General features: G+C 47.7%; 1 long non-coding RNA gene across 2 annotated transcripts; it reads right to left on the reverse strand.

The window, feature by feature from the left end:
• Nucleotides 1-66,163: 66,163 nt before the first annotated feature.
• On the reverse strand, nucleotides 66,164-107,462 carry LOC122177932. 2 transcript variants are annotated; one of them, XR_006178203.1, is made up of 5 exons: nucleotides 107,275-107,462; nucleotides 76,005-76,238; nucleotides 74,203-74,434; nucleotides 71,786-71,920; nucleotides 66,164-66,988 (listed from the first exon to the last, which is right to left on the reverse strand). It is a non-coding gene; the product is annotated as an uncharacterized LOC122177932 (long non-coding RNA). The 2 variants fall into 2 exon arrangements; XR_006178201.1 differs by lacking the exon at nucleotides 66,164-66,988 and having other exon boundaries at nucleotides 70,914-71,920.
• Nucleotides 107,463-144,179: the final 36,717 nt, after the last annotated feature.

The raw sequence follows: 144,179 nt of genomic DNA on the forward strand, positions 1-144,179 counted from the left end.
GATGTAATACTTATAATTTAGTCTCACATTAAATCTTGTTCCCTGTTTTTTTTTCCATCTCCATGTTCTTATTTCCAGCCACCACATGTGCAGGTGTCAGCTTGCAGCAATCATGCCCCCTGCCCCTCACTGGCCATGCTCACAGCTGTCCATCACAGGGGCCCAGTCTGACAGCACCATGCCCCTAACCCTGACCCACACCCTAACCCTAACCCACAGCCTAGCCCTGCAGGCCGTGCTGATGAGAAGGCTGAAGGCAGTGCCTGGGTACTCTGCACAGGGATACACACACATTCACATGGAGATATTATTTCTAAGCCCATCTTTCTTGGTTTTGCCAACATATTCTCACTAGTAATGTCAATCAATTTTTAAGTACGTTTGGTGTGGAAAACTGCTTGTAAATGTGCTTTGAGTGTCTGCAGAAAAAAACAAGCAGCATTTTTTGGCTCTGCTTTAGGACACCGCGGTTTTTAATTGATGGCTTTTCTGGCAGTGCAGAGAGCAAGGCACTTGGCAGGGCTGGGGAAAGGTCAGTCCTTGGCTGAGCTTAGTCCCCTTGCTGCAGCCACATCTTGCAGACAGCACACTCTCATTCCTCCCTGTCCTTACTGTGGCTTTCAGGCCTGGCTGTTGAGCTTGTGCAGTCCTGCTGTTGCACAGGAGGTGCTCCTCTGAGCACCTGCCCCTTCCCATCGGCATGTCCATACTGCAGCATGGTCTGTGAGGCTGTTAGCACCTGTCTGTCATGGGATCATTAAGGTTGACAGAGACCACTAACATCACCTAGTCCAACCCTTAACAAAGGATTGGGGAAGCTCTCTCTGGTGCAGAGCTGCTGAGGCACAGATGCGGTGGTCTGCACTGCGCAGTGCGGTTCTGAAAGAGAGAGGAGCTGAAGGGTGGGATCAGGGATTTACATCAAATGCATTTTCATTTACAGGGCAGCCAGACCCAGCCTACAGCTGGCCCTACTTTAGCTGTATTTGTTTCTTTTCAAACAGAAGCACATTTATCTGGAACAGTAACATATCTGAGATGGCTGCTCTGTTAAGTTTCAGCCAAGTTAAGCCGCTGGAATCGTGATCGATTCATTATGTAGAGTGATTTTGAATTTTTTGCATCTTCTGAATTCAGATGTTTCTGTCGGGAGTTTGTAGGAGGAAAACGACTCAGAAAGCCAGCAGAGCTGCAGGGGACAGAGCTCGGATCCCAGGAGATATTTCAGTGACCTACGCACAGAGCCAGAAGTGAAGGCGGTCCCTAAGAGAACACACTTGTGAACCTGCTTGGGAATTCCTGTCTGACAGAAAACTCATTAGAAAGCTGAGCTGTCACCTGTGTGTCCTTTTCCAGAAGTGCTACACTTCCTGCAATGATACTGCAGCTCGATAGCTCACATACAAGCAACCAAGGAGTAACCGGGCCAGAGCTTCACAGCTACTTTATAATGTGTACCTCCGTTTTTCCACAGATTAAGACAGCAGACTATTTCTAAAGATGAAGAATACATAGGGTGCAAAACAAAAAGAAATGGCAATGTGCTGCCTTACTGCTGCCAAACATCCCCTAAGGCTATTTCTGGCTTCTGTGCCCAGAATAAAAATGAAGGTAACAGAAAAGGGTTGGCAGCAGGTTGCCCCAGAGCCAGGCCTGCCATGTGAGCCTCCGTACGTGGCATCCACTATGTTGGATATCAGTCACGTGCATTTAAAACACAAAAACCTGAACAGCCTGGAGACTCACTGAGGTTTATATTTGAAGGTAAAGAGCCTGTACATGTGTCCAGGAGAAGGACATTTGGGTGCACAACACCCTGCTTTGCTGCAGAGTTGCCCTGGAGATACAGCATAAGCAGCAGCCTCCATCATGGCCAGAAGACAATCCGTGTGGGTATTTGCATTACAATCGATCCTCTTAGATGCAGACTTCAAAGAGAACTTGAGAATCTCTTCACACAGTCATACCAGCCATGCTGTTCTCCAGATTTCTGAGCACCACAACCAGCTCTGTCCTTGAGCTCCCTGCAGCTCTGCCATGTCCTCGTGTTCCCCACGGCTGTGGGACATGAGCTTTTTATGTGGGACAGGAAACCAGGGCTTCCATGAAGAGCTTTTCACTGTGCCAGGTCCCTGCAGCTCCTGGCTCATGCATTGGCAGGGATACAGCCTCTGGGAGCTCCTCACCTGTCCTCACAGACACTTTCAGTCAGTCTTTGGTTTTCCGTGGTTGCTCATAATGCCGACGTGACAAGAAAAAACCCTTTTTGTTCAGCTTCTCAGCGCTCCTCATAGTGATGGACTGGTGCTGCTTGGCATTCTGAGAAAGGTGTCAGTGTCATTGGCTGATGTCCCTTCCCTGCCAGTGCCAGGGCATTCCATGGGCACCTGGTGCCAAGTGTCCAAGCTGGGGCCACTTCCCTCTTCCCCTGCCCCTCTGTGATGGGAGCATTGCAGGCACAGGGCACCTCCTGGTTTCCTGCAAACAGTGGGACAAACACATTGTTCACCTCCAAACAGCCCACAACTGAAACAAGACATCGAACAAATCAGGAAGTGATGACTGCAGGCAGCTGCCAGCCCCCTGAGAGGAACCGAGTATAGTCTCTAAGTAAAGGGCAGCGAGAAATCAGGTGTGCTCTGCTTTCTCGTGCAGTTACAGAGAAAAGGAAAATGAGCTCAGCTGCAGCTTTTAAAATGCTGTGGTCAAAACAGGTGGTTTGTTCCTGAAGTGTTCTCTTTGCCTTTGGCTGAGGGAATGTAGCATGTCTTCATATGCTGCTACGAGAGCTTAGGCAAGGCACCACAGGAGCACCTGCTCAGGAATAACTGCCTGAAGATGAAGGTATGTTACCAATGGTTCCTTTCCTCCCAGGGCTGTAGAGGGAAAAATCCCTTCTGTTGTGAAGATTTTATCTTCAGCAAAATTGCAGCCAGAAAAAGGAGCATTTTCTTTAAATAGTTCCCGGTATTTTTCTTCTCCATCACATATTGCTGGCCCTGCTTTTAGACCTGAAAGGAGGCAGCCTAATTGGTCATTCATCCCTTTAGTTTTTTATTTCCTTCCTGAGAAGGTAATGTAAACTGTTTGCTGCCCTATGAGCATCGCTGCAGGCTGCAGGAAATCCCGGGGAGCTGCAGGAGGTTCCTGGGGTACACAGAGGGTAACTTCCCAGTCCTGGTGCTAGGCAAACCCAGCAGAGGAGAAGCATCACTGGCCCTGGTGCTTGGCTTCTGGTGAGCTGGTTAAAGAGCCTAAGAGTGGAGGTGGATTGGCTGTGGTGGCTGTGCCCTGTTTGAGTTCGTGGTCTTGAGGAATACGGGCCTGGCAAAGAGTGAAGTCAGGACTCGGAATCAGAGAACGAACTTCAGCTGTTTACAGACCATCCACACCTCGCCTTGCTGTGTGTGTATGACGACTTTCCCTGAGCTTTCTGCAGCTCATACCATTCCTTTGTTTGTGGAAGTACTTCTGATGCAATTTGCATCTTAAAATGTTTATTGCTGAAATTAATGGGTATTTTATACTGACTGTTACTTTTGTTACTTTTGTTGCTGCCAAACTCTCAAGGAAGTTACGGTGTATCATTTATCCAGGAACGTAATTTTGTATCCTTTTACCTGGAATTAATATAGCAGGAGTCACATTGAGATGAAAATAAATACGGAAGAGTCCTTTTTCGTTTTCCTTCTCCACGTCAAACTCGATGCTGTGCAAATTTACACCGTATTTCCCCCCCGAACACATACTTGAGGATGCGAGAAGACGAAGCAGCGCTATGAGCACAGCAGCGCAGGAGAGCTGCCTTCCCAGTTCCCCAGGCTCAGAGCAGGACCTGCTGCAGTTCGTGTGCTCAGGGCCACCAGCAGCTCCCCAGCACCCCCTGGCCGTGCTGCTGTGGGCTGGGGCGCATTCTCATGTTGTCCTGACTGACACAATCCTGAGGTTTTGCCTCTCTGCTTTACAAATAGTGCTTGCAGAGCAACTGTTGAAGAGACTCACAAAAACCTGCGCTGTCCTTCAGTGCTGGGGCTGAGCATTTCAGGGTGCCCCTAAGCTGATCAGAACCCTGCGGAGAGGTGTGCTAAAGTCAGGCAGGCAGCAGTGCTGGGGTGACCAGTCCTACTTAGCTCCCAATTTTCCCTTCGATTCTATAAAAACTCACTTGTTCAGATAGGATTTTCCTTGCCAAAGCAGTCATACAGGTGGTCAAGAAAAGGCTCCTGTGGTAGGATTGGGTTTGGACCTTTGTTCTGCTCCTCTGGACAAGAAACAAAGCAGCTCGTGCCATTGCTCCAACTCGATTTGTTTCTCTGCACTTCCCCACATCCTGTTGTAACTCCGCAGCATTGCAGCCTCAGAGCTGTCTGTTCCTAACTTCCCAAGAGGAGAAGATCTATTTGTCTTCCTAATAACTACAGATATATTTTGTTACCGCAGCATTCTTCTTCATAACACAGCTGATGCTTTAGCTGGAGGACAAGGTCACTTTTTGATAGAAACCAAGACGATCATTAATATAGAAAAGCAAAAATAAAATAAGAAAACAACCTGTAGGCTTATTCCCTGCAGATAAACTAACATAAATGCACTGGGAGTGGTACAAAGAAACTTAAATGTTACTCAAAGATAATTAATATACATAATGGTATTTACTGCATTCTGGTAATCCTTTTGGGAATTTATTTCCTTAGTTCAGAGCAGAAGAATCGTGACATAACCCATCATTCCAAAAAGTCCTACATCTTCATGTAGACAAGATGAAGAATTTAAAAACAAAACTAAACACACAACTGTAACATTTTTCTACTTCAGGTGTTTTGTTTTTCATAAGAACTTCAGTTCTGATTCAGAAAAAAAAGTGGTTGCAAGCCGTATTTTGGTCTAAAACAGCAGGACTTGTTTTCTTTGTGAATTTTGGTAAGTTCTCCATCTTTGCAGGGCCTCCGATGTGGCACAGAAGCAGGCGCAGAGCTGGGGCTGGGCAGGGAGCTGCGTGGCAGCAGTTCTGCAAAGGCTCAACAGGCATCGTCTGCGTGTGGCTGATGAGTAATGAAATAATTTCATGCTGTAGCTCTGACTGCGACTGTATCCTGCTGTTAATCACTGTGTTACTCTGCCACCGATTGTTCATCACATTGTCATACAATGGCTGGTAATAGAAAAAGGTCAGGAAACTGTGTGTGTTCGGGGAAACCTCTATAGAGAATCTCTTTAGAGAGACCTTTATTAGTATTGATTGCACACGTCAGCTCTCTGTGGAGCTGGGTAAGGAAAGAATCAGGACGGAAACCACTCATCAGAATCAGGGGCAGCTGGAAAGCAGCTTCCTGCAGGATGGGCACTCAGTGCACAGACTCATGCCATTGCCTGAAGATTCTGTGGGATGAACGTGGTCTCTGCAGAAGGTGGGTGTCCTCATCCTAACATTTTTTTTTTCCCATTGTTTTCCATGAAAACGTGCAACACAGAATCAGAACATGAAGGCTGATATGATTTCAATTACTGAGGGCTCTGTGCATCCTCCCCGCAGCGGCTTTAATGCATCTTTGCATTTAACTGAACCTCAGAATCAGGATCTCATAGGTGCATTTCTTATTAACGATGAGGCAGCCCCCAGACATGGACAGTCCATGACCTCCTGACTACCAATATCTCACCTGGAGACAACAAATATCTGCACTGACTGTCAGCCACGTGCTGAACGCAGCAACTTGCATCTCTCCAGCAGCCACTGGAAGAGGTAGCAGTGCTGACTCGCTGGCACCTGCTAGAAACGTTGTTCCTCCCTCTGGCTTTATGACTTGCATAAACAGCATCTGAACAGCCAGTTAATACCTGCAGGTATGAAGTCATAATGCTCCTCATTTTCCAGTTGACAGCGACCTGCTCGTGTGAATCTCTGCCTGAGTATCTGAGGCGTTTTCCTTTACATTTCCCCCTGTTGGTTTGAAGGATGGTCTCCTGTTCGTGTCCTATTAATGTGTCAATAGAATGGAAAATACTGTTAAAATCTCCTTCCTTCTGCTTGCACGCCAAATAAATGTCTGATAAATATTTACAGTGGGTTTTTGCTGCATTAGCTTTTTTAACTAAAGGAGATAGATAAGGTCACATTTCCAGGGGCAACAGCATTATTTGGTCTGATTGAAGCCCCAGAAAGATAAATACTCAGCATTAGTGGAGGGAAATAAAACTGAAGACCATGAATATGGATTAATGAGAAGAGTAATGAATGATAAAAGTTTTGTTGGGCAGAAATATCAGTGACTGCAACTCCCATTATTTGCAGCGTTTAATTTTGCATTTCAGTAAATAGAACGTTAGTTGTCAGTGCTGGGCAGCTTTGGAAAAGTGAATAATTGCAATACCATTACATTCTGTAACTGCTGGATATTATTTTATAACTGAAAATTAACTATCTCCAACACTGCTTTTCTGCTTGATGAAAATATTTGCCATCCACAAACACAGTGGTCCATTAAAATGTACATATGAAAAATACTAATTTTTCCTTTTATCTTTCACATTTTCATAGCAGACCTATTATGTTCTAGTCAGATAAAAATCATTTGCATATGTTTTTGTTCTTTCACTTTTAATCAGATTTATTTTTAACATTCTTCTGAATATTTTATTCTCAGGGGTAAGTAGGAGGAAGTTTTTCAGCCAGAGGGTGGTGAGGCACTGGCACAGGTTGCCCAAGGAGGCTGTGGATGCCCCATCCCTGCAGGCATTCAAGGCCAGGCTGGATGTGGCTCTGGGCAGCCTGGGCTGCTGGTTGGTGACCTGCACACAGCAGGGGCTTGGAGCTGGATGAGCACTGTGCTCCTGTGCAACCCAGGCCATGCTGTGATTCTGTGATTCTATGATACAGCATCCAGTGCCAAAGCAGGACACGCTTGTTCACTTTGCTCTTATGGCTCCTCAGCACCACTCACGGCTGCGCAGCTCAGCTCAGCAGTTTGGTGTGTGCTGCCTGATCTCTCAGCCTTGCTTAATGGAAGAAGGTTTTGGTTTCTACAGGAAGTTTGTTTTCATGAGTTGGTTTGATTCTGATATCCCCAGCTGTTTGATCATCCCGATTGGGAAAGTTGGTGCAGAGAAATGCACTAAATCCAAAAGAGAGATGCTGTCCCATCAGAAGGGAAATCTCATTCAGAAAAAAAAACAACCCACTAAGAAAAGTGTCATTTCTTTTCAAAGAGCAGCTCCTGCTCATCTGGGAACAAAAACTGTGCAGAATTCTAGCAACAGAGACATGGAGGTCATCCACTTCAGCTCATTCAGCGAATAAAGCAGTAATAGAATCATAGAATCACAGAATCATTCCAGTTGGGAAAGATCTCCCCAGGCCCAACCCCAGCCCACCCCACTGTGCCCACTGACTGTGTCTCTCAGTGCCTCATCCCACAGCATTGCTGGCAGCAGCCCACAAACAGCTTTCACTCAGGGCTCAGAGTGCAGGGAGCTCTGTCCCATGCAGGCATGAGAAAGGCAGTGCTGAGCGGGACAAACAGCGCGGTCAATCAGCGAGGGCAATCAGCTGTCCTCATCCCAGGGCAGGTTTCTGCAGGTGGCAATGGGGCATTTCTCCAGAGAGCTGCGGTGAGAAAGGGAAAATGTACTGCTGAAATATCAAGGAGAATTCTGTGGGAAATCAGAGTCCTCGTGAAGCAGGTTGAATTTCCAGCAGTGTTTGCATCCCAAATCCTCTGGTGCACCTTCAGTGGTATCCCACCTCTGGCAGAAGTTGAGTTTCTTTCCACGCAGATGTCTGTGAAACGGAAATGGTTGGTTTGTTTGCAGCCTTCCACTTCAGAGCCTTCTGCAAGGAGCTGTCATTTCAATTAGAAACAACAAATGCTCTGCTTCCACTCAGCAGTGCCTTTGTAGTGACCGAAATGCACAGAAGTCACATCACATTTCCTCAGAGCCCCCCCGGCTCCCAGGCTGCATGCGTGAGCTGTCCCACACCAGCAGGAGCCCTCCCTGCAGCTCATGCACATCCATGCTCCCCAGCACTGCATGCAGCACAGTGGGTATCATGGCAGCAGCGTGCAGAGCCATGGCTGGGGACGGGAGCTCTCAAAAAGAAGCTGCAGAGGACTGTGAGCTCTGTAGGTGCACCACAAAGCACTGCCGCTTCTGAGCTGCCGACCCTTGGATGCTTAGCATTTGTTTGTTCAAATACCACCATTAGTAATTTGAAATGCATTATTTCTGTTAGATTTCCCACTGAAAGCTCGTCTCCTAAAATGTACACGGAAATGAGACCCGAGAACTATACACAGAGACATAGAAAAGCGCTATTTAAACTTCTAAACTATTACCCAAGGAAACTGTTCACAGAGCTCTGCCCCCAGCGCTGCAGCAAAGTGTCTCAAATTCAGCACCTGTAAGGCGCATGCAAAATAAATGCCGGAAAAGAAAAAAGAAGAAAGAGCCCAGAAATCTGCCTTCCAAAGGGGGAAAAGCCATCGCAAAGTTCTTCCCGGGCCACGTGGAAATATTGCACATCACTACTCTGCCTCATCAGAAACACCAGCAGAGAGTTTCCAATAGAACCTGATTTAACCTTACAGAAAATGCTATTTCATCAAAAAAGTGTCAGCTGGGATATTGCAACAAAGGCAAAGCAGCTCAGGTAACCGTACGTGAGGCAGTAGTGCTATGAGAAAGGAATGACACAACATCTAATTTCTTAACAGAGATAAACTGTGCAGAATCACAGCGACTACAGTCTAAAATATCAAAAATAGATTTTATCAGTACGGTTCCTTTGATAAGTTATCTCAGTTTGCTGTATGCATGTATACACACATTCGTGGATACACAAACGTAATAGAATTTTTCAATATGCGTGTTTTTGTTCTCATCCAGAAAGAGACATTTTGTCACACCCTTAATGCTGGGACTTGGTGCAGAACGACCATTGAGCTGCTGCTGCTGCTGCAGGTTTCACTGAAGGGCAGATGGACGTGCCTGTGATCAGCAGGTGACAGCCCTGCTCCACACAGACAGCAGTGCTGCGGCACCAGGGCTGGCAGGGCAGGCAGCGATGCCTGCAGGATGATGTGTGCATCCTTTGGGCTGCTCATAAACGATATGTTAACAATAAACTTGCCAAGTTTGAAAGTTCACAGCAAAAATGAGAGCGGGGTTTTGAATTTCTCTTGGTGACTTTAAAACTTTGGGACATGAAGGAACGAGAGTGGGACTGGAGGATATGCTCTTGACATTTGTTTGACATAGCCGTGCAGGCACAGCTGAAGTTCCTAAAAGCTCCTTCATAAGTCACACATTTCCACTGAACCCAACGTCAGAATCACAGAATGGCCCAGGTTGGAAGGGACCTCAAGGATCATCAAATTCCAACCCCCTGTGCCATGCAGGGCCACCAACCTCCACATTTCACAGCAGCCCAGGCTGCCCAGGGCCCCATCCAACCTGGCCTTCAACACCTCCAGGGATGGATGGGGCATCACAGCCTCTCTGGGCAGCTGTTCCAGCACCTCACTGCTCTCACAGCACAGAACTTCCCCCTGACATCCAACCTCAATCTGCCCTCCCTCAACTTCAAACCATCTCCCCTTGTCCTGCTGTTATCAACCCTTTCCAAGAGTTGATTCCCCTCCCGTTTGTAGGCTCCCTTTAGGTACTGCAGGCTGCAGTAAGGTCACCCTGCAGCCTTCTCTTCTCCAGACTGAACAAGCCCAGCTCCCTCAGCCTGTCTTTGTAGGGGTGGTGCTGCAGCCCTCGGATAATTTCGTGGCTCTCCTCTGGACCCTCTCCAACAACTCTCTATCTTTCTTGTACTGGGGGCCCCAGACCTGGACACAGTACTGCAGATGGGGCCTCAGGAGGGCAGCGCAGAGAGGAGCAATCCCTTCCCTGTACCTGCTGGCCACCCCTCTTATGATGGAGCACCTGCAACCCAAGTAGCAAGCACTCCACATTTGCTGGCTCTCTCAAAGCGAATGTCCCATCACTCAGGCTGGATTCTGGCAGCTGATGCCACATCACCTTCCAGAGCTTGGGGACCCTGGGCAGCAGCAGCACAGGATTCATATTTGCCATAATGTGGACACCAAGAATTTGGCACGAGCTTTCCTTGAAGTAGATTAGATGAAGCACGAGAAAGGGTTCGGCAACATCTGTGTGAGAGAGAAAATAACCAAAGAAATATAGGCAATTCATAGCTGAAAAGCGGTGTGACATGGGTCGGCGGTTTCACAAGAGCCTCTCGATTTACTGACATCCTTTCATCTTTCTTCGAAGTGGCTTCCCTGCACAGCTAACATCAAAGACACAGATCTCCTTTTCCTTTATTTCTTAAGGGGTCGCAGGAGTGGATGACTAACAGTCGTCAATAGCACCGATTTATCCCCCAAATGCCCCGTGACATCAAAGGGGGAAGCTGTGGCTTCAGCACAGCTCAGAGCACATTGGCTGTCCTGGGGTGCAGCCCACAGCACCACGCAGTGCACAGAACCTAACTGTATGGCAGCCTTCCAACAAGCCTGAAATGAAGGAAATACACAGCTTTCTGTTACGTTTTGTTTTTCCCTTGTCTGAGGTTTTTGCATCCGGCACAAGCGTTGATTCGCCCATGGGTGCACAGGGAGCAAAGCAGCCGTGTGCATGCAGTGCCAGGCAGAGGGGCTGCCCTGTGTTGTGCTGCTCTGTGCTGCAGTGCTGTGAGACATGCTGGCGCCAGCTGTGCACCCAGCAGCCAACAGCTGAGCTCACAAAGCAGCTGTGGGATCCCATACTTAGGGCCACACTTGCTGGAGGCATTGCCCCATAGATGCCTACCAGGTGCAGAGATTTTTATTTGCAAGTGGTACAAGGATGTCAGAGTAGAAGCTATTGAGTGCTGGGCATGTTTGGAATTTCACTGTTTCTTTAGGTCAGAAGAGAAAATATAAATATATATATAAAGAACAGAAAATTCAGGGAAGTACAGACCTGTGCAAAGGCACCAAGTCTGTGGTACTCTTTCAAAAACCCTGCGTGTGTTGGCCAGATCCACAGAGGGAGCCCTGCTGGTCAGGCAGTGATACAGCTGCCAGGGGGGCTGGGGTCACCATCCCTGGAGGTGCTCCAGAGCCGTGGAGATGTGGCATTGGGGGATGTGGGCAGTGGGCATGGTGGGGTGGGCTGGGGTTGGACGTGGGGATCTCGGAGGTCTTTTCCAACCTGAGTGATTCTGTGATCCTGCGATTCTATGAACCAAACTGTGAGTGAGCAGGAAGCTGTTGTCCCAGGTGCTACTCCTCCCTTGTGCTCAGCAGAAGGCAGACACTTTGCTTACTCTTCTCAGTCCCCATTTCCTATAGACAATTTCCTGTTCTTCCATGGCTTTAATCTGTTCTTCTGAAGTTTAACTTGAATTCTATACAATGTGGCTCATTTATATCACCTTATGTTAACAAACAGATATCCATTTAGTGCACAGGAAATTGTATTTCAAGCACAGGCAGTAATGGTGTTTGCTCCTCTGATCAGTACCATAATGGATTCAGTGTTTAAGGTGCTACTACAGAGTGGCGTGTGTGAGGAATTTAGACAGCATGAAGGTATAGCAATATACTTCTTACATGCAACCCTCCTTGTAAAAGCCATGGTGCTCCTTGCATAAGCCTCCACTGGAGTTATGGATCACTGGATGGCACAGCTCATGCAGTAGCTTTACTGAGGCACATCAGAAGCAGCATAGCATAGATAGCTCTGTACGTTTTGAGCAGTTAAGCTTTAAGATCACAGAATCACAAAGAATCACAGAATCACGGAATGGCGAAGGTCAGAAGGGATCTCAAGGATCATGAATCTCCAAGCCCCCTGCCACATGCAGGGCCACCAATTATAGCAAGATTTTTTCCATCCCATTTCTTGGACTTCGTTCTTTTTCCAGCTGCCCCAGGAGTGAGCAGGGTGCTGAAAGCAGAGCTCATGTGCCATTCAAGCCTTGCAGATGAAGTGTTCCAGCAACCCTCTGGCCATCAGCGTGTCGTGTAACTGAAATGTGCAGGAGGAGGAGGCACTTGGGAGCTCAGGTCTGTGAGCACGACTTGGGCACTTCCAGCTATAGGTGATCGTGCCCCTTTGCCTGTTGACTTTCAAGGGCAGAGGCCAGGCACAAGCCCAGCCCTGCTGTGGGTGCCCCAACCCCAGAGTTGCCCGAGGCCATGGATGGGCCCTGGGCAGCCTGAGCTGGGTTGGGGGCAGCCAACCCATGACGGGAGTGGGGATGGGAGGGCCAGACCCAACCATGCTGTGGTTCTGCAAGTCTGTGAGTCTCTGGCTGCTGTTCCTGCCTGCCACTACCACAGCTAATGCACACTCTATGGCACAGTAACTCTATGGGCACAGTAGAAAACCTGCCAGCATAGAAAATCAATGGAAAAAAATGCAAAATATTTCTTATCACAGGTGGCTGCTTTAGATTATTTATCACAACAAGATTTCGGAGGGTCTCCTGGGAACCCACCATCCTCAGACACTCACAAACCAGTATTAATTCCAAACATTATTAAGACACATTTAAAGCCCTTATTAAATGCAATCAAGTCTGATTTAGAAAGACTGGGAAGGTAAACATAATTAAAATTAACACACTGCCTGGAATATAAATTCTTTTTCATACAACATTTGAGAGTCATATTGTGAGGAAATTAATAACCTTAAGCGGTGATTTTTTGTGGCCCGCTGAGAAAAGGAAAGGTTTGGTTCTCCTCGTTAAAAACTTTACAGGCTCTTTGGAAGAGGGATACTGAATCCTAAGCTGATGGCAATAACACGATGCTTCCTCTCACGGATGGCAGAGAACTCAGAGCACTTCCACAGAAAGTTTCAGCATTAGTTTGAGTAACAGGCAGCATGGGAGGAGCACAAAGGAGAGATGGGAAGAGCTGAACTTCTCACACTGCATTTCCACACTCAGCTCACACCTCAGTGCTGGGCAAGCAGCCGAGCACATGTGTGCTGGGGTGCAACGTCCACAAGGGCTTCCAGATGGAGAGAGGCGGGCGCGCGGTGCGGGCACTGCAGGCTGCAGCACAGCTGTGGCCCTGAGCTCCCACTGATAAATGCTGCCCCAGGGCCGCCCAGTGAGGGCTTCAGATAATTCTGAAGGAGGTGAGGGACAGAGACAGGATGGCTGGCAGAGAGCAGACACTGGGTTGCCAGCATCACTGGAGCGAGCTTCACCAGAGGCTTCTGCTGACTTTGAGTTCTGAACTACTCTTGTTTTAGTTTTCCTGTTTATGAAATAGGCAGGAGTTGGCAGATGGCAGTGAAGGCAAACAAATTTACTTCCACTGGAAAACAAGTTAATTTCTTAGCTTTTTTATTTTTTGTGAGGTTATTTTCTTGAGAGCTGTTAGATACAAAGCCATAATCCCTCCTTAATCCATCATAATGCCATTTGTTGAAAGTCCTGTTTTCACTGCTAATTGGGTTGCAGGAGCTAAACCTTGACACTTTCCATCAGGTTGACTTCAAGGGAGCACAACAAGCTCAGGGTTAATCTGCACAAGCGGATTGAACATCCCCTGGGGGCACCAAGCACCGGGCAGCACCGGAATCGGTGAGCACCAGGCACTGCGTGAGCGTCAGATGGGCACCAGGAACTGAGCAGGCACTGGGTGGCACCAGGTCCTTCTGGGGCAGCTCCACATCCTCAGGCAACTGCCCCCAGCACCCACTGCCTGCAGCCACATGGGGGTGGAAGCAAACAGCTCGTGTGGGGGCTGTGTTTACACAGATAAAATGCCTTCGAGCTTCCATGTTTACTGTATTGAGTGCAGAGTTATCCAGTGATGTGATTAATTCTACAAGAAAACAAAAAAAAGTCAGCAGTTGTGATGTCTGTGGGAAGGAAAGGGAAGGGAAAGTTCTTTACTTAAGTTCTTTACAGAGAGAGCAGTGAGGTGCTGGAACAGCTGCCCAGAGAGGCTGTGATGCCCCGTCCATCCCTGGAGGTGTTCAAGGCCAGGTTGGATGGGGCCCTGGGCAGCCTGGGCTGCTGTGAAATGGGGAGGTTGGTGGCCCTGCATGGCACAGGGGGGTTGGAGCTTCGTGATCCTTGAGGTCCCTTCCAACCCAAGCATTCTGTGGTTCTGTGAAGGGAAGGGAAGGGAAGGGAAGGGAAGGGAAGGGAATTATGCACGTTTGAAGGAATGGATTTGATTGCTGGCAAAATTGTCTCGGTCTGAGAACTTGGTCATATTTATGAAGACTCAGAAAAGAGATAAGATAAATCAGTATTTTCATAATAGAAGATCAAACCCGTTTCTCATTCTGAACAAAAATATCGTTTTAAGACTTTCAGTGTTAGAGTAATGCTACTGGACAGCCACAGTATGTGCCAGTCCCAAAATGAGAGGCAGCTAGTTCAATATCTGTGTCGGCTGAGGCACAATCTGCAGTCTGTGTGCTTTTTGGTAATTTAAAGGAAAATGACTGGGAGCAAGAGGAGTTTATCACATGGCATTTGCAGGTGCTACTGGCTTGATGCATTATTCACCAGGGTGGCAATGCTGCTCCAGGTAGGTATCAGAGGACTCTGCAGCATGCTTTATCTCAGGCACAAAATCACACCACGGCCTTTATTCAAATTCCAGCTGAGGATGCTCATCTGTGAACACTTCAATAAAGGGTGATGATGCCTGCACCAACCTGCACCTGCTTGCATGCATTCAGCACAGGGCTTTGAACCACTTTGAGCAGTCGTGTTACTGTGGTTTCATTACAAATTGTTCCTCAGTGATCTACATCTGCATCAATATTGTTTGAAGTTACACTGATGTATTTCCTGTGGGAAAAAAAATGAATGCTGAATGGAGTGTGCAGAGGATGTGAGTGAAGGTGCCCTCCCTGGAAGAAATGCCAGCCTGTCACATTGACCAGCAGTGCAGTTTGCAGTGAGGAGCCCTGGTGCCAACCCAGCCCAAAGAAAGGCACTGACCCACCTGTGCTGCAGGCAGTGGCACGGCTGGGGCTGCTCTTTCATCTTTTACACGTGGTTTGCTGACTGCCAGCTGGCTGAGTAAGATATTATGTCCCAGATTGGTCAGGTCTTGCATCAACAGCATTTCACTGTCTCTTGAAGCTGGTTTTTATATGATGCCATCTCAGCATCACGTGTCAGTGTTAATTTGCTGTAAGCATGTCGAACTAAGAATATTGACAGAGGTCTAAACACAGGTAATGCCTTTTGGGGAAAACTAGTGTTGTTTTGGAAATCGGGCAAGTTTTCTGGAAATGGTCTTGCATGCCTGGATGTAGCTGTTGAAAGCAGAACAATGTTTGCTAATGGCCTTGGCAGGTTTCTCAGCAGAGGAGCAGACAAAACTCTGATTGCAGTGACGGCTGTGGAGTGGGGGTCTGGCCCTGCAGGGCACCTCCCATCGCTGCTGAAGAACCAGGGCATGGGAACAGGTGAGAAATAAACTCATCTAAAGAGACTGATCAGCGTCTGTCCTGTGGGATCTCTGTCCAAGGATAAAGACTTGCAAGAAGGGCGTTTGGGATGTGATTGCAGCTCTTACTGCTGTTAAAAAAAGCCTTTTGTCAGCATCAAATTTATGTACTTATAAAATAAAATTCTGTAATACTAAGGATATGATAAATTGTGTAACCTTATTTTTGTTCAAACACTGTGCCAAAGGCCGTCAGTTCACTCCTGTTGCTCTCTGTTCTACGGAAGCAGTGCTATGCACCAGAGATCAGCTTAAACTGACTTTGCCGTGGTTCTTACACTGTGATCTCTTCTCTCGCTTCTCTCTTGGCATAAATCAGAAGTGTCAGACATGTTAGAGTGCCGCTCAGAATTGATTTTCCTTTGTGACAACGACAATCAGTCACTTTCCCATTTCTGTGTACATCAGGGCCCTGCAGAGCCGCGCCGGCCGGAGGAGCGAGGTGCAAGGAGGGCCGGCTTGCTGGGAGCTGGCAGGTTTGCACTGGAGATTCATGACGTGGATCCTGGAGACTCAGCGTAGCCTGAAGGTGACGACGAAAAAGGCTGAAGTCATATTTTCGTGCTGTGAAAGAGGCTGGGAGCAAAGCAGAGTCAAGCACACAGGGCAGGAGGGAGGCACTTCAGAGCTGGTAGGCGTGCGTTACATGCATGGCAAGCCAAGGGTTTGTACGAGGGGTGCTTCGAGCTCAGTGTGTGCTCAGCATGCTGCCACAGTCATAGCAGCAGAGCAGCCGCAGTGGTGGCAGCACCCCCTCACCACGGTGAGCAACAAGGCTGGGAGCTGCACTGTTTTCTGCTATGTATTTTTCTCTGTAAGGCCGCTTTAAAAAGATACCACGCGAACTTTATCAGGATTGAAAGACTTTACTATATTTCCCCCTCTGCAAGTGCAAAAGCTACTGCTTTAACTACAGGAAAACTCAAGCTGTGCAGAAATAGCAAAGGAGCTCTACATTCAGAAAGTTCTCCAATTCAGTCAGTGCAAACGCCTTCATTTTCTTTAGCTTCATACTAATTTATACTGCATGATTATAGTATGAAGGCTCTGTGGTGTATTTCATTATCTTCTCAGTGATGCCACACTTGCTTGCTTTTATATGTAGAAGAAAATGACTCTCAAAAAAAGCACAAGAAGCAAGCAGGAAAAACTGAAACTGTTGCAATGTTTACAAGGGTGTTTGTGAGGGTGGATGGTGATGGGACAAGGGGAATGGTTTTAAAGTGAGACAGGGGAGGTTTGGGTTGGATATGAGGAGGAAGTTTTTCAGCCAGAGGGTGGTGAGGCACTGGCACAGGTTGCCCAAGGAGGCTGTGGATGCCCCATCCCTGCAGGCATTCAAGGCCAGGCTGGATGTGGCTGTGGGCAGCCTGGGCTGCTGGTTGGTGACCTGCACACAGCAGGGGGTTGGAGCTGGATGAGCACTGTGCTCCTTTGCAACCCAGGGCATTCTAGGATTCTGTGATTCAATGTTTGCAATATTTTCTGCTTTTGCACAACATGCCTTCTTGTTATCTAACTACAGCTGTCAAACTGTAGGAAATCTCATTTCCTTTTTTACATATGCATGCAGAATGCAGGGCCAGGAGCAGCACCTCATACATCTCCCAGGGACTGCTGTTGGTGGCATTCCTGCACTGCCTTTGTTTCTGCAGACAGTCTGTAACAACAGGAGAAGAAAGTCACAACTGAGGCAGTCTGTGGCTTTGCTGTGCCTCAGAATTTAAGATGCAGCACTGGAGAACTGAAGCCAAAGCTTAACTTTTGTTGTGGAAACAATCCCCAGTGACCAAATGTTCTGTTTAGAGAGAGAATAAGAACTTTTCTTACAGCAAAAAAGTCACCTCTCCTGCTTCTGCTGGACAAAGTAAGACAACTTTTTTTCCTGCCATTCCTGCCAGCACCACATGCATCCTTTGAAAAATGAGGCAGCAATAAAATGAAATGGAGTCTCAGCGCCTCAGTGTCCATTGCAGCAGAGTTGTGTTTCTTAACAACAGAAGCATGATGACAAGCACTGCTTGGAGGCTGCTGAGGCCTTCTGGGATTTCAGTAAGAGCTGCAGTCTTCTTGTTTTCAAATGATTTTCTTGTTTCTTTTTAAACATACTTTGGGGCAAGAAGACATTTTAATGACAAACCACGTATTTCTGGTATTTCTCCAAAGTCAATTCTCTGGGTTTTCGTCCCAGATGGAATGAAGGTGAACTGGACACGTGTGGAAGAGCTGGGTGTCAGAGCTCTCCTGTGCTGGTATTTCCAACAGTCCCAATAGCTCCTCAGAGCCATAGCCTTCACTGTGCTTGTTTGTTCTACCAATTTAAACCCTTCCTTTTTATTGTTCAATTGAACCAATACATATTTGCTACAGAAATAACATGAAATTGAAGTTTTCTTGTCCAAAGAAGAAAAATCTCTCTCTTTCTGCTGATATAAGGGAGAAAAAATCCCTTTTCTCACAATACATGTGAAGAAAATGTGACCATTTCTTCCAATTCTGCACACCCATCTGTAAGTGGAGGTGACTGCAGTTCGTTATTGCTTCTTTTATTTCAGGAGCTCTGTCCGCAGACCAGCTCCTGTGTTCTTTTACACCCACTGATTTTCAATTATTTGCCTTGAACTATTTCTTGTTATCTGAAGTCAGCAGTGAGTTTTGCTTAAAAATTTATCACTGCGTAGGTTTTGTTTCTTTCTGTTTTACGTCCAGTTCCATCTGCATCCAAGGCGTTCCTTGATGCTTGCTCTTTTTCCCTACTTCTCTATAACTGTTCTGTCTTCCTTACTCCCCTCATCTTTCTGTCTCTCCTGAATCCTTTTTTCTCTCTTTTATTTCCTCCCATTTCCCTCCCAGCCCTCCTCCCTCCCCCAGCCATTGAGGTGAGGACCTGCCCTTGCCCCCTCCATCACCCACCTCACAAAGCCAGCAGAACGCTCTGCATTTCTTTCATTTTAACTAAGGCTGCATTTGTTTCTGCTTCTTTTTGTATCTATTTCATGCATTTAAGCTTGGAAAGCTTAATAGCATGTATGAATCACCTTGTTTTCATCAGGTCCCAGAATAGCATTTTTAGCAATTAAACTTGGATTGAACCTGACTCCTTTCTTTTGCCTATGGCAAGCTAAACCACGGATGCCAAACAAATTTGCATTAATGAGTTATTTCCTTGTGAGGAAGAAGATATAACCTCTTTTGGCTGTTGCTATGCACATGTATGTTTCGAGGAAGGAACAGCTTCCGTCGTCTGATGATGCCAAAATAATGCAGCAAGGAGAGGCACACGCCAGCTAATGGCAGCAAACTCCAGCTCAGCAGCAGGGCTGGACATCCAATGGGCTCAGTGCTGGGTGCCATGCCCAGCCCGACGCCCAGGGGGCTCAGCTTCCTCTGGGCACGAATCGTGCATTGGTAGGTGCTCACAGAGTGCAGCATATTGTGGAGCTGATTCCAAACTCATAGAGCCCATTAGGTAATGAGCTGCTGTGTACAATGCACAAGAAAGGAAAAAAACCTCTTACAGTCACAGTCACTGGATTTCAGATTGAAAAGGCATTTTTGAAATATGATTATGCTTTAATGAGCTAAGAATACAAACACATAAAGTGAAAATTCCCAAGGGAGAGGGTTTTGCTTGTTCTTGCAAAGGACAGCAGCTTGCACAACACACCTGAGTGCTGCAAATAAGAGCTCCTCGGTGATTCCCATTGCTGCTGCCATAATGCTGCAGGTGTAATTAAATGTAAGCAAATAGCCACAGCTGAGAGCAATGAAAAACTTCCAGTGTGCCTTAAGATAAGCCTGCACGTCCTCCACATTCCTTTTTGCAGTTTCTTCCCAACCACCCAGTTCTTGTTGCTGCTCCCCATCACAAGCCCTTTGCCTTATGAGGATATTGATGCCCTGCCTCTGGTTCTTATCAGGTCTTTTCCTGTAAGTATCAAGCCTGTTTAGGGCTGGGTGCTTTTACAAATGAAAGTGATGATTTATTGTTGTTGTCATTTCTGTGTTTGGAAAAAAAAAAAAATAGAAGAAACTCTTTAGATCTGTCACTGCAGGATAGTTCATCAGCTGGGGTTTTTCTGGTTATTTGTTATCCTCTTGCTAGATTTTGAGCTGCCTTCTAAACCAGGCGCAGGCACAACCTCGCTCCCTCACTGATCTCCTCATGAATACACAGTGACACAGTTGCCCTTTCCATGTCAGTGTTTCCCAGCTGTGGTGCTGCTGTGCTCAGGACCCAAACTTCCTTTCTGCATGCAGTTTGCGTTCCCCTGACCCTGTGAGTTTCTATGCAGCTGTACTGGAATTAAACAAGGTGAAAGAAAGTCCTAAAACAAAGGATGTATTTTCCGAATCTGCATCCAAGCATATAATCCATAATCAGGTTATAAGTGATTTTAGAGTATCCACAGATTTCTGACGAGCGGTGAATCTTCACCTGTCATAACGATGCCTACCATGTAGGGTCTTTCACGTGAGACTGGTAAGCACTGACTTTGTCTCTTGGTTCTCCTAATTAGCAGTTGGACTGAAAACAGTGAAGGCATCTTTAATATAAAGTACCGTTCTCTCCTCCCTCTTCTGTCCATGTTATCCTCTTTGATTCCTATTCACACAGTTCACAGCTAGAGGGTTTTATATTCTACAGCGTGCCTCATACATCAAGATTGTAGTGAAGGCAGTTTCCAAATGGCTCTTCAGCAGAAGTTTCCAATCTTGCTTCCTACCTAGACATCTGGCTCAACACTTCGGTAGCCAAAGCAGTACAAAGCCTCACTTTTATGCTCCACTTCTTTCCCTTTTTCAGCAAACCACAGGTGAATGCGTAACAGCTCTGTGCTTTGGACAGCTAATCATCTTTATTCATTGCTAATGACTTTCTGACTTGTCCTGCTTGCACGCAGATGGCCATCCCAATCTATGAGGTCTTCTGTGGATACCTGTGAAATTCAGCCTCTCTCTAGAATGTGATCTGATGGCCCATGAGCTCAGCTTTCAGGTGAACGGTATCTTGTCAGACATGCACCTTGTATCCTGTTTTGCAAAGACCCCTTGGAGCTCGGTCCACTGATGGAACCTGCATAGCTGATGGAGGTTTGAGAGCAGGATCTTCCACCACACAGCAGGTCAGCGTTGAGTTCTGCCTCTGGTTGTATTTAGGGCACAGGGAGCATGAGGCATGGAGGCAAGTGTAAGGGCTGCCAGTAACGTGTCTGTGGAAGGGCCTGGAATAGTGATGTCTTGTGGGACATGGAAAGTCAACATCATCAGCATGTCATTCCACAAGGCCCTTTCGACTCACTTGGCAAATATGGCTGTTTAATTCCAAAACCATAAGGCTGGGTTTTAATCTATAAAAAAAGTAATTCTGTAAATATAATGCTTACACTTGAGACAGCATTTTTTACCCAACCTACAGATTTTTATTATTTGTTAGTGATGTATGGAGCTGGCTTTGGAAAAATAAATGAATACAATGGCAGGATATTTTTCTTTCTTTCTTTTTTTTTTTTTTTTTTTTTTTTTAGACCTTTTAATTTATTATCTTGAAGTCTGCAGAAGATGGCAGAAATCCAGCATGAGGAGTTCTGCCATGCAGAGGTGGGGCTGCTGGTGTGAACAGAGTATTATTTTTCTTTCTTTTTGGCCAGAGGTACGCAGTCCAGTTTTAATCTTTCCTGATCTCTGGTGTCCCACCTTCTGCTCGTTAGATGGGAGAGAAGCTGCAGGTTCTGAGATATAGTCCTGCACAACCATATACTTTGTCTATTTTTGCTTATTGCTTTGAAACAAAATGAAGATGGCGATGCTAGAATAATACAAATGGGCAGAGCTGAAGAGCTACCAATTCTTAGCTCACATATATTTTTACACATTTTTTTTCTTCCTTTCTTTTGCTGTGCTAAGTGACTCAGAGCCACGGCCAGGAAGGAGGAGGCCCATGACAGCAGCTGTTTTGGCAAAGCACAGATCACTCAGCACAGCTGTGGTTGACTCTGTGCCCCACTCTCTGCACTTACACCCCACAGCCTTCTGTCTCATTAGCTTTGCTCAGCCTGCCGACTGCAGCACATTGTAAATGGTGCATGAGATTAAATACTGCTACCCACCTGGTGGATGCTGCCATTTGTGCTCTTAGTTAGGATGCTGAATTCGGGACAGAGAGGCCAAAAAGAACCTCTGTTGAAGAATGCAGAGAGGAAGATTGCTCTGCAGTTGTTTCTATTGGAAGGGCATGACAGTATTCTTTCTGAGGTCTTGTACAACTCTTCTGAACAATGGGAGTACCTCACCTAGCATCCTAAGAGATGGCTTTCTCTAGGCTTTAAATAGCAAAGAAATGTAACTATAAACACTGCAATCTATATTTCTATCTATCCTGTTACCTGCATTGAGCTATGAGTGCCTTTGTATGTTTTCTTGTGTTGTCAGTTTTTCCAGCTTCAGCTTGGTTGAAATTGCAAAGACTTTGATAATAAAACCCTGCACCTCACCTATGAGTGGTGTGATCTGACAAACAAACAGACCTGAAATTACTGCTAGGCTCTCTTTTTGGTTACTTCAGGGAACAGTGATTTAGAACTTCAAAGAAAAAGAGAGAAAATGTGTGATTTTTATGAATGAATAAAACGAGCAGGATGGTGTATCTTTGTGGACACAATTGGAACCAATTCTAAAGAAAAATCAAGAGTAGATTTGTAGTTGAGCAGGAAGCTGAAGCATGAAACAGCCCTCAGTCTTCCTTACTTCCTTCCTTACATATCGAGCTGTGTGTTTTTACCTGGGCTGTCTAAGGTCAAGAATCATCACTTCAGAAGCAGTGACATATCTAGCCGCTTGAGCCTGCTTACTGCTGAAGTAGACTTCAAGTGTAAATGAGAACACCTTGGCACTGTGACTCTGAGCAAAGGGGAGGCCATGACCGAGCCTGAGGCTGCCAGTGTCTGGGGAAGAGGAAGGTCACCAGAGGGTTGGCTGGACCTGAAATTTGAACGCAGTCTATGTGTGGATTCAACAGAGAAAAGCTCAAGAAAACCATGTTCCAGTGAGGGCTTGAGCACAGAGCCCAGCAACGTCCAGGCCAGAGCAAGATGACAACTCCATGACGCAGTGCAGACCTGGGACCTGCTCTTAGCATGCTGTATCTTTCAGGTAGGAGGAGACTTACGATGACATTAGGCAGCACTAATCATTTTGCTCATTCTGAGATACTGTACTACATCAGATGCTGGGCGGGCTCTTTTGAGAGCAATCTAAGTTCTTAAAAACCATTCTGTTCCAGTAAGTGGGGGAAACAGAGCTTTGGCCCAAGTGATTCAAATGCCATAGGTGTGTTGGCAACAGCTAATGAGGTAGGATCAGCTAAAACAAAGGTTGCTGTGTGTTTGGTCACAGTTACTCGAGTCTGAAGAGAAAAATCAATGCTGGGCTGAAATATCGGCTGTCAGGCTCTATACATACAGAGGCTGCAGAGAGTTGGGCAGAGGAGAGATGGATGGGAGTTGTCAGCTTCTAGCTCCTCCAGAACCTCCCACATCAGAGGCAGTGTGCTGCACAGAGTAGAAAAATGAGGAAATCCATCAATTATTTTCTTCCGACACAGTGCAGGAGTACAGCTGCAACATTCATCAAATATTTTCTCATCGGATGAATTAATGGAAGTCTCCAGACTGTTCCTCTTCAGCATGTCAAGTGTTTTGAAGCCCCCTAAATACAAATAGAAGGAAACCTTTGTTTAGTGTAAAACTGAACGTGTTTACTGTGACATAACATCAGAAAAATAAAACAATAAAGGGAGAACAAGCATTATTACTAGGCTCACCTCTGTGGAGGTGAGAGGGCAGAAGTCTCCCATGTCTCACAGTTACCCCCATTGCCATAATTTTTCCCTCTAAAGTCTCCATTTTGGTGACCTGAGACACCTTTCCCTTCTGCCCAATGCACTGTGCAGATGCAGCCCGAAATTGCCATGCCATGTCTGTGCCATTGGCTTGTGTACAGCCTCTTGCCATTGGCAAGAATTAAATGTTGCAAATATGTGCCTGACCCACCACACCCACAGTTTTATGAAACTCTTGGGACATCAAGAACTACTGGGAAAAATGAGTTGCCTGGAGCTTCATCGCAGCTGCAGAGCAACCAGAGTGAGACGAACGAGACACTGAGATCCCAACATTTTCCCTTCCTCCTGTAGCTCTTCCACGTGCTTCACTGCCTATGTGGCAGATGTGGAAACTGTACTGAGAAGAGCTTATGAACAGAAAAGGGGATGTGTGCTCATAGGTGAAGTAAAGCAGGAAAAAATGAGAAGAAGAGCAGCTCCAGAATGCAAGTTTGCTGGTAAAGTCAGCTGTGGTCTTCTCACATTACTGTTGGTTTCATTCGGGATAATTTTTGCTAGAGGGTGTCTTAATTCCTGGTAGGTGAGAATGACGTTTTTTGTAAATCTCTGTGAGAAACTATAGAAGCTCTGGTTTGCCCTAATATCACGTTGGTTTCTTGGTTTGCATAACTTTGCATAGCAGCAATGTCCCACAGCGAGCTGCAGGTTGTACAAGATGTGATTTGAATTTCATGGACGTTGTTTTGTTCTCTATTTTGATCAGTTTCTGCCATCTCCTTCTTTGTCTTCTTTTTGAAAACCATATGGCTTCTCAGTCTCTTCTCATAGGAGAAGTGTCTTGCTATTGCCTTTTGTTTTCCTTTTTCCTACTGTTTTTGGGACATACCTCATAGCCCTGAGTCATCTCTGGGCTCTGCCAAGTTCTCACACATCCTTCAGGACCCACGTTTGTCAAACGCAGAAACAGTCGTGAGCAGCACACAGGGCTCACATTTACATTTAGCTGGAAGTGGGATGGAAGGCGTGTTTTGCCTGGAAGGAGAAAAGGCCAGACAAGTCATCGGGCTGGGGGAGGCACTGGTGAGTTGTCAAGAACATCCTGGGAAAGGAAGGAGGATTTTGAGGAAAGAAGAAAATTGGTATTTTATGTTTTTCAGCATTGAAAGTACTCTCTCTGTATGTGCTTTCTGAACAGGAAGAGAAGACAGCATAATCAGCTTCAGTAAATGGGAATCACATGGGCAGATCACTGCCCCTCCAAGGATTCCCTTTCTTGGCTCTGTTAATGCACAGAACAGGAGCACTTTGACCACCTTGCACTGTCAGTAAACAGCACAGTGAACCATCCACCTCAAATCACATCTGAAGCATAGGCTTAAAGTGAGTGACGTTATGCAAATTCCTGACAGGTCTCCATTAATTCCCCCGTGAAGCCTCCGTTTTAATTAAATTTGTAAGCCACGTTAGTCTTACAGTCACTGGGTTCAAACAGTAATCACTGACTTTGCTATTTATTATGCAGTAAAGGCTATACTGAGGGGGAAATAAATTGCATGGGCCCTTTGAGTTACAAATAAAGAGAAGCTGCTGAAGACACTGGTAGGCACACACAAACACAGAGCGTGGAGCAGAGCAGGACAGGAGCCCAGCTCTATTGCTCATCCTGTGACCTCCCGGCCACAGTTACTCAAGTTCTTACTTCTTGGTATGTTTTACTGAGGCCCACGGACTTTTGCTTAGAAAATTAATAAAATGAGTTGTTCCATCAAATCAATCTATTAGATTGCACTGACGAGGGCTGTATTTTGTTCCAGCCATCCTGGTTTTTTAATCTGTACTTCAAATATATTTTGTTGGCTAGTAGACTATTGTAAATAGATTAATGGAGCGGCGGTTGTATACTTTTTCCTGGTGACAGTGTAAGAGCTGTATATTTGCCTAATCACTGTTGTTTCTGGGCCAAACCCAAGGAACCTGCCTTGGGGCAGGGAGGCTGCAGGATGACACACAGCCCCATGAGCAGCTTAAATTGCTGTCTGTGAGGCCCCTGCAGAACCTCCTTCATCCACCCCCACTTACCTCAGGGCTGAGCAACTCCAGACCCACACCGCTGGGCTCAGGCTGCCCCTACCTGTGCTGTACTACCCATGTTCCCTTTCCAGTTCTCCTGCAGCTCTGTCAGCAGGACTGATGCTTCTGGTGGTGGCAAAGGCAGACCCAGATCCGAGAACTTTCCAGTGTCACACAGGGCTCTGTACCCCTGAGGGTCAAGGAGCCATGGTCACCCTGGTGGGGCAGCACCTGGAGGTGGCTGTGGGGCAGGCACTGGAATGGGGTCTCCAAGGACATCCAGGGACATAGCACCCTGCAGCTGGGGCCAGCCAAGGGGCAGCAGGGACTCTGAGGATCATATGTGCTGCACCCCATTGACATCTCCATCACCTGGCTCCTTCCCTTCACAGCAGCCATCCGCTAGATCCTGCTGGGAAAGGAGAATTAAAGATGCTGCTGAAGGGAAAAATGCTCTTATTTTACCTGCTTTCACAAGTCCTTTGTTATTCTGCCTCAAAAAAAAAGTGCTATATGAGAACGCTCGCTTTGCCAGGCAGGTCATGCTGGCAGGCAGTCATCAGCACCCAGAGCCCCCTGTTGAAATCAGCACTGAGGCACTCTGAGCTGTGCATGGTGGGCTGGAGGTGTTCCCAGCACGGCTGTGAGCAGCTCTGCATGATGCAGTGGTGCATGGCTGTTCAGGCCAGGGCTTGGCTTGGGAAGGGTGCAGGAGCCGGCCCGCTCTGTGCTGTACCGCGTGGTAATTTCCCCCACTCCCACCTGTATTTCACTTTCACTAAAAAATGTCATTACAAAAAATTTCCATCAGCTGGAAAAAAAAAAGGCCCAATGGCTGGCACACAGCCTGGGCTCAGCAGTGATAAGTCTGCAATTACAAGACCAAAACCAAAACACAACAAAAACAAGCCCCCAAAAGTCCCCAAACACCAGGAATTGAGCAAAAACAAAACTGTCATTCCTATTGCTCTGACATTCTTCCTCGCAGATATTTTTCTCACATGGATAAGCAATACAACAAAGCAAAGAGACCTCAGAATACAGAGCAATAAAGTATAAAAGTAAAAATAGAACAACCCAGGAGTATATTTTGCCCGCCAGGATCTCTGCATCTCCAACACAACAGCAGAGAGGCAGCAGTGCCTGTGGCACAGCAGGGTGGAAGTTGCTCTGATGCCCGTCCTGAGCCCATATGAGCAAGGCAGAGAGGGGTCACAGCACCTCCAGCCCCAGCATAGGGCTGCCTGCCCAGCACACACCTGCTGACAGCACAGGTTCTCCATGGAGGTGTGTGTGTCACTGCTCCCACTGCTGTCTGCCCTGTCTGCACCTCTGGGATTTGTGGATGGCAATGCCAATCCCCATGGGTAGGCAGCATGCCGCCTGTTCTGCTCGCTATTGCCACTGAGCAATAATCGCTCTCCCTAGACCAGCCATGGGCTAATCCTGCAGCAGGAGAGCTGAGGAGATGTGCTTTCATCAGATATAAATGCCTAAGTAGAAAACAGGCCACGGTTTTTGCGTGACTCAGGGTGATAAAAGCGTAGGAGGGACCTTGAACATAACCTTGCCTGTGTCCTGATTCCGGGGCACGATCAGCTGTACCCATGTGCAAGTATTGCCATGTAATTGCTGCTGCTGCCACAAGACACTCCTTAACAAAAGCCATGCGTTCAGACACAGGGCCTGTCAAATCTGCCCAAGGAGGCTGTGGATGCCCCATCCCTGCAGGCATTCAAGGCCAGGCTGGATGTGGCTCTGGGCAGCCTGGGCTGCTGGTTGGCGACCTGCACACAGCAGGGGGTTGGAGCTGGATGAGCACTGTGCTCCTGTGCAACCCAGGCCGTTCTGTGGTTCTGTGATATAAATCCCATGGAGTGTTAACATGTGTGGGAGGCAGGAGAGACCAAGAGCAGAGTCAGACCCTTCCTTCGGGGGGCTGAAGCGGGGCTGTGCTCTGGGGAGCACTTCTTAAATTCCTTTAGATGCAGAACATTCAAGTCTGAAAGAAAAGAAAGAAAAGAAAGAAAAGAAAAGAAAAGAAAAGAAAAGAAAAGAAAAGAAAAAAAAGAAAAAGAGAGAAAGAGAGAAAGAGAGGGGAAGTGAAATAGAAACAAGTGGTTTCCTAGCTGGCTACAATGTTCCACTGCAGCAGCTCCTCACAAACACACTGATCCTGGCTGAAGGACCCGGGACTCAGCTATTGCTGCTGCTGGGCTTCCTTGTGCTTCTGCACAAAGCTACCTTAGCACCACCATCATAACTGGTATTTTAGTCCTGTTATTAATTATAAGTACTAGCCTGAATCATACTCATTAGCTGAATGAGCAATAATGCACGTTAAGACTCTATCTGTTGATAATATTCTCCAATGGATTGAGTATGTGTCATTTGACACTGATAAACTAGGCAATATTATGAGCTGAATGTCTTCAATGCTACACAGATGGGGAATATATTAATTTAAGAAAATGTTATTAAGTGTTTAAGGAGTGTAATTATGAGCAGTCTTCTCATTTGACACCTGTGTGCAGTCTTTACTTGTGAGATAAAGACAGAGAAATGAGAACTGGAAACCAGCCCTCAAACCTCTTCATTCCATTCTCTTTTTAACTTCCTGCCAACTTAATTATTTTTGAGACACAAACATTATTACAAATAGTATTTTTTTTTTCTGAAAACAATACCGGTGTGCAGCCTGGAGAAATCTTCCTTCCACACAGCACCTCTCAGGCAGTGCAGCTCAATGCATGGCACAGAGCAGCAGGATGGCCGCAACAGTTCTGCTTGGCGCTGCCTCACCAAACTCCCAGGAACTCTGGGGGGATGTGGAGAATGAGAAAAATTAATTATATTTCATTTCAGAATTAACTGTCCAGCTCTGAATTACTCACCTGAAATCACAGTGTACCCCATGGGGTGAGGCGGGCAGTCCTGCAGGGTCATATCAGAATGGAAACCAAGTGTGGAAGGCAGCTCTGATGAATCTGTCTTGGTGGCAGATGGGATGTGAGTGTTGGAGACCCAGGGATGGGCTCTGCCATGTCTGGTGGGACAGAGCTGCAGCCCTGCCTTGCCGCCCCACACATCCTTGTGTTGCATCCCCAGAGCTCACCACCCACTCTGTGGGACGCCCAATAAACCAAATGGAGCCCCTGGCAGCATTGAGCCCCAGCTCAGTCTTCAGAATCTTAGAACCACAGCATGTTCACAGAATCACAGAATCATGGAACCATAGAATCATAGAGCCGTAGAATGGCCTGGGTTGCACAGGAGCACAGTGCTCATCCAGCTCCAACCCCCTGCTGTGTGCAGGTCGCCAACCAGCAGCCCAGGCTGCCCAGAGCCACATCCAGCCTGGCCTTGAATGCCTGCAGGGATGGGGCATCCACAGCCTCCTTGGGCAACCTGTGCCAGTGCCTCACCACCCTCTGGCTGAAAAACTTCCTCCTCATATCCAACCCAAACCTCCCCTGTCTCACTTTAAAACCATTCCCCTTGTCCTATTGATGCTGAGTTGGAAGGAACCCTAAGCCCTGCCCTGGGCTGGGTGCCCCCCAGCTCAGGCTTCCCAGGGCCCATCCACAGCCTTGAGCACCTCCAGCAATGGGGCACCCACAGCTCCAGGCAGTGCCATGGCCTCACTGCCCTTTTTAGGCACTCTCACACATGTTGCTGCTCCAGGTGGGACAAGTGTTGGACCTCCACTCAGCAGTGACTGCAGCCGAGCTCTGACCTGCAGCACACCTTTCACAGAGCGCTGCTTCTGCAGATGTGCTGGGCTTATGCTGTATTTCAAAATCCAATGATTTGAAATGTATTTGTATCAACTGCTGCTCACCAGGTAGCCCTGCAGGGTTCCTAACTAGCATGAGAAAAGATGAATGCTAACAGGGAAATGTTCTGTAAAGAGAGAGTGTGTTCTGGGAAGCTGTGACGGGCAGCCCCCACCTATTCCATTATAATTCCACTGCACAAATCTCCGGAGAAAACTCTACTGGAATAATGTATAAAGCTGTGCAGGGAAAGCATCACATAGAACTGATGTCAAGCAGGACAAGGAGAGCGGGCAGGGCATTCCACCAGGGGCAACAAGAAGTTTCTGACTTATTGAGTGTGGCATAAACACCAACTCAATGGTTGAGTAAGGATATGACTGACATCCGCAAACACCCCAGGAATAAACATGAGGAGAAGAACAAAGCTGTTGAAGGGAAAAGGACAACTAGGAGGGAAGAAAACCACAGACAACAGAGATGTAGGCAGAGGTTAATACTGTAATTCCCCAGAAACTTTTGTAATCATCAAGCCCTGAGCTCTGCAGTCAGTAACAGGAGCAGGCATCCTGGCAGGGCTCGCTTCACAGCTTTGTCTGCTTGCAGCCCACATGGGCTCAGTCCTTGCAGAAGGAGAACAGCCAAAACGTGAAGTCCATGAGGCAAAGGATGAGTGCCAGTACTGGGCACAGCAGGGCACTGCGCAGGGCAGAGCTGCAGTGGTCAGGTGAATGTGGGTGATTCTATACCAGGACAATCCCTGCGTCTGCACAAACACCAAACCCGGGATCTCCTCCAGCCTTCAGCTTTACTCACAGTGCACCCAAAAAAGTCGCTTACCTGTTGTCCTTTTCTCCCCCTCAGTAAATACCGATGGACAGACACATTAGCCACTGCTATTCAGAAGCAAAGTTGAGTTCATTTTTTTCACCACTTGTGCTTCACAATCATCCCCTGCAATATAAACCACAGAAGTTGAGGTTTCTCACTGCTCCTCTCCTAGCTGCTGGCACCTGGGACGTGCATTTCAATTGGACATAGTTGCATTTCTTTATCAAGATGAATTATGTCATGAAAACAAATACTTGCATAGAGAAGTTCCAATATTTCAACACTGGCTTCATTTTGCAACTTTTATAAAAGCAAATCTGAAGGAATTTCCATCAGGAAACTTTGTTGGGATGATATTAGAAGAATAAAGAATGTATACATGCTAGAAAAAATGTATAGAAAAGGTTGCAGCATTTTGAGAAAACCATAAACGTTCTTCAGTTCCTTTGAAACTTTCTCTGAAAAAGACCTGGAGCAAAAGCATTCTCAGAATTCTGCTTCCCAAACCTAAGTGGGCATGGCAGCCCTTTCCCTACCAGCTCATCCTTCACCAACAGTGACGCCAGATCAGGATCCCAGCGGTCTCATCCTCAGTTGCTCTTCAGTGGTGATCCTCAGAAATTAGTGCAGTGCCATTAACATTAGATGAGAACAAAGTAGCCGTAAACCAGACTCTGAGCTAGCAGCTGCAAGGACCCCCAGGGCTTTTCAGCAGCTCTTCTGCTAACATTGCTGCGCTCTGTCTCTGCAGAGTAATTCTTTATAAAGACAGTTCTGAGGATGAACCGGCCAGTGTTAGTCTGGATCGATTTATATTTCCTCCCAAGGAACTAGTAGCTGTAATATAAATTCCAGCTGAATAAAACATGAAAAAATAATCTTTAAAAACTGGGCCACTGAAGCGTAGAAGCCTCTTTTCTTTCTGAATTATGCTGACAAAGGAATCGAGAACCCTGTGCTGGCTGCCTGCATGCCCACACGTGGTCTTGCTGTGTGACAAAGTCTGCGTGCCCCTTCAGGGCTGTATGCATTCCCTGCCTGGCTCCATGATGCCCAAGGCTCAGCTTTGCAGTGCTCATCATTCACCTCCACAGTGCCATGGCACAGCTCCACAGTGCCCAGAGCCCAGCCCTGCGGTACCCATCACCTCTGCAGCACCCATTGCCCACCTCTGCAGCACCCATTGCTGCCTGAGCAGAGCACTGTAGGGGATGTAGCCAGGGATTTTCTGATCACTTGGACCCATTGGCAGATCCCCTTTGCAGATGATGCACCATCATTCCTGACACGCAGTAGATGAGGAAGGGCTCCAAAGGATCTCCTGCTGACGGTGCCACCAACAGCATTGGCAGATGTTAATATGTGCAAGTATCCCATGTGCAGTCTGACAACATTATTTCATCTTCATGCAGAGTTCACAAACACAGAAAATGACATGGATTGATACTGGCAAGAGCACTGCACATCTGGTATTTCTCATCTAGTTCTGTATGGAGCTGCAACAGAAGAACATTAATGCAGGAGTCTCCATGACCAACCACTGGAATGTGCATCCATTAGAAACAAATCCAAACGGAAAATAGAAAAAAACAACAAGAATGGCAGTGCCCTGGGATTCTGGTGCAGGCTGCAGTAATTTGGGGGTTGGACACGATGATCCCTGGAGGTCCCTTCCAACCCCTACAATTCTGTGATTCTGTGTGATTCTGTGTAATTTAGGGCCCTTCCAGAGAGAGGTCTCCCTGTCTCAGAGGTTATTAAATCGACGCCCTGCTGCTGAGTCATATAGGAAATGCCCCAAGCAGAACTAAGTCTCAGACTGAAAAACAAGCAAAGAGAGTCAAAGGAATGATTTAAGCCCAGTTTAGCTCAGGAATCTATGTATCCTGTAATGACTACCAGCAGACACTCAAAGAATTAGACTGGCAGGTGCAGCCCTTGGAGGTCAGCGTGGGTCTGGTGAGGAAGGGAAGAGCAGTCCTTGTCCTGTGCCCCAGCTGTGCCAAGAGCTGCTGCTCCGCGAGGCCAAGCCAGGTGTACGCAGGGCCCGGGCAGCCAGCTGCTCTGCAGACCCCTCTGAACACCACCACTGGGACACACAGCGCACAGCAATCCCAAATCTGCCAAGGGAGCATATTGCTCAGTAAAACCTGAAGGCAGGCACCACGCAGTGTACACAAGGATGCTGAAGCAAAGGCAACAGCACTGAAATAAATGGCAGTCTCAATTGCTCTACTTTATTAGTTGCTGACAAGTGAACATAAATCCTTATCTGCAAAAATCGGTTATGTGCATTTGGACAACTGAATAAGGAGGACTGAAATATTGTTCTATTTACTTTCAAGGCACAGAACCAAGACACTCTTTGTTACCTCATAAAATGCAGCATAGTGAAGTTAATACCTTTTTGCCAGCAGCTTTTTGCTCTCTCTTGCCAGAGACAGCCTCCGATTTTGAGACTGCATCATCAATCCAGAAGCTGTAAGGGCCTAAGTTTTTATGTATGCACTTCCTCGATCCAAGGCTGAAATAAATGCATATTATCTATTACATGTTCTGGGCTGCCTGGCAGCTGGGGCTCCTACCAGCATGGTGAGGTGCAGAGGTCACTCTGAGCCACCCAACTTGATAGAACCACAGAACGGCCCAGGTTGGAAGGGACCTCAAGGATCACGAAGCTCCAACCCCCCACTGCATGCAGGGCCACCAACCTCCACATTTCATAGCAGCCCAGGCTGCCCAGGGCCCCATCCAACCTGGCCTTCAACACCTCCAGGGATGGAGCATCAGGAACAGGGACTTTGTCTGCCTCTCCTTTAGCTCCCAATGATCCCAGTGCAGGGCTGGCAGCTGGAGGATGCTCACAGCACCCAGGGGCTCCTGGGGCACTGAGGTGGAGAAGGCTCCATCCCTGGGGTGCGTATGGGATGAGCCCCAGACACACAGCGCTGTCACAGCAGCCCTGGCACTCCCAGGCCAGCAGCAGTGAGTGGCACATGTCACAGTGCCGTGTGCTGTGCACTGGGCCGCTGCCTACCTTCATTTTCCCACCCAGTAACTTGTTTCTGGGAAGCCGTGAGGCTGGATCCAGACTGCAAATTGAGCAGTCAGATCACATAAAATTGTCCTTTTCTCCTCACCAGGGAGCCAATAATGAGGAGCACTCTTGTAACCCATAATCAATGATTTATTCAGCTTAAGTGATTTATTTTATTTGATTCTTTAATAGCCATAAGCAAAACTTTTTGTCTTCAGAGGTATTCAGCTCAACGTGGCTGTTTTTTCACATAAGTAATCCAGGAGTGTTCCTTGCTCACAGCAGACAGAGCAAGTCAGGTCACACCGGCTTCGTTCCACAGCGGGGCAAGCAATCACAGATGCCAAAGTCTGTTTGGAGAGCAATTCATGCAAGGTGATATTCACACAAATCTTCTTGGAATGCAAACATGAAACAGTGGGAACTCGATAATTTAAAGTATTTATGAAGTTCCAACTCAGAAATGAAAATGGCTACATGTTTTTGCATTAGGGCAAGCAGGGAAGCTGTGTCTCTTTGCCTTTGCACTCAAAGCACATTCATCCTCCCCTTCTTCAGGGAAGTTAGGATTGTGTACTGAATTTTCTTCTACTATACTCCCAGTTTTCTGTTTCTATTTTGCTCCCACCAATCACCATTTGTCACTCTCTCTCAGTACTGCACACATCAACTCGTGTAATTACAAAAGCAGGGGTTTCACCGAGAGGTCATTTAAAATGGCTCTTTTTTCAGTTTGGCAGAGACACTGTGCACACATTTCACAGTTTTAAGCCTTAAGAAGAATGGAGGCTCTGCTGCAAGACCCAGCCATCTCATCTAGGCACAGCAGTTTCCATAATTCTTACTCTGATACCTTGTAAAACTTCACTCATTGGTTTCCATTGATTCTTGTAGGCATGAGCACAGCCAGTACTTCCCAGACCTCCAAATTGCTATCTCATTAGCAGCTCAGCATGCCATATCTTGTGCATAATAAATGAAGCAGTGTGTCTGTGTGTCATGCTTCCCTTCCATAGGCACTTTAAAAGCACAGTTATTTTTCTGATTTCTTTTCTCCATTATTGTCTTTTCCCTCTTGCCACAGTTGCCAAGTGATTAAAGGATGCTCACATATTCCATGTTTCCCCGTTCCAACACTTCCAGCAGTGTCAGATCTTCAAGCACACCTGACACAAAATGAGAGACCACGGAAAGTGGCAAACACAGCCTAAAAGAAAAAGAAATAAAGAATTTCCTTCATTAAAATAATCCTCTTGAGATGAAATCCAGGACCACCGGAGTAATTTGTTGGTTTTCAAACCCCTCGAGGCAGTTACATGGTGATACCATAGGCAGTGACCCACACAGCCCCCTCCCAGCTGCCTGCAGTGCCCCATGCCCATAGGGGAGGACAACTCTTTGGAAGAGAGAATGAGCAGGGGAGTTAACTCTTGGAAAGGGTGGAGAACAGCAGGACAAGGGGAAATGGTTTGAAGTTGAGGCAGGGGAGATTGAGGTTGGATGTCAGGGGGAAGTTCTGTGCTGTGAGAGCGGTGAGGTGCTGGAACAGCTGCCAGAGAGGCTGTGATGCCCCGTCCATCCCTGGAGGTGTTGAAGGCCAGGTTGGATGGGGCCCTGGGCAGCCTGGGCTGCTATGAAATGTGGAGGTTGGTGGCCCTGCATGGCACAGGGGGGTTGGAGCTTCGTGATCCTTGAGGTCCCTTCCAACCCAGGCTGTTCTGTGATTCTGTGGTTCACAAGGAAGGGGCCCAGGATTTCCCCCCTGCTGCCACAAGTTGCCCCCGCTGCTGGCCGCCCCTCAGCAGGAACTTCGGTTTTTTTTCTTCATCAGTCATTCTGGTTTAGCCCTGACCTTTCCTAAACAACCCTACAAAGCTGGGCTTAACTCTGCTACCAGAAACTGTGTGTGTGTGGAGGGGGGGATTATTGGAGAGGTGGCTCCGGTAGAGCTGAGTAACGTGCACAGGGTGGACTCAGTTCTGGCCTCCATGGGCTGTGCCTGCCTGACCTTGTGCTGCGTTTTTTGTAGCTCATTTTAGTTTATGCTGCACAGGATACAAGGTGACCACAGAACAGATTAGATAAAAAAAGATTATTTTGGTGTTTCATAATCCATTACTCATTCGTACTTTCTTGTAGCTTAATTTTTTTCAGCAAGTAAGAGTGTCAGGAAGGATATTAAGAGAAAGAGTAATGTATCTCAGCATCAGGTTCTGTAGGCACTGCACCAGGGGAGCAGGAAGCTGGAGACCCATGTGAGATGCTTGTCCTGTATGAATGGGCTCAGTGGGCAGCTACAGCCTTACTGCACACAGGGGACGAAGCCATCAGTGTCAAAGCATAAGACAACAAAATCCTGGATGAGGTGGATAGATGAGAAAAGCTAGTGGCTAAATTCAGCTGCCTGACTGTAAGGCATTCAGTCCTGTTCAGGATGCCCTACAAAACATCCCATCTCCCTGCTGTAGCTTCAGAGCTCAGATGGATGTTCTACAGGACGTGCCAGCCCCAGGAGAGCCTTATTCCACACTTAGCATGTGTGGACACCTAATTTTAGCAAGTGAGATGAAGACCCAGAGAGTTCAGGGGGGAGAGAAAAACGAGGGACCAGCAGTTCTTCTGGAGGAGGGAAGGCCGTTGCCCTGCAGGCATTGAGTCATGGCAGCAAACCATGCTACAGCTCCCACATTCCTCCCCTGGTACCTCAGGAAAACACAAAACTCTTTATTAAATTTGAAAAATCACAGGTGCTACTGGGAAAGAACATTTAATACATTAATATCCAGCTAATCGGATGGAACACACTGCAAATGGGAGCAACAGCACACTGCAGAGTCCCTGGATCACACCTCTGCATATCCATCACTGCAGCCAGGGTGCAATCTCACAAACTCTGGCACCAAAACCTCACTGTGAAAGTGTGGGAAAAATCCTAAATATGTGGAAAACAGAAAGGTTACATCCTCAGCAGAATATGAACTGAGCCTCGGTAATGGATTGGCTCCTAGCTCCCAAGCTCTAATGGAAAGCTGATTTTCTTTATGTAATTAGAAGTGTCATATTCAATAACACTTTCTGATCCTTTCTAAAAAAGAGAATCAACAATAATTTGTTGTAATATAGTCCCATTGATTCTTATTTGGAACTATAGATCAGGTAATTAGACTTAATAAAAAGCAGAGAAGAGAGAAGGATGTAAAATTCCTAAACCTATAGAGAGGTCATCATCTGTTGCAATGCATGTATTGATTCGCATTATTGCCTGAAACATCGAGTTCTTAAGAGTAACAGTGACAGTGCTCTGTGCTCTCAGCTCTGGGTGGAAGAGGTCACACAGGGCAGGTCATGGCGAGCCATCAACAAAGGTGAGCAGATACCCAAGGGAAGGCAGCTGGGGGGATGTCAGACCTTCCAGATGTGCTCTGCTGAGGGGAGGAAGGCAGCAGCCTGTGGGCCCTTGGGAGAGGGGAGGAGAGAGGAGGAGAGGGGAGGAGAGGAGAGGAGAGGAGAGGAGAGGAGAGGAGAGGAGAGGAGAGGAGAGGAGAGGAGAGGAGAGGAGAGGAGAGGAGAGGAGAGGCAGCCTCTGTCTCTTCTGCAGCACTCCCCTCCTGCAATGGAAAGCAGCACCCAGACACTGCCCAGGGCCTCCCCTGAGCACTCCATGGGGTGGCAGAGGGGTTCCAGGTTCCCCTGGGACAACCTTCAGGTCTCCCCTCTGCCTATCCCAGGGTAGCAGCTGGCACTGCAGGGCACCCCTCTGCTGCCACTCATCAAGCATTCCTAGGGGCACAGTAATGGGGGAAATTTCTCCTTGCACCTCAGAGGATATCAAGGGGACACAGCAGGGTCAGACTCTGAATCCACCGCTGGAGCCTCTGCCCCAGTGATAGAAACACGAGAGATCAGGGAAAGCAGCAAGCAGGGAACATGCCCAAACAGCATCTCAGAGCTGGTGAGCACTGCTGAGACCCAACTGCCTGTGCACGGGCTCCTGCTGCCCTGCAGGGGTGTGCACACACAAAGGGGAAAGTGTTTCTCAAAGCAAGGCACTTTCTAGAGGGCTCTTAGCAAAGCTGCCAGTGTTGCATAAAAGCAGAGCATTACAAAGGGGTAGATCCCACCACACAAACTTAGATTAAGGAATGAGTTGTGTTAGACCACGCTTTCCTTCACAATTTTTTTTCTCTGAGAAATACACAGGGTTCTCTGCACAAATCCTATTATTTGTTCACAGGATTTTGAATGTAGCATGCATATGCTGCTTTAAAATTTGTCACGTTTCTCTGATACATGCGTTGCAGAGCCTGTAGCTCCTTACTCCCACTTCTTCATTTTATAACTTATTTCTTCCAAGTGACCTGTAAAGAAAAAGGCTTTAATTCAAGAGTTTTTCATATCCTGGCTCTTATGCTCAAGTACCAAACAACCTCACTCCAATTGGCTGATCTGCCGCCGTGCTCTGATGGAACAGAAATGATTGAGTCAAAGAAGAGTACACATCTCCTCTGCTGAGATTGCTTTCAAGAGGAAAACAGGGTGTGGGAGTGGGGAGGTGGGCTGATGTGGTGGCACATGCAGGAGCCAGGCATGTCCTGCTAAGGTGGGGTTCCCTGAGAACCACGAGCTGCTGCTCTGGGTGCTTGTGCTTGGGAGCTTAAGTGTACAAAATCTTGCCTCAGGGAAATATTCTCCTAACGCTTCTGGCAGGGGAGTATTTTAAGCCCCGGAGCACTACAGGCATCTTCGTCTGCTTCATGCGCCCAGTGCAACGGTACAGAAAATATTTGGAGCAGATGTCTCCCTGTAGAAGCCACCTGGCTATTCCTAAACAGCCTTCACACATGCGATTAGGCTACAGTGGAACTTCTTTCCCAGTAAGAATCTAACTACCCTTTAGCCCACACTTAACAGCTCAGGAACACGGCCCCTCAAAGCCAGCCCTATGTAGGAGCTGTAGACTGGTAGGGCACTGCAGCCATGAACCAGGCTGTCACCATGCACCATATCTGCAATCATGAACCACACCTGTCACCGTGCACTGTGACGGTCACCCTGCACCACGGCAGGGATGGTGGGCCGTGCCTGTCACCATGCCCCATGCCTGTCACCATACCCCATGTCTGTCACCATACTCCATGTCTGTCACCATACCCCATGTCTGTCACCATGCCCCATGCCTGTCACCATACCCCATGTCTGTCACCATGCCCCATGTCTGTCACCATGCCCCATGTCTGTCACTATACCCCATGTCTGTCACCATGCCCCATGCCTGTCACCATACTCCATGTCTGTCACCATGCCCCATGTCTGTCACCATACCCCATGTCTGTCACTATACCCCATGTCTGTCACCATGCCCCATGCCTGTCACCATACTCCATGTCTGTCACCATGCCCCATGCCTGTCACCATACCCCATGCCTGTCACCATACCCCATGTCTGTCACCATACCCCATGTCTGTCACCATGCCCCATGTCTGTCACTATACCCCATGTCTGTCACCACACCACACCCCATGTGTGTCACCATACCCCATGTCTGTCACCATGCCCCATGTCTGTCACCACACCACACCCCATGTCTGTCACCATGCCCCATGTCTGTCACCATGCCCCATGTCTGTCACCATACTCCATGTCTGTCACCATGCCCCATGTCTGTCACTATACCCCATGTGTGTCACCATACCCCATGTCTGTCACCATACCCCATGTCTGTCACCATACCCTATGTCTGTCACCATACTCCATGTCTGTCACCATGCCCCATGTCTGTCACCATGCCCCATGTCTGTCACCATACCCTATGTCTGTCACCATGCCCCATGTGTGTCACCATACCCCATGCCTGTCACCATGCCCCATGTCTGTCACCATGCCCCAAGTCTGTCACCATACCCCATGTCTGTCACCATGCCCCATGTGTGTCACCATACCCCATGTCTGTCACCATGCCCCATGTCTATCACCATACCCTATGTCTGTCACCATACCCCATGTCTGTCACCATGCCCCATGTCTGTCACCATACTCCATGTCTGTCACCATGCCCCATGTCTGTCACCATACCCTATGTCTGTCACCATACTCCATGTCTGTCACCATACCCCATGTGTGTCACCATACCCCATGTCTGTCACCATACCCCATGTGCGTCACCATACCCCATGTGTGTCACCATACCCCATGTCTGTCACCATACCCCATGTCTGTCACCATACCTTATGTCTGTCACCATGCCCCATGCCTGTCACCGTGCACTAGGCCTGTCACCACATGCAATGTCTGTGACCACACGTGGGCCAGCTCTGCCCATCTGCACTGCTCAGCCCTTGGAGCAGAGCTCAGAGAGCTCCTGTATGGCTCAGCTTCCCAATGCCCTGCTGGAGCCAGCAGCCTGGGACAGAGGAGAATAGGCTGCATCTCTGATATGGGCATGGGGCTTGGCTTTGGCAGTGGCCGCTCACGTGTGACATTCCACATGCGCTTGGAAACAGAAAGGACAAGAAAGCCAGAAGTGAACAGAAAGGTACATCCATACGTGTGATTTCCTCACATAAGCTCACAGGGGATTCCTCTCGAAACGTTCCCTCTTCTTTGCATGCAAACTTAGTCTGTGTTCATTGAGCACAAAACATCATGAAATCTTTTAAGCAGTTTAAACAGTCAGTGCTAGACGTCACATTGGGAACCCAGGATATGTGAAACTGGCTTGAAATTGGACAGAAAAAATTAATCCACAAAAATAAAAAAAACAGTTTCTATTCCCCTGGGGTCTGCCATCATGTTTTCAGAGCCTGGAACTTTTATGCATTTATAATGTAGAGTGTTATAAATATTCATACAGAGACTCATAGGCTAAAATTAAATGAGCTCATCGCAGTTATTTTTAGTGTAATGGATGTAGGCAATAAGAATATCCCAGGAAAATGAATAGATGCAATTGGGGTAATAGCAGTACCTATTTTCCCATTTTGAGGACTGGTGTGAAACAGAGGTGAAAAATACTCACGTAGATAAACACCAAACAGGGAGGCAGCAGCAGCCGGGGGTCACAGCCCCATATGGAGCCAATTCAGGGCTGGACGTGGCACATCCCCAGGGGTGGGAGCATTCTGCAGGGACATGGATGGGGCCGGGAGTGCTGGGAAGAAAGAAGTTCCAACTGATGAAACCAGCTGGTGTGCATTGGCACAGGAGAGAAGGAAATCCTCATAAATGCCTGCAAACTCCTTGTTGGAGCTGGGAAAGGTTTGAGCTGTTCCTGGTGGAGGGCTCAGCAGCCACCTCTGTTTTTTTCTTTGTAAAGCTGGAGCACAGCTCACAGCAGGCTGCTGCCTTCCACGGGTGGCTGAGGACACATCTCCTGGCCTGAAGAGCTTGTAGAGAGCTCTAGCTACAAGGAAATGATTTTCATAGGTCCAGAGCATACAAAAAGCCTCTCGGAGAATCCCAGAGCCACAGGAGTTGTGAGGGACCTCTGGAGCTCCCCCAGCCCAATCCCCTGCAGCAGAGCAGGGTGCACAGGAAAGCACCCAGAGTGGCTGCGTATCTCCAGAAGAGACCCCACCTCTCCGGGCAGCCATTCCAGAAGGTAAGCATCCTCCTTTGAGTTATTTTGAAGTACATCTTTATGAACAGCCTGGGGAGTTATCAGTGTTTACCTCTAACTTGGCCTTCTTGGGGGTGTTGGTGAGTGGGCACACGGGGCAGCAGGGCAGGCACAGCGTGTTCCTCTGCTCCCCATGGCAAGGGCCTTCCACAGGCTGAATCTGGGCAACACAGCAGCACAGAGGCATGGGGATGCCGAGTGGCTGCTAGGGCACAGGGACACCGGGTGGCACCCGCAGCTGGTGGCACAGAGGCAGAGCCATCCCTCTGTACCCAATTATTTCTGAACGGCTGACTTGTGAGCGCTTCCTTCCCGCGGCGAAAACGCAGAAGTGACTTTGCCTTTTAGTTTATGATTCAGATCTCTTTTTTTGACATAATGTGACATAATACAATGTACTAGACGAAATTATGCACCGCCTGATTGTGTGCTGAATTGTCACTTAGGGCAATTATTTCTTTTTAATAGTAGTAATTGTTACTCTGAGTTGCCAAGGATAACCGAATCCCTGCAGTAAGCGGAGCCATTTGTCATTCATGTAGTCTTGATAAATATTAATTGAATTAGCTGGCTGTATTGACAAATAGAAAGACGTCTGATCTGAAGGAAAAGTTCAAAATAAAAAAAGGCAGTGCTGCTGGGGAATGCAGTTTATCCATAAATACACCGTGCTTTTGTAAATCAATCTTTTTACTTCTGGGGAGTATTTGTTTCTACCCAAAAAGCAATGACTTCGGATGACAAGTTCATCAGAGCTTTAGCTTTTAACACTCTATGTTTATTTACAAATATATGCTCTGATTATTGTAAATCATAAAAAAGCCATTAAAGAAAAAAAAAAAAAAAAAAAAAAAAAAGAAAAATAGAGACAGAAAAAGCACCGATCTTTTGGTAAAAATAGGAAGAATGATACAATTATTTTTGTAAAACCAGGCTTTCAGCTGCTGTCTGCAGATCCAGCTGGGCCTGCTGCTGTCATCCCGCCCATGTGATGGAGCTGTGCTTCCCAGCACAAAGTGCTTCGTGCCCTACAGGCAGAGCTGAGGACCATGAGGGCGGTGGGCACACAGTGGGGGCTGCAAAGGGCGGCCCTCAGTGCTCCTTATGGAGGGCCAGGGCTGCAGCTTCCCACCACGAATGCAGCCAGAATGGACCTCTGCCATCAGACAGAAGGTAGGACAGCCTGCTGCACCTCTGGGAATGGAGGCTGTTGAAGAGTAGTTTGGGAAGAAGGGAGTTAAGAGGGAAGAGCAGAGATCCTGCGGGTCTTGGAGGAGCCGGGTTTGGAGGAAAGCCATGACAGGGCTCAGAGCAGGCAGGGTCTTCAGATATAAAGGAAAAAGCCCAGTATTCACCCAGGTGGAGGTATCTAATTTTTACACCACAAGGAAAATGCGGTAGCTGAATAGAATACAAATGTTGAAGTAAGTTAATACACATTTTAAACAATCCATCCTAGGTCTGAGTCAATCCCCTCTGCTGACTGGTGAAGCACCCCAACTCAGGAACCACCACAGCCGCCTGGTGGTTGCAGTCAGCTTCACTACACGTTGCAAGGAGTTAAATCATTAGACCAAGTGAAAAGTGAAGGTGGTATTTAGGAAAAGCCTCCACGCTCAAATGCAAACGCAGTTTTGGACTGGCTTGAGAATGCTCCTGCTTCAATGAATGCCAATGGACACCCAGATCTCCCACCCTCAGAATGTCATGAAAACTAAATACATAGCTGTGAGCACAGTGCCACACGCAGACATAAGCCACCTGGGCAGATTACAATTACATGAGGAATATCCCAAGCATGAAAGAGGCTCCAGGCTGGCTGGTCCAGCAGAGGGGTCACAGAACACTGCTTTGGTCTCTCAGCAACATCTGAGCATCTTCTGGAGATGGTTCAATACCACAGCTAATACGCTGTGTGGGTTTGTCCTTTCCACCTCTCTATAGCAGGGGAACTGCTTTGATGCTGAAACGTTTTGGATTGCATTTACAGTTCTTTTAAATAGGCTCTACCCTGTTTCCAGAAGAAGACTGAAGGATATCAATCCTACCCAACCACCTGTTGGATCCCAGTCCCACTCACTGCAGGTATTTATTCTGCATGCTTGGTGCTGTCTCCAATGTGTTTATGTGGCCTGTGATTATTTTGAAGGAGAAATATTGAATAGTATTTTAGGAACAGATTTATCAGATCAGAAGCCTTCTTCCATGCATTTATTTATTCATTCTTTCACTTATTTTCACACATAGCAAGCTTCTCCACTGGTAAAGATCTTCAGAGATGAACCGGACCTGCTTCAGTGTCTCTGAACCCCTCCTGGGAGAAGAGACACAGGGAAGGAATGTTTCTGATAATTTGATGGCAGTGACTCACCTATCTGAGAGATGTCACTTTGTGAGATAACTCAGTGCAATAATAAACACTAAAAACAGTAAGAAGAGCCCTCACTTTCAGGGCTGTCTACCTGCAGCAGGAGCACATGGCCGCTGCACATCCTGCTCTCTGTCCTTGCTGTCTGGAAATGATCACAGCCAAATGGTCAGAGCAGTTCCTAGGGAGCTGAGTTATTTCAGTGTAGATATGTTGGTTCTTCAGCATTTATCAGGATTCCTCACCTATTTTCCCACTTCAGGCCTTCTGCTCCAGCAAAAAGCAAGAGCTGTGCATGGTGAGGCAGACGCCAGGCTGTGTCCTCACTCTGCAGCCTTGGAGACATTTTTCATTCCCACTAGTGATAACAAGCGAAGATGGAGCACCTACCATAGGGAAACATGCTAAATGTTTTATGAGCTGTTAAACATTTATTAATCATTCATATCCAGATGATTAAAAAATTAATACAAAATCTGAAAATGATTTAGGAATGCACGAGCTTACGCGGACGGATGGAAGGAGCTCCTAGAAGAGGAGGGCAGGGGAGAAGGCGCCACAGCAAACAGCATCCTGTCCGACCACGCAAACACCACGCCAGCCCAATCCCACAGAGCCCCCCAACCCTGAGCCCCCTCAGTGCCAACAAGGAGAGGGGTGGGGGAACATGGGCACAGGACTCGGCACCCCCACCCCATTTGGTGGCAGTCACCCATCCGGCCCCACGGTGGGACAGGCAGGCAGAGATGGAGGGTTCAGCTCTGCTGCAATGAGATGGAACGCAGAGCCAGACTGCTGGGATTGAAGCAGCACTGACCTGCTGTAATTAGAGCTGAAGAGATGCATTCGAATTAACTGGAGGAGCTAACCTGAGTTGGAACTGAGCTCTTACTATTTCTTCCTACGACCATTTCCAGCAGCCCCATTGCTGCAGGTGCTGTGCTAACAGTGGCAAGCCGTGGCAGCACCACATCTCTGCTTCTCCACTGCGCTTCGGATTTTCCTGTTTTAACATGAATGAGGAGATTTGTGTTTTTCTTCTACATTTGATGTAGCAGCTATGGAAGACTTTGGCATAATATTGTCTTACGAGATAACCAAGTCAGAGTGCAGAGCCTGCAGTCTTTGTGTTCGCTGCATAACATCTCTTGTCATGAAAATATTATTTCCTGATAATCTTCTTCCTTGTATTACGAACAAAAAGCTGCATCAGATTGCCCTCAGCAGTGGATTGTAGGAGGCTTAGCGAGTCGGTTGTTTATAACAAACAGCAGACAAATTTAACTGAAGTTTACGGACATCAAAGGGTAGAAGTTATCTTATTCCAGCACAATCAGCCCATGTGCTGTAGGATCAAAGCCCAGTGCAGGCTGCCTGCTCATAGTGCAGACCTTTCTGTGATAAACACTGTTTCTTTAGGCTCCCCATAGCAGGACAACGCAGAAAGGCGTGCTATGCAAATAGGCATGAGTGAACATCCTTTGATTTCACCCACAGGGTGGTGAGGCACTGGCACAGGTTGCTCAAGGATGCTGTGGATGCCCCATCCCTGCAGGCATTCAAGGCCAGGCTGGATGTGGCTCTGGGCAGCCTGGGCTGCTGGTTGGTGACCTGCACACAGCAGGGGGTTGGAGCTGGATGAGCACTGTGCTCCTTTGTAATCCAGGCCATTCTATGGTTCTATGATTCTATGATTTTTTTTTCCTCCAGAAAAAAGGACCAAAAGCACAGCATAGATTGAGATGAGCAGTGCAGCTCTCCAGCCAAGCAGGGTTCTGTTGGACCAGCCTGCACCAGGGCTGCTCTGTGAGGCAGGGCTCCCTGCTCTGTGCCCCCGGGATGCTGAGGGGCTCCCAGCCCCTGGGCCACGTCCTGTGCTGTGCCCCCTGTGCAGAGATGCAGCAGAGAGGAAGATGAGGTGCTGCTGGTGGAGGTGCAGCAGCAATGTCAGCTCAGGATGGGGTGAGCACTGACAGCACCAGGCTGCCTTCCCAGAGCCCAGATCTGCACCACAGCTTCAGCAAGACCTTAAAGTAACAAAAAACTCAAAGCAAACAACACCCTCCAGCCCCTCCCTCCCACTAAAAAAAAAAAAAGCAAAAAAGGAAAAAATGAAAGGAAAAGAAAATGAAAAGAAAGAGCACAGAAGATGAATTGAGCAACATTTGTTGTTTACTTCCTCCCTTCCCCTCCCAGCCATGGGAATGGGAAACGAACTCGAGTGGTTCCCTCAGAAATAGCTGCTAAAAGGATCACAGTGGATTTTCAGGAACTGCTGCAACCACTGGCAGAATTATAAGCCATGGAGACAGCTTAAAAGGGCTTGAACGGCTGTTGGAACTTCTAACAGTCAAGGCTACGTTAGACTGAAATCTCACTGAAAACTCTCAGGAAACAGATTTTACAGAAATATTTTAAACAAATATTCCTTTCCTGACTTAGAATACTTCAGCTGTTTTCCATTTCCCACGGCTGCATAGAGAAGGGGAAGGAATAGGCCTGTTTCCCTTTGTAATACTGCTGTGCTGACAAGAAGAAAAAGAGAGAAAAGGAGGAAAATGTCATAAGTAGGGCTGGGATATTTCCCTTTTGTTTGCTTAAATAATTGTCCATTTTTTCTTCAGAAAATTGAATAGAAGTAAATGCTGTGGAACAAACTGGATAATTGCTCATCGCTACAAGAGATGTGGCACCAACCTGCAAACCTGCATGGCTTTGATTACAATTAAGGAAAAGAAAGAGGATTTGTCATTCCATGTACAATGCCAATTTATTCTCTAATCACCACCTCCCATCAAAATTTCTCCTGTCTGATATATGAGCATCTATTATAGGACCTTTCTACGGTGATTCAAGGAACTCCACAATAAATGGTTTTAATTGTATTTGAAATGATGGTAATAATTCAGGTATACGCAATTGCACGCAGATTTATTGATTGAGCAAAAGGTGGTTCTAATACTGCATCTGCTTAATGAATTTTCTTTAATGGCAATACGTCTGATTCAGTATGGAAGCAATGCAGAGAAGAAAAGTTCTGCCTTAGTAAAATGCCGCTGACCTTCTTCTGGTTTCTTTTCCGCTATGACAAATAGGTTTAATTTCAAAGCTTTTTAGGAAATTGCATCAATATTTAAACTGGTTTCCAACTTGTTTTGAAAATGTAAATTCTCTTTGTTCTCCACACGCTGGTGATGCACAGCGCGCTGCTCAGGGACCGGTGATGATGTGAGCCATGGGAAGCGCGTGTTAAACCACTGCAAACTGCAAGTCCTGACTCTGGAAGAAGTCTCTGAAGAAGAGGAAGGCTCTGGAGCTCTGTGCAGAGGGTGCAGCACCTCTTTATCTGCTGTTCTCCTCTCAGCACAGGCAAGAGCTCAGGTTCATTGGGTGCACCAAATCCCAGCAACCCACGATGTTTTCGGTACAAGCTGTGGTAAGGCCACCTTCATCAGCATAATTGCTCCTTCCAAATACACTGAGGAAAATAAGAATTTAATCCCCCTATTTAACGTGGCTTTAATGAATAGGACAGACCTTTTGATAAGAGGGGTTTCTCTCTTTTCTTCTTCAAACCTTGGTACTTTCCTTCTTTTACATTCAAACATCATCAGAACCTAATATGATGGTGCCCTTCACCTACAATAGGTAGCAATTACCAAATCGTGGTATTGGGGTATGAGAAGGTACTGCAGGGAGGTAATGAAAAGATGTGGCACTTTGATGCCTGTGGACCTGAGCAGATTAAACACAGCTGTGTTTGTTCACAGCAAGCAATGCTCAGGGACACAGGAGACCCTTGGGCTGAAGCAAGGGTAACCAGGCTGGAATTTGGGGCCGTGCAGCAGAAGGGCTGCAGGAAGGGGAGCAATTTCATAGATGTGCCTGCAGTGCACATGAAGTGCCAGATCAAAGCCCCTTGTCTTCCTGGACAACAGCAGATCTCTCCAGTGTTAATGCAGATGTGAGCAGGAGGGCAAAGAGCAGCACTGTTACCAGCTGCTGCCGGATGGTTCCCAGCAATCTCATCAGCTCCTGCCCTGCTTCCCTCCTGCATGAAATGTGCAGAGTGGTGCAAATAGGGCAGGGAATGCAATTCAAGTTTAGGATTTTGAACTGAGCTTAATTATATCCCAGAATGTACTGTGCCTTTCACACTGGACTCTAGATGGATTGAGATTAATTATGCTGTAGACATCTTTCCCCCTTTGGTCTAAATTTCTCTACCAAAATCCTTGCTTATATATATTGACTGGGCAATAAACCATTTTTTAAAGATGGGAAAAGTAGAATTTCTTTTTCCTTTTAGTAGTAAGGGTTTTTCTGCACTGGAAAGGTTCATCAATTATACCAATATAATTACCATATAGCTACACTACAGTAATTATTTCGCTATAACTCTTCCTGTAGTGTCTGCTACTGAATAAAGCCCCTTTTTCAATATACCTTAAATCTATTCCCTAGCAACATAAACTAAATCAAAACATGTCCTGTTACTGAAGAACAAATATTTTGTATTAGGAATTGCACTGCAAGAAGCAAGGCTGTTCAGCTGTATCATCAGTGCAGGGTGGTCGTGCAGTACCACCATTGCTCTGCATGTCCTACGGCCACTGCCCTGGGAGCAGCAGCCTGGCATCCAGTGCTGCTCCAGCTGGAAAGGGGAGGGGAGGGGAGGGGAGGGGAGGGGAGGAGAGGGGAGGAGAGGAGAGGAGAGGAGAGGAGAGGAGAGGAGAGGAGAGGAGAGGAGAGGAGAGGAGAGGAGAGGGCTTAGTGGAAGGGAGGGGAGGGGAAGAAAGACAGGAGGCGGCCATGTGGGGCACAGCCATGAATCCTGGACATTTCTCTTGTCACCAACAATGAGCTGTTTTGTCACCTTCATCCTTCTCTAAGGCAAACAGAACAAGCAGGCCTAATGAGGAAGAACTGGTGGGCATGCAAAGAAGGATGATCTGCTCATGCATTCACTCACAGCCAGCTGTCTGTACTGAACCCTGCTCATAAGGCCATGAGGTGCAGGGCTGAGCTGGGGAAAGTCTCTTTCACAAGAGCAGGTGAGTCAGCAGATTGCAGGACAAATGCTGGTGTGTATGCTTAGCTTGCAAAGATCAAATCAAGCAGAGGGTTTTCCAGGTTCCAAAAGATCCTCATGGTTGTGCTGGTGGCAGGTGTGCTGTAAGCCTGGGATGGCACCAGAGCCATTAGCAGCATGTCTGTGCCGCCATCTGTCTCAGTCAAGGTGCAGTTCAGAAGGAGTTTAAGACTGTAAGTCTCCTCCTCAGCTCCTATTTCTCCTGACATTTACAGTTACCATTATTGCAATGCTAACTTGCAATAAAATAAATGGTTTAAATCTCATTTCCTTTTGCAATTCATGATACATAAACCAAAGGCAAGTAAAATAAAACTCTCAGAAGAATAAATGAGCTGCTTATTTCAGGGTGAGTACACCCAGGTATTGCACAGCCGAGGGAACCAAGCAGCTGCTGTGTGCAGAGGAGCCCCGTGGCTGTGAGCAGCACGGGGACACAGACAGCAGCAGGAACCTGGGCCCACCATGCCCTGATGGCTGCAGACAGGTCCCATTACATGTCTGTAGTGCGCTCCAGGCAGCAAAGGGCTTCTCCTAGCAACTGCTGGAAGTGATGGGAAGTCCTGGAGGTACGGTGGAATGGGAAGGATAAAAGCTGTGATTGTCTTAGATGATCTGGAGTCTCTTTGACTTGTTCATGGATGCAAAACGTGGACATTCTGTGTGCACATTACACAAATAGTGCACCAAGTACTCATTCTTTATTGCATTTTAAAGTTAACTGAGGATCATGGTGCACACATTGCAGGAACCTTCTCTATTGCTGCATATTTACCAGATCACGTTTGGTCCAGCAGTGCTCGCTGTCAGTTATCCTGCTGCTGTTGGAGACCTCCAGTAACCACATGAGCTGTACCATAGAATCACAGAATGGCCTGATTGCAAAGGAGCACAGTGCTCATCCAGCTCCAACCCCCTGCTGTGTGCAGGTCACCAACCAGCAGCCCAGGCTGCCCAGAGCCACATCCAGCCTGGCCTTGAATGCGTGCAGGGATGGGGCATCCACAGCCTCCTTGGGCAACCTGTGCCAGTGCCTCACCACCCTCTGGCTGAAAAACTTCCTCCTCATATCCAACCCAAACCTCCCCTGTCTCACTTTAGAACCATTCCCCCTTCTCCTATGTACCTTCTTAAATCCCACATTGTCCTCAATGCAACAACGCCAAGGTGAACAGCATGAAAAAATAATAACCAGGGAACAACGGTTCACTGTTTCTCCAATCATGAGAACTAGGGTCACTGAGCAAATGATCTAACAGCAGCTTAAAATAAAAACAGAGTTTAATTAGTAGAACTTTTCTTCCACATAATGCATAATTAAACATGGAAGTGAGAGCCATGGGAGAGATGGGAAATTAAAAATATAAATATCCTTAAAAATAATTACATGTATTCAGGACAAAAGATTCACAAACTAATTGCCTTCTATACAGCAGGTGAAGCTTTGTCTCAACTGAAACCACCGTTAGCATCCAATTTATTTTAATAAGACTAAAATTTAACACCTAGTAGGCAGTGCTGAAAACAAAGGTATAAGTTAATAAACTGGAACAAGCTGATTTTTTTATAGGTATCTGTATATGTTTTGTATTAATTAAAGACACTGTGTTTATGTTTATACTATACTTAATGAAAGAAACTTTATAGATCCAGAAAATACCTTCTTTAGGTGTCACTCTTTTTCAGCCTTCTGTCATCACGTTCTACACAGGGAGCCTTGTCTTTTTACTCAGAACTGGCTTATTGCCTTCCTAAATCTAACAAAGTGAAGTGATTACATATTGCCATGCACATAAATGGATAACAGCTACAAAGCCCATGAAGAACACTGGGCAGCAGCTCCTCTCTCCTTATTTGCCCCCTGTTCTCTTAGCCCTATATTCTCTCTTGGCTGCACTTTGCAGGCACCAAGGGCTATAACCAATGCCTTCAGGCCCTGCTCACACATACGTGCACAAAGGAGGAAGGAAAGAAAGGAAAAAAATCATTAAGAGAGAAGAGATCTCACTGGAATAAGAGATGCATCACTACATGTTTTGTTCCCCTCTGAAAGCCGTCTACGGTTTTCCACTGAAAGCATATCAGAAAATAATGAGCTCATTTTTTGTTTGTTTGTTTTCCCTCATGGCAAAGCAGCCAGCAACCAGAAAATAAGCTGTTATTCTTCATGGAGGATCAAAAGGCTGGTTTAGTCATGAAAGATTTGCTGCGTCAGAGTGGCTAGCTTGCCTGGGCCGTGGTTGTCTCCTTCTGCTCACTGAGCAACCTGCACACAGCTCATACATGCAGCCATGAGCAACTGGAGAGAGCAGGACGGGCTGAGCACCAGTTGAAGCCCACAATGGGCTGCAATGGGTCTCTCACTGCACCTCTGGGGGGCCCAAGGGTGCTGATGGGTGGCAGCTGGACTTCCCACCTGCTACAGCACCTGTGGCATCAGAGCTGGCATCCCGGCATCCTTCCCCTCGTCCTGTCACCAGTGAGAAGAGACCAGCCCTGCTCTCATTGCCATCACCATTCAGGTATTTGAAGAGCAGTGAGGTCCCCCCTCAGCCTCCTCTTGCTCAGACTGAACAGCCCCATTTCCTGCAGCTGCTCCTCGCAGGGCATATTCTCCAAGCCCTTCTGTCAGAATGGTATGGGCACTTTAGTCCATCCCAGCACTGCTGATACCCTGCACTGTTCAGGGTCTGCCTTAAAAAATTACCAATTGCTTTGAATTTGTAGGGAATTCAGGGAGAATATATTGATGCCAATCACTCACTCCCAGATTCCAAGGCAGGTTTTGTTTGTTTGTTTGTTTTTTTAATGTATGTGAATTTGTACTGCAGTTTATATTGTATCTTAAAAGGAAAAATTACAGAGAGAGATACACCTGAGAATAAGATTTGCTTTTACTTTTGATTTACTTTTGGAGCATCAGGACCGTGGAATCTCTAACGGACCAAAGATTCGCCTGCTTCCTGCCATAATGGGTTCATCCCCTGGGAGTGCTGGAGATGGTGGAAAAGCAACTGAGAAATCCCCCCAGCTCTGAGCCCTGATGGCACCCTGCACACAGCGGGGCATTGCAGCCGCCCTGCTCTGTCCCTGGGCATTTCTATTCCCCAGAGAAATTTTAATTTGTCATTCCAAGCCGTTGCAAAAGGCTCTGCTTTGGGTAAAAGTGGTGAATTGTAAATCTGTGTATCTCAATTTATCTTCTGCTTGTTGAAGTTCCCGCGGTGTTCATTCATAAGAAACCAGAGTGACACCTATGATATTCAGCAAGAATAGAAAGAAACCTGCATAAAAGTCCTTTAAAACAATTGCTCTGCTTACTCAGACACTCCGGGTTTCATTTTATCCTCACTTTTGTTGTCTGAAGATAAAAAAACTTCAGGCCCATACCTGAGAGCGCCGAGCGATGCAGCTCCTGCAGGCACTGGCAGAGAAGGAACTCCAGAAGTGACGTTTATGGTATCACAGTTTGTATTCCCCGTGTAGAATCCGAAAAATTCAGAAACATATGGGAATAACAGACTGAAAATAAGATTTTTTCCCATATTGTGGAAAAAAAAAGCCATTTGAATGTGAAGTGACTCTTCAAACATAATTTCGAACCTGCTTACTCAATTTGTCTGAGGCTTCTGTGCGTGTGCGGTGCTTTCATCACAGCAGGATCCTGATGGGAGGCACCATCTGCAACGGCCTGGAGCAACACACGGATCACCAGCACAGAGGAGCTGCAGCCAAACCCAGCTGTTCTGGTGGAACACAAAAACTAATAGGTTTCAAAAGGATGCAGCTAACGCGGAATCCACACATCTCCTGGTTATCCAAAAAAATCACCAGCACTTGTGAGACTGAAAGCAAAAGGAAAGGCAAATAAGGGGGTTTGCTTCTCTGCTCAGTGCTTCATATAAACAGATCAAAGGACCTGGTTACAGAATCACAGAATTACAGGGGTTGGAAGGGACCTCAAGAGATCATTTAGTCCAACCTCCCTGCTAAAGCAGCTCCCTACAGTAGGTATGGAATCAAACTTACAGATTAATTGCATCAGAGAAGAATTGCAGCGATGAAATCAGGATCATGGCCATAAACATCTGAATTTCACACATACTGCACATCAGCTGTGATCACAGAGGTCTCAATAACCTGTCGGGAGATCAGCATAGGCATGCATCTGGGTTGATAATGATGGTGTGCTCCAGTCAGTGCAAAATTCTGCAGGAAAACCTCTCAGCCACACAAAGGGCTGAAGACTGTTGGGTGTTCAAAGGAGCTGAAGGCACGAGTTGAATCCAGAGCCACTGATGTGTGAGGACAGGAATTTCTGCTCCACAACACAACGCAGGACAGCTCAGCAGGTTTCTGTTTTATTCTCTCAGAGATCTTTTATTCTCTCAGTAAACCCACAGCTGGGGCTCCTTAAGTTAATTGATTTTTTTTTTCCTTAGAAAATCAGAGCTTATTACGAAGAAACCGAGATTTCTCCATCACATGGCTGAAGGAACAAGCAATCTGTGGGGTGGCCTCAAGGTTACCTTTGGGAAGCTGCTTCTCTTGTCTGCAATGCACACACCAGCACCAGAAATGCTCCCTGGCCTCCGCAGTGTGTCTGCTACCAGCAGAGATATTGTAGACCCAGAGCCACACGTTTGCTGTGCTGTTACTGCACAGGAACTTCACGCAGTTCTCTGTTACCATTTATCATGACAAAATGCCTTGCAGTGAAAAAGGAAACCAACCCACAACAAACATTCTGGAGGTGCAGAATTCAGGATGTGATATTCATAGAATGACAGAATGGCCTGGGTTGCAAAGCAGCACGATGCTCATCCAGTTCCAACCCCCTGCTGTGTGCAGGGTCGCCAACCAGCAGCACAGGCTGCCCAGATATTAGCAGAAGAGAACAGAGGGATGGTGTGTTGGGCACGGTTCTTTCAGAGGAAGGACACTGGGAGCTGTGAGGTGGAGGTGGTGCCCCATCATGGGCTCTGAGCTCCGCGGGGCGGTGAGCAGCGCTGCAACAAAGAGACCCTTCCTGCTCCTCTGCAAGTTCCAGAGCAGTATCACATTTTTTACTGTTCAAAGTATGATTTTAATCATGAAATTTGCGATTTGTAGTTCTAATATTTACACAGAGAGTTATTTTTCTTCTGTCTCTCTCCATGAAGTAATATTAAAATCAAAGTGAGGGTTTCATTTTATAAAGCTTTGAAGTTGATCCTTTTGACATTTCACATTTTCATGTCACACTTCTAATTATGAAAAAAATGAAAAGTCTCACTCATCAACATTTCATATTTTCTGTATGTCCTTAGCAGACTTTTCTTCATTTCTGTTGGCAGACTCAGAAAAGAGACAGAGCAGGAGCTCCAGGCACACATACAGTGCAGGTTCTGGACATGGCCATGGCTGGGAGGCCTCACTTAGAGCTCTGCATCCAGATGTGAGTCCTCAGTACAGGAGAGACACAGACTGGCAGGAGAGCGTCCAAAGGGAAATGGTTTCACAATGAAAGAGGGCAGCGTTACATTGGAAATAAGGAAGAAGGTTTTTTTTACACTAAGTGAGGCACTGCACAGGTTGAACAGAGAGGTGGTGCTGCCCCATCCCTGCAGACAGCCGAGGTCAGGGGATGGGCTGTGAGCCACTGATGGAGCTGTGGGTGCATTGCAGGGAATGGGACGAGAGGGCCTTGAAGGGTCCCTTCCAACTCAAACCGTTCTGTGATCCGCTGATTCTGTGGTGTGCACCTGCCTTGGGTCAACCGCTGCCCATTGCAGGACTTGACCAACATGTGCTGCCCACTGCTGGAATGAGAGCAAAGCTGAGGCATGGAGAGAGCAAGTGGCCAGCACCCACAGCTGTGACATTGTGCCTGGGAGCAGTCAGAATCGTCCCACACCCAGCTGCGGTGTGCAGCGACCCTCACAGGGGCTGCAGGAGCTGCCTGTGGCTCTGCACTGTGCTGTGCTGCTGTGTGCGGGCGGCTGCAGAGCACCAATGCCTGCTGTGTGAGCAGCTTGCGGTGCGGCGCAGAAATTAAAATCTGAAAATGAGTTTTAAGCAGCTCTCCATCCTTTACATTTGATGGCTGGAATGACAGTTGGGCCCTAATGAACACCAGAGACATACTATTCCCCCTGCAGCAATGTTCACACTAGGGAGCAACACAAGCACTGAGCACGCATTCAGGTGGTGCTGAAGCAAACACTGCAGCTGATCCAACCAAATAATCTATTTCTTTACAAGGTAAGTTTACAGGCGTTGCAATGAATCTGGGCAGAAGGAGGGTGCCAGGTCCCCATTCACACCCTGATTCCAGGACACAACGTGAACTCCACACTGCAGTGCTCTCCACAGCTCCTTTCCCAATGCAGGCAGTGCAGAACAGCCGTGGCTCAGGCCAGGTCTCAGTCCTACAAAGGGCAGCAGTGCAGCACCAAACCTGCAGCCCCAGTGGTGGATCCTCTTTAGTAAGGACAACACCAGGGGCTGCACCCAACTTTCCCGTGATCCCTTCCAACCCGGGTGCTTTGTGGTTCTCCCTGCACGAAGGGAGAAGCGTGAGCATGGGCTGTATGTTACGCAGCTGACCATATCTGGCCATGGGAGGAACTGACAGGGAGCCTTAATCCTGTGTCACAGATAAGCTCCTGCAACAGGCCTGAGTCACGGCACCAGGTGAGGGGTAGCGTAGAGGTTATCTTAAGATGGATGCTCATGAAGGCAGCAGTACGGGGCTGTTTCCTGACAGGGAGAGCAGGACAGGACCTGTGAGCTGTGTTCCTTGGCAGCACTGGGTCCCCTGCCCCTGGCAGAGGGCTGTATTTCTCAGGGGTGGCCAGGGGAGGGACAGCATGCCCAGCACACAGGAGATGGGGCACCGTTAGCATAGAAGCATCACACAATCACAGCACAGTTGAGATGGAAGGGACCTCACAGCCCCATCCCTGCCATGGGCTGGGTGCCCCCCATCTCAGGCTGCCCAGAGCCCCATCCGTGGCCTCGAGCACCTCCAGGGATGGGGCTCTCTGGGAGAAGAGGTTAAGCTACATATAACTACTGCTGCTCTTCCTTCTATACATCAGAAATGTGGAATAGCAGGCCCAGGAACTACCATGCATATAAAAAAGAAGAATTTCCATCATAATAAATTCATAAGGCTTCATAACAAACATTACTGTTTGTTTATGCAGAACTGTAATATTGACCTGATTACAAAGATAACAGGAAACCTCAAAGGAAGCCATAGGGCAGAGCAATGCTGGGCAGAAACACAGGGGAAGATTAATACTATCGCTCACAAGATGTGACAACAGCTACCCCTGGAACACAGAGATATCTGAAAGTTAATGCAGAGATAGGAGTGTGATAATAAAGACAAACATGTCTTTTTAGGTTAGGCTGCCCCACTGCAAGCCTTATAGTGTTTGATAATGCACTTCTTCAAAAACATGCTGATGACAGCCCTGCAAAGGAGAAATAATTTATCTTAAAATTGAAGAGAGAAACCAGGAGGCGCAGAATGTGGCACCAAAATATGGATGACAGTGTCCTTGCCAAGGAGTCAAACAACCTTATTAAGCAAGAAAGAGGGAAGAGATGGCTGCATTAACAATGAAAAGGGGGGAATATAATTACAGCCAGGGATTCGTATCAGCGTCTGCACTGTCAGGCTTGAAGAGCTGACAGTCATTTTATGGGGAGAACATTGGAAAACGAATGGCAGCATTTCTGGTGCATGGGCTTTATGTATCGAATTCATTAGTCCTGAAGGTATATTATAAGAGTTAATTTAAAGGTAAGGGAAGCATAGCAGTAAATACAGGCTAAGCACTGCAGCAAGCAGCCTGGCACCGCTAAAGGAGCAGCCTGGTGCACTGTGCCAGCTGTGCCACTGCCAGCTGTGTGCCAGCTATGACCCTGCCAGCAGGGTACCTGCTGTGCCCTTACCAGCAATGTGCCATCTGTGCCCTTACAGTGCTGTGCCATCTGTGCATTTACCAGCAATGTGCCATCTGTACCCTTACAGTGCTGTGCCATCTGTGCATTTACCAGCAATGTGCCATCTGTACCCTTACAGTGCTGTGCCATCTGTGCATTTACCAGCAATGTGCCATCAGTGCCCTTACAGTGCTGTGCCATCTGTGCATTTACCAGCAATGTGCCATCAGTGCCCTTACAGTGCTGTGCCATCTGTGCCCTTACCAGCAATGTGCCACCTGTTCCGTTACCAGCAATGTGCCATCAGTGCCCTTACAGTGCTGTGCCATCTGTGCCCCTGCAGCCACATCAGGTCCTGCATCCAGAACATCCAATCACTGTGGGCACCACCACCTCCAGCAGCTCCATGTCCCACCCCCCGCAGCACCACAAGATCCCCAGTGCCACTTCCCACTGGGGCTGAGGTGTGGGCATCCCCCCAGTGCGGGGTATGAGGACAGCACAGCAGGTAGGGGAGTGAAGTAGCTTTGAGGTGTATTCATGAGGAGACTTTTCAATAGAGCAAACATTTAATGGGGAATGGAAGAGACAGCATAATTCCTGATTTACAAGAAATATGAAGGTTTCTGCTCTGCAGCCCCTGCCCTTTGAATCTGAAACACAATGGACCAACTATTCATCCGCGTTTCAGATAAGCTGGGAAGGTTTATTTGACAATGGAGGATTAGAAAGCTTTTGGATATTGATGTCTCCTAAGAGTGAAGGGTGCTCACAGTGGCTGCTGCTCCAGAGCTCAGTTCTCATCCATGCTCGTGTTCATACAGGGGTATGCATGCACAGCTTTGGCCCATTTCCCATTCTGTCCAGCAGAAATTTCTCTTCTGACCATATATACATTGAAAACAACCACAACAACCTGAAGCAGCAACAGTCCAAACTTCTAAACTGCAGCAGAGAACTGAAATATTCACACACTGGCCATAAATAAATAATTCCCAGCATGCTTTTGCACCCTTGAATGAGATTCTGTACTCCTTTTTTTTTTTCTCTGGAAGGCAGATCTGTAAAGCTGGGTATTGCTAACACTGCCTGTGACGTGTGGCACACAGCATGGGAGCCGTGCTGGGCTGGGGCTGCTGGCAGTGCGTTGGTGCTGTGCAGGAGGCAGCTGGCTTCCCAGTGTGTGCCTGGCTGGGATCACAGCAGCTGGGGAGGCTGCACAGTCTGTGCATGTGGGTAGGATGAGAGGTGATGGCCTCATGTTGTGCCAAGGGAGGTTCAGGTTGAATATCAGGAAGAAATTCTACTCAGAAAGAAGAGGCACTGGAACATGCTGCCCAGGAAGGTGGTGGAGTCTGTCCAACACAGAGCCTTGATTCAGCGCTCTGGGTGAGGATGCCCCACTGACTTGTACAAGTTTTGTGCTATATTCTCTTCTATTATGTTTTCATAGAAACTTTACTTATTCGTCTTTCTTGAGTAACAGTTGCACACGGATCTGAAATCTCCCAGTCTTGGCAATGTGTCAGAAACTGAAAAACAGGATAGCACAGGAAGGGATTTGAAGTTATTAAATTCATTGCAGCATCTATATTCATGATCATAGCTTAACACCTGGTTAACATCGATGCCATAGCTGGATGTGGACTCCTGCCTGTCCCCAGCATCCTCCTTTAGTCTGGCCATTATGCCCAAGGCGTTGGGCACAGGCAGACAGTGAGATGACAAAGAATTTGCTCATAATAATAATAATAATGAAAGTATTGCCAAGGCAGATAGCACCACACTACTGTCTCAGAATGGGTGATCAAAGAACTGATAGCATCCACTGGTTCATCAGGTGCCAACAGATAAATACTTTGATTGCAGCCCAAGGGCACAGTGAGCTCTCCTGATGGCAGCTGTGTGACAGGACCTTCCCTTGGGCAGAGGCACCTCTTAAGGTCACATCTGCACACAGATCCTTGACTTCAAGATGCCTTCATAGTGCAAACTCTCAGTAAGTGGCCAATAGTTCTAAGCTTTGGAAGAGCATTTCTCAGATTGGCTGTGATTTTCTTAAATCACTACACTGTATCTATAATATATCAATAAAGGTATTCCCTCTTCTCTCTTATGTGTGTAGTCAGATTGTTTCCACCTGCAACTCCGGGCTGACTTCTCACCCTTTTGCAGACCAGGGAGATGCCTGCATGTGCTCCCAACACATCTCCCCTGGGCAGGATGCAAACAGTGTGGACCCATATAGATTCAGTGCTCACCCTTCAAGGGCAGCCTGGCTGCCACCATGGCTCTGAGCTGCCCATATAGTCTTCCTAGTGCCACAGCAGTGCACAAAGAACGTAACTCAGGCCGGCTGTGCTTTATTTCCTGCACCTCTCTTCTGTAGGCATAAACATATTAATGAAACTGTGATTTTTATATACAGTTCCCAGCAGGAAACAATTCTCATCTATAAAATGTTCTGTCAGGCTGCACTTTCTGCCATGAAATTTGCTTATTTCATTGTATTTTTAGCATGACATATGCAGCTTCTAATAAAACCCTGCTTTCCTCAAAACTTCCTTTGTGATAGATCCTGACAATGCAAGGGGAAGGGAAGCAGAGAAAGACTGTTTTGATGCAGCACGCTGCTTCCCTTCAGCGTATCGTAATTGCAACGCGAGTGTGTCTGATATACTTCTGGCTGCTGATATCCCTTGGTATCATTGACCAGAAAAGAAAACATATTTTGCTCCAGACTTTTCGTTTCTGCTGGTTTTAGGGATATTACTTTGCTTGAAAATGCAACCTGCAAACTGCACAGTGGGCTACGCCACTGATTGAGCCAGTGCAAAATGTGAGCACCAGAGATCAGCCATGAGGAGAGCACCATGAGACCCCCCAGCTCCTTGAGGTGCAGGGCACAGCATTACCCCCCACTCACAGCCAGGACACAGAGCTCACCTGATCCGCTCCAAAGCAGCTGCAGCACGGCAGCATTGTGAGCATCGCAGCAGCTCAACCTGCTTGCAGGGACTCCCTGTGCTGCTCAGAGGGGTTGGGATGGAGGAGTCCTGCAGTGGGCTGAGCTGAGCTGGAGAAGTGATGAAGAGCGTGCTTGTGAGGATCATGTAGGGATGCTGATTCACTGAGGAGACCTTCAAACTCACAGAGTATGGAGGTGAGTGAGGATCTCCAAGTGATGGAAATCTCCCTTCTCTGGCTCCCACAGACAGTGATGTTTGTGGAAGCGCAACTACAGAAGGAAGTCACTATGAGAGGAAGAGTAAATAAACAGAAAAAAGCAAACAGATGTCAAGTTTTATAGGAGGGCTCTTTGTATGGCTTATGGCTCTACCTGGAGGAGTACCAAAGCACATTTATTTCTATCACTATGAAACTTAGCAGATGCACAATCCCGAAGAAAAACTGCCTTGGCGACTGAAGAGTAGACCTCATGATTTTCATGGATGCTGTGTTTTAGGCCGTGTGCTGAAAAGATGCATTCGTTTCACATTTCCACGTCATTCACATTTTGCTGCGTTATTCTCAAAATTCTCCTCTTGGGCATCTCAATAAAGCAGCCGTGGCCCACAGACATGCATGATGGCGCTCAGCTCGCTCTGCCGCCTTCGGGAATGCTGTGCAGCCGCACCTTCGGGAGCCTCTGCTTAACGTTGGGGTACCTGGAGCTCGTGTTCCCAGGATTATAAAATATGACAGAATAGGAGAAATAGAATTCACGTTTTTTAGGCAATTAAATTAGACTGAATGGCTGAGGGAGATAAGACAGTTGAGCTATTGAAAAGAAAATAAATTAATGAGCATGTTTTATGTGCCTGCTCAGGTGTAAGTTCCCTCTCCTGTAATAGATTTCACTTTACTTTTTTTTGACATGTTTTCCATGATTTAGAGAGAAAGCAGCAGACTGAATAGAGGCCAAGGAGACTCTTCTTTCATCTGCCGTGTTTCACTTCAGGGATAATTCCAAGGATCTTGATTTTGATTCAAATAGTTTGTCTCAGCCAAAATAAAAAATGAATAGCACATTGATCTTTAAAAATGCGTATTTAGCACAGTTTAATGATTATAAGAGTTCATTATGAAACAGTGAAAGAACATTTTTTGGCTTCTTTAAGTCTTCCTGCCTGCACTTTTTCAACAGAACCAACCCAAACTCTCCCAAACCCCCACGTACCACGGACATGCCAGGGCCTGGGCTCTGCTGTAGGCAGCGTTTGTCTCCCAGGTGTTCCCATAAAGATCCATCAGGACATTGGATATCCTCTGAGATGCAGCAGCTGTGCTTGTCATGGCCACGGGTCTGCTTCCCTGTGGGTCTGCTTCCCTGTGGGTCTGCCTCCCCGTGCACATCTCTGTGCTCAGAGGACAGGGCAGGGTTCCACCAGCGATGCTCCATAATTCAGCTGAGTTCTTCCCAGCAGTGCCATATGCCATGGCTGATGTATTCCAAGGAAGGAGCTGCAGGGATCCGTGGTCCTGGAACTCTCCCTTCTCCCCTCACTTCCTCTCTTTGGTTATGAAGCATGCCCATACAGACGTGCTCACTGGCATGCCCACAGATGTAGATATGAATGGGGCTTCACAGGCAGGGATTGCCCACGTGCTCAGGGTGCAGGCAGCAGCACCTCAGGGGCAGCTTGCAGCAGACGTGGGCACTGCACAGCATGCCATTGGTATGCGGTGTGCAGAGCCACATCCAAAAGGGAGCACAGCCACAGATCACTGTGCAGACTGAAACCAACCTGCATTTTTCTCCTCTTTTATCTTTGCATACTCTTTTTCTGTCATTGCTATGGGCATTCATCTGCTGAGTGGCTGACACAGCAGAACGGAGGAGCACACGGAGGACGCTCTGCTCTCAGCTGGCACTGCCCTCATTTTACTAAACCCTGAAGGGAAGGGAGCTGCAGGTTGTCGGCTGGGCTCTTTCCTTCGCTTTGCAGGCTCCATTTCTGCCACACTAGGAGTTCCATGGGGCTGCTTGCCAGAGTCCATCACTGCAGGCACCCAGCTCCTGTGGACCTGGTGGTGGCCATTGGGGACCGGGGCTCCAAAAGGCTCCGTGGTGCCTGTGCTCCACCACACTGCCAGCACCCAGCAGTTCGGCAGGTGCCAGGCCATTTGTCCCACTGCCTGACGTGGGCAGTGTGTCTGGGAGAAAGGCAATAGCGCTGCAGAAGGAGACCCTGGACACTCACCCTCAAGCATGGGCCGTGGGAATTCCAAAGGGGACAGCAACCTTGTGAATTCACATCCCTGTGGGGAGGTCCCTGCCTATCTGCACCACAGGGAATTGCTGCCTCTTGCTCTGCTTACAGCGGTGTGCAAGTATGGAACCAAACCCAACGAGGCTCACAGCAAAAGGTGCTTCTTTGGTGACTGCAGTGAAGACGCAGTTCTGGGAGGAGCAGAAAATTCTGAATGATGGCAGTGAGATCTCGTGTATGATGTGAACCTCCACTGCACGCACCTCATTCAAGCAGCGCTGGCCTGATGTCACTACTCCTTCCTCCCATGCACCCTGCAGTAAGAGAGCCTGAAGCACACAGTGGGACCCTTTCATGAGCAGTGAACATCAATTGGTCCTGCAGGGAGCTGAGCTGTGGGTGAGGGACCAGCAAATGTCCTCATGCTGCCCTGTGGGGATATGTGCAGGCAGCTGGGCACTGTTGTGTGAGGCACTGAGACACAGAACAGAATCCTGCTGTGCCTTGGTCAATTTGCACCATAAACAACATTAAGAAACACAGGAAGTTGAAGTGGCATCACAAAGCTGTGCAGCAATTCAGACCCATATATTGGTTTGAGTTTGAAGGGACCCTTAAAGGTCATCTAGAACAACCCCACAGTGAACAGGGACAACCCAGCTCCATTAGGTGCTCAGAGCCCCATACAGCCCGATCTTGGGTGTCTGCAGGGACGGGGCCCTGCAGGCAGAACTGAAAACACTCCAAAAAGTGGTTGGGCATTGGAACAGGCAGCCCAGGGAGGTGGCTCCTGGAGGAGTTCCAGAGCCATGGAGATGTGACACTGAGGGATGGAGGCAGTGGCACGGTGAGGGTGGGCTGGGGTTGGGCTTGGGGATCTTAGAGGTCTTTTCCAATTTGAACGCTGCTATGGTTCTATGAAAACTGATTCTGGCCATGCCCAAATGAAAATGTCTTTCTAAAGGAAAGGAGGTACAGGTTTGAAAAGGGCTGGGCTGGCTGTGGAGCTTCTATTCAGCAGTACGGAGACTGCCTTTCCCATCAGTGTTTTCTCCCAGATGTCTGTTCATTAAGATAATATTGCAAATTATTCACTAAGTTGATTAAATCACACTGAGACTGCATGGAGTGAAATTGTGGAAGAATTCTGGCGCACGAGTGGTGCAAATTAATTACAGAGGCTATGAGTGCATGTTATTCTGTCTGTGCCCTTTGACCACTCGGATGTTCTTCAGATTTACTTGAGTCATTTACAGCACTTAATTTCTGAGCAGGGTGAGCTCCTGGCACTTGTGGTGGTGTGGGGGCACACAGCAACCTGGGCACCCTCATTGGCAGCCACAGGCCAAGACTGGGAAGTAAAGCAGCCTCAGTAAAGGAATCAAGGAGAGATTTTATGTCTGAAAGGCTCCATTATGCATCGTATTAGAAAACACCAATCAGCTGTGGGAATTATTTTTGGAGAATCTGAAGAAACAGTGAGAAGCACGCATGCCATCTGCATAACAATGAGACCAAAGATTGCCCTGATTTAAAATAGAATGAGAAAAACATACAGTGATGTAGGAAAGAGCAATGAGATCTGATGGTAGCAAGGTATGAGAAATGTCCTTTTTCCACAGTGAAGCAGAGTTGCTACCTCTCTGGCAATGGCAATTAGTGAGAGAAGGAGCAGTTTCCCCTCTCGGGCTGTCAGGAGCAGCACCAACCCTACCCCCGAGAGCAGCTCTGGGAAGCATGACAAAATTTTTAACTGCTAAAATGTGGTTTTGTAATGAGGAATATCTGGGAAACTTCTTATCATAAGCATTTTATCATCACTACAAGCATCGTCCATGCATGAGACATCTCTATATCACGTTCAATTTCCATTTACACTGAAACTCTGCTGTAAGAATGCCTTCGACATGTTCATTCTCAGCCTTGGCCCTCCCACATTTGTCATGAGAAAGCAGCTCAGAACACGCAGCTACAGCTTCCCAGGGTGGCTCATGTTCTGGCCCCAGGTAACACAATGCCAGCATCAGGCACCGAGCAGCACCTGACACGGAACATGGGACCACAGTGCTCAGTAATGGCAGTGACAGTGAACAGCCCCACTGCTGGCTGGGTCAGAGCTGCCACCGGGCTCTGCAGGTCTGCGGGGCTGGGGGGTCACCTGCAGGAGCAACGCAGAAGCCACCAGCAGGCTGAGGAGAGTCTTCGTGGCAGCAGAGACCAGGATTGCCATCTGGGCTCTCCATTTAGCTAACAGAATGAAGGAACGAAGGCCTGATGTCAAATGCAGGTGCCTGTGCAGGAAACTGAGTCTGAGAAAAGGCTGAGGAGTTCGCTTTGCAAGGTGAGCAGCACGTGGGTGCTGCAGGTAACAAGGACAACAGCAAGGAGCTCTCCTCAGTGATCAGCGTGAGGATCCCTCAGCACTGAGGGTTGCAGAGCCCTCAGTGCAGACTCTGTCAGCGGAGCATTATAAGCTCAGGACAAACACTCCCCAAGGCATGCAGAGGCTGGTGCAGGAGAGCACAGCTCCCAGCAGTACAACAGCCAGACTGCAGTCCGGCGCTGCTCCATCCCTCCCAGACCACCTGCAGCCGATGTCGTGCCCCAAAGGCAGATCAGAAGCAGCTCTGAGGCCACCAGTGGATGGAGCTGGTGGCACTGAACCGGCCCGAAGCCTCACACAGCCTCCAGGTGCCCCGTGCACGTGGTGATGCAGGACCTTCAGTGCGCAATCACCCAGGTGTCACACGGTGACCTGGGCATGGTGCCACAGCTTCACATCTTCCCACCTCTCATCCCATAGATATGATTTCTTTTTTTAATCAAAAACTGCCATTTGTGGACAGATGAAATATTCCACTTAATTAACAGTGAGAAAAACTCTTTCCTTTTCTGTGTTTTCTGATTCCACTCTGTGCTGTTCCTACTGAAGATCCCACGGTACCACTGCCTTTTGAAACCTCTCTTTTATCGCCTCTCACAAAGAAGCACCGTTGATATCCAGACGATGGATTAAGGTGGACAGTTCTGAATAATTGCCCAAGGAAGAAAGGAAAGCAAACTTTTATTTTCAACTAGAAGTGAAGCACTCTGATAGCTGGTAGTCATTTCCCTTGAAATGCACCCACCTGCATAGCACTGCACCAGCTGACCGAGGGCAGGGAACACACAGCTGGGGCATCTTTGCACAGCCACCCTCAGACCACAGCAGGACATCTCTACAGTTCCAAGCAGCCACAGATGCACTCGTTCATTTCCACATTAAGAGCTGTTTCCTGCAACTGCCTGCAGCAGGGCCTTGCAGGGACACCCCATGGCCCATAGGGATGCCCAAAAGGGACACCCCACGCTGCTGCCCCCCGTGCTGCCCCCAGCCTCGTGCACCCTGCTGCTGCCCACAGCCCAGCCAGCCCCACGCTCCAGCCTCCTTCAGCCCAGTGACACATCCCATTCTGTCCGTGCGTTTTCCTTTGTCACAGAGCATCCCGCTCTGTGTTCTCCTCTTTGGTATTCTGGATTTCAACTCTCACTCTGACCTTTTCAAACATAATTATTCTCACTTCCCAAGGACAGTCTGAGACTTTCGGACAGATGAACAGATTTGCCCTTATTCCTCCAGTACACAATAAATGCAATCAATAGGAATATCCTTCTGCAGTTCCTCACCTCTTTCTCTCACACGTGTATTTCCATGGTTATGAACAGCCTCTTGAAGACGTGAAGCTACCAGGTCTCATTTTTCAAATATCAAAACAGAAGATTAAGGTTTTATGCATGAACTCTCTTTAGATTTATGTCATAGACCTCGTCTGAGCCAGATGGAATGGCAAGGGCCCAAGGTGAACGTCAGAAGCCACTAAGGCTTCCGTGAGTGATTCCAGCAGCACTCAGAAGTGATGCATCCCATGAGATGCTTCCCATCACTGTAGCAGTAGCCCCAGACCTCAGGAAGTAATGAGGGAATGATTGCATGTGGGCCAGGGGTCAAGGTGGGATCCAGCTCTCGTGATGCACTTTGCAGGGCTGCTATGAACATGCAGTGCCCAGGCTCCCACTGCGGTCACCAGAGAACAGGACAGGACGGAGCTGCCACCTGGGACAGCCTGGTGCATGCCATACCTAATTTCTAGGAGTCTCTGCAGAGAGGTGTAGAACTCTCTTCACTCCCACATTTCCTGTCAGTCCCATGAGGCTGTTCAGGCATCCTCATAATCTATGGGCACCTCCTTCTCAATTGACCATGGGCACTTCCATCTCCAGTGTCTGTGAGCACCTCCATCTCCCATGCCCTTGAGCACCTTCATCTCCAAGCACCGTGGGCTCTTCCATCCAACAGCTGACTTCATGTCCATGCTGCTGCTGGCAGGCTTGAACAACTTCCCCCAGACCTCCCTGAAGTTCTCCCAGCCTCAGACTGACCCTCCCCTGCTAGCAGGAAAATAGAGAGAGAAATCTGAATGTTTTATCAAAGGAACAACAAACCAGGCTGGGCATGAAGGTGCACCCACGGAGAAGTTTTGCCTCAAACTGATGTCATTTGAGATTGGGAAGTTCCCTGGCACTGCCAATACACATCATTTCATCAAACGCTTCACAACTGTGTTGCATTCCTGAAAATGCCATTGCACAGTTTTGTGCCTGGGAGGTAATTCCAGCTTAAAGAAAATTCCAGCATGATTATGCAATTAATGTTTTGTTTGGTTTATTAATTTATAGCTCTCTGAAAATAGTAATAATGACAGGAACAGAAAAACATCTACCTGAGGTTATTTTTTTTTTCAGTGAAAAATTATATTTTGAAGTAGCCCCGTCTTTATATTGTTAATGTTCCTCAATATCTCATTTTGACAAATAAAAAATGTAATTTTTAATTGAATATGTATATATATATTAATGAAATAAGTATCTGAAAAAATGCATCAGCTCATGCTGTTTTGTAGAATTCTAATGAATTCTTGAATGCCTTTCCAAGCTCTTATTTTTATCCTACGTTATTTTAAAGATACATTCCCATGTGAGCTGGTTGCACTAATACTTCAGGTAAAAATACTATAAATTAAAAAAAAAATTCTGTTATCAGAACTATGCATTAATGCCAAACATGTGACTTTTCCACGGTCAGCAGAGCATTATTTTCCCCGGAGCTCTCCTTGCTGCTGACAGGATTTTCCTGGCAGTGCAGAATCCTCTCCCTCTGCAGACCATTGCCTCCAGTCCCTTCCTGCAGCAGCCAGAGGGAATTCCAGCGCCTGGGATCCTGCCCAGGTCTGTGCCCTGGGGAGCGTCTGCAAGAGGGGGGCAGACAGCTCTCCCCAAGCTCCCTCTGCCCATAGGAAGATGGAGGTGCCAGGAGCACCTGGGCAGCTCCGCACCCATGAAAGATGCTGGAATGTTGGTGCTATGCTGAAGCAAACACTTCTACATTCAACGTTTCCACTGTGAATTGTTCTGCTCTGCTACCTGTAAGGCTGAGCAATCTGTTCTTCACACTAAGAACGGGCAGAAACAGAACACTGCCATGCTGAAGAGCAACAGCCTTCCTCCTCCTGTGTGCCATGCGAGGCTCCCTGGGCTTTGAGCAGTTTCTGAAGATCCTCTGTTGCAGCATCCTTCATTTCCCAGCAGTAAGTGCCTCCATAGCACTGAGCTGCAGCTGCTGGGGGCTGCATGGTGACACGGCTGGAGGCAGCACTGCTGGGTCACATCCTTCAGGACGGTCCTGATGGGATTGTTGGGGTTGGTTGGTTTGCTTTTAATAGAAAATAAGTATTTATGCTCTCAAATCAGTCAGGAGAAGCTCTGGCAGCAGTCAGGGCCCCATGTTTCCCAGGCAGCTGCAGCCTTTGTTGGTTGTCATTGTAACTCTGCTGCCTTGCCCCATGGCTGGGATTCACTGATAATACTGCAGAATACATAGCAGACAATGATTTCCAGCAATACCCATCCCCATCTGCAGTGTTCATCCAGGCCCTGCCCCTTGCCATGTGTGTGGTGCTGCACGCTGCTCCCCTGGGCAGCCCTTCTTTTTTGGGTGTGGGGAAAAAACTTCCATAGGAGTGAGTATAGACAAAGCAACAGCTGCCTTCAGTAGCCCCTGATAGATTGTCAAGGTAAAAATATCTTCTAATTTCTTCCTTAAATGAGCAAATCATATTCCCTTTCCCTTTCTGCCCTCTTCCCACCCAACAATGTCAGCAGCTGTAAATCTACCCAGACCCTGATGGCATGGATGGGAAGATTAAATCAAACAGAAAGCCATCTAAGTGTATTTTTTCCATAACAGTAACATTGAATTGCATCAATTAGATAACAGTTGACTAGGGAAAATGGGAAAACCTGATGGCTACAGGTTGCACCTCTCAGGGTGTTCCAGGCTGATCCACAGCACTGTCCCATGTCACCCACTCACCCTGTGTCACCCAGGCATCCTGCATCACAGAGCTGTCCTGGGAGGGCTGGAGATGATCCATTACAGTGGATTTCCAGCAATCCAATACAATCAGCAGGTAAAAACACAGCAGCTGCAGGTGGAAACTTCACAGGGGAGCAGCTGGGCATGGGACTGCCCCCCTGCCTGTGCTGCTCTGGTTACTGATAAGTAAAACAAATGCTAAAATCAATGTAATTTAGAAATGTGGTTTGTCAATAAAAGGGAACGGAAGGTGCCTGCACAGACATCAGAGCTCCCAACAGCTGGGGCAGGTGAGCTTCGTGTTCCATATTAATGGCCCTTGATTAGAGCTTAATGTAACAACACACTGTGCTGGTCTCGTAGGGCTGTCTGCCTCAGCCTCTTAAACAACAGTCGGGTTTTTTTCAGGTCATACTGAATCTTTTCTCTGTGGGATGCGATGTTTTCGGAGCACCAGAGGGAAGACAAGCCACTATGAGAATGGAGACTGCAGAAAAGACCCACAGGAGTGAATGCAGGAAATGCTTCCCCTTTGGAAATCCCTCAGTCTGGTCCCAGCAGGGAGAACAGGAGCTGCGACTGAGTGCTCAGAGCACGGGAAGCCACACAACTGACAAGAGGTTAACAAATTAAATTGAATATAAATACGAAACTAACATCCTCACAATTTTAAGCAGCTGTGTAAGATGCTATATAGGTCACCTGTGGACAGAGGCCAAAACACAGAACAAATGAGGCTTGTGCAAATATTCCTTATGGTTTCTGGTCATATGCTTGTGTCTACAACAGCACCTGGTGGCACACAGAATGAAGCTGAGCAGACAAAACTGATTTTCTCAGATGCCAGTGCTACCAAACTTACATTCTTCAAATAAATTTAAAACTGTGCTGCTTCTGTGACTGATGAGAGCAGAGTGGGAATCCTAGGAGGAAGGCACTGCCGTTCCTGGAGGGGCACAAACACGACACAAAGCCTTGGTTGGCCACAGCGGGGATCTGCACGTAGACAGCTTCCAGGGGAGATGGTGCGCATTTGTACCAGGGGTGCTGCAAAAACCCAGCGTCTCCATTGCTGGCATTATGTGCATTGCACTCTTGGATTATATCAGCTTCAGTTACAGTTCTTGCTTTATGTTTGTATTGTGCGAACCAAGGCTCAGCAGCAGGGACAGGGACTTGGCATCACACACACGTGGGTCCCTCAGGGTCCCCTGGCAGCCCCCTGCCCCAGGTGCCCATGCCCAGTATTTCTGTGCAGGCTCCCAGCCAGAGCAGAGATTCTTGCACGCCATACGGGCACCCTGAGGGCTCAGGCCAGATCTGCATGACACACGTTTCCCATTATGCCAGTCTGTAGCACCAGGGTATCCATGCAGGTGAGGCTACAACACTTCTGTATCTACATGCAAGGGAAGCACACAGAATCACAGAACGGCCTGGGTTGGAAGGGACCTCAAGGATCACGAAGCTCCAACCCCCCTGTGCCATGCAGGGTCACCAACCTCCCCATTTCACAGCAGCCCAGGCTGCCCAGGGCCCCATCCAACCTGGCCCTGAACACCTCCAGGGATGGACGGGGCATCACAGCCTCTCTGGGCAGCTGTTCCAGCACCTCACCACTCTCACAGCAAAGAACAGCAGCACTCAGCTCCTTGCTGGCAGCAGCAGAGCCCTACTCAAGAGGTGAATGGCAGTGAGTAGGGCAGAGCCACAGCCCGGGCTGCTGGGAGGAGCAAGGCTGCAGCCACACGCTGCCGGGGTGATGGCAGGAGGGAGCCATGTCCCTGTTGGAGGCTGGTGTTATAAAAAGGCACCAGAAAGCCTGGAGAAGTGTATAATTAACACTGAACTTAATATTGAACCTCTTTTACATCTCGCTGAACCGTGTGCACAAAAATAGCTGTTTCCTTCTCTGCGAGAGCATCAGAAGCGCAGATTAACAGATCCTACATTTTGCATTTCCCAAATTCTGTGACTTTTGCCCCTCTAATTTATTAACTTCAGATGTGTATCTCCAATCCCAGCAGAGCTTAACTCGAGATGCAAGGCTGAGCCCTTGCAGGATCAGTGGCAAACCAGCAAGGTCAGTCCCATCTTCCCGTTTCCATGGTGATGGCTGTGATAATATATAACATGGCAACACCTTCTTTCCACCAGTTCCTGCAGCTCAGCTCTTGGCTTTGTCTAAGCTCCTTTGAAATAGAGGCGAGATAAAAAGAGAGCTCACAGCAAAGAGAGGACATCCGAAGGGGCTGCCTGCGAACCCACCGCTTTGTGCAGGGTCCCCAAAGAGGCAAGTTTTCAGCACAGGTTTTCTTTCCAGGGCCTCTGTGTGCCTAGGAAGTGCCAGCCTTCTGGTGATGTTGCACTTAATGATCTGGATTGTGCCAGAGATAATTTTTTTTTAACTTCATTTTGTTGATCTGGACATGTTTTCCCATAAGCAAAGCTGGAAGATTTCTGCACATGCTCTCACTGAAAGCATGAGCTCCAGCGGGTGGCAGAGCTTCCTTTGGTGTTGGAAACAGGCAGCCCCACGCATCCCTGCCTTGCGTCCAGACCCCCAGGACAGGGGTGACCACAGGGCTGGGACACCTCCCTGTATGGACAGGGCTGACTGCATAGGAGAGGGAGAGTCTTTTGGTGAAAATCCTCTTGGTGTCTGAAAACAAAGGCTGTCCGCAATGAGAGCCAGCTTCACTCCCCTGAGGGAGAATCTCACACTCTGGATTTAGAAGTCTGAATTGTTCCCAGGTTTTGACTAAATGACCAAAAGGTCTGCATTTATATCAGAAGTTTTCAGTAAGTGGGACTACTGCCCAGTTCATTGGAAATCCTTGATCTATCATTGTGGCCTTCCAGTATTTGACAACAGCATATAAACAGGAAGGGACAGGACTGTTTACAAGGGTGGGTAGTGGTAGGACAAGGGGGAATGGTTTTAAAGTGAGACAGGGGAGGTTTAGGTTGGATATGAGGAGGAAGTTTTTGAGCCAGAGGGTGGTGAGGCACTGGCACAGGTTGCCCAAGGAGGCTGTGGATGCCCCATCCCTGCAGGCATTCAAGGCCAGGCTGGATGTGGCTCTGGGCAGCCTGGGCTGCTGGTTGGCGACCTGCACACAGCAGGGGGTTGGAGCTGGATGAGCACTGTGCTCCTGTGCAACCCAGGCCTTTCTGTGATTCTGTAATTCTATGATTCTATTTTAAAATTGCATATATATGTATGTGTGTATGCAGGTATGCATGTATACACATTTATATATAAACATACACATATTCAGACGCAAATTCCACCTGCACTCCATGAACATGGCCCTCAAGAGCAGTCTTGTCAGTGACTCTTTCTAGAGCTGCGTCATGCTTTGCAGTGCCTCAATTTCAAATTGTTTGTGGAGATCTGAAGCACTTGTCCAGGCTGCAGAGGAGGGCCAGCAGCCAGCAGCCAGCAGCACTCCCAGAAGAGCACAGCTGGTGCTCCCCAACAGCCTTGCACTGATGCAGCAGGAAGGACCTCAGCCCACATAGAAGGTGTGGAGCTGCCCAAGAGCCATGGGGAAGTGCTGGCTGCCCTGTGCCCTTTGCAGCCACAGCACTGCACAGACAAAGCCCCGGTTTTGCTGGAGCCACATCATGATGGGGCTGCCCAAGGGAGGTGCTGCAGCACAGCTCCCACCATCCATCTCCTGCAAATGAGTCACAGAAGTCACCTTCTTGTTTTGTAAGCAGAATATATTGGTGTAGTAACAGTTGGTCAATATTTGAAAATTAGAAACCTAGAAAGACTACTCATTAAATATGAAGAGCCACATGAAACTTTCTCTGTAGAGAGCTGTCTAAGGAAGTCAAATGTAATTGCAAATAAGCAACAATTCCTTGACATCTGTTCTGAGCATCCCTGTCTGTGATCTGAACGGAGACATAGAAATGGGTATGTCACTGTGGTTCCTTATGATACCATATTTTACAGCCATCTTCAGCTGTAACAAGTTCTGAAATGTTTTCTAGAATGACAAAGCACTTAATAAAAGCAAGACAAAGGCTCATTGGAGACCTTAGTGGCTTGCATGTCTTTTGAAACACAAGTGCTGGTCCAGCAGATGTTACCTTGATACTCTCCTCCAGTTAGAACTGTACTTTTAGGAGATAAAGGAGGAAGAAAAGATTTCAGTGGATCTGCAAAACTCTTGTTGGCTTCATTCAGCAGATCAGGGGAACGTTTCCATACAATTATTGTTTCTTCTGTGTAAAAAAAAAGACACATTAGAAAGGACATCGTTTTCTGCCAAGAACTTCTCATCTTGTAAAAGAGCATACAAAGGAACTTCTAGAGCTCCCTGCACAAATCCCATAGGACCCAACACCTCCTGCAGCTCCTCACGGCTGAGCAGTGGTGCTGGCACTGGATGTGTCCCTGTGGTGGCAGTGCTGCCTTTGCCATCTGCCCTGGTGACACAGCAGTCCCATGAGAGCTCCCACAAGGCTGCTTCCCTGGTGCCACTGCTGGAAGTGAGGCTGTAGGTTGGCCACAGGTTGAGGAAGCAGCCCCAGTCCCCATGCATGGCACTAAAACCTGAGCAGTGCCAATGCAGCCATTGGCCCTGGGTGAAGCAGCATGTCCCCACCTCCCATTCCAGGGCACAGGGCTCTCCTGGCTCCTGTTCCAGTGGGAGAAATGCTCCATTCCCTTTCCGTGCTCACCTCTTTTGCTCTATGACCTCTAATCATAGAATCACAGAATGGCCTGGGTTGCACAGGAGCACAGTGCTCATCCAGCTCCAACCCCCTGCTGTGTGCAGGTCGCCAACCAGCAGCCCAGGCTGCCCAGAGCCACATCCAGCCTGGCCTTGAATGCCTGCAGGGATGGGGCATCCACAGCCTCCTTGGGCAACCTGTGCCAGTGCCTCACCACCCTAACAACCCTTTCCTCCCAGTAACACAATATAATCGTATGAAGCTAGCAGTGATTCAGCCTAACCTGTATTTAACTTGAATATGCTGCTTCTTGCCACATTTGGGGAAACTTCTCTGAGCCTCCCACCCCCCTCACTACAGTCTCTAGCTCAAAGTAACTGACTTTTTTTCTGTAATGCCTGAATTTCAGCTGATTCTTTTTCCAAAGAAATGATCTCTAAGCATACAACAATCCTATAATTAAAATAATTTGCTCTTGTAGCACAGAGGTTATGTAATTGGCAGCTAAGGATACTTGATATTTTAATAACAGTGAGACATATAAGAAATTCTTCTCACTTCCAGTTGGCCTTGAACAGGAGCTGCTGTGCTTCGTGCCTTTCCAGGCTTCATCAGTCCTTCTGACCTGTCATTTTCCCAGAACTTTCTTTGCCAAGTGACCCAGCAGCTCACTAAAACAAGCTGAACTTCTCTGCAGAAAAAAAAAATCAATCACTTCCTACAATATCTTACTAAGAAATGTTCTGTGCCGGCTGAACTCCTTCAAATACAATGGCAAAACATTAAAAAAAGGTTAACATTTTAATGCAAGACCTGAGTCTGAAAATGGAATGGGTCTTTGATCTCTGATTCTAGCTAGAAATGTCACAGGAGTGGGCTTTCATAAAGGATTCCTTCCAGTATCAGCTTTGGCAGGGGAAAATTTAAACCTAGCAGTAGTCTTCCCTATAATATTTTGATGGTTCTGGATCTGACCTTGCAAACCAGATGTGCAACTGACTGTGCTTTTAATCCTGTGGTAAAAGATGCTGAAAAATCCCTCCAAGTGAAAAATAAAAACCATTCTCCAAACTGGCTCAGCCCAATGGTGCAGCTCTGCTCCCACCAGGCACTACTGGGCACACACCAAACCTCAGCTCTTCCTTCAGAGGGAAACTGGGCAGCTTGCGGCTGTTCTTATGTCTAAAGGAAGAGAAAAAATGCTTTTTCTGTCTATAACAACACAGCTGTACAGCCGTGGCCTGTGAGCAGCTGTGCAGAAGTGGGATTCCTCGCCCTGGGCATGCGGCTCCTGCCTGGTGCCTAAGGAGGCATTCACATTTCATCTCACCAAGAAAGCCCTCGGCATTGGACTCCTCGGGCCAGCAGCTGTGCACAGTGAGTCACTCTGGGAACACTGCCTCAGACTGGATTCACTGAATCACATCCAAATGCAGTTTGTCACAGCCCTCTCCCTCACGCAGACAGAAGTGGGTGCCCTGTTTCACCAGGGGGTGATCGTGTTTGGGGAGATGGGGCACAGGCACTGTCAGCTGGGAGGCATTGCCAGAGAGGCATTGGGCATTCCTGCAGCTGGAAAGAGGGCAGTTCAATATTTAGATGTGAATGAATCAGAGAAAGGCGCTTTTTTGGAAGCTAATGAGAAAGTTGGAACAAAAGTGTTTAACTTTACTCTGGGGGAGCAGTGTTGTATCAGGTACTCAATCATAGAATCATAGAATCCTTAGAGTTGGAAGGAACATTTAAAGGCCATCTGGTCCACGGAACATGAACCTGGATCAGCCTTCAGGAGAGAGCAACACCTGGACCAGCTTCAAAGCACCACTGACCAGCTGGGCAGGAGGCAGGGACACAGTGGGACACGTTTCTGTCCCTGCTGCCATGAGGTGCGAAGGTTCCCTCCATGCAGTGTGAGCGGCCGCTGGCAGCAGGCACTCCTGCAGTGCCACTGCCTCAGCACTGTGATTTGGCAGCCTGGAACATCCCAGCTCCAGGTGTGACCTCCAGGTGAACACGAAATGCTGCTGTTTCTTTCTCCACAGGAAATGAGAAGTGGTGCTTCTAATGAACAAAGGGGAAAAAAAAGATTATGAGTTAAAATGATAGTTTCGTAACTCCTGCTTTCATTTTGCTATGGACATTCACAATAGGACTAGCAAAGTGATAATATAGTGAAAGTTGATTATACATTTACTTCAGAGTGTGTCTTGTGGAAAAAAAAATCATTATTATCCCACACTGATACATTTCAGTCTAGGACGTGAGATAAAAATATTGGGATGTGGGGTGTCATTCTCTGTGACAGCTCAATATAAAGATAAGGGGTATTTTTCACTGCAGTAAAGAAACACATTGGTTTCTCTGTAGCTTCATTTTCATTGAAAAGATTACAGAGAATAAGCAGAATTCTGTGGTAAACACAAAACAATATAAGACACATTTTCTTTTGGAATGTATAATGAGTATCGTATTTTAATGTCATTACTTCTGAAAATGACATAATGGAAATGCACACAATCCCCATCCGTGCTGCTGTCACAGCCAGATCACAGATCTCAGCCCAGCCTTCCTCTTCCCACTGCCTGCAGTGAGAGCTGAGCCGGGGCTGCAGGCAGCGCAGAGCCGTGTGGGCACAGCACCGTTCTGCTGTGGGGCTGGGAGCCAAACGTCCTGAGTTGGAAGGGATCCATAAGGATCGTCACATCCTTAGTAGGTAAGGATGAACCTCACTGCGTTCTTTGCAATGAGTTCTTTGCAATGAGAATTCACCCACACGACCTTCTGAGTGGTACAGAGCAAAAAAGGGTTTCACGGCAGGCCCCAGCCCTTCTCCAGCCCGGTGGGCACAGAGCTTTGGATCCTCCTCTGCCACACTGCCACCCATCACTGCTACTGCTGATGTTTACTATTCAGGTTTCCCTTTGGTTATACGTCAGTTCAAACCACAACAGGTACTCGACTGCATGTGTGCAGCACCTTGGGACAAATGGTAGGATTTATTTGGTGACAAAATCAGACAGGAGGTTTTAAGCCTCTTTGCTAAGGGTGATCATTGGAAACAGCGACGTCCATTTAGATGCACCTCACTCTTTCAATTCTTTGAAAGGGTGAAGAACAGCAGGACAAGGGGAAATGGTTTGAAGTTGAGGGAGGGCAGATGGAGGTTGGATGTCAGGGGAAGTTGTGTGCTGTGAGTGGTGAGGTGCTGGAACAGCTGCCCAGAGAGGCTGTGATGCCCCGTCCATCCCTGGAGGTGTTGAAGGCCAGGTTGGATGGGGCCCTGGGCAGCCTGGGCTGCTGTGAAATGGGGAGGTTGGTGGCCCTGCATGGCACAGGGGGGTTGGAGCTTTGTGGTCCTTGAGGTCCCTTCCAACCCGGGCCGTTCTGTGTGTGATCCTGTGATGTCTGAGCACTGAGCAGCATGGCTACCACGGAAAGGTACCATGCTTCCTTATTGGCGCTGCCAGCAGAATGGCACACATTTCTGGACACAGGAGACTCTCTATCAGATAATGTCCATTTCACTGCTTTGTTTGCTAAGTGCTATTTTAATTTCACTTAGAATTTAAAGCATCTGATTAAAAAGTAGCCAAATAAACAAAGAAATGAGTGAGTTAAAAATCCCTCCCACCTGCAACAGCTGATGCACAATCCAATGCTTGTCAGAGTTCAATCCAAACCCTTCAGAAATGCAGACATCTGTTGTTCTTCGTTATTTCTTGTGGCTGCGGTTCCCAAACCTGATGTTACTTCAAGTTCCCTGTGAAGCCAATGCCACTCCAGCAATCAATGGGAGCTTGTTTACAGCTTTCCTTCTCATTTCTGCTACAATCAATCCAACTTGTCAAGAGGGCTCCGGTGCCGTCTGCATTTTTTCCCCATAAAATATTAGGGAGAGAAAAACATTCAGTGAAAGGTTTGTGACTTTAAGTGTAATTAAAATTACAGGAACTCGGTCCTTGGAGATTGCGAGTATTGACGTCTCTTTTATTCTCTTATTTACAAACCAATGTTTGTACGCTACAATCTCTTTCAAAAAAAAAGAAAACCAGACAAGCAGAAAAACAAGAAATGAAGACGCATTAAAATTCCACCAGGACAATACCTGCAGCTCTCATTGTGCCCTTATGCCAGCAAAAAATCTTCTGGCTGTAATTGGAACTTCGCTGGGGCTGATCCTAAAGCCCCCGAAGTTTGCAGCAGTGTTTCTCTCATTATTTATTTCCTTTGTTTTAAAGATGCGTATGAAGAGAATGTGGAGAAAATCACACATAAATGATGATCAGTTCCAGATCTTCAAGGTGGGAAAATAGTGCAAGTTACAGAGCAGCTTATCACATGGACCAATGTTTGATTTATGTGTATATATATGACTGTGGTGGGGTTATTACATAATTCAGCTCTCCTTATGAAATCCCTTCTGCAAACAGAAGGACGTTTGCTTTGATCCAGCAGTGCTCTGGCTTGACCTGGGAGCTGTGCATGGCAGCAACTGAGAACCAAACCGCTGCAAGTGAGAACCAAACTGCTCCCACCAGGTAGGAGGACTTGGGAGTGAACCAAAAACAGGACTAAAAGAAAGGATTATAACATCATTCATGATATATTCAGTTATCCTGAACATGGTTACATTATAGTTACCCTGAATGTGTATCCTGAGCCAGGCTGGATGTGGCTCTGGGCAGCCTGGGCTGCTGGTTGGTGACCTGCACACAGCAGGGGGTTGGAGCTGGATGAGCATCGTGCTCCTTTGCAACCCAGGCCGTTCTGTGATTCTATGAGTCTATGATTCTGTGGTTAAAATACACACACAATAATTACCCTTTGTATCTAAATGTGAAAAGTCCATAGTGATGCTCACTTCGCATTCTTATATACAAAGCCAAAATGTTCTGCTAAGTTCTCAGATTAGCCATTCATAAGTCCCTTACATTTTTTATTGCTCTTCAGTTAAAGGAAGAAGCCTCTTGCACACAGTGTGCACACCCTGTGCTGAGCTCCATAAATCCAAGAGTTCATATCACAGGCTGGGTTGTGATGAATTATTCACACACCCCAACGCGCTGTGTCACGCTATGAGAGGAGCAAAATGAAGGTGTGCCATTTGGGGAGATGCATGCAACAGGTGTAAACACCGAGGCTGCAGGACCACGTGTGCAAAACCTTTGCAAATAGGTAAATGTTTCTGTTTAAACCAACAGTAGATGTGTGGCAAACAAGTGTGGAGCACAAAGGACGTGGAATATCTGTGGCAGATGTTGGTATTCATGGTTGTGCAGCTCAAAGTGCTTCACACCGCCCACAAGAACAAAATGTGGTTCTCCAGGTCAGAGGCGCCAGCAGATAAGGATGCTGCACTGTATGTGGCTGGATAAAAGGCTGGATGTCGTGCTGAGGGACATGGTTTAGTGGGAGCTACTGGGAATAGGTGAACGGTTGGACTGGATGATCTTGAAGGTCTTTTCCAACCTTGGTGATTCTATGATTCTATGATTCTATGATTCTATGTTTGAGCGCTGCCATAGACATGGCCTGAGTCATCGGGCTGTGCTGAAAGGGACAGCACTGATCTCGTGCCCATCTTCCTTCAGAGAGCTTCCTCTGAAGCCTTCTTGATTGGCTGAGAAACACAGGCAGTGATTCACCTTTACATGCTGAAAACCAGGGTGAGTAATGAAAAGCGAATGGCTGTCTTCATTTTTAATTTCAGATCCATTCGTTGTAAGCCTTGCTCGGCTGCCTGATGTGACATTGCAGTTTTGTAGGACAACAGGAATAGAGACCATTATTAACGGCTATCAGAGATCAGGTTGGTATGATACAATAGGCATTAAAATGATCTGTGAGTACTGCTATCATGGGCAATTTCAGACTTTCTGTAATTACAGAAAACATTTCATATTACGGCATTTCCCAGCAGATGCTGGAATACACCATGCAGATTGTGAAATAGCTTGGGGCAGCCTAACCACAGTGACAGGGGGCATTCAGCTGATCCTTAGGGAGATCCTTAAGGAGCTCACAGTGGCTCCTTGTTCTGCAAACAAAATCCTGGAAAGCCCGGTTGATTTGGTGATGAAATCACTGAAGGCAGCACTGCATCGGGGCTCTGCACAGCTGTGCTGCAGTGGGGAACTTTTAAAAGTATTCCAGAAAAGAAGACGACTTCTAAATAGGGGATGGGGTGACTGGGATAGCATTACTGCTCGAGCAACGTGGTAAAGTGTTTCATGCAAGTTTCCCTTCTCTGTTTGGAAGAAGTAGTGCAACATTTTATGTGAAGATAAAAAAATATATTATCTCATCCATAAGGAGCTTTTAACCTACATCTGACAGGGCTGAAATTTAAATCACCTCGGCCAAGATGTGTCTTTATGACGAGGGTGATACGGGGCAAAGTGGTTGGAAAAGGGCAGGCTGGGGGAGCTGCAGGCCGTCAGGCTGCTGCCAGGCTGCATGGAGAAGTGGTGGGGCCACTGCGGGCAGCACCCAGCGGGGCTGGTGGCAAGGATGGCTGCATGACCTGTGCACTGCTCCCTGGAGGCAATGGGCAGCCTTCAGCCAGCTGTGTGCCACGGCCCTGGGGCAGGAGAAAGCCTCAGGAATGCCCAGCACAGCAGCAAAGCACAGCAGCCATCGCGGGCTGGGTGGCACAGGGCAGCAGGGTGCAGTTAGGGTACAGCGCTGCGCTGTGCTGCCCTGCGGCGAGGCAGGGGCTTCACTCACACAGTGCTGTGTGTCACTGTGAAAATCCATGGGTAGCTCCTGCAGTACAAGGTTATGTGCATGTCTTCTCCTGCACAACGCCGAGCCGGGATGGGGCCTGCAAGTGAGAGCATTACTGCTGCGTTATCAATACCTGCATGCAATTACTGTTACTTTGCTTTGTGGAGAAAGATCTGCGCCTTCTCCAGTTTTGTTCATTTAAATGTGGTGACAAAGTAATACATGAGAACTAGAGCAGAATCGATAATTAAAAGGAAGCAGTTCAGGACACATGAAGACTCTTTCTTTGCCCTTGCAATTTGAAAATTAGGTAGAAAAAACCTCATGTTTACACGTGAGTAATGTTTACAGCTCAAAAGGGATAGCAGCGTTTTCTCAGCTCTGCAGTGAGTTCTGTGTTTCCCCCTTCATATCCTGACTGCAGTATAGAGATCATTTTTTACAGAAAAAAAATTAACAGAAAAAAATCAAATGAAAGTGTTGCATCAGTTTTGTCATAATAAAGCATTAGCTGGCTATATTAAAACACTGCAAAATATTTTCATTCTTATTAATACTCTGTGGTTTATAGGAGTAAGAGCTCCATTAAATCTGACTACATGAACACCGCAGAGCTCTGCTGTAACCATGAAGGTGGCTTCATGGGAAAATCCAGCTTTTTATCTTAGTTCCCTTATTCTTTTATGTACCGATGGCCTCTGATAAATTGAGATAAAGAGGTGAAATTATCACAAAACTCGCCTGATGAGCTCTACATCAACTTAAAATCATAGTTTTCATTTTTGAAATTCAAAAGGCAAAAGTGCACCAGCAGGGATGTTGCAGCTGAGTTGGTTTTCCATTTCTCAGCTCAGGACGCCGGGTCTGGAATTAGGAGTGAGGATGAGTAATGTGAATTAAAAGCAGGAACTGCATAAATCCTCACACCTCCAATGAAACCATCACCTCTGGGAAGGCAGGAGGCTAAATTAAATGACAGTTTGCAAACACTCACAGCGACAGCAACCCCCATCTGCAGTACAACTGACAGAGAAGCATTGCCTGGAGGCCCAGGCACTGACCTGGGACTGCAGATCACTCCTTTTTGGTCATGCTTGTCTCTGAGAGCCCAAAGGGATGCAGGGTTTAGGCTGCCCCCCCAACCCCCCCCTGCTCCCTCAGCCCCTCAAGTGCCTGCAGGTCCTGGTTGGTGCGTGGAGCTGCCCTGCCGTCTCCCTCCCCAGGTGACCTCTGCTTCTACCACCACCACAAGCAGAGACACAGGCATAGCAGTAATCTGACTAATTTCTGTGAGTCTGTAATGAGTCTGTAAGGCCGTTTCCTGGCATGGGGCATATTGCAGTCAGTCAGAGCCCTGCCAGTATCACGCTTGGTAGTCATGGCACTGGAGATGTGACTCGCCTTGCCTGTAGCAGGCACCTCAAGCACAGCCCCAGTGCTCTCAGTCTGGCGTCTCAGCACACGGTCTGCCCTTCTGTCCCCATTGCTCCCCACTGTTTTTTCTTCTGCACACACCCCTCAAAGAAGAGGCGTTCCCCCCATTGGCCTGGAAGGCAGGTGGGCTTCTGCTACTGGGAGCAGAAGTTCAGTGCTGGAAATCCGGATGGAACATCAGAACATCCCTCACAATCTTCATTGGCCACTTATAATTTTATTGCCAAATATGTTCGTATTTGAAATATTTCATGTTTTAACACAAGCTCGTATATTCTGAATATTTGAAACTTCTCCATGCAGTTAGGTATTCCAGAGAGCAGTTTTGCATAAACAAGCTGTGAGAAAAATCTCCCATCCCTGAAGTGCTCTCAGTGTGCATAGCAATGAACACATGAAGTAAGAGCAGGCAATTTGTTTATTTAAGCTTACCATGGATTTCTTTCTTTGATCAGAATCAAAGTGTAATAAAGATTCAGAAAATTGCCCAGAGAGGAGTTAAGTGCTCAGAGGAGCTGTGCATGCTGGATGCTGAGCAGAGATGCTCCCACTGCTTCTGGAACTCACACTCTGCACACAGGAGAACTTCTCCACCCATGGAAAGTGGGTGGAGAAGTGCACAGAAGTGCACAGAAGTGCACAGAAGCACCGGTGTCTATTTTTTCCATGGCAGAAATTGTGGAGAAGCTCTTTGACAGGTGGTCACAGCCCTCCTGTATTCTAATGTACTTCAAGGTTTTCTCACAGACGTTTCCTCTCCCACGTACCGGGGAGGTGGACACACTGCAGAGGTGCAGGCTGAGAAATGGGGACATTCTCAGAGGACCCACACTGGCACTGACTGGATCTTGGTCCCACACCTGGTGTGCAGGGGACGGCTGGTGGCAGCAGGTCGGCTGCCCTGCAGCATGCAGGGGGTTAATGAGTACTTGCGTGTTCATCAGGGCACAGAAAGGTACTTTGCCTTGACTGTGCATGCACAGGGAGGAATCTGCTATTTATATTCAGTGTAAACTGTTGAATGGGCAAATATTCTCCAAGCCTGAGGCAGGCCGCCGTAATTATTCCCACCTGGCAGGAGCCTTGTGCTTGGCCAAGGAGAAGCAAAGCACTGCCCCGTGAGATGCAGCGCTCCGTGCCTGCAGGAGAGCTGCACACAGCCCTGGGGACAGCCCCAGGCACAGCCCTGCTGCTCGCTCATGGTGTGCCCTTGGGCAGGCCGAGCTGACATAAACCCCAACCAAAGCAACCTGCAGCTTGCAGATGCCTCTCAGTTGCACTTTATTTGCTTGCAGGGTCTCCATCTTGGTTTTTGACAGAAAGGAAGGTCGCCATTCTACTTGGATAGAAGTAGGGGAAGTAGAGGAGCTATTTCATTTGGTCCCAGTACCCCACAATACGTTAACTGGGAGACAAACCTGCACCTGCCTTCCCCACCACCCTGCAGGACAGGTGTGACCATGAGCTCAGCTCCTTTCACACTGCTGCTGCTCCCTCCCAGGTGCAGCTCCCCAGGCACCAGCCTGCATCCATCCAGGCATTGCTCCATGCATAATTAAATTCAGAATCAGGAGGAGAGGTCACCTATGCAAAAGCTCAAGCTGCTTAGCTTGCCCACAGACCTCCCAGAGCATGGGGCCAGTAAGCTGCTTACAGAGCATCTTGTTAATAGCCACTAATCTTTAACCGTTTGCCTTCCTGTTAATTACAGAGCCATGTCAAAGCCCAGTGCCTTCTGTAATTGCTTTCATGGGAAAAGGTGAACTGGATTGTTTTTCGTATTACTGTTCTCCCCACTCACTCCCCTCCAGCCATGACATTTTCCTTTCACCTGCAATGCAGCATTATCTGTGAATGATGTGCCTCCTGCTTGTCCAGGATATTGTAGTTAGATGTAGCCCGATGGCATAGTAATGATATTGATTTCTCCCCACTGCAGCAGACGCTCTCGTGTCCAGCCACGAAGAACTTGAGGAGGAATACCACACAGATGAGCCGTCTGCAGGGCTGCCATCCTGTGCCTGGGCAGCGCCAGCACTGTGTGCTCAGTGAGCCACGGACTGGGACCCAGCATGGCCTCCAGTGCTGTGCCCCGGCTTTCTCCAAGCAGCAGCAATCTGCTTGGGACTGGGGGTCACTCCTGGCAGCTCCGGCTCCCTTTGGTCCACTGCATCCAGTGTGACTTCCAGCCTGGGGGCACGGCCCCGCCACGGGGTGAGGATGTGCTGGGCTGTGGTGCTGCAGCACTCGGTTACCTGTCCCCTCCACCGCCCAAACCTTGCTCCTTTCCGCTCTGTTAATCTACTGAAGGATGCCAGAGGAACCTGAACAAAAGGTCTGAAAAGCCCTGAGGTCAGACACTGCGCATCCCTGAGGTACAGCTGTGTAAAAAAAGTGATGCTGTGTGAGGCTGTTCTGGAGAGAACTGCCAGCAGAAGGCAGCCCAAGGGCGGCTGGCAGCCACCAAAGGGACCAGGGTTGGTTGGGCAGCGACAGACCGGCCATGGCCAGCAGTGGGGCTGGGGGACGCTGTGCTGTGTTGGTCTTGGGGGCTCAGCTCCAGGACCAGGGATGCTCCACATCTGGCAGCAGCTCAGAGATGCCTGGCCTCCCCTGGCTCCCACCCACTGCTTGGTGGCCAATGCGTCCTGGCATCAGTCCTCCTATTAAACCCAAATGTGCGTGTTATTCCAATATGTATAATATGCAGTCGATAGCAGTTTTCTGCACATAAAAGGTCACCTGAGACTCTTCCCTTTCTGAGCTAATAACCGCAGTCTCTCCAGTTGCCATTTAACTCTTCTAAGTAGCATTTTTTCTCAATTCCCCCCAAAACAATTACTGGAATAACAAAAGCATTTGCTAAGCAGAGCACAACAATCTTTTATTTGGGCAAAACCTCCACAACACAGCTGCCAAAGCAACGGCCTGCGTAGTTTCCCCAAGGATCCCCTCCTCTCTGTGCCTGTGCCCTCTGCTCAGCCCCCAGCTCATGGGCCATCACCCCGCTCACCCACAGCATCGCTGTGCTCAGTGCACCACACTGCACACCCCGCAGGACAGCACACACGGGGTGCATCCTCTCATTAATTACCTCTGCAGATGCAGCTACTGTCAAATAATAGCAGCTCCTTTTATTTCTAAAGGAATACGGCATGCATGCAAAGCGGTTTCAAGAAGATGTACCCTCAGGGCATATTATTATCTTAACTAAAATTCAAGTGCGTACTTATTACCCAAATCTTAGTTTCAGAAATAGCTTCGCGTTCACATATCGGAATTACAAACCGCTACACAGTTTGTTAGAACTCGTCTGCAAAACTGCTTGTTAGTACGGCGTTTAGAGTAGTCTTACTTATCTAATCTCCACGAGTCGTAATTCCTTTAGGATCGCTTTCCTCTTCATACACTGCATCACACTGAAAATAAATAAATAAAGAGCACAGCAGAATAAACAGAGGGGGTTTTCTTTGTGGGCCTGAAGATTCTGATGAAATGCTGCATGTTATTCCTATTTGTTGCAGCATTTCTAATGGGAACAGACACCCTCAGCGCACTGGAAGAGAGTCTCTGGGCAAAAGACTCAGGCATAACATCTCCCTTGGAAATGAGCAAACTGAATACGTAAAATAAAAATATCATTGGTGTTTCTTGCAATGGGGGAATATTTCCTTGCCTACAGCAAGAAAAGCAGTAAAGGTGAGGTGGTATCTGAGGTAGCTTCCTAAACACGACTCCCAGGGTTGCTTTAGTGACCTCAGGCTGAGGCTGTCCCCATGTCAGCTTCTGAGCTGGAGACAGAGCACAGGGCAGTACCTGCCTGGTTTGGAGCATGCCCGATTCTCCTTTCTGCTGAGCACTCAGCCCTGTGGCTTTGGATGAGGTAGTGGGACCCACCATGGGTCCTGCAGAGCATGAGGTGTGGAAGGTCTCCAGCCCTGCGGTGGGCTCAGCCCCATGGTAGGCACAGCCCCATTCTGGGCAGAGCTCCTCGGTGCTCAGTTCCATGCCTTCCACAGCCCAGCCAGGGTCCAGCATCCTCTGCAGCACAGCCTGATTCTGCACCACAGAATTTAGGCAGAAGGTGAAATTCTCTAGCATGGGATATCAGCTCTGATGGGCACACATGGGGATCAGCGATTTTTCCTCCGTATCCTCTCTCTCCCCTCTGTCAGTCCTGAAGGAGGAGAAGCTGAAGCCCACTGCAGTGTGGGAGCCTATTTCCCTTGTGCAGCTCCCTTTTATCAGAGGTAATTACTGGCTTTTAAAATAGCCTTGCTTCTCTCCTCATCTGACAGCCACAGGTTTGCCTGCCAAGGTGCCATTTGTCTCAGCGTAACAACAAGAGGGAGATGAAGTTTCTCGTCCTTCAGCAGGGATGCAGTGAAACAGATTCCCAGGTAAGTGCAGGCCTATGGGCAGCTTTAGCCTGATCCTGGAGCCCCAGGTAACGCTGCTGCAGCACTGGTGGGGAGCAGGCTGGGGGCATCAAGTGCTGTGGGGCCAAAGCAGCTCTGTGACCCCTCCCCATGGGGTGCTGGGGCAGCACTACATCCCTGTCACATCAGGAGCCCCGAGGGGAAAGGCTCTCACTGCCTTAAGATACACAAATAAGATCATATTTAACACGTGTTGAAAGGTTTACAGTCTCCCTTTAATTTGACAAATTGCATTTATAGTCCAGAATCCAGGAGGTTGTTGTAAATGCAGACCCTGAGCTCACGCACTGGCATCGTGAGGCAGAACCTGAGCACTGCTGGCAGGGGACAGGCAGAGCCTCTGTGCTGCCCATCAGGTGCGCAGGGCAGGGACAGCAGCTCTGTGTGGCTCTGCAGGGCAGCCTCAGCTGCAGGACCTCACTGGTGGGATTTGCTTTTACCTTTGCATCAGCAGGGAAAAGAAGAAGTTGGGCTCCGATCTCAGTGCAAAGAGAACAAAGCTGTCCCTGCAGCAGGAGTGGCTCTGCAGCCAGCATGGTGCAGTGCTGCAGGGTGCTGCAGGACGGGGCTCCCAGCTGCTCTGCACAGCACCTCAGAGACTTCAGTAGAGACGTGTTGAACCTTCTGCACCGCTGTCTGACCTGAGCAGCTAGAAAATATTAATTGTAGTCTTGCAAGCTGTTCCAATCAAGATGGGAAACTGATAATTGAGTCATAAATCTCCAGGTGGAAAAGTTTCTGGAACTTGTTATCTTTTACATCATACCATCATTCTGCTCTTGTAACTGGCCTAGGACAGGGCTATTAAATTGCTTTTGTCAGTTTGCTTTCTGAATGTGTATCTTTATTACTTAAGCAAAATAGGACAAATCTGGCTGTACATCCTCAGTTCTTCTCGAGTCTATCTGTGACTCTACAGTGCTGCTAACAGTGTGTGAGAGCTGAATGAGCCACGTTAACAGGTGTTAATTAACTTGTACCTCGTTCTACTCTGTGTGTGAATTTTGAGGCTGGAGGCTCCAAACTCAAGTACTCTACAGACTCCAAAGCACCAAACTGGGATCTCATGCTGAAGACTGCCATGCAGTCTCTCTTAACTTCTGACTTACAGTGTATTGTTTGCCCTTGTTCTTTGTTGCACTCTCTGAAGGCCTCTGCCTCTGCAACGGTCAGTGAATTTGAGTGAAGAAGCAAAACAAGTGTATTTCAGTTCACAGAAATGTGGGAATTATGCTTGGGAACAGAGCAGGGCAGGAAACAGTAACCTATTTCTACAGCATCACATAGCAAAGGCTGTGATTCTTATCAGATTAATTCATTCATTTTTTATAAGCAGTCTTATGTAGCTGAACTGCACTGTTCCAGGTTAAATAAGCTCACAGTTCTTTAATATTTGCAGACCCTTGAAGCAGTTATTGAACTTGGAACGCCGCCGCAGCACAGTGTGTTTGGTTTGCACAGGGATGCAGCAGCTGCCACGAGCCCAGCACCTGATGGAGCCCCGCAGCCCCAGAGCAGGAGGTACCTCCAGTGTTCTGCCCAGCCCTGGATCAAGCAGGGACTGCTGGGCCCAGGACACTCATCCCACAGAGAGCAAGGAGTGCAGCATGGGGCAGGGCTGGGGGTACCCCATTGTGGTGTTTGCGCTCACGAGTCCAGCAGCAGCTGCAGGCACACATCCTCAGAGTGTGTGGGTACAGGGTCTATCCTTTGGGAAGTGTGTGAACAAAGCAGAAACGGCCAAGAGGGAGGGCAAGTGCTCCTGGCTTGTGTGCGGCCATTGTTTCACATGTAAGGAATGCTACCCCTGCTCTGACATGTCCCTAACAAACGTATTGTGCAGCCATGCCAATGTTTACTCAGCCTCCTAAGAAGCCAGCAGATTAGTTACTGTAGAACAGCATCTCACTGTGACATCAAAAGATTAAAAAACGCCGCTGACCCAACAAGCAAGGACAATGCAAAGCTTAGCGGCAGTTCCACAGCATAATGCCATTTATCAGCCTCTGACAAATTACTGATAATTCATATTGATTCTCTGGACTAGATGCAATGACCTGGAAAGTGAAATTCAGAGATCCACTGAACTGAAATTACAAACACGGCTGAACTCATTAACTGCGAGCTGAGCTGTGCTGAGTATTTACCTCCGCGCCCCATTCCCCCTGCTCTGTGCTCGTGGAAGGTTTGATTTGACGTTTTGCCTTCTGAATTCAACATTCCATCATTGTCCTCCCAATATCACGAGAAGCCACCAGCAGAATTATTTCTACCAAACTTTTCTGCCCTGGGGATGAGAGCTCTGCCACTAACACTGGTGGGCAGTAGGTACCAGGCAACAGTGTGCAGCAAGGAAATGCCTAATGGTTAAGTACCAGAGCTGCTGGGTTTTCCTAGGGGTCTGTGATACCAGTGGTTTGCAATAAGCCCCCATGCAGGGCAGCGAGGGGATGCAGTTGTCACAATGCTGCAGGGTGAGAGCACCTGGGAGCAGCAAGGCACGAGGGGGTCTGCTAAGTGCAGCGCTGCCTGGCAGGGAGGAGGAGGGAAGGTAAAGGCAGCAAAAGTAAAGACAAGAAGAATCCAAGGGCGAGTCAAAACCCAGGCAAGAACATGTCATGTTTATGTTTTAAGAGCCCAAGTGCAAATGCTTGTCTCCTTTACGTGCGTGCGGGACAGGACCTCCGGTGTCCCCATACAGCCCCCCACAGCTGCCTAGAGCTGGGTGCAGCTCTCCAGGCGTGTTCACCAAGTTAACAGCGACCTCCTTTCATTGGCAAACATTGTGGAGCCCTGAGCACAGAGCTCCTGGTCAGCACTCAGAAGATCCATAAACCTCTGCTCTTTGCAAAGGCCTCTGAGCAGACAGTCAAACCACAGGGGTCCAGGAATGCTCAGTTATTTCATAATAACCCCATCTGGCCATGACATTTGAGAAGTTCAACATTTCATTCTCTGTCTCTTCCAAAATCATGTTTTTCCTGCACTCACTTTTCCGTGATGATTTTTTCTAACCCATTCCTGCAGCCTCCATTGTACTCTCGCTTGCACCAACACCTAGAATTTCCTGACTCTGCCCCACCATTTAAAGCCATCATGCTGTCAATAAGCAGCATGAGTGGCCGACCACTTCACCCTCCTCCTCTGCAGCACAGCACAGAAATTGCCAGGAGTGCTTTTTTAAGTCATAGAAGCACTCAGAGAACAAAGACAGCAGACAAGGGGGGTGCAGCAGCAGCACTGCACCCACTGCCTGAGCGATGGTTACTGAATGCAGAACACTGCAGGGCACGTTGCTGGGGCTGCCAGCTGGCCTCAACCTGAGAAAAGAATTCCCCAGATTTCATGAATTTAATACGTGCTGGGAAGCCCCTGCTGTCAGAGGTGATAAAATCGTGGGTTTGGGGTCTCCTGATTCCTTGGGTGCTGAGGAAAGGGTCTGCTCCAAACCCTCGCTGTGACTGCAGGAGAGGCTCAGTGTGACTGAGAGCCAGAGCAGAAGGGTGGCACGGAGGTGACAGCACAGGGGGCTGTGGGGAGAGCAGCTTCTGAGGCCAGGCTGGGCAGGGGGAATGGCAGACTGAGGAGCTGGAGAGATGGCAGGAGGTGCTGGGATGCTGCAGTCACAGGTAACCCCATCACCATGCTTCAGACACCACAGCAAGGGTTTCCTGTGCTGGGCAGGAGGGGTGTTTGTTTGTTTGTTTGTCCTTTAAATTAGTTGCTTCATAGAAAAGAATGCAGCTGTCTTTTGCCACAAAATCCCCCCTCTCATTACTGAGTCAGACCAGGAGCTGTGGTGGGGCACATCCAGGACTGAGGTTCCATTGAAGTCTGATCTCTATAAAGTATTGCATGTGTCTAACATTTATCTACACAGGGCTTGGATTCATGAGGCTACGGTTTTTAATCAATGCTATTTGCATTAAATAACATCTTTTATTTTCAGTCTGAATTTTGGTCTAATGAGTTTTTTGTTAAATACATCAATAGTGACTCTTCCCTGTCAAGTGATTTCAGACTAACTGCAGTTGTTGAATGTTCTTTTCTTTTTTCTTTGTGTTCCAAGAAGGTAGTAGTTTTTAAAATTAATGTTATTTTCAAATAATTACATTATGTAAACATTTGGGCACGTTACAAACAATGGACATAAGCATTCAGCTCTGGTTGTTTCTCACTGTCAGGACGATCAGACACAGCACAGTGCCTCACCACGTGCTGTGACTGGCAGGCAGTGCTGCTCTCACCATGACTCTGCTGCTGGGGATGCTAAGCACTGGCATCAGTAACTGCAGGTTATCTCACTTGGTTCTTATTGGCAGGGCCAAGGTGCTGTCTCAGCTGCTGCTCTCCAGTGGGATGGTGGCCATGCCCTGGTGGCCAGTGTTTTATTTTCAATGCTTCAGACTACAGAACTGCAAAAGATGCACCTCAACTTCATGGCTGCAGAGGCATAGACAGGCTTCACACCAAGGTGCTTTGTGTGGTGAGGGCAAGATTTCTGCTCTGAGTTCCCCTCCTGAGACCCAAACACTCCTTTCCACCACCTTGCATCCCCTGTCACCACCCTACACCCTTTCCCATTACCCTACATCCTTTCCCATTACCCTAACCCTAACCCAGCATCTCCTGCCACAACCCAGCACAGGAAGACCCTGAGAACCAGAGAACAGCAGGAGGCCACCAGGTTGGGAACTCCTCCAGGGCCTTCACAGAGGCACTTCCAGTGAGACCTCGAATTTCGTCACCAGCACTTGCCACGCTCTTTCTGGTGTGAGCTCTTTTGTGTGCAGAGTTGACATTTACAGATTCCTCACGTATTTTTTTAAACAAAAGGTTCCTTCAGTCACTGCTTTTCCTCTTTCACATTTTCTGGATACACTTTGGCACATATAAAGTTCTGCTGTCACTATGAACCTGCCTTTGAATGTAGTGCTGCATTAGGAGTAGCTGCTCCATCTCTACAATATCTCATCTTAAAACCTCAACAGAGGTTGCTGATGGCAAACCAATTAAGCCATTCGTGCTATGGCAGCAGTGCAGGAGGAGTTCAGCAGAATGCAATGTTACAAGTGGAAGAGCTGGAGGTGACGCTGTGCTTTCAGAGTCATCCCTGTGGTGCTGTGGTTTCCTCAGCAGAAAGGAGGTGCTGGGGAGCACACACGTGATCTGGAGACAGCTGAGGACAGCTGGGCCCCCCTCAGCCCTTGCTCCAGATGGAGATCCATCTCATTTGCAGACAGCCCCTGCATGCCAGGCACCTTCCTCCATCACCTCATGCCCGTGTTGCTCACTGAAACTCTTTTCTGGATGCAGAAAACTGATGCTTTGTTCCTCAGAAAAAAAAAAATCATCTTTCCCTGGTTTTTGGCCACATGCACATTTCCAGGTTCAGCTGATTAGTGGTTACATTTTACTACACGTGATTGTCAAGGAGGAAATCAATAGGAAACCTCTTTTCTTTTCAAGATGTATTGCTGTCAGCAGCAGCTGTACTCCATTCCCAGATCAGGGGCAGAGGATTCATTATTAATCCCACTGCTGGAGGATCCACAGTTCTGACACCTCTGTGTTCCTTATCTCCTTCTTCTCAGTTTCTCCTTCTGTCTGTTTCTGTGCATCCCCAAAAGCTCTCACATCCAGGCCGTGCTGCGTGTGTCACACATACAGAAATGCTGAACACCATTCTTTCATTTACGCTACGATCTCCTCTCACACGTGCAGCAGCTGCACGCACTTGGGGCACCGCACGTCACATCAACACGTTTCAAGGCACAGCTCTGCAATGGGACACAGCCAGCCCGGGGCTGAGGGGGTGCAGACCTTTGCTGCAGATGTGCCTCTTCTCACACAGCTGCCCAGCATGGGAGAGGAGGCCAGGCGGAGGGGAGGATGGGGTGGGTTCGTGGGTTTCCCTGAGCAGCAGTTCAGACTGATGAAGCAGGGTCTGCAGCAGCAAAAGGAAGCCACCCAAACACAGCTCTGGAAGTGGGTTTGTTGTTGAAAAGCTTCTGCAGGAAGGCAGCCCTCCACAAACTGAGCTGCGCTGAAGTGCACAAGAAGTGCTTGCTGTCTGCTCAGGGAGGCTTTGGTTCCACACAGCTGCACCCAGGGCAGCAGGCAGCACCTCGAGGCGTTTGGAGAAAGGATGCGGCAGGGAAAGAGCTTCTTCAAACTAAGAGCAAAGTGAACAGCTCTAACTGCTGAAAAGTAATAATGATTATCAATGGTGAAACGTAAAGCTCCTCAATACTACCCCTTGTTGTCAGTGCTTTCTGAGCGTTGCACATTTGTACAGTGCTGTTTCTTTAAAGAAGCTGGCCCTGTAACAAACACAGTTACAAAAGTCCTGAAGGGAGAAGGCAGAATTTTGCACCGCCGTTATGCACACATTATGCAAATGTGGAAGGATAAAGGGCAGGGATTGCTCAGCTGAAGAGATATATGGGAGAGCTGACCTTTGCTACGCTTCCACCACATGGAATGATGTTAGACTGCTAGAAAGACAGAGCAGAACAGCAGCTGAATTAGAGATAGTCAGAAATGCAAGAGCTGCACTGCCCGGCTGCAGCATCTCCTCCCCATCCATCTTCCAGGTTAATGATTCATGACAGACCGATGAAGGTCAAGGATTCTCTTAAGTGTCTCCTCTCTGCTTGATACCCAAAGAAGCAGAGGGAAAGGTAATTACACTGTGGAAGGCTCATCTGTGCATTAAGAATCTGGTACCAGAGGGCCTGCAGGTGTCTGGGGCTGCAAACACCCCCCAGCTCCAAGTAGGAGGAGTACAGAACCTGCAGGGCAGGTCCCCACACAGGGCTCCAGTGACTGGATGTGGCTGGATGCTACATCAGCACAGGAGGAGGAGGGGAGGGGAGGAAGGCACTTCTTTGCCTCTGATGAGCAAAGCCCGAGCTGTGCTCCAGCAGGCCAGGAAGTGTGATGGGCCTTGGCCCCTGCATCTCCGAGGAGAGCCCCAGGAGCACACACAGGACTCCTCATAGCCCTCGTTTCTCATTTGCAGCCCTGTGACCCCCAGCTGACCAGCTGCAGGGAGATGGCAGCACCTCCTGAGCTGCACCAAGAAACAAACACAGGCAGGGTGTGCACTGACCACTGCGCCCAGCACCCTTCCAGCTGAACACCCAAACACTGTTCCCCAGCACGTACCAAAGGAATGCTAATTCTCAGTGTGCAGCTCCAGGAGGCTGGATAAAAGGAAAGAAGTTCACAATAAGGGCAATGAAGCACTGGCACATGTTGCCCAAAGAGGTGGTAGATGTCCCACCCCTGCAGACACCCATGGTCAGAGGATGGGGCTCTAAGCACCTGGTGGAGCTGGGAGCTGCAGCATTCATTGCAGGGAGTGGGACCCAATGACCTTCAAAGGTTCCTTCCAACTCAAACCATTCTATGATCCTGTGATTCTCTGAATGCATGTACAACCTTGCCTGTGAATGCACAAGCTCCAAGCAGAACGAGCGCGTGAAGAATCAGTGGTGTTTGAAATTGAGATGCCTTATGGCTTTAGAAACTCATCAAGGTCAAGCATTTCAGAACAGCACTTCTCTGATTTCCCAGTTCTGCTTTATTCCCATCTTCCAACAAGGTGAAACTTCATTTGACTTTATTAAAGCAATTGTTCATAAGTAAATCCTGTTTCCTGGTTTTCTAGGCAGGCAGAAATAGAAACAATTAGAAATAATTGCTTGGTAATCCTTTGCCTACACGGTTATTTTCTCATCCTCCAGAGTCTGAAATTGGTTATGGAGGAATGTCGGAGTCTTTGAGACTTTGCTTTTGGGACTGGACTCTGTTTACAAGGCCCTGAGTAGGTCAATTTCTGCGTGCATCTACAAAGACAGCTCTGCTCCGGGAGCACAGTGACACTCCCGCATCACCCACGAGGACACAGCGACCCAAGCATTTGTATATAACAGCATCAAATGGTCAAGAGCTTCCTGACTCACAAAGGATAAAAGCAGACACTTTCAGAACCCACCTCAGCATTTTCTTTCGTGCTTTCTTGGAAAGACATGTTATGGTAAATTTTGAGTAGCACATCCCCCCCAAAAAAACACCTTTCCCCCCTGCACACAGACAGGAAAGCAATTCAGCCAAGGAGGAGTGAGGCAGTGCAGAAATTAATTTAGGCCATAACCACAACCATTAATTTTATTATTGAAGGTTGTTCACAATGAACGCTCCGAGAATTTTTCCACATAGCACATCTGTAGTTACTTAACGTCACCAGGGATGGTGAGCTGCTATCCAAACGGTTGGGTACCTACTTTTTTCCCCATTAAGTAATACAACTGCATTAAGGGAATTAAATTATTTACTGCCATGTAAGCTTCAGAAGTAACCGCTATCCGACCAACGGAACGTCATCACCCACGATAGCCTTCAGTTTCCATCGCAATGCCCCACGCAACGTGGCTGTGCCTGACAGTGACACCAAGGGGCATTGCTCTCCCTGTGCTTCCCACCACAGCTGACCCACTGCTGAACCACTCCATGCCAGAACATCACGACACTGATTGATTTTAAAGTCAACAATAACTGTCGGTGACACTTTGCCATGGGAGTCTATCGAGCACTCAGAACAATCTCAGATGGTGCGTTTGCATAGGTGGGATATTAATAAAAAGAGGAAAATAAGTTAAAATGCATTTACTGAACAGACCTGTATCATTTATTTCACATCTGTTCGACCAACTCTATCCTATTAAAAAGAGCAATTAATGTTCAAAGGACATGAAAAATAAAACGGCTATAATAAATGGGCACTGCTAATAACTACCACTTCAGTTTGTGTTCTGGTAAATTAATGGCACAGCACAATGCTGAGTATAAATATGCAGTCCCCACTTATGAATGCTGAGCAGTGGCTTTACGACACCCTGCCCAGCGGCGCTGCGATTAATGAAGCAGCCAGCTCAGTGTCAGCAGCCAGTCAAGGACAGGGCATCTCCCCAAGCATCTCTTGGGGAAAGCAGCAAATTTAGTGTCTCATTGTGAAATATTTAAATGGCTCCAATCACTCCATCCGGTTTCTTCAGCTAGAGGGTTCCTGGAAGAGCAGATCACTGCTGATGTTCTTACAAGGCAGAAGAGAGCAGGTTCCTTCCTAGAGCACAGAATATGGAAGAGGTGGGGGAACAGAAGAAGCATTTCTTAAAATAGGACAGCATCAAATGCACACAATAACAGAAGTATCAACACCTCAGACTCGCTATGAGCTTTGATAACATACCTAACATTAACAAAAACCCTACAAGGTGCATTTGTCTTGCTTTTCCCATCTGCCATAACAAATAAAAATCTCTGCCCATTCTCCATAGTTGGTGGCATCTAAATTCTTAAAATAAAAATGTTCTCTTTGAATGGCTTTTTAAATACAAGGACAGTAGGTGCTTTAGTAGAGGTTTCTCACGTAATTGTCAATCATGCCCTTGAGATCAATGTGGGCAGACGGTGGATGAACGATGCTGTCAGCACCTCCAGGCTCAGCAGGTCTGATGGGGGCTCTGGGTCACACTGGTGCCCAGCCTGAAGCGACACTGGCTGGGGTGGCAGAGGGCTGCTGACCTGCATTGAGAACAAGGGGCACAGGCACACAGCTGGCAAGTGCTCCAAGCTGAGGGATAAGGCAGCCAGCTGGGGTGCCAGCACCGCATGACACCTCCTGCAGGCCGGCCCAACACAAGGGGGGGGGGGGATCACCCCAAGCACTGCTACCCACCAGGAACCCCGTAATGAGGCAGCTGACCTGCACAGGGAGATGGGGCCTCCCAGGACCAGCCCTGTCCCTGCAGGAGGAACAGCCCCCGACTCCCAGCCAGGATGGAGCCCAGATGGAGAAGGCACGAGGCAACACCGGGGAGAAAAAGTCCAAATGTATTTATTTCCTGTACTTCTGCATACAGAGTAATACACACACTGACACAAAACTTGGTCCTACAATGGTCCTATGCCCAAAAGCAGGGAAAATAATATTCAGAAAAATGTAGATATTTCAAAACAAGAAAGATTCAGTTACACAAAGGATGAATAATAAACTGACTGCCACATTTTTCAGATGAATGAATAGTATTTATTTGCTTGACAACTGGCACTAACCAGAGCAGCCTGTGATAATGAGGACACAGTACATGCACCTGCAGTTGTTTTTAAACCACACGTCCCCATAGTTAGGCATTAGCACTCTGCAGGAGTGGTGCATCTCCATCCTGTCAGCTTCCTAAATCCACATTTCCATGTTCCTGTCACTGACTTGGAATTTAACTGGCAAAATTCTGTCAAGAACTGAAAGGTTAACAGTGAGAATTTGCAGTATGCTCAGAAAGCCACTGTTACTTTCCTGCTGTTGACAGACTTTTTTCTGGCATGGTAAATGCTGCTGACAAGATTACAGGAACATGGGTCCAGGTAATGACAGGCACACAGGGCAGAGATTCTCAAGGCAAGCTGACCAGAGGCTCAGAGGTGCTACACAGCCCATGGAGGAGGACTGTTAAACTGGACTTCTGCGAGAATGAACACAAGCTTATACATTGCCTTCCCTTGCAAGGTTGCCAGAGTCCCTTGAAGGGAGCTGGGACTGCTCAGCATTGCAGAACTGCAGCCATACCCCAGTGCTCCACACTGCTGCTGGCACCACACAGCCCTCAGCCAGCCTGCTGGCACTGCTAAGCCCTCTGCCCCTTTGCCCATGGTCCACTCTGCTGTCCCTCCTGCTGCACCAGGACACATAGACTTCAAGGCAAAGGCTCAGTGCAAGCAGCCACCTCCCTTCCCACAGCCTGGAAAGCATACTGACAAGTCATCACAGCACAGACAGGCCAGGCTTCAGACTTACAGGCAGGCTGGTAGAGTTCTGAATTCAAAGCCATGTGAAATGGCTTTTGAGGATAAACACGCTTTCCTGAAATGGAAACCAGCACCTGAAAGAGTGATGGCTTCCAGGATAACCTGGAAGCGTATTTCAGATGAGAATGAGACCTAGGAAAACTTAAGGCCCTTGAAATGAGCTTTCAGGGAAAGCAATACAGAGGCACTGTAGCAGCCAGCATGCAGAGTCCTTCCATGCGGCACTGCTAGCCTCCAGCTGGAGAGCACCCAGAGCCAGGAACAGAGTCTGCTTTGGACATGGCAATGGCCATCAGCTGGGCACACTTTGGGGTAGAAGATCAAGGTCTTATGTTTGACAAAAAAATTCAAAGAAGTGAAAATGATAGTGCAAGGAGAGGGTGGTGTAGTCAAAGCAGCACAGAAGGAAGCTGGCATCTGTATTTTTATCAGAAATTAGGAGTTAATGTAGGAAATTTGTGCTGAGAAAGCTGCAGAAAATTGGCCCCCAGATTCAAGGAAAGCTTGGATCATGGATCATCGGTAATCAGCGCTGGATTATCACAACAGTAACTGTGGAAAAGAGTTTCTTCTAGAGCTAATAGACCACAGTCCTCTTCCCCCAATTCCCATCTCAAATCTGCAATTACAACACTGACTTAGTAGAAAACACGTCACTATTCACTCATTCTAGGCAGCCTAGTGGATCTAAAGAGGGAAAAACCCAAAATACCATAATTATTTCTAAGAAATACTGAGTAGTCCTGTTAACGGCTGTGACACCTTATCTCACTTTGGAAATCACTTACTGTCATTAGTAGAGATGTTATCAAGAGACACTTAATATCTACCCCTGGTTTCCAGCAGCTACGGCGCATTGTAGTAAATGAGCCAGATAAATCTGATTACCTTCCTTCTTTCCTTCCTCCTCGCTCAGGAACCTGAAGGGTTTTGGCTGCCAGCTCCCAGGCTCACACCAACTGGGCATCCTCCTCCCAACAGAGCTCCCTTACTCCCTCAGCACCCTGCACATCTCACTGCTGCTCACCATAGAATCACAGAATTGCTCAGGTTGGAAAAGACCTTAAGGATCATCGAGTCCAACCCCAGCCCAACCATCCTACCCCAACTCTAACAGCCCACCCCTGCATCACAGCCCTGAGCACCACATCCAAACGGTTCTTAAGCACATCCAGGGATGGTGACTCAACCACCTCCCTGGGCAGCCCATGGCAGAGCTTCACAGCCCTTTTTGCAAAGAAGTGTTTCCTGATATACAACCTAAACTTACCCTGGCACATCAAAGCCGTTTCCCCTCGTCTCATCACCAGTGAGAAGAGACCAAGCCCACAGGATGGAAGGTTGGATGCAGACACCCAGTAGCTTCAGACTCCTTGCTTGCTCTTTCTCCCTACCCATAAAACACTGCAGGAGTCAGAAGGCCTTGTCCCAGGACGGATAGGAATGATGCTCACTGTCAGAACTGCCCGAAGTGTGGGGAAGGAACCAGGGGGTCACTGCCTTGCTGCATGGAGCTCCCCAGAGCTGTGAAAGCACAGGAAATCAGGTCATTCTCATCTCTAAGAACATGCTACCTCACTGTGATATCATTTCAGATCCCTAGGAAGGCCTTTCCTGGTGGCTGAGATCTTCTGCATTATGCAGAAGTCTTCATTCTCCATTAGATTTAAAACAAGTGAACAACAACAGAAAAAGCTAAGAGTGAAAAAGAGAGGGACAAGGAAAACGTAAGGAGTATACAGTAAGGAGTGTTCCAGTCCCAATTTTGTGTTTCATTGCATTGGAAAAACCTGAATGGGGCAGAACACTGGAAGAAGTTCCATATATAAAATATGAAAAAGTCATAAAAGAGAGAAGTGATGGTGTTGTCCCTCAAGAGGAAAATGGGCTTAAATCCATTCCGAAGCTGCTTTATGCATAGAACCTTTCAAGAGGAGGTTGAAGAATTGAAAGCTACAACCATTTACTGATGGCTTCAGTTTTATGAGAATTCAGCACCTCCCTTCCACAGTTTTTAACAGAAATATGTACCTATACACACATACTTACTCTGTTTAGCTGTAGAATTAAATCTGGAAAAAAGGTATTCATCTAAAGCGAGACTAAAAGAAAAAGGAGGAAATAATGGGAGGGTGGAAGGAGATATGGGATAAAAAGAAAGAGATAATGGACACAAAGTCATCAAAATCTGCTGCTATTCCAAAGAGCAGTGGTCTGACACTGGGCAGAAATCCCAACCTGACAAAATAGGACAAAAATGAAGCAGAAAACCGAAATACCTTTCAGATTCTGAAATTAACTTTTCTCTGTAGTATTTGCTAATACTACCTAAGGCAAAGCAAAAGGGTGAAAACTAAAATCACATAATTTACTGAGTAGACTTCTTGAAAGCAAGAGGAAGCACCACATCCAACACAACCAATGCAGTTTGGGAAACAGCAGTCAGAACTAAACTGCAACCATGGCCAAACTCCAGTTTTGCTCAAACATTCGTGGGAAATCAACCCTAGGGAAGGAAATGAAACGTTGGCATTAGTCCTCTCCACGTGTCAGACTCATTGGGCCCAAGCTGCAGACCTTTTCCTGACATCACCATCATGCCTACAGCTTGTTACCACAAGCCGTATGTCACAGGGCCAGTCGTGTGCTCTGCAGGAACAGCTCTGCAGTGAAGGTCTGAGTGCAAGAGATAGCAAGTGTGCTCCTGCAGCACATCTGCTCATCTCTGCTTGTTGGTCCTGTTACCAGCACCACGCCTGCAGCAGGATGGATGGCCATTGCCCATACATGGGATTAAAAATACTTATTTCCTTTCAGACTGTGACAGGTAGTGAGACTGAGTACAGGCATATTGGAAACATCTCTGCATACAGATTTAGTAGTTCTCCTTGGAATATGCATGGCGTGTAGCTCAATATGTCCTATCACCTCTTCATCAGAATATGACGGTGAGGAATAAATTTGCATTCTGGTCTATAAAAACATGGTTTCCAACTGAAAGAATACTAAATAAACTGATTTTAGACAGGCTTTACCCACACAAAATAAAGATTCAAGAGAGCTTGCGCTTCAATTTAATTGCTACAGTTTGCCTTTCAGAGAAGCATCATTTCAGAGTAGAAATCCTCTCCAAGCTGAAGGCCAGAGGAGCTGCACCAGGCCTGCAGCCATCCAGCCTCCAGCTGAGCATTTTCTCTTTTCCCCTTTCTCTCCATCTTTCTTCCTTTTCAAATGGCACAGAGAAATTAAAGCACCCCTTCAAACACTCTGGGTACCCCCAGCTTTGTTTCTTCCTTGAGATCTATGCAACGTTTTGACTTCCCGCTCTCAACAGCAGATCTCAAAGGCTCACTCCAGCTGTAGCACTGGTAAAGCACTGAGGAAAGCATCTCAAAATGAGCTGAGCCAGATCTGGTGCAAGATGGAGATTCACTGCCCACAGAATCATTGCCAGTATTTGCCTTCTTTCTTTCTGCGGGACGGATGCCACGAACTGTCACTTCACACAAGAGCAACAGAGGGAAAGTTCATCACTCATAATTAAAGAAACAAAACTGTTAAACACAGTCACCGTTCAATGAAGAAAACATCCACCCCAATACTTAAAGAGAAGAATTGGAAGCTCTTCCTGCGTGAGGAAATCCTCCTCATTACACAATCTGCAGAGAGCAGCTCCTCAAATGAAGCTGGAAATCAAAGCAGGATGAGAAATGGCAGCCTTCCAACAAGGGCTCAGAGAAGTGGAACAAAGGACCAGTGACCTGAAACACCGCACAAAAGAACTGAAATCTGTATTTTAAAAGCAGCATCCCCAGAAGCCGCTTAAGAATAGTTTTTCAGTATTTCAGTGGTACTTCATGGAGCACTTTAAAGATCAGCACTTGAATTGTGCACTTCAAGTGCATTATCGGATAAATGCAGCCCTTTTGCCTGCGTATGTGAATGACTCTGAAGACACACTCGCGTTCCCTGACTGTTGACTACCTGTGCTCGCTAGGACACTGCCAGGCTGCTGAACGCTTCTGCCTTTTCTCTGTCCTTCCCTGCGCACAGCTCACACGGGGTCTCCTCAGCCACGCGTGCGCCCCGAACGCAGCAGTGACCACCTGCAGGTGGAAATGCACACATTGCCATGGGCTGCCCCAGGGAGGGAGTGCAGACAGCCCCAGATGCGCCCAGCGCACATCGCAGCACCACAAACCCAGTGCTCCACAGCCCGGCTCCCCCCAGGCCATTGCTCTCACCTGCCCAGTGGCAGCTCTGCCAAGCTTGCTGCCACCCCACAGCGCAGCACCCTGCAGCACAACAACCGGTCGTCTCCATCTGTCACTGGTGTCAAAGGGAAGGGTGGGCTGCCCACTGTCTGAAAAGTAAAGGTCAGCCAGAATGCCTTCTACACTTGAGGAGAGAGCGCTAATGTAGTTACGTGTAAGTACAGATAGGATGACCTGCTAAGGGACGGATCATTTATTCCATCTACAGTGAACTTTAAGGAACGTTTCAGGTTGTTCAATATTTCAGATATACCTCACACTCTAAAAGAGGAAAAAAAAACAGAAAACACACCTGATTTTCTTACCTCTCTCACATCTTCATGCCTGTTTAAATTCTGATGGAAATACAAGTATGTTATTTCATCTGTAGCACAAATAAGCCATAATCTCATAATTCATAGCAAACAGTCCCTGCCTAAAACCAAAGAATGTCCTTGGTATGGCATTTAAATTGCAAGCATTAGTTCAGGAGATGGTCATCTGTGCAGGAAGCAAAATAATATATCTTGCCTTCTGAATGAGCTTCTCCTTGGATGCTGGACTTTCACCTCTATGTTCTTCAGATCACTCAAGTGAATGTGATGGCCTCAGCACTTTCAATATTACACCAGGTTTCTTAGTCCCAAACCATCCCCAAGCTCAGCAAAATTTGTAATGATTGTCACTCTCCATTTCGTATAGGTCCAACACAAAATGAGATTGAGCTGAATTATTGTCTCGAGAGCCTGTTCAGGACATGTTAAAAGAGAACAGCAGGGCATTTTGAAGCCCACTGCTGTTTCTGATGACATTCACTCATATTACAAACTACAGCCTTCAGTTTCCAATCCTATCAATCCTTTCTCTCTCTCAAGTACTAAATTAATCCTATTAAAAAATGTCAAACTGGTCAAATTTTTGATGGTATTAGAAAGTACTTGATACATTTTCTGCCCTTTAGTTTTATGAAATAGCAGAGGATAATTCTGCAAAAATAAAGCCCCTCTAGCTATGAGCTTATCTGATTTGTTTTTCATTTTTAATTACATTATGCTGAAACAATCTTTTTCTCTTTTTGTAAACAGGAGAGAGATTATGTTTGCATTATTCACAAAATGAGGTGCTACTGCTAAAAGGGACGTACAGAGATAATAGGGAAAGTACTTACTGGAAGATCCTGCTGAGGAAATCTGAAATTTTCACCAGTGTAATCGTTGCAAACGTTATCGATGATGCTGACTGCATTGGTGAAAATTTCAAGTCACATCAACAGAAATGTATTTTCTTAACTGAGCAGAAAGGTGCTTTGGTTTTTTTCCCCCATCCCTGTGCTTTTAAGGAAATGAACAAACACACTCCATATCTTCCAGTGATGTAGACTAGAAGTGTCCCAGCTGAGCCACTGAGCCATATCCCAGCTGATGTAAATGCCACGGCTCTGCTGAACTCAACAGAGGACCTCAGTTGCCACTAGGAAGGGCATTTGGTGGCCATTCCTATGCACCTGCAGAAGCCTCCCAGCAGTCACGCCCTGGAGGCTCTATGGTTTGCCTATGGGATGCATTCACAGGACTCCAAGGTGCCCAAAGTACGCAGTGGTGGCTGGACGTGGCTCTCACACACAGCTCCCTGCTGGCCCGTGGCTGGCTGGCAGCAGGCTGAGATGGCACAAGCACTGACAACAGTATGCAGGCAAACATTAACAGCTGGATATCTTCTAAACCAACAGATAAAACGACTGCCTGTGACTAAAGCCATCCACCCACTTTTCCCACAACTTGTTTCCGTCTCCAGAAGAGAGAGGAAGAAGGCTACAGCTCTACAGGGATGCAGGGGACGATGATGCAGGCTCCATAAATGAAAAGGAAGAAGCGGGGAGTGGCAGAATGATGGAACCAAGGGATTTGTGCTCTCCTCCAGTCAGATGAATGTTCTCCCGTGGGTACCTCCCCACTGCCTCCAGCAAAGTGCCAGTGATGGCCATGGCACCTCCCCTACGTGCACAGAACGCGGCCACATTGGGAGCCTGGGCTGGCAAAAGCATCCTGGGGAAAGGACTGCCATGCACTGGGGAACACGGAGGTGCACCATAGGAAACAATGCCATGGCAGTGGTGGCCACAAGGTGCTGCCCCCAGCACGGGCAGCTGGAGATGGTGTTAATGCTGCAGCAGTTACTGCTGTACAGAGGCTCGAAGAAAGCAATACTACCAGCTGCCAATTAAGTGACAGAGGATTAGGACATCAGCTGGAGGTCCAACTTCAAGAGCAGAGAGACAAGAAATAAAAATAGCTCTCAATTTTACGCATATATCTTTATAATAAAGAAGTGTTCACATCCACATTTATGTGTCTGAAATCCAGTCCCAGGGGAGCTAGTTCTTCCCATTGACTTATCTCAACGAATTCCTCTTCAAAGGTTTACTTAATTAGACCTTACTTAAAGCGCAGCACAATGTTGACTGGCCTTACAGCTCTCTGCCTACTTCCCAGACAATTTCTCTAGATACTGCATTTCTGTGCTACGTAAGGCAGTAGGTACCTCCATCTCTTTGCTGTACTTGTGTATCAACTGACAAAATTCACACAAGGCATTTCTGGATGTGTTTAACATGAATCTGGGCAAGCACAAAAAAAAAATAAAGAACTTCTGTGCATCCAGGTTTGGAGCACTAATTGCTGGAATGGCTTTCTGAAAGCAGAACAACACTATAAGAACCATTCCTACACATGCCTGTTGCTGATATTTAGCTAATACATCTTGCTGTGGCTTTGACTCCCCCTTTTCTTCTTCTGAAATGCTTCCATACTGAGCACCCTTAACAGCCAGGAACACATCCTCAGTGATCTCTGTGGGTGAGAGTTTTCAAAACTACATCAGATTCAACAGCACCAGAAGAGAGAGGCAGACACACTAATAAATCCAGGGAAACTAAATCAAGGATCATTTTTATCTGGCAGATTGCTTACTTTGAAATGCTCTTGAACTGGAAGTCACGGAATTACAACCAAGAGTTGAACAAATCATCCTGAGGGCTTGCTGCTGAGAAATAACATCCAGGTTCTAGTCAGAAGTTTTCATGGAGCTCCCTGGTTTTCCATGTGCTCTGCATTGTTCATTCAGGACTGCAAGACTTTGCCAGGAGAGGTGAGATGTGGCACTGCCCTGATACACGGCACACCACTCAGATGCTGCTCAGGCACCAGGAGCCCAGAGCCAAACCCACAAAGTGGGACAACCAAGTCTCAGCAGAGCAGCCCTGCCATGGCAGGCCCTTCCTGCCTTCATCACTCCTTCAGTGTTGTTAGTGAATAAAGAATACTTACAGAGTAAAAAGCATCCCAGAAAACCACTGAGCAATTTAGGGGATTATTATTGATATTTTCAGTTGATTTATGTTCCAGCTCAGTTTGCCAGTGCTATGCCACTTCAACACAACGTGAGGCTGCATAGCACCTGCAGAGCACTGCCTGAAACCAAACTGATGAATGCCAGAGTGGGATCCTGAGAGGAGGACCATTGCACAGCAAGAAATAGTGGCAGTTTATCATACAGCAAGAAATAACAATGGTTTGTTTGTTGTGCATAGATGGAATAGCAGCGCAACGAGTGTTCCAGGAACCTCTCTCAGGTTTCTCAAAGTGCTTTGTTTCTGTTTTATTTTAAGGCACTGGAGTTGAGTTTTGCCCCTGAACTCATGTTTGTTCTTGCACAGACAGATCTTACTTCAGCTGAATGGGTTTATGTGATCCTTCTGTAAAGATATAAACAGTAACCTGTATTTCAGTGCAGCTGCTACGTCTTAAGTTCAGCATCTACTATGGGTCAGCACCTGAGCATTTCAAAAGGATCAAAATAAAGTGGGGAAGAACAAGCTGGCTCTTTGCAGCTCCGGAGCCAAACTTCCTGACAGCTAGCAGAAAGGAATAAAGAACAAGAGCCTGATAAACACAACCGAGGGCCTCAGCCATCTGCAAGCAGGTGTAATACCTGACGTGGTGCAGCACGGCTCCCAGGGCATCTGCTGAGCCACCCTGGAACGCCTGCTGCCCATGGTGACAGGGCTGAAGGTAAAGGCAGCACAGATTGGCACAGGTGCTGGCTGTGAGGAGGTGGCACGATGCCACAGAGAACTGCTGTGCATCCACCCCACAGCACCAACCACCAGCAGGGCTGGTGCAGGGCTCCATCAGGGTGCTCCACAGCAGCCACGTTCCTCCCCAGCTGCAGACAATGCCAAGAGCACCCAGCAACCATGGTGGGATACCAGCCTACCCATGGAGCAGCCAAGCACAGAGGATGCACATTCAGGTACCAAGCAGTCCAGCAGTTTTTTAATGAGTGTGAATGAGCAGCACGAGACACTGTCAGATGAGAGCACCGTGCTCCACACAGCTCCAGCGCTCTGCACTCAGGCTGCTCCCACCCCAGCATTTCCCCAGCCAGGCAGCCCCCTGTGACATGTTAGGGGACAGAGCCTGGGCCAGGCCCCACCATGGCCACCCTTCATGGCCCCACAGCCTGCAACCACTCCCTGCAGCCTGCTACTGCACAGGCCATGCCCAGCTCTTGACGCATGCCATGGAAAATAGTGGGCTTCATTCCATTTTTTAAAGTCCCGTTTGATCCCAAGACAGACCCTGCCAGGAAGGGTGAGATGTGGCACTGCCGTGATGCATGGCAAACCGAGCCCTGTGTGGGACCCCCGCAGATGGGACCCACAGCTGTGCTGGGAGCCAGGCAGCCCAGAGACCGAGGAGAAAAAAAAACAACAACAAAAAAAAAAATCACATCTCTCTTCAAACACCAGCTTTGCCAAGTAGGAAACAAACGTCAAAACAGCTTCTGCACTGAAGATGCACCTGCATTCACCAGTGTCCCTTCCCAACAAAAAATACCTTCTGGCTCTAAGATCCCCTCTCTGATTAAAGTTTTTGGAACTAGCACATTCCTGTAATACATTTTGATGAAATCCCATTCTCCAGTGCAATTGACACTGGATCATTTCCAGATCACACCAGCACGAGCACTGTGAATCAGGCTCAGGAGAATACACAGTGGCTATGAAACCAGCATTAAACCACCCACAGTAGGAAGTCCAAAATGCACGGCTCACAGAGAGCAAGTGTACTCTCACAAGAAAACAACAAAGATACAAAAAGAGGAAAAAAGTTAGAACTTAAGTGATTAAGTCTCTCCATTGTCAAGCAAACGTCAATCAGCTGAGGCTTTTTTTTTTTCCACAGCAGTATGGACTGAAATCCACCCCGTTGTGTTAACAGGAGAAATGACATTAAATCTGACGCCCAGGCTTTGGCCGGATCCTCCAGTCAATCCATCATGCAGAAGTGTTGGAAGTCTCTCCTGCCCAAAGCACTGCCGTCCTCTGTGGGAAGGAAGCCACCAGGCAGAGAGAAGGGCAGGAGCAGTGCCTAGAAAACAACCCAGGCACAGCTGGAACACGTAGGGCAATCATCTCAAGCATTTAGAAGCCTTAACACGGCATTTCCATCACATATCCGACTGCTGAAGGACTTTTACTCCCAAACTTGGGTTCACCCGTACAGCAGCTTGCAACCAGCCATCGGGCTGAAGGTGCATGACTTGCTGTGTAATTACAGCAGAGCTGTGCAGGCATATGATCACTTGTAACAAAGGGATCTGCTCTGCTCCAAATGGTAATTACTGTGTGAGAGACTGATTTCATGCAGCACTGTGTTATTAGGCTCTCAGCTGGACACCTGTCCCTGCTCCTGTTAGAGCATCAGTGTTTAATTTCCTCCTAAATTTAGATGAAGGTTTGAACTGGGAGTAGAGAACTTGGAATTGCATACCAGGAGAGAGATCTTTAAGGACAAGAAACATCAGGTCACCAGCCACAAAGGTTTGCAGGGAGTTGAAGTGTTGCCTCAAAGTCTTGGAGAAAATGCCCTGGGGACAAATTACATCACTTCCTTCCCAGTACTGGGCCTTTATTTTTGCACTACTTTGAGGCCCTTGAAGGCAGGTGCTGCAGGCTGCAGGCCACTGGTGAGCACCCACAGCACTGCAGGACTCTGCCACCAGCACAGCCATCGCATGCCCACTGCCTGCGCCTGCCCCAGCAATGCCACTGTCCTCAGACAGGACCTGTGATACTATGGAGCGTGAGCACATTAGAAAACAGACCCAGCTCCAGGGTGAGGCAACCAAACTCTCAGGTTACCTTCAATACACGGCCAGTTCCTTGGTGATAAATGGATCTGCGAGGCTCTGACAGCACTGGTCAGTGCCTTCTACCAGAAGATAAGATGGATGTGTGGTTCAACCTTAAACAATAATTCACTGGTAGGCCCTTAATCCTAGATTTCATCAGCATATATAATTAAAGACGTCGCTTCATGAATTTTACAAACATGGCACAAAGTTGCTAATAGACTGTATAAATTCTATTAACACTCATTTAATCTCTTTGGGTTCTCTTCAAATGTGCATTTAAAATTCTAATCACTGTAAAAAGATATTAACAAAGCACACTGTTAATGAAATATGTGAGAGAGCTACTGAAATACAGAATCCTTAAGAAAGCAAGAAAAAAGGAAACATACTAAGCTAAAATGGCATGCAAACATAGCTGGTGAGTTACTTAGGACTGTGGAGAAGTCCATGTGAGTTCCAGGATAGGATAAATTCAAAAGGCTCTTTTCTGTAAGAAATATCAGTTACTGGGGTTATTATGAGATTAAGCTTTAAATTCTTACCAGCTCTAAGCTTTGAGTTTTTGCTCCTATCTTGCTCTGCAGCACTCCCCACTCCAGCAGTCACTGCTTCGGCCCAGCCCATGCAGCCCCAGAACTTTGCAGCCCCATCCCTGCCATCTGCTGCAGTGTAGCCCAAACCCCAGCTTTTGTTATGAGCACAGCCTACTTTTTTTTTTCAGCTCCTTATTACGTTTATCATGATGAAACAAAAAGGAAGCTAGAAAAGCTGTTGTACTTGGTTGTTCTCAGTACTTCACCCAGCAGAGAACAGACTGCTTTTGTTTCTCCTTATCCAACAAGTGGGGACAAGAGCTACGGACATTGTTCTGCCCATGAAGAAGCTAAATTCTTCTGAAAGGTTCTTGGCAGCACCGAGCAAAGCATTCACAGGTAGGCCAACAGCCATAAGCAGGAAGACAAAGAAGAGTTGCACTCACCCCACTGGTGAAGGGGCTCTTAGGCTGCACAGAACACCTCCTCAGAAAGCTGCCCAGGTCCAGATTTTCCTTCCACTGGCTGGCTCTTATATGAGCCCATGGAGGCTCCTCTCTGGGTCCGGCCGTTCTGCTCAGCTGTGGAGCACAGCTGCAAACAACGTTCCTGAGCTCTCTGGGCAGCCACAGCCCTTCACAGGTGCTCCACTGCCAGTTCAAGCCGTGACCTAAAGGTTCCCCTCCTGCGTTGAAAATCAAATGCTGTTTAACTTGGTTCACCTCCAGGTACGAAGCAGAGGTTATGTCATTTGTGAAGTCCTTCAAGCACGCTCAACAAGTATTGCTAGATTCACCTGAGGAACAAACCCATTGCAGAGCACACTCTGGAGAGCAGGTCTGCTTATGCCACAGACCCCACGTCCTCAAGTCAAGGGGAGCAACTGCAGAGAGGCTCCTTCCTGCCATAGGTGGTACAGTCATGTTCATGTCATCTCCAATGGCCACGATAATTAACACCACGGATCTGTTTAGCAGGTAGAAATAAGATTTATTTTCCCTTTTTCCTGGACACCATGGAACCACCATGACACCACACTCTCTGCTGCCTTGGCCTGCAGATGGATACTTGCATGTACACGGAGTGTCTGCAGGGATGCTCACATTCTATCACAACAAACTCATCCACCGCCAAGTCAGCGCTCGAGAGCAGTCAAGAAGCGATGCCAGCACTCAGTCTTCCCTCAGCTCCCCAGCCCCACTGACACCAGCTGCAGCTGTACTTGTCCCCACAGCCCTGCAGCCCTGTGACATGCCTCACAGAGGCTGACAGCAGCATACGAGGGCTCCAAGGGCATGGCCTTGCACAGCTTCTTGCTTACAGCAACCTTTGCTTTATTCCTTGCTAGTAGAGTACCATCAGTAAGGACTGACAAAGAAAAGGCAAATTTTCTTTCAAGAACAAGAATAAAGCTTATTTCCTTTTTCCTCCCTATTCTGCAATGTTTGCAGCTCTATTCAAGACAACACTACAAGTCATGTTGGGGCATAAAACAATTACAAAACCTCTGCTCATTGAAGCAGTAAGTGCTATCCCATGTAGCCACGGTGCACAGCTGTACTTCCCATAGAACAGCTCGAAGCACAGTGCTGCTCTGCATGTGTGGAGCGGGTGCTCCTGAGCCAAACATCAGATTATCGCAATTAAAACAAGCACTTTTTCTGGTAAGAATGTGATTGCTGTCTAACCAGCCAGGGATCTGTTGAGCTGCTGCAATGACCCCATGGGTGCTGGCAGCGCCTGTCCCAGTGGATGCACACAGCCATGGTCCATGCAGCACAACTGAGGACAAGACTGATCCCCAGAACAAAGGCGCAACAGAGAGATCCCTGCAGCCCAGCACCATCCTGCAGCTGGTGGCACTGGCTGTGGGCACGCAGGGCAAACACACAGCTGTATTTGTGCACGCTCACAGTCCCATAGGGAAATTTTAGGACTCAGCACTGTACAGTGTGGTGGAACACAATAACACAGAGAAGCCAAAGGCTCAGCAGGGGATGAGAAAGAGGAACGACCTTCCACTGGCAAGGGGGGAGCTCAATGAAACGACCCTCTAACTGCCACTGAGTGAGGCTATAGCCCCATCTGGCCTCATTCTGTTAGGTTTCAGTTTGAAGCTGTTCAATGACCAGAAACCAAAGGAGGCTCAGACATATTATGGAAATCCCTCCCAGGCTGGATAGGAAACCTATTGCCTCACTCCTGGAGACACCATAAATCAGCAAATACAAGGCTCTATTGCACTCCTTTTCATCATATCAGTCCTATATCCCTCTGTTCTTCATTTCTACTTCTCGAAATGCATCCAGCTCTCTCTGCTTCTTACAGGTGTTTGTGCTGCTGTTTCCAGTGCCTTGGGAGAAAAATAGCTCCAGGAGTAAATTCACTGAAAACATAAACTGCTCTGAAAATATTGGGAGAAAGAAGCAAGATATTGGGAAGAAGTTTGTCTGCTCACATCTAGATTCATGAGAGCGCTTTGGGAAAACACCCCTCCCCTCCCTGTGCCCTCTTCTTTTAAATGGTAGCAATTTTTTGAGTTTTAAAGATTAGGACCGGCCCAGTCCTTTGCTGGATGGGGTCTGCAGGTGGCTCGGGAGCACATCCAGGGCACAGGGCAGGACTGGGCATGGGATGAGCCTGCCCCCCCGCTGCCATCCCCAATGACTGTGTGGTGCGTGAAGCTCAGCGCGGCCGCGGCAGGCGGCCATGAGTCACTGCCACAGCTCACTGCCCTCGGGGGCTTCTCCTACCAGCGCACGAAGGCTGCCACGATGGATTTCTGAGTTTGCATTCAACATAAACTTGTTTCTGAACCGATCTTTGCTGCATTAACATTTTAATGCCAGAATGAGGCTCTGCTTGCAGGAATGCTCTGCCATTCGTAAGGTAACGTGTCCGTGTTACGTAAGTGGTTAATACACATCTTCAGTTTTCTGATTGAGGTCTGTTCTCCTTGAAGAAACGTGTGTGTGTTGTGGGAAACGTGCAGTGCAAAGGGGCACAGGAGGAGGAAAGCCCAGAGCCCAGTGGGAGGAGGGCTAACCTTTTGCCGGCGTGCTATTAGCATGGCAGAACAAATGATGCTACATAAGCACAAAACTGTCACATCTAATTCCAAAGCAATGAGCAAAACAGGAGAAGAGAAAGACCTGTCATGTGAAAAATTTCTTTTCCTTCCTACAGATAAATTGCATTCATCAGCACGTGTGGTACCAAGAGGTGGTGAGAATTATGCACCATGATTTGCATGACATCTACTTCTCAGACCGTGTAAATCCGTACCTTTGGGGCAATAAAACATACACAGAGGCACAGGACAGGCTGGGGAAATACAGAACTGTGGTGCTCTCGTAAATGCTGCAGTGGCTCGAGCCCAGTCAGCAGTGCTGCACCCCCACAGCGAGGAGCACAGCCTCACTGCTCTACGCAGCCACCCCAGCTGCAGCCATGCAAAGGGCCGGGGTGCTCAGGAGGGCTCAGCTCTGCCCTTTGCTGCATGTGAGCACAGGCAGAAGTGCTGAAGCTCAAAAGACACACTCTTCAGGCTCTGCCATGAAGAGAACATCATCCAGGAATGTACTTCTCAATGAGGATCCGCTACTTCGCTAATGAGTGAAAAGGAATATTTTTAAAGCTCATTTTTCAGACTGTGTAACAAAGCAATAATTGCACAGTAACACTTCCAGTAGACAGAAAATGGTCATTTCATGAACAATTTACAATATGCAGAAGTCAACACATATCATTAACATGAGCTGAGCACAGAGGACGCATCTGTGTTATTAAACCTGACTGCATGAGAGATAGCTTAAGCCTCATAGAAGTTGTGAAGTAGATGCTATGGAAACTGCCCTTATGCACACTCACAGGGACATTCCAGTTCCAGTGCTACACAGCTCCCTCACACTTCATGTCCGTATTCGCATTCCCGGAATGGGATGTTCACGACAGCAGAGCTGTCACAAATGCGGTTTGTTTCTGGTTATTTCAGGTCGCATTTAAGGCTACGCTGCATCCTGCCCTCATTACAGCCCATCGCAGCTCCCTGAGGAGCGGTGCCGTGCGCAGCCGTTGCGGCACACGGGAACGCCTCCATGTCACGCCGGGCTGCGTGTGGGGACCGGCAGCCCCGGCTCCCAGCGCTGCTCTGCCGCGGCGGCTCAGCCTCAGCGCCCAGCCCGGAGCCCAGGGCAGGAGCGCGTGGAGCTCGGGGCGCTGCGATGCTGCTCGTCAGCCCTCGTTAGCCTGAGAAAAGAGCTGGTGCTGGCTTGGTTCTCCCGCTAAAGCGATGTGCATGCAAATGCTGAATGAGAGAAAAAAACATCAATGCAAAAAAAAGTCTCGTTTTCCCCGCTGCATTTGTCAGTATTGGAAGTGGGTTACGTGCATTGACTATAGCAGTGCCCAAGGGCAAATGGCAGCAGAGCAGGACACCCCCTGTCTGGCGTCCGGACCTGTGCTCATGCTCTTCTGCTGCCTCTGGGCTGAAGGAAGGCGGAGCTGGATCACAACATCTCTTTGGAGAGGGGAGAGCCACGAGGAGAGCCACGAAATTATCAGAGGGCTGCAGCACCTCCCCTACAAAGCCAGGCTGAGGGAGCTGGGCTTGTTCAGCCTGGAGAAAAGAAGGCTGCAGAGTGACCTCAGTGCAGCCTGCAGTACCTAAAGGGAGCCTACAGACAGGAGGGGAATCAGCTCTTGGAAAGGGGAGATGGCAGCAGGACAAGGGGAAATGGTTTGGAGTTGAGGGAGGAGAGATTGAGGTGGATGTCAGGGGGAAGTTCTGTGCTGTGAGAGTGGTGAGGTGCTGGAACAGCTGCCCAGAGAGGCTGTGATGCCCCGTCCATCCCTGGAGGTGTTCAAGGCCAGGTTGGATGGGGCCCTGGGCAGCCTGGGCTGCTGTGAAATGGGGAGGTTGGTGGCCCTGCATGGCACAGGGGGGTTGGAGCTTCGTGACCCTTGAGGTCCCTTCCAACCCAGGCCGTTCTGTGATTCTGTGATCTCTGTTGCAGAGTTTGGCTTGAGCATGGGGAGCAATGCCCAGGGCTGTCCCCAGAGCAGCCCCTCACCAAGCAGGGCCAGAGTCAACTTGAGCTGAGCTAAGCCATGTCCCCGCTCCCACTGCCTGGGGTTGGTTTGCTAACTGAGGACACCAAGCCCTTTCAGAGCTGTGTTCAGGAGAGGGACCTTGTTTGACTCAGAAAATTGAGCAAACTGGGTCTGAAATTCACTGACTGTGAGCAGATACAGGAACCAGATGGTATCATTTCTGCTCTCCTGACAAATGCTGATGGCACTTTCGGGGCCGATCCTTGCTGAGCTAAGAGCAAACACCTCCAGGCACCCACAGGATGGCTGAGGGCAGGTGGGGGCTCCCAGTGGCACTGCCCCCAACCCCAGGTGCTGGGTGTGGGCACTGGCAGCGCTGTGCCTTGGGGGCTGCGTTGGGCACTGACTGCAAACCATGACAGGATCCCGTCATAAAAGCTTAGCGAGTATGAATTACTGAAACAATACAGCTTTTCCTGCTCAGAGACACAATTTATTAAGCAAATGTTGCCGGCTGATATTTTGCTGTATGTGCTATTGCAATCAGCCATATGGGAAGAAATCTGTAAATTATGTTATGGCAATTAAAACAAAGACATATATTTGTACAAAATCGTTGAATGAATGATACTACAGGAAGCAAACGTACTAACCAAACAACGGAACTTCATGAATATTTAATTCTTATAATTTATTTAAACAAGAAAAGATATAGCATACGATAACCTTCACAACACCAATTAAGATGAAGCATTAGATCTCTTAACAAAGTTGTTTAGTTTTAAGAGATTCAGTAAATTATCTTGCTGTAATTAATTTCTTATACAAATAACGAGGAGGAGAAGGAAGGGGCCCGAGCACTGACTCCCATGGCTTTCCCAGAGAGGTGAGCACGCAGAGCAGGGCAGCAGGGCTGTGCCTGGGCTGGTGTCAGAGCAGCCATGCAGAGAAGCACGAAGCACAGCAGGGGCAACCCGCCCTTTGCAGACTGCGCATTGCTAAAAGCTCAGTAACTTTTGCATTTCAAAAACATCGCTTTTAATATTATTTTTATAGCCCACACCGCTATTGGTTTCACCCTACAAAGTCTCTGTCTTCGTCATTCACTACTTCTGATTCAGCAGTGTTTCGGTTACACAGCAGTGCTGAGGCACCGCCACAGCCTATTGCTCAGTGCTGCTGTGCACGTTGAGCACAGGAGGCCTTGCTGGGCAGCAGGGCACGCAGGGTGGGCACAGGGCTGGGTGCAGCCGGGGCACTGCGCCCCGTGTCCGAGCCTGGCAGGCACAGGGCTGGGGAGGAACAGTGCTGCTGATTCAGACTCGCCTGATGGAAACAGCACTTGGAGATTTTTTTCGGCGTTTTGATCAATAGTTGTTAAAGCTGTTACCAGAAGAACAAATAGACCAAAACTGCAGCTCGAGCATTTTCATGTGACGTTTCTGTGAGTTCAAGGTCACGCTGCCTGGGTGTGCAGGGTGTGCAGGCTCGGTCCATCAGGCAGCCCTTAACATGGGTCGATAATGTCAGGAGTGCAGCGCTGAGCCAAGCGCAGCCCCCAGCAACCACACCGAAGGTCAGAGCTGAGGGCTGCATCCAGCTTAAAGCACCCACGGTGCTGAGCTGTGTGGAATGAGTTACCAGGAAAGCAATGAAAGGCTCGCTTGTTTTCCTCTGCAGACCTGGAGCCCTGCGCAGACCGCCCCAAGTCCTTACCGTGAGCATGGTGGGAGCAGCGTGTTGGTTCATTGCAGGGCTGAGCTTAGCTTTTGCTTGGACGGCTTTTTTTGCACCAGTGGCAGAATTGAAACATTAACAGCACAGAAGGAATTATAGGTCTGCAATACAGAGCACTTATGGTCACTTTTCAGGGCGAAAGAATGGATTTCAGAGCTTTCACGTTCATTGCAAGCTGAGAAATCGTTTCTGTTACAGACTTTACCCAAGAAAGGCATTAGCTATAGCTAATGCATCCTCTACTGTCGGCAGAATAATACCAGTTTGATATATGGACACTGAAAAACAGCACATCATATTTGCAAGTAAGAAATGAAATCACACACTTTAACCCAGGCTGAGCTGCACAGAACAGGCTGCTGGCCAGCGGGTCCCCATGCAGCTCCTGCTCCAGTCAATATTTACATTCTGTATCTTATCTGAAAAAGTTGTGTGGTTTACAGTTGAAAGTACTCATGTCTTGTTGTATAAGCACACAAGTATATTTTAATTGAAAGATTATTCCTTTTGCCACAATGATAATTACCTAAATAAACCACTCCATTTCTGGCAAACTAAACCAGTTAATGCTTTGACTTTAGTGGCATTTATTTCAGCACTTATTGTTGAAGTTTACTGACCTAATAACTGAGACTGGCTGTGTCAGCAGCAGAAATGCCTATCACAGCCCTGCTGCCCTTTGTCTTCATTATCGCTCTTCAGTATATAAACAGAAACAGCTGTAGCTCCTCAGTATTAGTGAGTGAATTAAAAACAATCCTTTTAATGCATAAAATAAAACCTGCAATTAATGCTATAGTTTAAAAACATGCAAGCATCGGGATATAAATCCCTCTATTTTAGCAAATGGACAGGCGAGAGTTCTCTGGAGCAGAAGCCCACGTAGCTCTGAGTGCCTTCATTTACTGGCACTTGTGCTGATTGCAGTAGGCCTACATCACTTTCTGTTAGAGAATGTAACCCTACACTAAGAAAAATCAGAAATTTATTTCATATTTTTAAGATCGGCCATCAATCCAGTGAATAGGGACACCGTCAGACTGGCAGCCTACAAAGCCCTGAGGCTGGCTGTGCTTTGAGGATTCCCAGCCACAGATGAGCTGCGGGACGCTGGGAGTAGCAGCAGCCACAACTTCACTGCCTGCCAAAGTGTAGAAAAGATGCTTTAAAATTCTCACAGCCTCACCTGAGCTTCTGGAAGGGAACAGTAATAGAAGCATGAGCTTCTTGTGGCTTCGGGGAGCCAGCTGGTGGGAGACCCTGAGGAAAGCTGCCTGAGTAAGCTGCTCCTGAGCAGGAGGAAGGGAGAAGGACCCAGCCTTAGGCAAAGCGGAGACACAAAGCACTCAGCCCCAAGGTGAGATAGCTGTGCTCTGAAGAAAAACTTCGTCCCTGCTGTGCTGGCGGCTGCAGCTGCTGTGGTGTCTGAGGTCGGGAGATGCAGATCCTTGGGGCCTCGTGGCACTGGTTTGGGGAGCAGCTCAGTCCCTTCTCTGCATCTCTCCACGTGTAGCCTGCTCTGCAAACACCAGCACTAAGTGGGGCATCGGCAGTAGGGACGTGCTGCTTCTGTTGGGGTTTCCAGGCTCTGCTCTTCCTTGGCGCCGCTCTCTGGTTGCTGCCACGAGGCTGTAGGCAGCCCTTGGTGGTAGCAGGAAGGTACACTTCTCTCCCTATGCCTGTAACATTCCCACCTTTGCCTGCCTGATGGGGCAGCAGGATTGCTGTGAGTCCTCCAGAGCTCCCCTGCCAGCAGCTGTAGCTGCGTGCTTCAGTTGGAGACTGAAACTGGAGGAGCAGCTTCTTTTCTGCTATGGTAGGTGATTGCTCAGCGCAAAGCAGGAGCAATTAGTGTAATCCTGGGGCACTGGGAAGTCCCCCGTGGAGCCTTTTAAGAGTCCGCTGTGCTTCCACCACACAGCTTCTGTCAGGGTCTCCAAGTGCTGCAATTCTGATTCCAGGTTGCCTTTTGGAGAAAGCCTTTAAAGATACAGACCTGGAAAAATAAGGGACTCATCCATCCCTAAAACATGGACATCTGAGAATGTTTCTGGGTAAATTAGGTTTGAGAGCCTTGGCTTTCCTAGAACACAGATTAAGTTTGCGCAGATACAGTACTGCTAGCAGACTTTCAGCTCTCAATTAGTCTAAAAGGGACACTGGGGTCGTAAACGCGTCCCAGTATTTTCCTGTGTTCTGGAGTATGCCAATGGTTTATCAGAGGAGCACATTACACGAGCTTTGGAGTGAGGCAGGCTGTGGTTGCTATGTGAGAAGTGGAGGTTGAGGACACTGTTTCCAAACTGACTCTAAATTAAAGAGGATTCTCAGCTATGAAGTGATCTGCAGGTCATTTTGTGCATCAGCCTAGCTAAATACAGCATGCCATCAGATGCATTCTTCTTTTTCTTCTGTTACTGGGCTTTTCCTCTTGTCATCAGTCAGAAAAGAAATTTCACTTCTGATGACTTCTACGTTCCCCTTCTTGGGTACAGAAGATACAGCTTGTGTCATTTGAGGCAGAAGCACTCCCAGAGAATGCTTAATTCAATCCCATCCAGCAGCATCTTTACTAAATGTTCTATGGTAATGACTTTATGCTTAGTTAGATGCACTGATACGTAAAAAAGGAGAGAAGTAGGGGGGAAAAGAGCGTGGAATGCCTAATGCTGCGGTTCAGTATCGTAATTGACTGAGGTACCATAAATCTTTTCATATCTGCATTTTTAAACAAAAAGATATTGTTCTTTCAAGCAGTAAATCAAGCTTGTTAGCCCTAAGATTAATAAAGTTTCCAGTAATGAGTTTTCCAAATGTTAAACTTGTTATTCTATTCCTCTTGATTGAAACTAAAATTGTTTTTCAGGCACAAAGCTGTCAGCAGAAGATCACGACTGACACGGTGACTTCTAGTTAACAAGCATCCCTTCTCTGCGTGCCAGTTGACTTTCTTTGCATCAGGAGACTGCAAGGTGGAGAAAGATATGAGGCAGCTGATAATGATGCAGGGGACTCCTCCTCTAAAGCAGCAGCTCCTGTCTTAGGGCAGTTGTGAAGCAGTGGAACCTTGCTGCCTGTGTCTGGGACAGGATGAAAGCTGTGAGCTCCAGGAACCAGAAGTAGGAAGGAGCTTGTTGTGTGGGTGCAGGCATATGCCAGGACAGCACTGCTGCTGCTGGGCCACCAGGGCTCTGGTGACCATTGGCTGGCAGGTTAGAATCCAAGAAACATTTGTGTTCTTTATTGTTCAGAGCTGCTTTTGACAATCTTGCCATTTTGTCTGCTGGTGTTATTTGTTGTGGTGGGAAATACAGGAATGTATTCGTCAGCTCCACAGACTAAAGACCCCCACCTGTGCTGCAGCAGAGCTGATGGGAAGCCTGCAGAGGTTGGGTGTTGGTCCCACCAGGAGCCTCCATCAGCTGATGCCCTGAATTGGGGTTCTGGCCCTGAATTTTAGAGGGGGGTGGCAGGGGAACAAGCCACCTTTTTTACCTGTATCATCTCTAAAACTGGTGTCAGAGAGCAGAAGTTCAACATTGCTTGAGAATGTTACTACCAGTATCCTTAGGAATTTGAAAATGCTGTGGAACTTTAATAGTGGCTAATGCATTCTGACATGACAGCTGTAGACCTGGAGGAAGCACAGAGGGATTTTGCCATGTCCACACAAGGAGAAACAGCAGATAAGGAACCGGAGCCACACCAGGCCTTGGTACCAGCCAAGTCCTGTGGGAGCGCAGCTGTCTGTTCTCCCTGGAAGTTCACCAAGGCTGTGAAGGGTTAACTGACCTCAGGCTTTTCCAGGAGGACTGCAGTGAAACAAGTTCAGAGACGTTCAGATTATGAGGTTAAAAGCAAAAGTGTGTAAACCCACCAGGAGATGAGGAAGAAGAGAGAGAAATAGGGCTTTCAGAAGAGACGCGTGTGCAGGGTTGTCCATACAAATAGCTGGAGTAATCATCAAACCACTGAGCAGAGGGAAAACTTCAGGTAAAACTCTGAAATGCACCAAAATGCACTCTATGTTATGGGGACTCTGAGCTCCCAAAAATTGTTCCATGCATCCTTGGGGACTGGGTACCTCAGAAAGCAATTATCCGATGTGCAACCAAAGACCACAGTTGTGTAACAGCTGCTGTGACCTGAGGAAGCCGTGGGGAAGCGGGTGGGCAGTGCAGCCGGGAGCTGCAGCGTGAGCCTGCAGATGTGCATCTCCAGTTTGCTAAATCCAACAACAGCTCTACTCAAACATGAGCTGTTTTATATCGTGTCACTGTCGTGGAGCTGCATAACTTCCCCAGCCACCGACAATAAAAGGAATGTCTCTTTCCTCTCTCACCCACAGTTAAGCATCCCCTACCTGTTCCTCAGAGCAGCAGAAAATACTTCTGCTTTTTCAGCATTGTTATGTAAAAGTGTTATGGTAGAGCTGCACTTATCGCAGTAAGGCTTTTTGTGGAATCCTGAGTAATTCCGCCTTGTTCTTCGAAACTCCTTTGGCTGCAGATTCAGATTCTTTCAGTAACAGCCATCGATTATTTTATTTGGTGGTTCCCACGTGCAGCTCTGTATTCTGTTCTACCAGAGTTCTCACTTTCTCAGTTCTTCTGTATTGCTTTTTCTGCTTCCTCAGACTTGGACTTGGACGCCTTCCCTGATCAGCTCACTTCTTCCTGACAGGATTTCAGGTTTAAGGCCTTTCTGGCATCAGTCACAAAGGAGCTCCATACTCTTCAATCCCTACCGTGATAAACACTGGAGGTGGTACAACAGATTGAAGCCTATCCTGTCCTTAGGATGAAGCCTAAGGAGGAAAGGGACAGCAAAATGTAAAGACTATTAAAATAGCCAAACTCTGAATCTTTTTCCTTGGTTTATTTAGAGAGCTGTACTGGATGGCAGCAATCCAAAGCTTAATAGGGGATGTAGGCAGGCATCAGCACGTGAAGCGTCAGTGGATTCCTTCAGAGCTTCGTAAAACAATTCAGTCTCCTTCAGATTCCTCTTTCTGTGACAGTGACAGTGCCTCCCCTTCCAGACAGTTTCTCTCATGAGAAAATTTTAGCTTTCAGTGGGGCCAGAACCACTCTCTACTTCTGGAACTCCTGAACGAAACACAAATGGCCCACGTTGCTCACTGGACAGTTTGAGTAACTCCCAGTGTGTATCTATGATAAATGCCAGTTTAAGTGTCCTCCTTTAAAATCCCTTCTAAACTGTGTGACTCCTTGCTACAGACAACAGTGTTTCAGGTTTGCTGTGACCTTGCTATTTCTGCACAGCTAAAAGCAGAACATCATACTGGGATACAAAACATTATGGTAAAGTGAATGAGTAAGAATCATCTGTCAGCACCATGTATGCATCCTGGTGCTGAAAACTGGGTGTATTTTGGCAGCTTAAATGATCACAGATGAAGGAGTCAGAGCCTCTCTGGGCTCCCTGCTGCGCAGCAAGGCAGCTCCAGCACACCACTGTATCCTGCTAGCATTTTATCTGTGGTTCACACAGGGTCTAATTTATTGCTGAAATCAAGGGAAAATTTTGCAGAGACTTAACAGAACATGGGGGGAAACAATTTAAACCTTTGGAAAAATGAGGGCAAGAAACAAATTCTAGCTAGCTACTGGATTTGGTGCATGCATATGTGCTTGTAGTGTTCATGTCAGGAAAAAATAAAGCACAGTTTTCTCCTAACCCTTTAAGATACACCCCCTCAGTTGCGTTCTTGAAGAACCCATCCTTGTTTTTTTCTTGTGTTGCCTGCAGACCACTTACCCCCCTCAGTTACCAGTATGCACAAGCTTCCATAAACCAATATGAATGTTGCTCAAGTGCAGTTGATGGGATAAATCAGACCTCCTTTTCCCCTGCACTATTCTGATTTGCTGCCCTGATGACTGTTCAGAAAGCCATGTAAATACTTTAACACAGAATTACATGATTGAGTATATATCTTGTCTTCTTATGAAATAATCTTGAATCCTCATATTGAAACAGTGACAGCAAGAAAGATGTCACCAGCAAGTGTACCTAAGAGTAGTCAGAAGAGCAGACAACAATGCTTTTCTTCAGGGAACATGATGGTGAATTGCAGCAGTAGCTGCAGAGAGCACTCAGAACTCTTTGCCTGGGTGATGGAGGACCGATCTCTTTTTCTCTTTGAGCTATTCTGAAGAGCTGCAGCCAGCCTGATGTCCAAGGAAGTGTTCTCCTGCAAGCAAGGTCCGTTCATCAGGCACACGCTGCGTGCTCAGCTGCTCTCTGTGCATCTCCCTATGAGAAGCACCACGAGAGGTGTTAGTGGAGCCTTGCTTCATCTCTTCTGTGTCAGGGTTTACTTTAACTGCAGCCAATGCAAAAAGTCATAACAGATTTTCGGGGCAGGGCTTTTGGTTTCTCCTGCTAATAAGAACTTGTTAGGCTTCAAGTGCCTTAGCCTTACTTAGGAGGAATCTGCTGTGGAAGAGTCAGGTTCAAATGGAGCACAATGATTCAGACCTCACGAAGCCGTGCTCTGGGCATGGCCTGCCCTCAGATCTGTTGCCATGCTTTGTGCTCCCTGCCTGCAGCAGCAGAGCTGTTGGCTGTGGCTGGTCGCTCCGTCGGCTCCATTTCCTGGCACTTTGCTGGGGCAGGCAGTGACCCGAGCTGGAGCTGCCTCTGCTGGGGACATCCAGCTGCTTTCAGTGGGAGTCTCAGCCCCCAGCATCAAACAGGAAAATCTTCAAACTCAGCTTCCTTCTCTGGGGCATTTTTAGGTTGATTTTGAATACACTGGGCCTATCCTGCAGCTGAATTATTAAAAAAGTCTGAAAGTCAATCATCAATGCTCAGGTGTACCAAAACAACCTGCTCTTCTTATTAAACTGTGCTCTGTTTTCCCAAAAGAATAAGAAATACAATATTGGAGAAGAGAGCTGATGAAAGAAAGGCTCCGTGGTGATCGCTGACAAAGGGCTCAATAATGTGTGACCCCAGGAGGGATGGCCCTGCCTGCCCACCTGCGGTGCTTGGGGATGTGGGGATGCCCAGCTGACTCTGTGCCCTGCCAGGACAGCATCACCCAGCTCTGCCCACACTGCCCACTGCTCTTGGACACAGCTGCAGCACCCAAGCCAGCCCTGCAGCCAGGGCAGAGCCCAGTGCCCCCGGCCCTGCGATGATGCTTCATCCATCTCCATCTTTCACATAGGTACACATTTGATTTCATTAAGTATTATTACCGAAAGCCTGTTTTCCTTCATCATGAAATGTTTTCATCTGGAATGATTCTTTCTCTTCGTTTAATGCTTTTACCTTCATTTAACGTATCTTTGAAGAGTTTCAGCAAGTAGATAAACACCGTGCTAATGTAAGTGATTTACCATATTAACTCAGCCTAACACGGGGAGAATTATTGACAGCTACTACATATTTATAATATAATGGGGTTGTCAGGTGCTGCACAACAAGTTATTACTGCTGTGGTGCATTTCACAGGAAGTAGAAAGCAGCTCAGGAGCAAATCAGATGTTTTCTGTGATGGTAAGATCTGGAATTGCCTTCGTGCATTTATTCAGTCTCCATCCTTCTTGCTTCCTACCTCTTTATATTTTCATGAATTTTTCAAACACAAAAACAAGAGAAACAGGTTTCCCTCTAAAAGCAACTACCCTGTTTACTTTCACATTTTTCTCTCTTTCCAAACATCCCATTTCTGGACAATTTCCCCATGAGATCCATATCGTGTCAGCCACCAGAACCAATTGCTTCACATGCCCCCGTCCTCTGATGTTATTTCACCTTCCTTCCCCTGCTTGAATTTAATTTCAGCAAAGGCAGAACTGCTGCAGAGGCCATCCCAGGGTCTCAGTCACACACAAATAAAAGGAAAAAAAAAAGGGAAGAAAGGAGAAGCCCTGCATTGGCACAGCAGGGTGGCAATGCTGATGTCCTCACTGAGGCTCTGTGCAAGCACTCTGTGATGCTCGAGCACCAGCAGGAGCTGCCCCTGTGTCCCCACACCCCATCCCAGAGCCAGGGGCTCGGGGCATCCCTTAGGGCTCATGGCCATTGGGCTCCTGCAGTGGGAGCACCACACCTCCCCACACCTGCAAATAAAGCTGCATTTACTGTTCTTGGCTTGTTTGTGGAGAAGTATTTACACACTGCTGTGACAAACGCTATAGCTAAAGGGAATGAAAACCATCAAAGGCTCTTTTCCTAAAGACAGGAAGTGCGCAGAAAGAAGCAACACTGCTGGACTCAGCAAGGAAGAGAGAGGTGGAGCAGGAACACTGGCTTTATGCACTTCAGTTGTCCACCCCCATCTGAATGCTCCCTTGGCACTGAAGATGATGCTTCTGTCTTGTCTGTGACAGTGCTTCTGTTTACCTGAGGATACCATCGTGCAAAGGGAGAATCAGAGGGCAGCAGCAGGGATATCCACCACTCTGGATCCCAGGGATGCTGGCCAAGGGCAGCACCAGGCACTGCTGCCTCCTGCGGGCCAGGGTGACACCGTCAGAGACGTGCAGTGCCTCTGCTATCCCCAGAAGGGATGTGAACATAACAGTGAGCAAAGAAGAACAAGCTAGTGTGTTACCAGCCAGTGCTGCTCAGGAGCACAGGGCCTCCTCCTGTTACTCAGCCACAGCCTTTAGGGGATGCTGTCCATCATCACTGTATGTCACATTCATATGCTGCAGCCCTTGCAAGAAAGAGCAAATCAATATGGGAAAAAGAGGACAGGAAGGGACCATCTGTGCTGCAGATGAGCTACGGAGCAGCCCGCTCTGACCCTGCAGCCTTGGTGAGGTGGCAGGGGCAGCTCCTGGTGCAGGGCTGGAGTTGGGCTGCCAGAATGCAACTCAGGCTGGATGCTGCCCCAGCAGAGTGAAGTGGGTGTGAGGCAGCCCAGTGCTGCCGTGAGGGGGACAAAGAAGGGCTTCACCAACACAGCACTGCAGGAGCCTCTTCTAAGAGACACGTTGGCAAATGGGGCATGGTACATGTGTGCCTTTGGGGACACGTGTTTGCGTGTATCTTCAAGAGATCAATGTCTTCCTTAAAAATATTTTGTCTGTCGTTCTATTGACTCCAGAATTCGCCCTTCGCCCTCTTTACTGTTGTGACAGTATTTGCATCAAAAGGGATTAGTGAATCTCATTTTATCCCCAGGAGTTCATACCAAGTCTAAGCCTGCATCGAGTTTGCAAGGACTCCCTTGTAACTGGGGGCAGAGAGGGAACTGAGGAGTAGTGTGGAAGGGGTTGGGATATGCAGAGCCCTGAAGCAGCTCAAACTGCCACGTGAGTGTGGTGACAGCAGGTTTGAGAGCTATAGGTAAATGGTGGTTCTGGGATTTCTGGAGAATGACACAGTGCTGCATCTGTCAGGGTGTGCGAAGGCAGTAAGTCATCCCGACACTGCCTTCTGGAGATGTCAGCGGTAAGGAAACAAAAAAGCTGTTGTAAAAATGCCTCAAACAGTCTTTCCATCAGATCCTTTATCTTTCAAAAAGCACTCTAGGCTACTTCACACTGAAGTGAGTCGGAGTCACTGTGTGACTAAAAGCTGCAGAACTTAACACAGAGGCACAGCTTCTGAAAAGGAATTGAGCCCAGAGCTCCAGATGTACTGATAGCCCGGGATACCTGGTTCTGCTGTTGGAGGCTGGGCGCTGGAGGGGGCGCACAGGTCGGAGGAGCACACTGCCGTGGGATGGGCTGCGTGCTGCTGGTTGAGGGAGAGCCTGGTCAGGTCCTTGAGGACAGCAGTGCACGGCCCCACGGTGCTGCTCTGAGCCACGGCAGGTGCAGCACACAGTGGGATGCAGGTGGGAGGCAGCAATGGGCTGCTGGGAGTGTTTGTGTTAACATGAAGGTTTGCTGAGGTCTGGTTGTGTCACGCTGCTCTTTGGTGCCGACGGAAAAGAAAGAGCTGTGCGTGCATCTTCACATTCTGCCCTTGCTGCTTCTGTTTTTTTGACTGCAGAATGGGGACACTACATTAAGAGTAAATGCCCTACAGAGCTTGGAGATGGACGAGGAGTTCAAACAGATAAGCCAGACAGGAAAACTGAGGGCACAATCCATCAGCTATGTATGGAGAACCTCTGATTCTGATCTACCACAGACAGAAGTGAGCTTTCTTTCCACTCATAAACCAGATTTTTTTTTTCTAAAACAGTCTATCTATGTGCACAACAAAGCCTGCCCTGTAATTCTGCCAGCATACGGGTTTTAACATAGCCTTTGGAAGTCATACAGGAATGAAGTCTGTCACAGGGGTAATGTACTTCCATACACTCAGCAGAAGCTGTCAGCTTGACTGTTAATCTTTAAAGTGTTTCGGGTTTATTTTCTTTTTCCCAGAGAGAAAACAGTCTCAGCTGCAGTCAGCCAGCAGCACATCCTCTCGTGGGTCTGTTCCCTCCCTGCAGGGATGTGACAGAGGGAAGTGGGGCCCTGGGTCACCTCACAGCCACGGGGTTTGCCCGGTGGGAGCCTCGCCAGCACGAGGGTTCCCTAGGAAGCAAAGGGCAGCTCAGTGCAGCTATTGGGGAGCAAAGGGGTGTTTCTGCAGCAGCACACCGGCTCAGCTGGCGGCCAGGATGTTCTGGTGGCAGCCTCACTTCCCATGCAACAGCAGAGCAATCAGCTCCCACGGTCTGGTGGTGGTGCACTTCAAGCAAGGAAGGCACTGCTCCTCCCTCCTGCTGGGTTTCTTTAGCACCAAGGGTTTGTCATTGCTGTGGATAGGTGACTGATGGCCAGTCCGCATCTTCTGTCCCTGGGGGGGCTCTTGAAGCTCCTCCGACTGAAATGTCCTATTATCAGTGCCTGATGCAGATTCGCTCCTCAATTCACGTGAACTACCATGGAAAACCCGCAGCTCTCACAGCTCCCCTGACCTCGGCACCGACCCCAAGAGCAGCACCTGCTTGTCCCCAGCACTGCACAGCCCTGCCTTCTCTGCTCCTGCCCACACTGCTCAGGTCTCTGCCAGCCGCAGTTCAGGAGCTCACACCCACCAGCCAGCAGCACAGGAATTGTCCGCAGGAGCAGCATGGAATGAAATCAGCCCCTGTTGATCTACAGTTCTACAAATATCCAAGACACAAGAAATAATACTTCTTGAATCCCTAGGCTGCAGCTCTGGAAGATTTCAGCAAGTGCAGATGTTGGGCATTGCAGGGCAGCCCTGTGGAGCTGTGGGATCACAGTGTGGGACTGCCCCGTGCCCAGCACCACACAGCCTGTCCTCAGGAACCCTCACGCAGCTGGAAAGGAGAAAACTCTTCCTCTCTTTTTGTGATCTTTACAACTTTCGGGGTTATTGTGCCATGATTTTTTCTTTTGATAGGCATTCTGGTAACTCATCCTTTTTTCTTTCAGCTTTCTTTTCCCAGGGTGGGGATCTGGCAGAGCAGTGGTGACTCCCAAGCCTGCCCTCATAGCCAGGATGCTGCAGTGCTATCAGGGATCAAAAAATGATGGAAAAATAATTAAAGGCAGAAATCCTTTTTATAAATCAGAGCCACTTAATTCATTGTTTATTGATGTGGCTGTCACATGTATGTCTGTAGGAGTTCATTTGTCACTTGCAACGCTTAATGGAGACTTAGCACTTTAAAATCAGTGAGAACATGTTATCGCAAGTGTGCTGTTATGATGAGCTAATTAAGTGTATTGAAATAACACTGATAATGATGGACTTACTTTGTATTCATTTTTCAGACGCATATGTTCCATATTTCTTTAAAAGTACTCCTTTTGTTCCTCACTGGATATCAGGAGTAAAATAAAAATAAAAATAAAATAATGTCACCTAGGCCTTCCATCTGCCATAGGAGCTAAGCACAAGGTAGAGCAGCGCAAGCACCGTGCAGCAGGAAGCTCTGCTGTGCAGCAGTGCAGCGTGCTGTAGTAAAAGCCTTTCCCTCAATGGCAGTTACAAACACCGCCAACACCGCGCTGCCTTGGGGAGGCTTTGCCCACAGGTTTCCGTGAGAGGAGCTCTGCAGCCAAAAGCTCAGCTATGGCAGTGTGCAGTCACACGGTTTGCAGAGGGATGGAGGGTGCAGCCGGGGGTGGTGGAGCTGGAGAGGCTTTGACACAGCAGCAGTATCTCGGGGTTTGAGGTGCGATGGCTGTGCTCCTGGGGAGCAGCAGATGGGGAGGAGTGCCCGTATAGAACTATAGGGTCGTAGGATCGTTTGAGTGGGAAGGGCCATTAAAGGCCATCTGGTCCGACTTCCCCGCAGTGAACAGAGGCACCTACAGCTACACCGTGTGTCCCTCTGGTTTCACAGAGCTCTGCAGCTGTGTTAGAAGGTCAGGAGCATCCCTGGTCCTCCCGCCAGCAGCAGCAGCAGCACGCTGTGCAGGGTGGGCAGAGGGGCTCAGCTCACCTGTGTGCCCTCTCCTGCAGCTGCTCCTGGGCACCGTTACCTTTATTTCAATCTCTCCTTTGGGGCAGCACTGCCTGGATGCAGGCACCAAACCTCAGCTCCAGGGCTGCATGGGGAAGGCAGGAGCTCAGGAAAGGACCCGCCAGGCTGCCAGCACCCACAGCCCACGCTGCTCCTGGTACCTCTGTGCAGACATTGGCATCGTTCTGTGCAGGGGATGCAGCAGTGCCACGGCTCTGCAGCTCCTCCCACACGGCTCTGCAAAGTGCTGCTGCCTGACGGGCTGCCTGTCCTCCTCCCTGAAAGTCACTGGGAATAACCTTCATGATCCCAAGAAATAATTTCTCTGTTAGGTACAGTCCATAAAAGAAAATGAAATTAATTCAAGTTTACTTCTGAGAAGACAAATGCATGTTTTGCATCTTGCCATACTACGTACATTTGCACTGAGGAGAGCACAGCAGCGCCCAAGGAACGTTTGTTCCTGCGGCCATCAGACAGAAGCAGCTGAGTCTTTGTGACTGCAGCTGAACTCCATCGCTCTTTTGGTGGAGACAACAACAAAACAGTAGAGAGGTTTTTCACAGAGACTTCTACAAGCAGTGGAGTCCTTTTCCCTTAAACTGGAAATAGTAAAGCATCAGGCAGTGAGGGGCATTTAGGTTTGAAATGATTAACAGTAACAGTGAATATACTTTAAAAGCTGCCTGCCATTAAAATATTGTTAATAATTACATTAATGTTTAAATTTTATTATCCTTATATAAAACACTTGGCTAATAATATTGAACATTTATTAATTGTATCTATCAAATGTTGTAGACGAAAATGGCCTCGATAAAATGAGGGGAATCATAGAATCACAGAATGGTTTGAGTTGGAAGGGACCCTTCAAAGCCCTTTGGTCCAAAACCCCTGCAGTGCACAGGGACACCCACAGCTCCATCCGTGCTCAGAGCCCATCCCCTGACCTTGGCCGTGTGCAGGGATGGGGCAGCACTGCCTCTGTGGGCAGCCTGTGCTGTGCTTCACTGCCCATATCGTAAACTTGTTTTCCCTTATATCTAGTCTAAATGTCTCCTCTCTTTTAGCTTGAAATCATTTCCCCTTGCCCTGTTACAACAGCCCCTGCCTTGCTTCCATCCTGCCAGCTGCAGCTGCAGGCTGTGACTCCTGTCGGTCCATTAATGCCGTCACATCGCTCTGAGCATTCAATGTGCCGAGTGTCATTACACACAGAGTCCATTAACAGATGGGTAAGGAAGAGGCCCGCTGCCCTCGCTGCTGCGCAGCTCCCCGATGGCAGCAGCAGCAGTGAAGCAGCAAATAGCAGTGAGGAGGGCGCAGACACGGCAGCAGAGGGGGGCTGCACAGTGCAGCATGCTGCAGGGGGGTCTTTGCTGGACGTCCAGGGGGAGAAGGAGGAGCACGGCGATCAACCCTTTCTGAATACTGCACTGATTTCCAGTACGGTGTCAGGCACGGCTTAATGGGTACGACGGGAAAAAGCAAAACTCTCTGAGACACAGCCTTTATGGTGATGCCAGAAGACACAAATGAAGCAGGTAATATATTCAAAGTAACATCCCAGAAGAAGTGAATACTAATAATTACAAAATTAATTCTTTCAATTAAAAATGAATACACTGCTGGAACACCTAATACAATGAACACCAGATAAAATTATTGTTCAGTCCAATTAAATCTCAACAAGATTTTCTGAGAATGTGATGGCATTTATTGAATTATCCCTGAACTTCTTATGCAAATCAGAGGTAGACCTGAATGGAGTATGCTAATTCTGAGCTGTATCTGCATGAGGCAGTTGTAATGCTTTTAGGAGGAGAAAAATACGTTGAACTTCCTCCAGGGTGGCTGTATGGAAGGAGCCCTGCGGTACTCAGAGGGGCGGCTGAGGCTGCTGCTTCTGTCCCACCAGCACCCAGCAGAATACAGGAGCCAGGAGTTGGACTCAGTGATCCTTGAGGGTCCCTTCCAACTCAGGATGTTCTGTGATTCAATGAAATTGAGCATCCCTTACCCACCTTCAGCTCTGACACATCTATAAATCACAAGTTAGATCACTCTGTGAGGCGTTTGAGCACCAAGCAGTTCATGACACAGGCTTCATTACAGACCCAGTTAGTATGTTACCTCTCAGATATCACTTTATCCTGTTTATTAAATGACCCGAATGCCTCTAATGAGAGAGACCAGCTGTGTTTCAGAACCAAAAATCACTGATACCTATGGCAAGTGTGTACCAGATACACATCTTTTCTTTCTTTCGCCTCGTTTGTTTTGGAAACCAGAGGTCACAAAACAGCTGCTTCTGAGGGGGCCCTGGGGGTTTACTTAGCAGCGTGAGTTACTCTTGGAGCTTTAAGTGCCATCATAGCTGAAATTTTGAAGTGTTACTGTTAAATATCAGACATTTAATAGATTTGAGTGCGGGACCAAACAGACATTAGATAGTCACAGCTGTTTTCTTTTAGAACTCACAAGCAGGTGTAAGCAGAAAATGGTGATACCTTCAGAAGGGGTTGTCACCTGATGGCTGCAGCGAAAAAGGACAGCAGTAAGCGTGGATATTCTTCAACTTCTAGATATAAAGAGGGAAATAGAGCAGAAGCCCTGCAGCTTACCTACTCAGACAATAACTCCTAGAACCCCCTGTGGCACTCAACATTTTAGAGACGAAATTCAGGTTCAGCTGATCATACAGGCAAAGAAAACTAAACATCTGCAAAGGCACTTGGAAGCTGGAGCTGGAAGATAGCTCTTTGGGAGCACGCCCTTTTGATGGACTGCATACCTGCAAGGTGCTCCGAGAGAATACTCCACCAATTGCAGACAGCAGATAAGTCTCAAGGCTTTATTCAGCATCCCTGCCAGAGGGGACTCCGACCTAAACCTGGTGGTGCTGCTCAGAATGTACAACAGGTGCATACAAAGTACAGATCCTCGTGCTGTACTCATACAAGATCCAGTGTGCTTAGATAAAAGAGAAGCATCAGACTCACAAAAAGCAGACAGTAAAAGGTATATCCTCCAGTCTATTCTGAGGAACAGAACGTTGTGTGGGGGTGATGGTTGCCTGAAAGTTTTGGCTGGAACACCTGCAATGAGCCAGCTTTTGGAGAGTCAGGGCAAAGTGGGGAGGCAGGGGGTAGTGATGATAGCAGAGCATGAATGGGAAAGAATCCTTCAGCCCATGAAAGACCCCACATCCCTCAAAGCAAACTGGGATGGATGAAAAAGCCGTAGAAAGGAAACGTCATCAGAAGCACAGTTCAGAAGCAGCGTTTACAGAAGTGATGCTGCAGCAGAGAGCTGCAATGGTGAACAGCAGAAGCCACCGAGGACATCCATTCTGCTTTGGGTTTCTTTTAGTCTGCAGATGTCAGCTATTTCCATTGGTATGTGCACAGCTGCAGAGCGAAGCTGAGGAAAAGCCTCCAGGGAGCACATCCAAGGGATGCAGTGAGCCATCAAACCGCGATGCGTGCCTCAGAGCCTCACAGGCAGCACCTGACATGGAGGATCACCCCGTGCAGATCTGTAGGAGGACCAAGTGCCAAATGGACAGAAAACACGCAGTGAAAGAACATCAGTATAACGTGCACAGCTCTGGGCTCCACAGTGTGAACGTAACGCTTGAAGGCGCCCAGAGCAGGCAGTGCAGGAGGTGGCAGGGCTGTGTGCCTGTGCTGTGGAGAGTGGGGGATACCAGGGCTGCCTTGCAGGTGCCCTGGGTGACCTCACTGCTCCTGCACCAAGGAATGCTGTATTTCCATGTGCGTTTTTCATTGATGCTTGCCAGGCATATATGCATATTTTTGAATTAGGCAAAATTATTTGCTACACTTCCATTACGAGATGGTTATTTGAACATTTCTTCAGCTTCGTGCCTGAAGCATTGACACTCTTGGTTGTAAACTGGAATGCCAATGAGTGAGTCAGCCTGCAAAGTGATGGCAAAGCACGCAAACAGTGCTTGCTGACCCCTCTCTGCAGTCCCCTGCTCTGTCTCCAGCTTTCTTTTGTTGCTTTGTTTTTTACCCCTTAGCCATGTGCATTTTGTTTGAGAAGATATTTAGCTTGCAGGGGTGAATTGGTTTCCATTTGTATTAAAAATAAGTCAGAATGTGTTAGAAGAATGTGACATTTATTCCATTACTACATTACTAAAATAGCAGGCATTAGTTGGTTGAAGATGTTGTGATCACGACAGAGGAAGAGGCACACATTCTTTACATCTGACCTTGGTTTAATAAGCATCTTCTAGCACAGCACCCTCACTGGGGATGGTGAAGCTGCAAGAGGAGCCATGCTGCAGGTACTGGATAGAAAGCACTTCACTTCAGCATCAGCACAGTATGAAATCAAACACCATCATCTCTATGGAAAAAAAGGGGGGGAATCATTCATCCCTTTTCTTTTGTATTTACTTTCTTAACTTGCTGCATTTTTTCAATGACATCATCATTTATGGATCTCTTAAGAGTAGCTATGCTTATCACAGCTTGCACCTTGATAGAAACGTACCTTGCAAAGCCCTTATTCAGCTAATTGATACATTTATTGAAATTCCACTAAAAGTTTGTTATTTCACAGAATCACAGAACAGCCTGGGTTGCACAGGAGCACAGTGCTCATCCAGCTCCAACCCCCTGCTGTGTGCAGGTCGCCAACCAGCAGCCCAGGCTGCCCAGAGCCACATCCAGCCTGGCCTTGAATGCCTGCAGGGATGGGGCATCCACAGCCTCCTTGGGCAACCTGTGCCAGTGCCTCACCACCCTCTGGCTGAAAAACTTCCTCCTCATATCCAACCCAAACCTCCCCTGTCTCACTTTAAATCCATTCCCCTTGTCCTGTCACCATCCACCCTCACAAACAGCCATTCCCTTCTGTTTATAAGCTCCCTTCAGGCACTGAAAGGCCACAATGAGGTCTCCCCAGAGCCTTCTCTTCTGCAAAACCATTTAACCACGATAATCTTGAATCTAAATGAACTGTGCACATAAGCATAGCGAAAATGCTGAGTTTAATGTGTTAAATGGAGACGAGTCTGATTAAGATTTGTTTTCTATTGTGTTTTCTCATCTCTTTGTAAGGTGTTACTGGAAATTCCACTTTCTTTATCTTGGTGAATGAAAGAGAAGGCAAAGTCATTTATTCTTAACATTTATGAACGAAGACTTGTACTGGTGCTTCCCATTTTGTAAGAGCATTTTTAGTCGTGAGATCCTACGGGTGCTGCAGGGCTGCAGAGGGGCAGTGAGGTTTGTTAAGGATCTCCTGGCCATGATTGGATCCCTGGGACGTCATGAAATTCACAACCGTGGTGACGATTTGCAGAAATAATCATCAAACAAAGATTGCAAAACTCATAAAAACATCTTGGCAATTCTCTTATACCTTTTGTGAGCTTTCAGAGATGTTGAAAATGACGCAGTTTGTCAGCACTGCACACAAATGTTTTGGGTATTCCACAGTGAACAAGTTAACTTACTGAGAAATCATAAGAAATAGCACAAGCTCAAATTTAATAACTAACTAAGGGGACTTACGTGTTTCCTTTTCTGAGAACCTGTTCAAACTTCAGTAACAGTGTGAAAACCTGGTCTGAAAATCCCTCCCGATGAGGCTCTGCCCTCATCCCCTTGCAGTCACATCTATGGGAGGGATGGAAGCAAAAACGTTCAGGTGAAAATTATTGTCTTTCAATTCCTGCAAAGTTCATTGTGAGTTTTGGCTTCGGCAGGTGATGGTGCTCAATTTACTTAATCCGTCTTGCCAGCTATTAATTAATCTGTCCTGGAGAAGTCTAATGATATCCCCATATTAACAGCAGTAGCACTTGATTTTCACAGCTGCATACAATGAAAACCTGAAGGAGAATTAGAGCATACATTGTCCATGGGAAATAGGAAAATCTCCCAGTGAAAGCCATAGGAAAATCTATACAAATGTTCAGAGAAAGATGTGAGACAGTACAATATTTAAACCAGGTAATATTCATTGTAACAGTAAGCTTAATGATTCATTAAACATAGCTGAGCAGAACGGCAAGTACTTCAGTTTGCACTGGGAGTGGGAAGTTTTGGAGGAGGAGGGGAGACGACCTGCCTGGACCTGGCAGGAGGGTGATGGAGCCTCAGCAGAGCTGATGGGCTGCAGGACTGCAAAGGGCAAGAGCAGATATTGCCTGAAGCCTTCAAAGGAAATGCTACAGCAACCTGTTATGCCCTGTTACGTTCCACAAATACACATCAGAAGACCCCCTTCCACTGCTACCTATCTCTGACTTTCACCCCAAATATCTGTTTCAGTAACAGATTGGCTGTTACAACATATTTTTTAGAAACATCAAAGATGAAAGCATTTCCAGGAGAGAAAAGCAGAAATAAGAGAGAGTTGGCCTGAGAACTTGAGCAGTTTTGAAGCTTTCTAGATCCAGAAAGATATACTAAAAATGAAAGAAAAATGAACATCAAAGAGCTACTTTCATCAATGCTAATGATTACGAGGATTTGAATCTGAGGTACCAGCTAGTGTTTCTAGTCCTCTGCATCAGGTTGTGTCAAAGGCTTCAGTCTCCTTTCTTTTTAATGCCCTTACTGCCTTCAGCACACAGCCAGACACCGCCTTCTTACACTGTATTACCATCCTGCAGAACGCTGTGCCAGGCCCAAGTCTGAATTAATATTCAGGATGCAGGACACCAAAGTCCCATTCGTCACCTCATCTGCCCCAGCACGCAGTAAGTCCCCGTGAGAGCAAGTCAGTCTACAAGCAAGGAATTCCCAGGATGCTTGGGGACATCCTGCAGCGCTGCTGGGCACCAAAAGGGCCCAAGCACAACCAGTGCCAGCCCTGTGCTACTGCTGTGCTGGGGGAGGCCGTGGGACGGGGGACAGCACACCATTTAAATACAGTAAATGCCAAATATTAAGCTATATTCTCAGGTGGTCACAATAGCAGCTTCTATTTAATGAAGCTCTCTCTGCCTTTGTTCTCAAGCATTCTTCTATGCAAACAGAAATTAACGTAGACGTATTTTAGGAGTACAGCTTAATGCTGTACTGCTGCATGCACCATGACATGGAGTCATAGAACTGCTCAGGTTGGGAAAGACCTTAAGGATCATGGAGTCCAACCCCAGCCCAACCATCCTACCCCAATGCTAACAGCCCACCCCTACATCACAGACCTGAGCACCACATCCAAACGGTTTTTAAGCACATCCAGGGATGGCGACTCAACCACCTCCCTGGGCAGCCTGTCCTTCCTCAGAGCCAGCAGGGGGGAAAGGCTCATGGGTGAAATGGGCCTCACATGGCACAGCCATCAGCAGTACAATGAGCACAAACACGTCTCTGAGCAATGGCACTTTGGCCACAGGGCTTCAAGCTCAGTGGTTTTCACTGTGAATGAGAAGGAAATTATTGCTAGGAGAAAAAAAATGGAGGAGGGAAGAGGTGGTCTGAATGCATCAGGATTCAAATGAAGGACTGCACAAAACTCTGCACAGAGAAAAAACTTGCTCTTCAGCTTTGAAATCTGCGTACTTCAATGTCTCCTTCGAAATGAAGCCAGCTGGCTTCTTCAAACAGTTATTATCATGCATAATGGTACGGGTTTTTTTATCTTAACAAGTACAGTTAATCAAAAAGAAAAACATAGGTTTCTTTATGAAATTAGATAAATAATGTCTGTGTATAATGGCAGACACAATAAAAGCAGACATTGGCACAAGTACAAAATAGTGCAAATGAACTGGCTGGTAACAACTGAACTCATCACTTGGCGTAAAATTCTGACAGAAGTGTAATGAAGCAGTCATTAGGACTGAGAATTTTAGGAAGGACCCAAGGGCAGACAGTGCTCGTGCTTCCCAGCTGCCACCAGCAGCTCCCAGCTCCGTGCTGCCCTTCCTGCAGGGCCCCCTCAGCTCCCTGCTCACTGCCATCTCCCCCAGCCCGCAGACGATGAGCACCTCCCAGCAGCAGCCATGGGCTGCCAGCATCCACCAAGGCTCCAGGAATGGGCTCCTTCCTTTTAACTAAGAAAATCGTTAAGGCTGTTTGCCTTAAGCTCTGGTTAATGGACTGCAAGGATTATTTATTTATTTTTAAATGAACACGTTTTATTTCCCCGAAGTGCTGCTGTTGACTTTCTTTTAGTGCTGCCATCTGGCTCCCCTGCCTAAAAGACAGAGATAGGTGGCATCGCAATAAATAAACAAACCAACAAACAAATAAATAAAAATTCCTCAGCGTTTGTAATTGAAGCTCCACCCAAACATTTGTACGCGATTGTGTTCGACTCAATAACTGTCTCACTAATGCTACTGCAAGAAACAAGCACAGCCGTACGAACAGCCCGTGGCACTGACTGAGAATTACAGAATCCATCTCCTTGTCTGAGGGGCTCCCCTCACAGCTCCTTTATGCGCCACTGGAGACATCCCTCTCTGCAGGAAAGCCATTACCAGGCTGGGAATGATGCAGCCCAGCTTTATTTCCCTTTGCAGATCATAATGGCTCAGTCAGGCCTCGGAGTTGGTGCCTCAAATCTTCCTTTTTCTTTCTCCCCCACCTTTCAGAAGACCCTTACTTAGCACCTTGCATCAAATCAGGGAGACCTCATTGTGGCCTTCCAGTACCTGAAGGGAGCGGATAAACAGGAGGGGAACGTCTGTTTGTGAGGGTAGATGGTGATAGGACAAGGGGAATGGATTTAAAGTGAGACAGGGGAGGTTTGGGTTGGATATGAGGAGGAAGTTTTTCAGCCAGAGGGTGGTGAGGCACTGGCACAGGTTGCCCAAGGAGGCTGTGGATGCCCCATCCCTGCAGGCATTCAAGGCCAGGCTGGATGTGGCTCTGGGCAGCCTGGGCTGCTGGTTGGCGACCTGCACACAGCAGGGGGCTGGAGCTGGATGAGCACTGTGCTCCTTTGCAACCCAGGCTGTTCTGTGATTCTATGATTCTCATTCCAGAGCGAAACGAGGCAGCCACTGCTCACAAGAGGTAGTGCCGACCCAGCCCAGTGCCTGCCCAGCAGTGGTGATACCAGGTACAGGAGCACCCACTGCCCGCACTGTGCTGCAGCCCTGCATGCTGCCTGCACACCCACAGTGCCGTGGCATGAGGAGGGCTCCCAGGGCAGCAGCTGTTCTCCCCCAGGTGACAAAACGAGGAGTGCTGGCACAGCCTCAGGAGCAATGCCTGGGCAGGATTTGTGCAACAAAAGTTTGCCATTCACTTCCAGATTTCTCTGAGAAATTATTTAATTTCAAAACTGTCTCTTACTGTATTTTCCACCTTAGGATGGGAGCTATAAAACCTGGAAAAAGTGGGTTATGTGCAAGGATAATTGCTCTAAATTACTGGGGAAACACAGGTCCTTCAGGTAATTTCAAGGGACAAGGAAGCTTGCCATCTATCATTCTCTTCCTAGCTGCAAAACTTTGCACATTTTTTCCTTTCAGCATCAGTAGGGCAGGTTATATCGTGTAAGGTAACTGTGAAATCAATGAGGGTCTCACTGGGCCTCGTGAAACATATAGCAAGACAGATCAGGGCTGCTGACAGCACTTCCTCTGGAGGCAGCTGCCTGGAAAGAGCTCGGGCACAAGGACACGGGGGCAGAAGCCTTGGTTCCCTGCGTGCTGCAGGAGCCTGCCCTGTCCTGCAGCTGACGCAGCCTGCCTCTCACCTGCACCTGGCTGTAATGCTCCAGAGGCTTTAAAGAGCTCTGATGGCCCAGATCACACAGTGCTCACCAGGAAGCTGAGAGAAAAAGTATTACAGAATCACAGAATGGTTTGAGTTGGAAGGGGCCTTTAAAGAACCTCTGGTCCCACTGCAGCGCACAGGGACACCCACAGCTCCATCAGTGCTCACAGCCCATCCCCTGACCTCTGCTGTCTGCAGAGATGAGGCACCACCACCTCTCTGGGCAACCTGTGCAGTGTCCCACTGCCCTTAGTGTAAAATCTTCTTTCTCATATCCAATATCCAACCTAAATCTTCTCTCTCAGTTTGGAACCATTTCCCCTCGTCCTGTCACAACAGACCCTGCTAAAAAGTCTGTTCCTTTCTTTCTTATAGCCCCCTTTAGCTACTGAAAGGAATGTCAGAGTAAGGATTATTTCACTGAGGAGGATATTTTGGAACATGATCTAAGCAATAATTTTTTAAAAAAGCATTTATAAGCTGTATATCTAGCAAAGAATTCCTCCTCAGGAGGCACCAATCTCTTCTGGTATCTGAGAAGGTGACCTAAGAGCCCAGCGACCCACAGCCCTGCTGTTGGGTTAGAGGGAAGATCTGTCAGAGCACAGCAGGTACGACAGAGCCCATGCCACATTCAGAGCAGCAGAGCTGCTTCAGAGCTGCTGTGGAGGAGTGCTCAGCTTCATAAGCTCAGCTCGTAAATCCAGGTAGGACAAATAAAATAATGACAGTAAATGTAAAATAAAAAATGCCCAGTTACTTTGTTCGACTGTACGATAGGCAAACAAAGCTTTAAAGGTTGTCAGAGGGATCATAAAGTCTTCTTCAACATAACTGAAACCCAGTCTGGGAACATAGCTTCCTAAATCATGAGGTTGAGAGTGCTCTACCAGCATTCACTCAGAATCTTTGGGGCTTCTGCTCTGCTTTGTGGCGACACTGAGCCATATTTGGACAAAAGAAGTCAGGAATAGAGATCTCAAAGATTACAGGAGAAAGATGTTGGAGAGAAGGCTTCAATGCCATCATAGAATCATAGAATCATTAAGGTTGGCAAAGAGCTCTAATATCAACTGGCCCAACTGTCCACCAATCCTCTGGCACAGGAGTTGTGTGGCAGAGGTCAGGGTGAGATCCTCACCAGCCAAGGATTGGGAAGTGGGAGTTGCTGGTCAGACTTACAGGAGAGTTGACAGAGGTGTGATGCACTAGTGCTAGAGTTCGTCACGAGCTGCAAAAGATGCCCATGCTATCAAAAAATGAGTTGGTGACCAATCAGTTACCCATCCCAGCCACAACCTGTGCGTGCAGCTGCTTTGTGCCCTTTGTGCCGTGCTGCAGCAGCCCAGCTGTGAGGATGAAGAGCCATTCCAGCAATTAGAACCACATCTGCCTTCGAGACCTCTTCTACCTGATGATCTCCCAACCAGTTCCTGGCTGTGACACGAGCTTGTAGGAAGTCTGAGGTGTTCATCTGGTGCAACATTAGCAGAACAGCTGCCATTGGGTACAGGTGCTCATGTTTCTGCTTGGATTCTGTTTTGAATCTTCTGACTCATTATAAGCTAGCAGTGTCTTTGCCTTTTACTATTAGGATTCATGGTTAATATAAGAGTTGCAATAATTCACCAATTGCCTATTATTCTTTTATACAAAAACATTCAAATAAAAAGTGCAATTATTATTAGAAGTGCTATTATGATTTTCAGCTGAAAATATTTGTCATATTCTTTTAATAGACTATTCCACACCTTCTCCTGCTCTTCACAGTTATGTCATGCAATAATCCACGCAGGTTTGCTTGCTCTCTTATATATTTTTCCATTATGTTTTAAATCAATGCTTCCCGCAAATGCTTTTCCATGCTTTATGACCTTAACTGTATGCTCTTATCTTTGAAGGAACAATAAGTCAGAGGTAAAACATACAGTGATCATCACCTTTACAAGGAGATTAAAACCCCGCGGCTATTTTTTAACCTTATGTAGCACTCTTTTTCCCTGTAAATACTTAAGCATCTTAGTAATGGACCTTTCAGTTTCCCATCTCTGGAGAGAACAGAGAAGAATTACACCGAGCACTTGGAACCCTTGCAAAAGATGGGATTTCATGCCTCTGGGACTGCAGGTATTCTTCCTTCACGTAACAAAGGGCAGCACTCAGAGCAGAGCCCCAGCTGCTGCCATTCAGAGTTCAGTCAGGGGCTCAGCAGTTACATGTAAATGCATTTTGTCTGCTAGTCTCCATGGCCAATTTTTCTAAACAGCAAAACTAAGAGACTTACAGCCAGATTTGTAAAAAAAGAAACAAACAAATCCTTCTTACCATTAAAGACAAGAGAGAGGGCATGAGAATAGCAGAGGGTGTCGCTCTGTAGTGGTGAGATGCCACCAAGATGGGCTGTGGCTCAGCCACCACCACAACACGGCCAGCGCAGAGTGGGAAGGAGGTGTGTTTTCTTCTTCAGATTTCTACGTGGCCGCTTACCCCAGTGGAACTCCTCTCCAGCCAAAATCCAGGTCCTTAGCACAAACAAGGACTTGCTGCTGGGTCTCTGGCACATTCCCCCATACTCATAGAAGCAGCACTATTTTTGGTGCAAAGAGTTCCCTAGAGGAGAAAAATCATACAAAGATTGGAAGGGATTTTATTCATTGGTCATCACTGGTGATGGATTGATGGTTGGGCTTGATCTTAATGATACAGAGCTGGGAGGAGTGGCTGGCACACCAGAAGGCTGTGCTGCCATTCAACAGGACCTGGACAGACTGAAGAGTTGGGCTGAGAGGAATCTAATGGGGTTCAGCAAGAGCAAGTGTGGAGTCTTGCACCTGGGGAGGGATAACTGCATGAAACAGCAGAGGTTAGGGGCTGACCTGCTGGAGAGGAGCTCTGCAGAGAAGGAGCTGGTGGGATGCTGGCCCCATGAGCCAGCAGTGTGCCCCAGTGGCCAAGAAGACCAATGGGATCCTGGGGTGCATGAAGAAGAATGTGGTCAGCAGGTTGAATGAGGCGATCCTCCCCCTCTATTCTGCCCTGGTGAGGCGACTCTGGAACACTGTGTCCAGATCTGGGCTCCCCACTTCAAAAAAGAGATGGATGTCCTAGGAAGGGTCTAACAGAGAGCAACGAAGATAATTAAGGGCCTGGGGCATCCTGCTATAGCCATCCTGTGCCTTGGAGCTGCTGGCATGTTCCAAGACCTCTCAGAGACGGCAGCTTGGAGTTCACCCCACACTATGTCAGCACAAGACTGTTACTTCCTAGAGGTCAGGACTGAAGCCCACAGTCAATGAACACAGAAATGCTTATCTGATATTTGTAACCCAATTGCCAGCAGGGTTTACTTTACTTTGGCACTCTTCACAGGCAGAGGAACACACACCTGTGCAGGTGGTCACAGACCCCGTGAGGCACGTTAGAACAGGTGTCCCAGTGCTGCGACATCTGCAGGTCTTGCAGTCAATTCACATCAACTTCAAGCATTTAAAATGCCACATTTTGAGTTTGCTCTTTTCACTGTTGATGGGGGGGGTGCCAATTTTGCACACACTTTACGAATCTGTTCATAACTATGCAAAACACAGGGCACCAGGGGAAGATGACAACGGGCTGTAAAAATTACATATGCTGGTAGAAGTGCCAGACATCCCCTTCTCTAATCCTTTTTGAGGTCTTTATTCAAAACGCTGCAGGACCTGCTGAAGTCCATCAGTTCTTTATGGCTTCTCACCACCTGCTAACAACGGTGGGATGGCACTTTCACCACGTCCCGCAGTAAATTTGCTCCATTCCATAATTGCTGCCAGGGACTGAAAAAAGCCAAACACATCTTTCATTAGAACTGCTACAGAGTGCTCAGCAGGGCTGTGCAACAGCCTGAGTCATCACAGGGGACGATTTCAGAAATGCTAGTAATGCAATAGTGGGTTTTGCTGATTTTCTAGCAGCATGGGTCCCTCATGCAGACATGTGCTTGGTGCACTTCTCTCCTGCAGTCTGTCAAGCCTACTTTATCAAAATAAAAGCCTTTTTAAAAAAATCCCATTGTAGTGTTCAAATAATCACACGGAGTAGAGGATTCAAAATCCTGTGATAAGGAATCACAGCAATATTTTATCATATGTTCTGGGTTGAAATTGCCATGGAAGTAGCTCTCCTCATACCACAAATCATTTAACCATCCCAGGAGAATTAGTAGACCACAAGAAGTCATGGAAAGCATTCAGAAGCCTGGGCAGAAGAAACCTTAGTGTGATATTCTTGGCCACAAATTGTACTGTCATCTCTCCAAAAGGCAATTTCTCTTAGAAAGAGTACTCCTGGATTATTTCTGGACTGGCTATAGGGGAAAAAAGGGCAATCCTTACAGCATTGTCACTCACAGTTATAACTAGAATAGTAGAGTTTGTTTTGTTGTTCTTTGATGAGTTTGCTTGTTTGCTTATTTCTTGTTTGTTTGCATCTGTGTTATTCAGCTCTGCTGGTAGCAGGTAGGCTGTTCCCATGAGTCAGGCAGCAGGAAGATGGCAGCAATTCCTGCTCAAACTCCTATATGCAGAACTGGCAGAGGGGAAATTTAAGTGGCACCCATCTCTGACAGTGGGATGGACACCATCTCCATCTCCCAGACGAAATGAAAGCAGTAATTGCCATGCGCTATGTTTGGAAATGAGGAGGCCCAGGAAGCAGTCCAATGCTAAAGGATAATCAATATGATCCAACATACCTTCCTGCCAGTTCGGGGTGGATTCTTCCATGCTCAAGTGTAACAAAGAATACAAGCACAAAGTTATTATTAATAGCAGGAGAGAGACAGCATGCTAAATATTTGCTTAGGAAAGAGCAGGCATGAAACAGGTCAAAAAATCCAACAAGTGAAGGCGTACAAGAGCTCATCATGGCGAAATGGAGCTGCTGGCCATGCACAGACTGATGCTGTGAGGTAGAAGTGACTGCAGGAGGGCTCCTGGTGCATTGCAACAGCACGTGCAACTCCCCACGGAGCACAGTGCCTGAAGTCCATTGGAGGCTCCCTCCAGTCTGCAGCCCTGCGGCCCCTTGACAACAAAGAGGAGGTTTGGTTAATTAAGCCTAAGGGAAGGTAGCTTGCATCAATTATTACAAAGCGAGGAAAAGAAGTATGTGTTGGCAGACATGAGACATGGAAGAACTGGAGCTCTCTTTGGTGCCCAGGTGTTTCGCCCATGAGAGATCTCAGATGTGCTCAGGCTGAGGCAGGCAAGGCATTTCTCTTTTCCATGGGTGAATAAACGCAGGAAGCTCCAGCTTCACAGATCACTGTAGTAGTTTTCAAACTCAACAGCAAACCTACTGAATCGAGATGCACTTATTAAAAAAAGCAATTAAAAAAAGAACCACGCTTGAAGCTTGTGCAAATTCCAGGATTGAGAAAGTGAGGATGTAGTGATGGAAATAGAGAACAAGCTCTTGCAGATGCTTACAGCTCTACAGCTGGTCTCTGGGCAAGCCAACCCTAGAAAGAATTCAGGGTGCAGCAAGGCAGGGGCTTGGGGCCAGCACAGGAGAGTGCAGCACACCCAGAGGACAGGAGGATGGTGCATTCTCCCTCCCCAGCCAGGCAGAGCCCACTGTGCAGCCTGGCTCAGTAGGGTGAACCCAGGGAGGGTGAAAGAGCTTCAGTGCAGCTTTCTGAAATGGAGAAGATAAGAAACATGATTTAAAGGAATGCTGTGTTATGTTCTCCCAAAAAATACGTGTGCAGGAGAAAAGCAGACAGCAGCTCTGAGCAGTGCCCCAGGAAGGCAAAGGTTTCCCTCGTCTTGTTTGAAGAGAGCTTTCACACACCAGGGGAGAGGAACAGAGGAGACAATTCACAGGCACAGAACTGATAGCAATTACACTGCCTGCAAAACGAACAACAAAAACTGTTGGGGAGTGGAAATATATTCATCTATTTATAGTAGTGGAAAACTCCATATATACAAATTGTGATCCCATCAGTAGCACTTCGATACGAATAACGTTCTATTGTTGCCTACCTGCTCGGTAACCATTTTAGAAATTGCCATAATATTGCAGCAAAACATCAATATAGTGATTATTTTAGTTTAAAAAATTAATGAGGGGCATCTGAACGCATTTTTACTTTGCCATTAATTCATATTATCCTGAACTATCTGTATGTAAGTCAATCTTCGGAAAAGGAAGAGAGTGGGGATCTTTTCGATCGTTCTTACCGCTCTTCTATTTTCAAAGCTGGTAGTAAATATAAACAGCCCACTAATGATAAACAGAAATGCCACCTCAATTGAGGTACGCTTTGTTTTCCAATATGAAGACCTTAGGAATCCATCTATTCTCCTGCTGTTAAGGTGTTTCTTTGTTACTCATCTCTGCAATAAGGAGAAACACACTTTGAACAGCAGATCATGATGCTTATCTTTACAGTGGGAAACGTGTGCGGCTGGGGACAGGTGAGGATTGCCATTGGATCTCTCTCTTTCAAACGTGAGAATTTATTTCCTGCAAAACTGCAATAGAGGTCTCAACGTTACAGACAGGCATTGCTGGTGCCCGTGCTGGAAGCCTCCATACGGCAGCAGGGCACATCTATGGCTGTTGGCAGTGGAACAAGGGCAGCACTGCAACAAACACAGCACTTCTGCAGTACAGGGAAGGATCTGGTTGTTTTCAGGAGAATGAAATACCGCAGGAGCATTCAAATAAGAAAACGTGTTGCTCCCAGAAATGTACCAGCACTTAGTAGGATATCAGAGGCCTGTTAGTGCCTTGTAGATTTGGCCTTAATCCAGGATAACTGGTCCCTGGCTGCGGGCTTCAGGGGGTCCTTACTTTTCTTCTAGGGAGATGGAGGGGAGGTGGAACTTGCACGCATCATTCAAGAAAATAGAAAGCTCTGGAAACAGCCTGCGTTTTGCAGTAGCACTCACAGCATGGCGTGCAGCTCAGACGCAATTACAGCAAAAATTGGCACACGTCTCCTGGGCTTTCTGCCGCACACCTTACAAACAGGCATGTCTTGAGCACTCATTCCTGTTTTAAATATTCTCTTTCTCATAGTTAGATGGGAATCGTTAGCAGTTTCCATGACGTCTTTCACTGTGGGTGACACCAATTTCCATCACACTCGGAAATGAGCAGTGAAGGAAAATTCAAACTAGTGCTGACGAATGCTGAGGCAGCAGCAATCCGGGAGCCGTCCTCAGCAGCATGGCATTTCCTTCAGATCCTCCCAAAGCAGGTGAGAGTCCTAAACGACGCTGACTTTTTTTTTCCACTGGAAGGAGCAGCCTTTGTATTTGCCTTTTTCTTCTTTTTCTTTTTTCTTTTTTCTTTTTTTTTCTTTTTTTTTTTTTTTTGCCATACGAATAGTTTTGTTATTTAAATCGCCCTCAAAAAGTGTTTCTTTAAGACACGCTGGAGAACTTCATTTGGGTTCCTCTTTTATCTTTTTGTTCTCCACCATTTTCCAAGTCCTCTGGGCTTCAATTAGCAACGAGAAACTCCGGCAGCCTCCCGCCTGCCTGCACTGCATCAAGAAGTGACACAGCGTTCTGCAGCCCTCCGACTGCCTTCTGAATAATTCACGCAGCTCCGCAGGGCAAGACGAGGCTCCCAGTGAATACTGTGGCCTGGTTTTCCTAAACCTGAAACCTCAGGTGCAAATCTTACAGATCGATATTGGGCGTCTGCGTGTGGTCAGGTCTGCAGGGTCACTTCTGGGGGCAGCGTTTGCCTGTACCTGCATTAAGCACTGAAATAAATACTGATATTTATCTTTATTTCGGTAAGAGTGCATAGAGAATTTTTTGTCCACGTCTTTCAGTTCTGAAGAGAATTCTGCAAACTCTTGGTGAGATCTAGACTAAGAGGCGATGAGGGATTCTGCAGCTGGATAAGCGTGCGATGCACACAGAGAATGCACAGTCCAGGGGCTGGACTTCAGAAGTGTGGCTGCTGGGTGTGAGCTCGGCTTGGAGCTGGAAACCACCTCAACAAATGCCCAGAGGCACTCAGGTGCAGCTGTACGGTGGAACTTCACACGGCCAAGCATCAGAGGGCACTTATAAATCTGCCCTGTTGCTCGGCAGTCGGCAGTGCTTGTTGCGCTGCTCATACACAGCAGCTGTGTAAAGCTCTGGATGCTGCTCAGAGGAAACGGGCACCAGATTGGTTTTCTATTTGGTGAACACATTCAGAAAGACAATCAGAGGCGCACTTCATTAAATCATAGGCACTATAGGTGGAAAAGACCCTTTTAATCTCCATGGAATAAGCCTAATTAAGTTCAGTTTTCTATTAGATCATGCAGATAGCTACTAGCAGAAGTGTGAAAAACAATTAACTCCTTAGAAGTTCAAATACATTCAATCGACACAGGTAATGTTAAACAAATATTAAAGCCGCACGGCTA

Source organism: Lagopus leucura, unplaced genomic scaffold (assembly GCF_019238085.1).
Source record: "Lagopus leucura isolate 7727_CA_CO unplaced genomic scaffold, USGS_WTPT01 Super-Scaffold_1, whole genome shotgun sequence".
Taxonomy (NCBI): domain Eukaryota; kingdom Metazoa; phylum Chordata; class Aves; order Galliformes; family Phasianidae; genus Lagopus; species Lagopus leucura.